General features: G+C 50.3%; 1 long non-coding RNA gene across 1 annotated transcript; it reads left to right on the top strand.

The window, feature by feature from the left end:
* Positions 1-19935: 19935 nt before the first annotated feature.
* LOC124090133 (uncharacterized) lies at positions 19936-109839 on the top strand. Its single transcript, XR_006850966.2, has 3 exons — positions 19936-20045; positions 103169-103343; positions 107971-109839. It is a non-coding gene; the product is annotated as an uncharacterized LOC124090133 (long non-coding RNA).
* The last annotated feature ends 15655 nt before the right edge of the window (positions 109840-125494 follow it).

Below are 125494 nucleotides of genomic sequence, written 5' to 3'. Positions count from 1 at the left end.
CCACTGCATGGCAAGGTGACTGCAGTTAACGATAATGTACTGTCTTTCTTAAATAGCAAGAGGGGAGGATTTTGAACCTTTTCACCACAATAAATGATAGCTCTCTGAGGTGATGGATATGCTAATGATGTTGATTTGATCATTACACAACACAGAAATGGGCTGATGATCCATCATGTGGCACCCCACAAATCTCTACAATTATTGTGTCCATTAGCAATAAAACTTCCTTAGAATTGCATCATACTATCCGAGTCTACAACTTAGGTGTCCCCATTCAACATGACCTTTCATTCATCCAAGTTGCAAAGCAAGATCTAGTTCTGGTAATAAATGGCTCTCTAGTTTTCCAAAGTGCACACCTGCCATTTTTCATCTATATACTCTCCTGATGATGGTTATTTTTATTTGTGGCTTTGCTGTAACAATGGTGCTTAATGAACGTTCCCGTACCTGTCAGTTTGCATGAGAGTCTCTAGGTCTGGAATATTCGTTAGACATGCAACTGCTGGGCTGAGGCCTACACGTGGGGACGGAAGACATGGCCGCAGGGTCCTGCTGCTCCTCTTGTGGACAGGCAGAACCACTCCCACCGCCCACATCCTGGCTGACCTTGGGACCTGCTTTGACCGACAGATGTGACAGACATAGTGCATGCAACACGGGGGATCCAGGCCTAGGGAGGCCCTGAAGCTCCCATCCCCACCTATTGGAAATCGACCTCCAGTAGGTGACAGGAGCTGTATCAAATGATGTGGTCTCAAGCAAGTCGCCAGCCCGGCCCACCAGAGCCTCCTGCAATGGAGTCCTTTCTTCTTGGCTGTGTTCCAGGTTCCTTTCCACAGATCCCTTCCAGGGGACCTGCAGCATCTCCTGGGACTAACCATCTAACCTGGAGAAGGAGGCCCAAAGAGGAAAGCCGGTTCTGTGAGCCTGTTGCGTCTCCTCCTGTGCACTCTCCTCCTGGGTGGGCAGGGCTGGAGCAAAGGCAGTCCAGGGGGAAGGGCTCCACCCTTCCTAGGCCTCCCAGGCCTTTCTGCTCCTGAGGGGGTTCTTTAGCTCTCTCTGCAAACAAGTCCTCGATGTCTCCGTGCTCCCTGGGAAGTCGGGGAGGGGAGCACAACGAACGTCCCCACAGCTGCTGGGCCACCAGGTCTGGAATCAGTCAGGCATGGGGATAAATCACCTCTGGTGAGGGAGGCCAGGGGCATCCCAGAAGACGTGTGCCTTGGGAGTCCAAATTCTGACCTTCCTGCAGTTCCTTAAAGCCATCATGGTTCAAGTCAACGTGAAGCGCAGCCCCTTGGGCCCTTTAGTGCAGCTCAGTGCTGCCCCAGAAGTCCTGAGACCCACCAGGCTGTGTCCATTGGACATTCTCCCAGGGCCATGAGACACTAGGCTTAGGTCTCCACCCACCCCCATGTTGGCCAGGTGTCCCCTCAAGAAAACCCAGTAGACGTGGTCTCATCGTCTACAGTAGGTAATTGTGACACCGTGCAGAACACTGTTCACAGCATGAAACACCAAACTATCTGCCTGCCTGGCAAAGAGGGCGCGCAGAGCTCTCTTCTGTTTGGAAGTCAGCCGGGGCTGTCGAGCTCTTACTTTCTGAAGTTGATTTGAAGAAATTAAAATCATGACTCAGTGTCTCTCCTGTCTACCCGGTCTTCACGCTTTACTTAGACACAAGCTTAAATACTTAAATGTGCTCATCTGGGCCTCTGCCTGTGACCGAGCCTTCTTGTTTTTCTCTGAACTGAAGATCCCTACTCTCCCGAAGGTCAAATGAGGTGTGAGTCTGCTTCCTCTTAACTTGGCTTCTGCAACAAGTCCAAAAGGAAGGGCAATGCCCACCCCCTCACCAATGTCCCTGTGTCCCACCTCCTCACGGTTCCTGGACCTTCAGGCCCCTTCAGAACACTTACCCATGTGCACCCCTAATAACAACCAGTTCCTAGAGCCCAGAGGTCCCCTGGCAGGTAGCTGACCTTTTCTGGTGGCCCCTGGTAACTGGTCCTCAGGTCAAAGCAGTGCCCTTGGCATCCCTGAGTGATCCACTGTGGGAGGTGGTACAGATCTTAGGGCATAGACAATAGATTTTTCTAGCAGGTGTATCTGGGAGGGGCTGAGTGTGTCAAGGAAAATTGTGGTCAAGCTCCAGGTCCAGCTTCTGTGCTGGACCTCGGCATTGCCCACCTGCAGGTCTTCCATGCATTTGGATCCTGAGGCCCCCAAAGAACCCTCCTCCCCTTGCCATGTGCCTCTTCCTGCAGTCTCTCTTCCCTGCCCTTTGGGAGCTTCCCTGTGCCCGGGGCAGCCCGATGTCCAGCACTGTCCCTCTGAGGTTGTCTTGCAGGTGGAGCTGGCTCCCCAGGATCCTGCCTTGCTCTTCTCCTGCCACCCAACCTAAGGCTTCTGTTGTCTGCTGGCTCTTCCCTTCCCACTGCTGTTTGCAACACCAGACCTGACTCCTCAATGGACCCCGCGCTTCCCTGGGTTTCTGGTGACTCCCCAGAGCCAAGAGCCGGTCTTGTCTTCTGTCTCCGAGCATAGCCCAGCGCCACCTCCGCCTTCCTTCCTCTCCCCATAGTTTGGTGCTGGTTGTAAGGTGTCCACTTGGCCTTGAAGCTTCCTGTCTATGTGCCTGGCACTTCCCTTTCGAGCCAGCCAGCCTCCCAGTTAGGCTGCCTCCTTTGGGCAGCTGGTGGCTGGAGACAGAGTCAAGGTTACATTCCTTCCCAGATGTCTGTCTCAGTCTCGGCTCTCATGTTTATAAAGTGGGCGAGATCCCACAGGGCACCTAGGAGCCCATGCTGGGATGGATACCAGAGCCCTGTGAGCATCTCTGGTTGACCCAGAGGGAGGCAGGGTGTTCTAGTGGCCTGGGTGAGGGTGCATCAGGCGACAGGTGCAGGGGCTGGGATCCCTCCGGGAAGGTGGGGCAGCCTCAGAGGGCCCTGTGGTCAGGACTCTATACCAGTACCTCCCCAGAAGCCCCACGCTGCAGGCTTTGGAGCTGGATTCAGACATAGAGGTGCACTTGCCAGCGCATGCTCCCCACAGCAGGGTTCAGCCCTGCCCCCTGGGGCTCCCACAGCTGCCATCTGGCTTCTGTGCTGGCCCAGCCCCTGCCGCTCCCAGGCCTGCCGGGAGGGGCTGTTTGCCTGTGAGAGCCCAGGGTCTGGGGACCAGCATGTGGGATGCCAGGCTGCAGTGTCTGACATTCTGGGACGTCTCCCCAGCCGGGTCCCTGGTGGCGTCTGCCAGCTCCTCTGAGACTGAGTCCTCGGTTTCCCTCCCAGAGCTGTGAGTGGGGCAGGCAGGTCCCCATCTACTGTCTCCGCCCAGGGGGAGCAGAAGATCCGAGCTGTCCTGGGGGATGCTGAATGCTACCTCTGGGCATCCCGTCTGCTGGAAGCACACTCAGAAGCCCACTTCACGGGCTGACAGCTTTTATGGGTGGCCCCCCTCGTCCTCCCTCACACACATTCCCTGATTTTATTTTTAAAGAAATAATAACAACAGCAATTAGCTATTCCTTTGTATGGTTCCAGCAAAGGAATGATTTAAAGGGACCGGCATGCTGGAATCGCCTCTTCTCCTTCTTGGGAGGCAGGGGCGGTGGGGAACCTTGGGAAGAGACCCAGGACCACCCCCCCAGGGGGCTTGGGGCTCATGGTTGCGTACCGGTCGAAGGTTGCCCACACTTTCTGGGGCTCTGAGCCCCAGTGTGGCCAGGAGGGGTTAAAACACACACTGCAAAGGAGTTAAAACAAAAATTGACAGACCAGGGAACAGATCAAACACGACACTTCAAAGAGAAGACGAGGCAGGAGGACGAAGCTGAGGAGCACCCCAGTCCCCGAATGCCGGGAAACAAAGGCTGCCTTGGCGTGCCCGGGGCCCGGCCGCCATCCGGATCCTCGCCCAGAGCACTGGGGCTGGGTCTTCCGGGACGACGTGACCAGTTACTGCACTCTCCGTGCCCAAGCACTCGGAGGGGCTAATTAGTGCTTTTAATATGCAAATCAGAGCCTGGGCAGATTACATCTAGGAAAAAAAAACAGCTGGTGAATATGTTATTTTAATTATTACTCCAATGGAGATACGGGCGGGCTTCAGCGAATAGCTGGCCAGTAGGTGAGAAGCTCTGTGGAAGGACCCCTGGTGAACCCGAGAGAGAAGCCCAGGACTCAGAGCTGGGGTGCAGGTGGGGGTGCTGGGAGGGGCCTTGGAGACAGCTCACAACCTGCCCAGGTGCCCACCTGGCTGTGCAATCCTGGGCCAATAGCTCCCCACCCCCCCTCAGCCGCCTCCCCCATCTTATCAGAGGTAACAGCAGGAGCTTGGAGAAAGCAGTCCACCCATCCACCCACCCACCCATCTATCCACGCGTTATTCACACAGTGGATGCTTGCTGGGGCCTGCCCTTCCCAGGCACCGTGCCAGGTGCCACGGTGGCAACAGTGGTCAGGCCCTTGTCTGGCCGGGCTTGTGTTTTGGGGAAGATACAGCAACAAGTCACACAAAGATTCCAACAGCTATAGGCTGATGGGGGGAGGGGGCCCAGAAGGGAACAAACCAGGGTCTAAGTGGAGGGAGAGCAGCGGGGAGGCCGGTCCCTTGCCCAGGTGGGTGGAGAGGCCAAGGAGGCTCTCCACCGGAGAAGCCAGGTAAGGCGAGACCGGGAGGGCGACATGTCCCTCTGGGAAGCTCTGGATGTCCCTGGACTCCTGTCTGACACAGATTTGGTCTCACCCAACCTGGCCATGTTATGGCAAGTGGAGGAGCAGGGGACATGCCATCCTCAAGGTCAACACACCTCGGTGAGCGGATCCTGACTCCGTCTCTTCTGCAACTGCAGCAAGGGCCAGCTCACCCTGGAAGTCTGTGGCTCCAGACTCTGAGCCACTAAGTCTTCTTGTCAGGGTGTGGGTGAGATCTACACAGGACCTCCCCAAGGGCAGGGGCCGGGGATGTGTGTTTGCTCGACTCTGTCCCTTTGCCGGCGCCCTTGGCTGGAAACGACTGTCAGCTATTGCATCTCCAGACACTCAGAGAAGACCTTCCAGTAGGTCCCTGCCTCTCCCTGGGGACTAGAGTCAGGGGAGCTGCCCCATCTCCCAGGGCTGCCAGCAGGGCCAAGGCCAGGGAAGTGCCCCCCGGGATTGCTGCTCTGATTCCCGGGGCCTGGCGCCTGGCTTTCTGAGTGGGTTTTACTTTTATGGGAAATGACAAAACAAAACACAGAGATCAAGGTGTGTCAACTCTCTAGTCACACACAGAGGCACCTGAGTCCCACTTTCTTGGGTACAGGAGCAGAATAATGGAAAAACAAATGAAAAATTCATTCTTCACCAACTTTGCCTGGAGGCAGCAGGGGAAAAATTCTTTGCACAGGATGGCGAGTGAAGAGGGGAATGTGTGACGAGGAACAGTGGCCAAGGAGAGGGGGAGAGACCCAGAAGTGACAGAGGAGGGACAGGGACAGTGGAGGACAGGAAGCAGAGAGAGGAGGGAGGAGAGAGAGAAAGGAGAGGCGATGGGAAGAGAGGGAAGAGAGGGAAGGAGAGGGCGGGGGGACAGGGGGACAGGGGTGGAGGCAGCACTGCAGCCAGTGGGCACCTGGTGTGGGGGTGGCCCCGGCCCCAGCTCCCCCAGCCCCCTGTCCTGGCCAGACAGGCTGTCTGCAGGCACTCACGGGCAACCACAAGGACAAAGTGACACCTCCTTTCCAAGAAAGCAAGTTTGCAGGCCATATGTGTGCCCCGGGGCCTCCCAGCCGCCTGGCCAGCCTGGAAGGAGGAGAGGGAGAGGAGCCCGCTGTGCCTGGGCAGCCCAGCCAGGGTGGTCCAGCCTCGGCACACGGCCTCCCCTGCAGCCCCTTCATGGTGGCCTGGACAAGTGTGTCCACGGTGCACAGCCTCCTGTGCACCAGGAGTACCTGTGACCCAAAGCCTGGAGCGCGGAGTCATCTGACCAGGGCGCTTGGGTAACTGGTGACAGAGCTGGAGGGGACCCGTGTGTGGACTGACTCTACACTGCTCCTTAAGGGGACAGGTGCTTCTTGCCTTGCCTTTTTGGGCCTCAGCTCTTTCATCCTGCTCAGCCCACGTTTGCTGATTGCCTCCTCTATGCCAGGCACTGTGCAGGCTCTGGGGTGAGCAAGGCCACCTCATCCTACCATGCCAACTCCCTGTTAAGGCAGGAGCAGTGCAGAGCCATGGGGGCTGGGCCCTGGTGGTGAGGGCATACTAGGGAGAGCCGGGCCCCACGTGGAGCACCCTGTTGTCCTCCGGTCAGTCTTGGTGACTGCCGTTTGTCCAAGGCTGCACCTTGGTGCGGTCATATTGCAGTACAGCTAGGAGAGGATGGTGCTGAGATTTGGGGGACTCAAGGGTGAGCTGGTGGAAAAAGTGCAAGGGCACAGGTGGCAGAGGATGAGGGAAAGGCCCAGGTCCCCCTCGTGGGATGTGACTAACAGAAGACGGATTAGAAGTGCGAGTCTCAGCAGCGGGAGCTGAGGGTGGTTGGACTGACACGGGCTGGGTCCCCAGGGTAAAGGCGGTCTCTGAAGAGTTTTAGGAAAAGGGCAAAATGATCAGCATTCTGGAAAGTTCTCTGTGGCTGCAGCATGCAGAACTGATCTGAATCTCTTTGGTCTGTAGTCAGCAGGAGATCAAGCAGGAGGCTGTAGCAGCGATCCAGGTCTGAGACCAGGTGTGGCACAGACAGGGAGTCCCTGGGGGCAGAGCAAAGGGAACACTTAAGAGCCATCTGGGGAGAGAGGGCTAGGACCTGCTGAGACTTTGCAAGACAGCAAGGACTGCCAGGTTGAGTCCAGCTCTGGGGCTTTGGTCAGGGGGCAGAGGTGCCATTAGGTGAGATGGTACGCAGCATTACATTTTCTGGACAGGGTGATGGGAGGAGCTTCTGGGATAAACTTGACACTGGCCTCCCCTAGAGGAGGATGGGCTGAGGGTCTTCGGTTTCTGAGCAGTGGCCAGGAGGTGGTCTACCAAGGCAGCGACGGCACCTTCGCTGTCAGGGGATCAGGAGGGAGCACATAGCCGAGGCAGGGGGCAGGAGGGAGGGTGAGGGAGTGACCAACAGTGCCTGGTGTCACAAGGTGCCCTCTGAGCTTGGCAGCCTGGAGCACCTGTGGTGGGCTGGAGGAATGTTGGTGAGGAGGGGCAGACGCCACCTTCTGTGGCTGAGGACAGTGAGGGAACAGCGTGTCCTGCTCTTTCTGGGTGCTTCATTGCAGCAGGAGGGGGTGAGGAGAAAGGGCCACTGGTCACGGGTTCCTCTGAAGGGAGAGGCTTGAAGGCGGGCCAGGGTGCCCTGTGGGGCAGGCTCCCTCACGGAGGGCATGGGACAGGCAACGGGGGGGGGGGGTGGCTCACCCTCGGCCACTCCTCCCCCTCCAGCCCCCACACGGGGAGACAAGTTTCTTCCCTGAGCACGGAAGGGTGGGCATTAGGGGGTACTCCAGGAGGTGGAGGTTAGCTGAGAGAACTGGGAGGGGAGCCTTGAAGACAGGCAGAAGGACAGGAAGGGTTGCCTCCATGTTAATCATCTTCGGCTGGATCACTAGTTACCCCCAAGCTTAGAGGCTTTAAGCAACAAACAGAATCGGGATCAGGAATCTGAGTGGCCTCGCGTGGTGGGGGTCCTGGCTCAGGGCCCCTCGTGGGATTGCAGTCAAGGTGTCGTGGGGACTGCCTCGGGCTGCAGGGCCCGTTCCTTGCCAGTTGGGCCTCTCCATAGGATGGGGCAGCAGGCTAGTCCAAGGGCAAGTGCCCACGGGAGAAAAGGAAGCATCGTGAGATCCAGTTTTAGAAGTCACGCACCGCGACTTCCACCACGTTCTGTCAGAAGCGTGTCACTAAGTCCGGCCCACTTTCAGGGAGGGGCTTAGGCTCCATGGTCTGAGGGGAAGATGTGTGGATGGATCTTAAGACCTCAGCTCCGTCGTGTTGAGACTCACAGCCAGACTGCCTGCACAGCCAGACTCTGGGGAGCGATGGGGGGGAGCACAAAGATGGGGTTCAGGATACAGCCCTACAGTCTGAGGATGGATGCAGCTCAGGGGGCCCTGGGGGTGTCTAGGCTGCGTGGGAAGGAGAGAGAGGGCGGGAGGCCCTAAGGACTACTCTTTTCTGTGGAACCTGTGGCCAGAAGGCACTTTCTTCTCGTCCCCTCTCCTGCTGTGATGAAGCTTCCAGAAAGAGCTGGACCTGCTGGCTGTGTTCCCTCCCTGTCCTCAGGCTGTGGACGGCTCCATCCAGAGGGTGGAGAGCAGATGGCGTTAACCAAGTGGGCATTTCCCGGGCTCTCATGTTGTAGCCCACGTTGACTAGAAAATCCGTTCTGAAACATGAGCTTGATGCGCAGGCTTTTCGGGAAGCTGGAGGGAAGGATCAGGCAGAGAAAATCGAAGGCAGTGGGCGATGAGCCCCAGAGAAGCTCTGTGGCCGCCTGTCTTTACAGGTGTCTCTCAGGAGGCCTGTGAACTACTGCAGCTTTGGACAGTGTGTCCTGGGGAAGGAACAGAGAAGACTAGATCCACCGAGCCTCGTTCCTGGTGGTGATGCTCTGCCCCAAGGGCCTTCAACTCTCAGTTTTTACAGGGAACACTGCCCACATTCTCCAGCAGCTGCCGTCAGACATGAGCTCAAAGCCCCAGAATTGTGGGCCCCTGTGAGTGGCTCACTGCAGTCATGTGGCCACCTCCAGGTGCTTCCAGCAGGATCCGAGGTGGTCTGGAGTGGGTGAGAGGTGAGGTGCAGGGCCTCAGGTTGTCCTTGTGAGTGATCCGAGAGACTGGTTTGGCTACAGCATCAGGCCAGGCGGGAGCAATGGGGCAACCTGGCCCTGACAAGAAAATAACATGGAAAGTAGACATCTCCCTCTGGGACCCTCAGGCAGGTGGTGGGTGTGGGCCGTCTTCCTGGACAGCCGGCAGGAGACTGATCAGAAAATCCTGGCCAGGTGGATCCAGAGGCTCTCCTTGGATGGACTGAACAGGGTTTGCCATGCAGGAGGCCCTGGGGCAGGTGCAAGGTACACAGGTGAGTCCAAGGAGGTTCCCCTTCCCCATCCAAGGATCTCACAGTCCAGGGGAAGGGACAGACACAGACAGTCCCTGTATGCTCTTTTGAATAGAGAAGTGTCCTGATCCTGGCTGGAAGCAATAAGGAGGGTCGATCCAGTGAAAGGGGCAAAGAAACTACAGCTGGTCCTCTGTCCCCATGGGTCCTATATTCACGGATTCATCCAAGTACAGGTTGAAAATAATTTTAAAAAATTGCATCTCTACTGAACATGTACAGACTTTTTTTTTCTTGTCATTATTCCCTGAACAATGCAGTGTTAACAACTATTTACATAGCATTTACATTGTGTTAGGTATTATAAGTAATCTGGAGATAACTTAAAGTGCACAGGATATGCAAAGGTTATATGCAGATTTTATATAGGGGACTTGAGCATCTGCAGAGTTTGGTATCTGTGGGAGGTCCTGGAACCAGTCCCCTGTGAAGACTGGGGGAACGACTGTACTCAGAAACTTTGGCAGTAAGGTCTACATACACATGGTGACAAAAATATCTAGGGAAGGCTCTGATGAAAACAAAGACAATTGCAACGATACCAAGTGTTGATAATGATCGGTATTATCTAGTGGTGAGATCAAGACCACAGGGTAGAAAGTGCACATCTGACACCATCCAAAGCACCTCCCTGGTCTCCTCTGAGCATCCAGCAACGAGGAAGCTGAGGTGACTAGAGGAAAGAAGGCTGGTCCAGAGTTCCCCCCCTGACAGCTCGTCAGGGACAGGGACTGTCCAAATCGTAATTTTTTGCATGAGGCTGGGGGAGAATTATGACAATGTCTTATAGTCCCACAGCTTTTTATAATTTATGGAGCACTTCCACATTTATTATCTGATTTTATCCTCATAATAATCCCAGGATGCACATATGTACTAATAGTCTCCTTTTACAGAGGAGGAAATGGAAAGATGGTGGGAGTGGCATTGGTGCTGGTACGTGGCTGACGGCAGACTCAAGCCCATCTCCTGTCCGGGGCTGTCCAGTGCTCTCAGGAGCTTGGGGTTAAAGGTCGTTCATTGGCAGTGACTTGGTTTTGCTGCAGCATGTCAGAGTCAGTCAGTTCAAAGCTTGTGTTTCCAGTTTCATAAGATTTCAGAAGCTAGGAAGAGCCACCCCTCACCGCGCTACCTCCACAGATGTGTCTGTTCTGTGTGTCTCTGAGTGGGCTTGGCAGACAAGGCTGGGGATCAAATCTGCCTGCTGTATGGCTTGTGAATAAAGTTTTATTGGAATGCAGCCTCGCTCTTTTGTTCACATCCTGTCTGTGGACGGCGGGGTGGGTGCTGGTGACAGGGAAGCACTGGCCCACGGAGCCTGAAAATTGACTATCTGGCCCTTTACAGAAAGCATGCTAACCCTGCCTGGGTGCACAGAGGGCCTGGCTCAGTGCCTGTTCATTGACTGAATAAATGCACTCTGGGTTCCAGTATGACCTCCCAGTGAATCCAGTGTGTGGGTTGAAGGCTGATGTTCTCTTGATTTTCACACCAATCGGATGAGGTGGTGAAGAGAATGGGGATTGAGTTGAGAGCTGCGCTTTCCTCCAGGAACCCCTGTGAATGGCTCCAGAATCCAGGCTTGTGGCCAGGATGGAGTGGCAATAGTAGGTCACCACTCAGGGAACAGGACGCTCCCCTGGCCTCTGGGTGTCCGATGCCTAGGGGTGAGCCAAAGAGGAGTGTGGAGCAGAGATCATGCTCAGAACCTGATGCTGATGGGCAGGTGACCCGCAGCCTGCTGGGATGTGGCCCACATGCCCTTACAGTCTGGGCAGAAAGCATGGGAGGGGAGGGGCTGGAGATGGTGCCCCTCCCTGGCATCTCCACCGGGGTTGCCCGCTGAGGCTGATTGGCATTCACCCCCATGCACCTCCATAGCATCCATTAAGCACCTGGCTGACTACAGTCAAGGACGCTGAGGGTGTGGAGGGACCTCTGGTAGTCATGCAGACTGTGCAGACTGGCCTTCTGCGTTGGGGCTGTTCAGGGCAGCCACCAGCTCTGGCAGAGTTCCAGAGCCAGGTCGGGCTTTAATCTGGGTGAAGGGCCATGTCAGTCAGAGCTCTGCCCCTCCTGGAACCTTCGAGTGAGCCTGGTGCTGGGGGATTTGATGTCACGTATGGAACGAGATCACTCTTTCTTCTGAGGGTTGCCTGGGGCCCTTCTGGTTGCCCAGTCACTATTTCTCCCACTATAGGGTTTTCACTGTCTCTCGCAGAAGCCCATTTTATTGCCCAAGTTCCTCCTTTCATTGACCTAAAATTGTCTTCCTGCCCTGTCCACCCACTGGCCATCCTCCTGCCAGCTGGAACCACCATGCAGGTGTCCTTTTGAAGCAGGACTTGGAGTAGTGGTGGGGAGGTGCAGAGGCAGGTGTCTGGGTGGCCACTGAGCCTCGAGCTCCAGGGTTTTCACTGGAAAGGGAAAGAAGCCGGGATCTACCTCGGAGTGGTGTGAGAACATGAGAGAACGCAGGAGACATGCCTGGAATAAAGCACACACTCAAACACGGTAGCCACGTTGCTACTGTAAATTTCCAGAGTGATGAGACCTGGAGTGTGGAGTCAGGGGAATGAGTGGGTGTGGGCCCAGAGGTGGATAGAGCTTAGAACTTTGGTGTGCATTCTGAATTAAAGGGAGAATTATATTATTATCTGTAATTATAAAACAATGCTTGGGTATATAAACAATGACTGTTTAAATACATTTAAAGAGAAAGCAATCAAAACCTATGAGGGAAAGAAAGGAACAGAATCGGGCACAGAGGTCAAGCTCTGGTGCAGGCCCATGGACGGACAGTGCGGTGAACTTTGAACTAGAATGGCCCTTCCTCGTTGTCCTGAGCTAGGCTGAGGGGGAAGCTGTGCGTATTTCCACATGGATCAGTGGTTGATTATGGGCTGCATTGGAAGAGATGTGACCTTGTGTTGGGAGCCTCATGCAGCTGAGAGAATATCTGCAGGATCTGAGAGCTGAAGTCTGTCTGTCAATGGCAGTCCCAAGGGGTCAAAAGTCCTGTGGAAGGAAATCTCATGGTGCATCACAGTGACCAGTACAGTCTGCCTTTGCACTGATGGGATCCGCCTCTTTGTCCTGGAAGCCCCTCCTCAAGGCCCCCAGTGGACCTCTGCTCTTAGGAGAAAATGAGTGGAGGAAGGCCATGGGACCCTGACCTTTGGGCCGCAGCTGGCCTATGGGGCCACTACAGGGAAATTGCTGTCTCATTGCCTTCTCTACTAGCTCCTTAGGTAACCTCGCCCCAGCTAGCACTTCTTCTACATTTAGCAGGTTGCATGATCCAGACCCTCATTCTGAGGGGTCTGACTCCTAGCCACCACACCCTTCCTGGGTCCAGGGTGCTGCTCATTACCACTTACAATCATAGCTGGGCAAGTCCCCAGAATGGTCCATCTGGGAGCTAAATGTATTCCTCCTACCTTCCAATATGTGACAGCCACCCCACTTTTCTTGTTGATTAGGGTTAATCAGCTCAGCCAGGACAGCCCAGTCCACTTCTTGGTTCAGGGACCCTGAAGCCTCCAGGCAGCACGTGCAGCTTGTAATTGAACAGGATTCCTGCCAATCCCCTGGTAGAAATTTTCTTTTTTCTACTTTTTATGTTCAGAGTTCAAAGTTGTGGGGACAGGAAGCACAAATTCTGCAGGCGAGTCCATAGAAGTGACAATAGGCACAGACTGTTTAGGTTGCCATAACAAAGTACCACAGACTGGATCACCTAAACAGTAGAAATTAATTTCCTTAAGTCTAAGACAAAGGGAGAGTTTCTCTCCTTGGCTTGTAGATGGCCTCCTTGTCCCTGTATTTTCTTGTGTGTGCATCCATATCTTACCTTAGTAAGGTTAAATGATGTCATTTTACCTTAATCACCTTTCAAAAGACTCTGTCTCCAAATACAGTGACCATTCTGATGTACTGAAGTTAGGACTTCAATGTATGAACTTGGCTGAGAAGCGCAACCGAGTCCCTAATAGACTCCTGTCCCCTCCATCCCTTAGCTGTGAACTGACCCATGCATTTTTTTTTTCCTGTTGGGGACCCAGCACCACACAAAGGCCTTTGGTTTAAATAGCTTTTTGTATCCTGGAGGAGGACATCCCGTGTTTGGAAAGCCCTAACTCAATCTGGGGCTTTAGCTGTGCCTTCAAGAGCAGCTTGAATACTGAGTGGGGCGGTGTGACCACCAGATCCATGAGCGTGGCTCCTCCTGGAGCTCCTTGGCCATAAAGCAAGTTTCTCGTCTGATGAAGGGACCTGGATCCTGTGCCCGTGGCTCCGACACGCCATCTGCTCTTGGACAGAGGCGAAGGCTGAGCCCTGCAGGCAGGAAAAGGGCCCAGCCAGGTCCATCTGCCAAGTGCCACTTGGTGCTGCTTTGGGGACTCAACATTAGTCTATTTCTGTTGGGTTGGACATTGGGTGGTGGCAGTGACTAGACCAGGCTTAGGACACAGAGTCTCTGCCAGCCACATGGACGTGGCCACTTCTCATGTGGCCCTCGTGCTAGCCCTGGGTGGCTGGTGACAGAGTCTGGCTGATGCCAACCGGCCAAGGCATGAGGTGTGTAGTGCTCCTGTGGTGGGTGATGATTGTACCCCCACATTTGGTGCCCACTCCCAGCTGCCCACCCACAGGTCTCTTCCAGACCTCCCCAGCTGGGTCATCTGATCTTTCTCTTTCTGACCCCCGCCAGCCTTCCACCGTGTTTGCCCTTCATCACTGGTTACGGTCGAACTTTAGGCCACAGAGTGAATGGCCAAGTCCTCCACCTGAGCACCGCCTCTTTGGTGGCCTTTCTCTCACCTGACTTTTGAAGCCACCCCGAGTGGGCTGTAATCAATCTGTAGCTGGCCTCCTTGTAATAAATCTGCCATCTGTTTCAGCAGGCATCCCCATTGTGAGTCCCTGGCGTCCACTCTGATCCTATTGTTCCTTACAGCAGCTGTATCTACCTGGGAACGGAGATCTGTCATGGCATCTTCTACGGCTGTCAGCCCAGGCCTGCAGAGGGGAGTCCCCTGCGAGCTTTGTACTGATGCTGAGGCTCCTCTCAGCAGCCCATTTACTATGGCCTTGGTAAATGACATGTCTCCCAGGACATTCCGAGGCACGTAGCCATCTGGTGCGTTTTCTGACCTCCTACAGCACATCTCCTCCAGCGTATCCCATCTCAGCCTTCCAATCCCTGTGTGAGCGGCCGCAGGAGTCCTGGTGTTCCAGCCTCACTTGGTGTGGGCATTGTTTAGCCACAGTTCCCAGAGCCATCCTGCAGCACCTTCTTCTGATGTCCTTGTCCTGCACTCTGGTTGAGTACACTCAACAAAGTCTCCCTTTTCCAACCTTCCACCCAGGCTCCTTGGTCAAACACCCACAGACGCCAGTGCCACGAACATTCTCTGGCAGGCTCTTGCTGGCACCTGCAGGGTGAGTCTCCAGGAGGAGGTAGAACCTCACATCTTCTGAGCTCCACAGTGAGATCCAAAGGTGCCCAGAGTTGGCTTGTACCTCAAACAGGAGGAATGGATTTCCCTTGAGGTTCCTCTGCCCTGGGCAACTGGGCATATTGCCATGGTCAGCTGGAAAAGGAAGCCACAGGCCCCAGCTCTCAGAGGGGTTAGGGGCAGCATAACTGGAAGGTGTGCAGACCTCCTCTACAGATCTGGAGCTTGGGTCCACCCTGGCTCTGGTGACTCCCTTGGGACAAGGCCTGGCAGCTGCTGAAGGAAGCACTGAGGATTCAGGAAGACCACATGCAGGGGAGAGGGGTAGTGGCACTCAGGGGACATGGGTGTGGCTCTCTTGCAAGTCTAAAGGAGATCCCCAAATCTTTCAACCTTACCCTTTGCTCTTTCTGACTTGGAATTCTCATTGTTAAACTGCCCTGACCCTTCCCATTAAATAAAGAAAGGACATCTGTCTGCACAGCCTGCTGGGTTGGTCTTGTGGCAGCTGAAGGGTCAAGTGGGCCAGGGATGGGGTAGAAGTGGGTCCTATTTCATTCAAGCTCCTCCTGGTGCAGATGTCTCCACTCAGTTCAAAAGGATTCCCATTAGTTTTGTTTTGAAGGCTAGTTCCCCAGGGCTTGCCCCTGTGTCCTCCATTCTGCTGGCCAGCCAGCGATTGGTCCATGTGTTCCAACATCCTGAGCAAGTAAGGCTTCCTTCAGCGACTGAGAGGTCAGTGTGTACAGGTGGAAGAATGTTTTGTCAAGTTTTAATGTTTATTCTGGCCTTTTCTTCCATAGCTCCTCAGTGCACGCATGTGGGGTCACAGTCAGCCTGCAATGTCCCAAGAGCCTGGCCCTCTCGGGTCTCCTGCCTGGATGTGCTGAGAGCTTTTCAAGTCTCCCTGTTGCTGCCTCATTTCCCACATCTCCCTGCTCAACCTCTGGCTAGTTTGCTGGTCTCACTTGTCCCAACCAGAACCACAACCTCAGGCTGCTTTAACCGATGCTGTTCCCTGATCATTCACTAGGGAGAATGTGACTGTTACTGACAAGGCCACTGGGTGTGGGGGGTCTTAATGCTCCACTCCCAAATCAACCAGGCTTCTCTGGCATCAAAGCTCCTGGTTTTCATGACCTGCCTCACATTGGGAGAACAGACCTTGGCGGGGATGGGGGGTGGGGGTGGGTGTGGGTGTGGGTGGGAGGAGCCACAGGAGAGAGTGTCCCATACTTTCATTGTCCTCATTGGGAGTTCATCATAAATAACCAGTTCTCAACTGGGTGTGCAGCTTGGGTTGATTTACAGATCTCTGCAATGGCTGTTTTTGACAATTTCATCCGTTCTTATCATTGCGCCTCACTCTGTTATCCCGGAAAGTTCTGCTGGCATTGACTTCTAAGGGCTCAGAGGTAAAGATGCAGGCATAGAAAGACCTGGAGGACAGTATGACAAGGAACCTTCCAGTAAAGCCCCTATATTTGCATAATGCTGAGCCTTGAGAACAGAGAGAGAAAGCTACAAAGAATTCATCTCTTCCTCCATCTAGTCTTTCATTTATCACAACTTGATCGAGCATTCAGAACTCGGGCACTTTTCTGGAAGTTCGGAGAACAAAACCAAAACCAAATAACTTTACTCTCCAGAAAACGTGCACAGGGAAGAAGGAAGCTGTGGTGACAGTGGCCCAACAGCAGCGCTGAGAGGCTGCACAGGACCGGGTAGGAGGGGAGGGTTTGGTGGAAGTGCAGCAGAGAGGGGCGTTTTTCCAGCCTCTCCTGTGGCTTCTTCAACCTCTGTCCCTGCTACTGCTTGACACTCTGCCGTCCTTACCTAGAGACCCTGCAGCTGTATCTCTCGTGTCTAACATGCAGCCCACTTGCTCTGGGGGGACTGTCTTCCCTGCTTTATATCACAAAACTCTAGACAGCAGTTCTTTATCTTCGACTGAGAACTGTTTCAGGCTCTGGCATAGCAAAGTGTCTGCAGACAGAGATAAGCTGTGTTTTCACATTTTTGTCTACAAAATTAATGATCCACAACTACAATAAAACCATCATCTCCTGTCACCAGTGGGGATCACAGGACATTTTGAGCTTTTTTTTTTTTTTTAAATCCAACAACACAAAACCTCAATGGCAGAAAGTGTAGATGTTTTTATTTTTTCTTTTCCTTCAATAGCATTTGCATTTGTTAGAAATATAGAATCATAAAATATTGTTGGAGCATTCCTGGGAGATTTTCTAGCTCAAAGCCTGTGCTTTGCCAGTGGGGAGACAGGAGGTGTGTCCAAGGGTGCTGGCTCTGCCTCTGCCTGGTCCTGGACCTGGCCTCTCCATCATCAGCCTTGGCTTCCATTCCTCAAATCCGCATCAGCGAGTCTACTCCCTCATCTGAGCAGGAGGTACCAGCCAGCTCTCGCTGAAGTTTCCCAGGCCAGCTGACTCTTGTTGCCTAATCTGTACCTGTTAAAGCCAGACTCCAACCCCTGCTCAGGACTCTGCTCCTGGCCACCCCCCTTCTGCTTCTCTCCAGAATCATGGGACCCTGTGGGGTGGGCTGACACTGGACAGGTGGACACATGCATGGTTGTCCCACTTGTTAAACACAGAAATGTTTGCATCCCAGTTGGCAGACAGCTGCTGCCTGGTACCTGGCGGACCCTCTTCCACTACCTTGGCCACCCAATAATCCAGTGGCTGAGGGGTTAACTCTGGCCAGCAGGGGCCTCCAAGTCCTTGCTCTGGCCCAACGCTGCTGCCTATTCTAATATCCTACTGAGTGTTAATTATTTCAGTATCAGCATGGTTAAGATCCGGGATACACAGCCCAACTGGGTGGAAACCCCTGTCTCTCCAGCTCTGGGGATGATGGGTTGGTTACTTAAACTCTCCAAGCCCCAGTCTCCCCACCTGCAAGTGAGGATGTACATCGCACAGGGCTGCTTTGAGACTCAACTAATAAGAATGGCCCAGTTTCTCTCTAAGCAGTTCTCACTGCCAGCATCCCATGCTGTCTCTTCACATCCCTCAATCAGCAGTGAGAATAATCTGTGGGCTTCTGGCTTGTCCTTGAGCTGTACACAGTCACACACTAGGGACTGAGAGGAGAGACAGCGGGCTCTACCTGATGACCTTTCTCTCTCACACTACACTAGTGAAGCCTATAATCTCCCCGGCTGAGGCCTCTGCTTATCCTGATTGCTCAGTTTTTCTTCCTCAGCAGGACCTGGGGTTCCACTCCCTCACAGCCATTGACTCTTTTGCTACATCCACACTCCAACTGCAGCCAGGGCCCTTCTCAGCCCATTCAATATCTTTGTAAGAATTGAAAAAACGTGTTCCCCTGGAGAGGTGCATGATTGGACCACAGGCTGGATTTCAGGATCTACTCACCCCCCTGGACAGGCACCCCCCCCCCCCCCCCCCCCCCCCCGCCATGCACATCCTGTACATGTATGGCATCTCTGCTCGCAGCACTTATAAACATTTAAGAAAAGCACCGAGAGATTTGCAAACAATGGAGTACATAAAGAAACAGCTAACTGCAATCATTAGCCCAAGCTCTGCTTTACAATCAAACAGCAACTAGTAAGAAAAGCACCCCAAACCCTTAATGCTTTTCAATAATCATTTGTCTACTGCTTTCTATGTGCTGTTCTCTGAAGACACAGACATGACTTGGATCTGCATTCAGTCCCTGAGGGGGTTGGAGTCTAGGAGAGAGGCAGCTGCAGAGGGCTGGAGCTTCAGCTCCCCTAAGGCCTACTTGGGACTCTGCCTTGGGGTCAAGGACAGGGAGACCCTTCCGTAGCCGAAATCCAGGAGTGAGTGCCCTTGAGCAGGGAGCCGCCAGTGCCTTCCTGGGCGGTTCTTTGCTGTCAGGGCTGGGCTTCACTCTGACTTCTGCTCCTCCCAGAGAGAAACGTAGTTCTCCTCACTTTCACCTGCACTCTATTTGCAAGTCCCTCAACTGATTCAACCAGGCTGAATGTGACTTCCCAAATGGGTCAGCCCCTGGAGGTCAGTCACTGGCCCATTGGCAGTGGGCAGCACTTCCCTGCACAACTTTGCAAGTGTAGCAGTGTCAGAGAGATGACACGCTCAACCCGTGCAGGGTTTGAGGACGAGCGAGTTTTGCAACCACGTGTTCCTGGAACAAAATCACCTTTGTATGGTATTAATGTAAAAGTTTCATTTAAAAGACACCAGCTGTGGTCCTACCCAGGTTTATTCATATGGGACCTTCACTGGGTCAACTTAATACTTAACTACTGCTTATTATCCCATCAGTCTTCAGGGACAACCCATGATCTAATTGCCCAGCATTTATGTTGCTTGGTAACCACAAATAGAGAATAATAGTCCTTAAAGGGGCAGTGTGGAATTTCATGCCCCTGCAGTGAAGTACACTTCATTTCCCAGAGCACCCTGTGTTTTTTAATTCAGTGAATAAAAATGTGTAATGAATAATTAATTATGTGCTTGGAGGCACAATAGCTGCCTACTTTTGAATATTCATCAGTGGCATTATTAATTCACTAGAAATCCCAGGGAGGAATGGGATAGGCTTTTAGCCTAGCTGGAGGACTTAAAGATAATGCTTTGCAACGCGCGACAAACTTTTTGAAAGCCCACTTTTCTTTGGGAGACGCTTTCTGGGTAATTTTCCTCTTTTAAGAACATTTTGCAGTGGCCCGATTCCTGCACAGCTGGTGGGACGCAGAGACCACCAGTGACCATGAAAAGGGCCCACTCTGGAACTCCCGCCTGGAAAGTGCATTAATAACCAGGCCTACTCGCCTCCCGCAGCCACGAGTGTGCTAATGGGCGTGCGAGGCCAGGCCACGGGGCGGGAGCCCGTGTTCATGTCCAGAGAAGAAAGCGGAGCGCCTTTCGACAGCTTTGCGCTTGCCACCTCGGGCCGCTCTCCTATCGTGGAGACGGGGCCTACGGTCCTCACTTGCAGCTGTGGAAGGAGGCCTGCTGCGTCCATAGGACCAGAACCCTGACCCCGGCCTCCCTCTGGGTCCGTTGCATGCGGCCAGGGCACCTCGCTGAGGGGTTCCGTGATCGCCCCGGGGGTTGGTGAAACTCCCGGCCCCCCGCTCTCGGTAAGCCTGAGAAAATCATCCCGGACTGGGTTTCTATCCTGTCCCACGCTCGAGCCCAGCTTCCCTCTAACCCTCTTCTACCGGCTGCAAAGTTGCCACCTGCCAATGCCACATTCCCAGGCTCCCTTGCGCCTTCAGTCAGTCATGTGACAGAGTGCTGGCCAATGGGATGCAGGCGGAAGTTGCTGGGCGGAGCTTCTGTGGGGTCTTCTTAAAAGGCGGGGAAGGCGCGCTGTCTTGTCCAGCAGTCTTTCTTCTCTCTTCGGTTTGGGAAGGTGAGGTGGCAGAAGCTCCAGCAGCCATCTTGGACTAGGAGATAACGCCGAGGGTGAAAACGAGGCGCCCGGAGTTTGGGTAAGAAAGCTAGGAGGAGCCTGGATGACTCTAGAACTGCCTTTACAGCCTGGAATTGCCACCCTCTGGTCTTCTTTCACTGGACATGGAAATGAACCTCCAGCTTGTTTAATCTGAATTGTTCTGGCTTTCTGGTGTTTATTCTAGAACTCAGTTTTAATGGCGATCTTCTGCTTGGGTTCTATCATTGTTCCTCCTTTTTTTTTTTTTTTTTTTTAAAGATTTCTTAGCATTTGATCTTTCTGATATAAGTCCTTTTGTGTTTGAAAAGTGAGTTTCTTGAATAATAACAGCATGTGCAACTAACAGAAGTAAGAGCCTTAAAATCAAAGCCCTGGTAAGGAGGGCTGGAGACCTCTTGGGTCTCCTTGGAGCCTCAAGATCTTGAATGGAAAAGGAAAGTGGAGACCACCTGATTTAGGCATCTCTGTAAAAATAACTTGGAAAAGTCCTTTAGTTTGGGGCTTTAAATAGTCATTGAAAGATTATTCCAGCCTGTTGAACACACACTCTGAAATGAGAGCTTCCATAGGTCACCATATATGAAATACTAAAGGATACTCATAGTTTATCTATTACCAAGGAAGAAAAAATTCTGCCAGTTATGTCACCATAAGGGTACTGGAGGTCATCTGGAGGAGACCTTCACTCAGAACTTCCAGGCTCTTGAATCCATTGCAGAAAAGAATCTGTGAGTCAAGCATTATTGAAGAGAGGAAGAACTGTCTTGGAAAGTGAAAGGTGAAAATACCAGCTCTCAGCAGGGTGTAGATCAGGAGGGAGATGCACCACCTGAGCTTAATGTCAGAGTTTTATTACGGTGCATAATTAAATGGGATATGTATGATCCAGAGGGGCTGGATTTGCCCTGAGACTGGGAAATATTGAGCAAGATTGTGTTTTCTGATTGGGGTTCTGGGCTGGTATTAAGGTTTCAGATCACATCAGTGTCTCTGGTGGTTGGGTGATTGATCCAGTGATTGTGTCAGAGGGTCATGGTCCAACCAAATTTTAGCCTCTAGACTGACGATTTAATAGTCTCTTTCTATTGAGGTCTTGTTCCTGTTTCACTGTCTTCTTAGAGTACTTAAAAAGTAATTTAAGGGCTGTTGAATGCACCCTTACATTTGACCCTTTTCTGTTCCTTAGGCTCCTTTGTCCAGCTCATAAGTTATTCATGAGTTGTTTGCTCTGTATTTTAACAGATATTTTTCCTTTAGAGATTCTGTGTTCTCCAAATTTATTTCTCAATAAAAGGCATCCATGTTTCAGGAATTTTTAATGTGAAAAATGTGCTGTTTAGCCTCCATGAAATATGGTATGTATAGTTATCTACACAGTTGACTTAAGCATCATTATGCAGAACTCCATAACCAACTGTAGCTACTACAAAGAATCACAACAATTTTCTGTTCCATTCTTATCAAGAGAGAGGCAAGGCCTTTCTGAGTTCCAGGCAGTTTTTGTACCACAATGAGAATTCGCAGAAGGAGATCAGTTTCTGGAATTGGGCCCTATTTCTATTTGAAAAAAAAAATGTCTTTGTCTCTGTATTATTTTCTGTACTAATTCTCTCTTGCTGGTGACCCTATTAGTTTGTCCTCTCTGTTCTGCTCAGGAGAACACCTACAGATGGTCAACCATTCCCTAGATCATTTGGTCCTCTCTCCCTCTGCTCTTGAGCTGTGTGTGGGTGGGTGGGGGACTGAGCTGCACTTGTATTTGGTGCTGGAGACGATTTCTATGTCTCAGGTGCCAATCCACATTCTCCCTCAGCTACTGGGTCACTTGCAGCTGGTGGACTCAGCTCATGGACAGCTTCCTGCCTCAGTACCTGAGGCTCTTTTCTCTGCTTAGCATTTCCCCATCACCAGAAATTGCTCAGTCCATGGTGGATCAGTGCTCCAGCCTCCTCATCCTCTTATGGAGAAGTCTGTGGCCTGTGCACATGGTTTCTCAGAAGTCCCAGCAGGACTGAGCTCCAGCTTCCCACTCCATAGCCCCTGCCTTATTGGGTTTCTCATGTCCTGTCTCATTTCCAGTCTCTTGTGCCTCCTGGGCTTGCCTTCCAAGAAGTCTACTGCCCCGAAGTCCTTTTGTCAGTATCTGCTTTGTGGGGAGGGCTCTGTTTACCAGATAAAGAGTAAGTTCCTGAAGAGTGTCTAGGCTGAAATGGCTTCTCCTGACAGACACAAAAGCTGACACCATTTAAAACATTTTTCTTGTGGCTGCAGCCTAGGTTTTGTGATAGAATGTAGCAGTAATGGCCGCAGGTGGGTTATACCTCCAGGTTCTGTGTTCAGCACCCCTCCTTATTGACTCTGGTCTGGGCCCTATGATTTGTTTGGGTCAATGAAACATGAACAAATATAATGTAAGAAGAGGCAATAAATGCTTACACATTTGACCTTGCTCCTTTGAGGCAGTTCTGCCGATAGGGAAAGAAGCCCAGGCACATCCACGTGGTTACTCACAAGCCTCCCCTGCACCAGATTCCAATTTGAAGACACTCCATTTTTTTAAAACAGTCCAAATAAGCAAATTTTTATTCATTTGTTGCTGGGCTTTATTTGTATGCCTGTGAAACTGTGCCTACCATCTTCTAGCCATAGGTAAGGTAAATCCTGTGCTAGGAAGTCCCTAAGCTACTGTTTCCTTCGAAGCTCTCTGACTTAGAGAATCCCCCTGGGCTGCTGAGCAGCGTTGCCTAGACAGCAAGCACCCCTCCAAGCCCTCCCTTCCCAGGAGTTGCCATGCCCTTCTCCACCCTACTACCTGGTGGCCCCTAGACAGTGTCATACTGTGAGCAAGCCTGTCAGAGTATCACCCAAATAAATCTCATGGTGTGCTGTTATTGCCTTGTGACAAGATCTTTTCCTCTGCTTAGCCCTGAAAGCCCTTGAGCCCAAAAGTGGGGGAAGTCAGAAAAGACTGGACCCAGAGGGTGGTGCCCTCTAGACGGGCAGCGATGGGTGAGTTACCCACCCTGGAAGCTGTGGGTGCTGCAGCCTGGGAAGGCAGGCATAGATGTAGAGTCACAATCAGAGCACTATTTCCAAGAGAGGAGAGTGTGGAGAAGAGTGTGCCAGCTCCTGAGGGTGGGCGCTGCTCAGAAGAGAGAAGAGGGTAGTTGGCGTTAGGAAGAATCACTACAGATCACAAACCATTCACCATGTAGTTAGTTCAATTTACAATTTTTTGACTTTACAATGAAGTGAAAGTCATACACTCTCAGTAGAAATCGTACTTGGAATTTTGAGTTTTGATCTTTTCCTGGACTAATGATATGTGGTTCTGTCCCCCCTGGTGATGGTGGGCAGCAGCAGTGAGCCGCAGCTGCTGTATGCCCGTGATTGTGAAGGAAAACCACTGGCCCTCTGCATGTGTGTGGGGCTGAGGCGGGGTGTGCTGTAGGGTGGGTGCATGCATGCGTTTTCCACTTAGGATGGGTTTGTCAGGACACAGCAGTGTTGTAGGTCTGAGGGCGTCTGTGTGTCCTTCAAGTGGTGTGAATAATGGCTGCAGTTTCCATTTGGATTTCCCCGCTTTCAATGAGACAGTGTTGTGGAACTTAGTATCTGGCACACAGTGAATGTCCCTCAGATACTCTTTTTTTCCAGCATCCTCTAGTCAAGCAAACGTCTTCAGCAGATTTTTTTCTTTCACCAAATTCTGAGTCAAGACACAATGTGTTCGTATTTCATGAGTTGAAAGCTGTCCATGCGGTCCATTGAAACCACCCTCATCACCCTCCTCATCACCCTCATGAAGTCGCACCTGTATGAAAGTGTTCTAGGAAGCTCAAGGGCGTGGATTTAGATCATTGAAGACTTTCTTGCATGTGTTCTTAGCTCCAGTTGAGACTGAAAGTAATGTTTACATGTATCTTTTATTCCTGGGAGTATAACATTGTGCTAATAATAACTATAAGAAAGCAAGCAAACTGTACATTCTAAATTTATCCCCCCCTATGCTTTAAGTGAGGAGAGGAAGAATCATGAATAATAAATATGGAGATAAGAGAATGAAACTGGGAAATCAATTTACTGCAAAATATTTGCATATTTTATTAAAAGAAACCGTGTATGAGGCTCATAACTGGGTGTGATGATTTATATTTTGATTTGATTTGTGCACATGTGCCTCTGGGAGAAGTGACGAAGCACAGTCATCCATGTGGGATTTTTTTTCTCTCTCCTTGATATATCAAAGACTCGTGGTGCAGCAGGGCTCTGAGGGACCTGGGTGTTGACTGTATAGAACAGGAGCCGGGTCTGGAGGAGTTCTGTAGGTTGGCTGCAGAGCCAGGATTCATCTGGAGGAAAAGCGTTGTTCCAGATTAAAGGAACTGGAGAAGCCAGTCATTCTGAGTATGAGTTCGTCTCTTTGTTCAAAGTTAAGACAAGAATCCTTGTCTCCTGTTCTCCTTATAAAAACACACATGAAGATAGACAAATGCACATCTGGATATGTTTGACATTTATTTTGACAGAGATGAGAGAAGAAATAATTAATTGAATCCATACAAGATACCCCCACCCCTCCTTTTCCCCTCTCCAAGAGCAAGTTGAGGCAAACACATCCTTTTTGGGGGGAAGGGGCGGGGAATTTGTGGGATTTCTCCAAACACTCTCTGTCATATTAAAAAAAAGTTTCAAAAGTGACGTGCCTGTTGGCTACTGGGTGCAAGTACCCGGGGCTGAGGAGTGGTGGCGCAAGTACAGCCTGTGTCTGCAGTTCACATGTCCCCAAGCACAAAGCTCCTTTTTCTGATCTCTGCTCTGGGATGATTTGCCTAGGAAATGGCTCTTCCCCTGCAGCTGCTCTACACCGTCCTTGGTGGCCCATTGCTTAGGGGTCCCAGCTGCTCAGGAACCCTCAGGATTCCTGGCTGACACCTTTTTCAGTTTCCTATAGAACTCTCCCACTCTTGGGGACCCCACCCTCCTTCGCTCTCGGAGCACAGCTGTGCCGCCTGCCAGCCCAGTTGGCTGTGGCTGTTTGGGTTGGTGCATTTCCCGAGTTGAAGAGTAACACGGCAGCGGCTGTGCAGGGAAGGGGGGTGCTCTTTTGGGAATGCCTTGTTCTAGAGTGGCAGGTCTGGGTTCTGGACCCAGGGCTGGCCTCAACTATCCAAGTGAATTTTGGGAAATATTACATCAGTTGATTTATCCATCTATCCATCCATCCATCCATCCATCCATCCATCCATCCATCCACCTGTTATCACAGAAGAAGCACCTGCCTCCAACGGGGCATCATGCTGGGCACTGAGCACAGAGAGCAAGACACATGTCTGCCCAGGAAGTGCTCCCAGCCTGGTGAGAAATGGGATGGGGCAGCAATGGGCAGGAGTCAGAGGGAGCCAGCAGGAGGGAGAGTTCATGTCACCTTAGCAGGGGGCAGGGGAGAGGTGGCTTTGGAGCTGCCAAATCACAGAAGGGTCTGAAGGATCATGAGCCTTTGTAAATATCTTCCCATAGTAGGAAAGTGGACAGCAGAATATCTTTTAGTCCAGCAGACATTTTCCAAGGTGCCACTGGGGACTCGGGTCCAGGGCTTGTCATTTTGGATGGAAAGATGGTTGGTGTGAGGGGTTCTCCAAGATTCTTGTTATCTGGCTTTTGAACTTGGGTCTCTGCCTTGGTTCGGCAGGACTCAGCCTCCAGTATGTTAGCAGACAAATGTGCCTTTGTGGTGTTGATGAGGAAATTGGGTCCCACAGAGGGCAGGTGTTACTCATGGAGAGATGGGGTGAAAATAGAGCTAGAAAGAGAGTGAAGGTCAGAGGAAAGGACACGGGCTTCTGTTCATTTAGAAATCAACTCCACACAGTTTTTTAAGAATGGAGTGGCTATTTGATGTCTCCTGGGTCTCTTCGTCCTGGAACTGCTGCACCATGGGAGTCCTCTGGATGTTGGCTCCTCTGAAAGGAGCTGTCCACCAAAGTATCCTCCCTCTCTCAAACATGGAGTGAGGTGTGGCCCAAGACCAATCAATCCTATTTTCTTCTGAGGAGGCCTTTTTTTTTTTTTTTAGAACAGGGTCTTGCGATGTTGCTCAGGCTGTTTTCAAACTCACAACCCTCCTGCTTTAGCCTCCTGAATCACTGGGATTGCTCCTGAGAGTCTTGTGGAGAGACAGAAAGGCAGAGGCTGGTGCTGGTCCATCCCAGGCCTGGCCTCCTGACAGATGCTGAGGGGTCCTTGCACCCTCGATGTCCAGAGCCGCCCAGGTGCCGTCCGCATACATCTGGTGCAGCTCTCCCTTCTCAAGAGTGCCTCTGCGTGTGTGGCCTTGGGCCACTCCTCTGTGGCGCTCTGCCTGTTTCCTCATCTGTGCAAGTGATATTTATTAATCCTTCCCTGTGGTGTTGATGTGATGACAAGCAGGTCAGTGAGTGAGTGCGTTCTACAAACTATAAAGTGTGGTGGCCACAGAGGTCGTTATTACTGTGGTTACCATAAAAGGACAGTCAGTGGTCACACAGCGCAACCCAAGTGTACAGAGCTGCTTTCTGCTGGTGACTCCATTTAAAATACACTGTGGAGGGACCCGGGGGAGTGCACTGTGCTGAATCTGTAGTTTTGCATTCTGTCATTAAAAGGAATTTCTAAAAATAGGCCCAGGTCAAAAAAGGTGCCTGGCAGGGACGTTTTCCAGAGCTTGACCTAAATCCCTCTCATTTTTTCCCCAAGCCGCTCATTTTCCATGGGAGACAGACCTGACCCAGCTCAGTCTTGTAGTCATTTTCTGCTGTGGAGAGGCCTGGAAACCCTTTCTCTGCACAGTAGGGCGTCAAGTCCCACCTGGCAGCACAACCCTCTGAAGTGCCAGAGCCCGATTTGGCCTTCAGGAGCCTGTTCTTCTTGCTTTAAAATGGCTTCCTCCTTCAATAGAGTTGGAATCGTGAGCACAGAGCCCACGGGCTCCCCTGTGATGTGCCCACGACTCTCTAGTTTGTGTCCCCAGCGCAGGCTGCTTTCTGGGTCTCAGACCTGTGCTGGCTAAGCCTTCCCCTTGCAGTCTGTGAACTCACCTGTCTGGGATAGTTCATTCCACACCAACCCCCATTCCCAGACTCCGCCTCCTGCTGCCCCCTCTGCCCACCTGACATCCAAGCCCAAGTGCCAACTCCTCCCAGCCCACTTTCCAGACAGCATTGACTCCTGCCATGTCCATTCTGCTCCACCTGTGCCCACTCTCTCTCTCCATCTTCCCTTCTGGAAAAACCAAAACTTTTTCATTATTGTTGTTATTGTTTTTTGTTTAAAGGGAGGGAAGGAAAAGAATAGCAAACGAGAAGGACAGAGATCTACAATTCCTAAGAACATACTTCCAGAGGTTCCCCTAGTCCACAGAGTATAAAAATGAAGTTCCAAAAAGTCAATGTATTGTTGGCTCATTTAGTGTCTTTGTGAGAGTTAGGAAAACATGACCCTGTGGGACATCACAGTCCTTTTTGAGGTCCTGGCTTGGAAAACAAAATGCAGACCAGACTTCAACCTCTAATCACTGCCTTGCTTGGTAAACTACCTGCACAGCCATATAGGGCAGACTTGGAAATGACTTGCCTGAAATCCCACAACCAGGAGTCTTTGAGATGAGAAATTGAGACTTCAGATATGTCAAGTGCTTACTCCTTGAGCTCATGAGGATCCCTCTTCCTTCCCAGGCTGCAGCAGCATTTCAAAAGCAGATGACAGTGCAGCCCCTGCCAGTACCTGTGTCCCAGCATCTCAACTTTTTCTAATGAGCAGCAAATAGAGTTTGTTCACCATTGAGCCTTGGGAGTTTGGTGCAGTGTCACTGTGCAGTGTTAAGGTGCCCTGGGGTCAGAGGTTCTTGGGTTGGCTGTATGCTTCAAGTTCACTAGGCCTGTTATGGTTTAGACATGAGGTGTCCCCCCAAAGCTCATGTATGAGACAATGAAAGAATTTTCACAGATGAAATGCTTAGATTATGGGAGGTGTAACCTAATTAGTGGATTAATCCACTGATGTGGATTAACTGGGTATAGGCAGGTAGGGTGTGGCTGGAGGTTACTTGGGGGTGCCTGAGAGATTTATATTTTGTCCTTGGTGAGTGGAGCACTATCTGCTTCCTGTTGCCATGTCCTGAGTTGCTTTGCTCTGCTACATCTTCCTGCCGTGATCTTCTGCCTCACGTCTGGCTCAGAGCAATGGAGTCAGGCAACCGTGGACTGAACCCCAGAAACTATGAGCCAAAGTAAGCTTTTCCTTTTCTAGGTTGTACTTGTTAGGTCTTTTGGTTACAGAAAACTAACTAAACCAACCTTCCCAGGTCTCTGGGTGAGTGGATCATACCAACCTGTCCTCCTTGGTCCAGAGCCCGACACCTCCATGAAGCAGCGCTGTGCCCTCATCCTCTCCATCCACAGATGTGGAAGCCAGGGCAGCCGGTGAGCATGAAGTTAGACTCCAAAGCCCTCCCTCACTGCCTGGCCCCTAGAAGATCTGAGTTCTCTCTCTGACTTAGCCTCCAACTCACTGTGACTTTGGGACAATGACTATGTCTTTGAGTTTCTTCTTCACTAAAGAAAGAGGCTCGGGCTGGGGATGTGGCTCAAGCGGTAGCGCGCTCGCCTGGCATGCGTGCGGCCCGGGTTCGATCCTCAGCACCACATACAAACAAAGATGTTGTGTCCGCCGAAAACTAAAAAATAAATATTAAAATTCTCTCTCTCTCTCTCTCTCTCTCTCTCTCTCTCTCTCTCTCTCTCTTAAAAAAAAAAAGAAAGAGGCTCAAAAATCTTTCTAGACACCTTTACAGGTTGTTGTAATAACTGAAAGGGAGATCAGTGATATGCAAATATGAGGCATTGCCAATTGATTTCAGCACAGGGGAGCAGTAGCAGGCCAGAGTAGTTGAGCCCTGCCGTATCCTGCCAAAAAGGTCTGTCTCTTTGAAGGCTAGAGTGTGCCCTCCAAACAGCCCAATCAGTGAGGAGGAAGGAAACCCTCAAGGTTACTTTCACTTCTGTAAACCTCAGTGACTGGGAGGCATCCTGAGCAGCTCTAGGCAATCAGATTTGGAAATATATTGAAAGAACATGGTACAGTCTTAGGGTTCAAATCATTCTGTTTTCTAATAATTTTGGTGCTGTGGATATGATGTATAAGGAAACGAATCACTCTACTAAAAAAAAGTACAATTCGTTCTAAATACGATCAAAGATTAGATTAGACGGTGCATTTTAGTGGGGTTCAAACTCCTCCCTGTTTTTCTGCTCAAGTTCCTAATGTCTAATTGCAGCCACTGACTGTCCCACCTGGGTGGTTTTGTTGGAGACCATAGGCTGTGGCTGTTGAGCATGTGGCCTGGTTAGAGGCTGCCTCTGCTGTGAACTGGATGTTCAGCCTTAAGCAGTGGTGGCTTTTCTGCTGCTGTGACTGAAAGACCAAGCAATAGCCAGCCTCCGGGACCATGGCTGCTGTGGCCTCTGCGTGCCTGGGTAGCTGAGCATGTTGAAAAAACTTCCTAGGCCCCCCTTGTGCAAGAAGGGTGCCCCACTGGTCTCTTCTCAAGAGAATTTTTATTTTACTTCCTTGAGCCTGAGATGGATGTGACCTTGCCAGCTCCTGAGAGGGCCCCCAAGCCGTCTTTCTCACGGTCTCTGGGCAAAATCTTGAACATTTCTTTAGTGGGGATAACTGCTTTAACAACTGCAACTTCCCTAGCCCCTTTTTACTCTCCCTGTTTCAAGTCCAAGTTTTTCAAATCTTTCTGCTCTGCTTTCCGCTCCTAATAATTACAATAAATTTGGCTAACAGTAGCCAGCAATATCCATGCTACTGCCTGAATACCATGCTGTCTAGAAATTTCTTCCACCAGATTAAGAACCCCATCACTTTTAAAATTAGCCTCACAGAAAGTCTCAGGACATGTGCAAAATGCAGACAGCTTCTCAGCCCAAACACAACATGAGTGGCCTCTAGTCCAGTTACCAATAGTGTCCTCCTTCTCCTCTGAACCCTCTTGAGCTCTGTCTTCATTGTCCTCAGTCCTTTTGGCATTCTGGTCTTCCAAGCTCCCACAAGAATGGCTCTTAAGTTCTGCTTATAACAACCTAAAGCATTTCCAGCTGGCACTGCTAACCATCTCAAAATTTCTCCCCCAAATTCCAAAAAGCTATAAAAGCTTCTGAACCACATAGGCGGGTTAGTCACAGCAACGACCCCACTTCTCAGTACCAATTTCTGTTTTCATCAGTTTTTTTGCTGCTATGACTAAAAATCTGATGAGAATAATTTTAGAGGAGGAAAAGCTTATTTGGGGGCTCATGGTTTCAGAGGTCTCGGTTCATAGACAGTCAGCTCCTTTCCTTGGGGCTCAAGGTGAGGCAGGAACAGTGTGGCAGAAGAGTGTGGCAGAGGGAAGCAGGGTCAGGAAGCCGAGAGAGACTCCACTCACCAGATACAAAATGTATACCCAAAGCCACACCCCAATTCCCACCTCCCCCAGCTACACCCCACAATTTCATCTACCACTCTTTTAATCCCTATCAGGGGTTTAATTCACTGATTGGGTTAAGACCCTCACAAGCCACTCATTTCTCCTCTGAACCTTCTTGCACTGTCTACTCGTGAGCTTTAGAGTGTACCTCACATCCAAACCGTAACAGGGTGGTTGTGGTCCAGAATGGGACAGATGGCAACATCTGGACGCCTTGGTTGTAGGGCCTGGGAGATGGCCCTGGCATGTAGTGAGGAGAGGCTAGGGTTGAGCTACAACGTGCAGGCAGATCCCCACCCTCTCCCCTACCCCCAAAGCTTCTCTGGCCCCAAGTGTCTGTAGTGTAGGTGGAGAACTCTTGTCTGGAAGAAGTCCCTTCCCTTTTCTGGGCCTCATTTTCCTCATCTATAAAATGAGGGTGGGGAGGGTCATGTGATAGCTGATGACCCTCAAAGCTCTGCCATCTAATTTTCTCTCTGGCTCTGGAGTGACTCAGAGGTTCTACATCACTGGCTTCCTGTCCCTGTGACACCAAGACCCCATTATAGCATCTCCAACCCAGGGTGCCCACGTAATGTGGCACTCAGCTGGGAGACACCAGCAGGAGGCTCCTCGAGAGGCAGTCACTAGAAAAATGCCACCCTGGGAGGCAGACGCGCTCAGCCCCCAAACCCTCCTTTTGTTTGTTTCCTCTTCTCCTTAAATAAGACACCGGAGCTGCTGCATTTGCAAAAATTTTGGCTATTTGAACCTTTTTGTCCTGGTATCACATGAGCATGGAACCCAGCACATTCTAACTTTCCAGCACATTCCAGCTTTGGTTGATGATGTTGATTCTGAGATGGGTCTGAACAGAATAAAGGTCCTCCAGGGCTTATTTGAGGTCAGAGTCCATCCTGTTTGTCTTCCATTCTGTCCCCTTGAGGACTTGCTGAGGCCCTGCCACTTCTCTCTGTTCCAGATGTTCATTGGTTCTCTCTTGTGTGCTTGTGAGCCTGTTGCTCAGGGGACCTGGGTCCTGACTCCCCCCTTTCTTGATTGTGTGATATGGTGAACATGGAGTGTCAGTCCAGGTATCCCTTCTAGACACCTGGTCGTGGAGTGGAGGGTAGTTGGCAGGCAGCAGGTTGGCCTGCTGGAGGATGCCAGAGCGGATGGAGCAAGATGAGCAAGATGAGCCGCCCCAGCAGAGACTGGCCCAGACCAGCCAAGGCCCACCCGCTGGAGGCTGACTGCAGATGCATGAGTGAGCCTGGGCTGGATCAGAGGAAGCACTTGCTGGAGCCCAGCCTGTGTTGCCTCCCAGCCCTCATGAAGGAACGGCTGCTGTGTGAAGTCCCTTCACTTTGGGCTGTTTTGTTATCTGGCAAAAGCTGAGGGTACAGTTGGTGTACAGTTGAGTGGCATTGAGGCCAGTCATGCTGGAGTGGGGTGGGGAGATTTGGGCAGCTCCTGGGGGAAGTGCAGGAAGGTGAGATTCCAGAGCAGCCACCGCCCCTTTGCATCCTCTGGGCAGCCAAGAGTGCTGAGCAGTTGGGTATCAGATGTCAGAGACCAAAAATTGCATGCGCACAGGAAAAAAAAAGCCTGGGTCTAAGGTTGTTATTTATAGCAAAAATTTAAACAGGGAAGCTCTGTCAGTTTCCTGAATTACTGACAGTTGCAGAAATGTTAATACAAATCTTTATAAGACTGGCCAGATGTTCGATATTAAACAAGCATCTGTTTTGTATAAAAGACTTTTTATGCCCCTGCGCGCTGTCTTTCTCTCTCTCCCCTTCCCACACCCCCGTCTTGATCCAGGCTAGATGAGGGCAATTGCTGAGGGTAACTGCCTCAGCTAGAGTTTTATTTAGTTTCTGAATGCTGGTGTCCATGGTGTCAAAAATACACCCCAAAAAATAACCCTGGGAAAGGTTAATAATGGCCTTTCTGGTGTCATATTCTGCACTTATGTGTGGTGGTAATTATTATCATTAGGGCTGCAAGAATGTCTAGTTATCTTTCTTAATCACATACTATAAAGAAGTGCTTCTGAACACATATCTATTATTTAATCAAAATTTCACAGTTATTGGCATTTGTGCTCCAGCAGGGCTGTGTTTATTTTCTGTTTGCAAGGGGGAGCACTGCCTCCCAGAGAAGAGGGGGCCTGAGTCCATACCCACTCTCCTCACTGTCATAGCGGGTGACACTCGATGCTATTAATATCAGAGACGCCACACACGTTGTCCCTCCCCACTCCCCCCGTTCGATTGCACTCTAGGAAAAGCACTTTTATTAACAAATAATGGCAAGCGCATGCCATGGTGAGTCCTGCTGCCTGGGAGAGGAGATTGAGAGGCCCAGACCTGGCACGTGCTAGTTCCAGAGGCAGAGAACAAGCTGATCAGTGGGGTCACCATGCTGTGCCCGTGGTGGCCTCTTCAGGCATGCCCGCCCCTTGCTTGGCGAGGACAATCCCTCGGAGGTGGGGGACTAACACCTAAAGAGCGCTTTTATGGTTTGGGTGTAGTTTGTCCCTCAAAGGTTCATGAGTTGCAAGCTTGGTCCCCAGGGTAGCTCTAGAGAGATGGTAGATCTCTAAGAGTGGGAGGTCATTGGAGACATCACCCTCGAAGAGGGTAGGCTAGTTCTTGTACGATGCTGGTTGGTTCTGGAGAGCAACTGGGCCCCCTCCAGGTCCCTTTTTCATGGTCTCCCATTTTCTTGATCTCCACCATGATGCCATCTGCCATAATGTGATGCAGCCAAGGGGGCCTTTGTTGGAGGCTGAATCGATGGAGCAGCCCAATCTTGGAGTTTCCAAAACTGTGAACTAAATAAACCTCTTTTCATTATAAAACACTGTACCTCAGGTATTTTATTAAGGTTTTGAACACTGGACTAATGCAAGGGCCTGCACCTGGCATGTGCATTTGGCTGGACAGCCCCCTCCCAGCCCTGAGGTCCTGCTTCTCCCTCAGCCTCTGCTGCTTCAGAACGGTTCTCCATTGAGGGTCATTTTGTTCAGATGACATTTGTCCATGTCTGGAGACAGTTTTGACTGCCACAGTTTGCAGGGCAGGAATACTGCTCTCATCAGTGGATGGAGGTGGGGGCTGCCCAACACCCTGCGCTGTGCAGGTCTGCCTGCTACGCGCCACGCTGTCTGGCCGCAGACCGTGGTGGAGAGTCAGAACTCAGGTATTCTGTCCTCCATGGCGAGGCAACCTTGGAAACTGCAGGCTGATGTCAGCAGTGCTCTGAGAGAGGAGCACCCGGGGCCCTAATGTGTTCGCACTGGTGTTTCTGCCCTACATGTACCTCCTGACGCCCTCCTCCTGGCATTCGGTGGCAAGGGGAATAGCCAGCTGTCCCCAGTTCAGGGTTTTCTGTGATCTGAATGTTTGTGTTGGAATCCTAACCCCCAGTGTAATGGCACTAGGATGTGGGCTGTGGGAGGTGGCTGGGTCACAAGGACCCCATGAATGGGGCAGTCTCTTACCACAAAGACCAGAGCGTTCCCTCCCCATCGCGCCAGGCAAGGACATGGCTGGGGGTGCTGGCTGTGACCTGGGAAGCAGCCCTCACCTGAAGCAGCCACTGATCTGCTGGCACTGACCTGGGGCTTCCAACCTCCAGAACCTTGAGAAATCAGTTTCTGTTGTGTACGAGCCACCCAGTTTTTGATGATTGTCGCACTAGCTGGGGTGAACTCAAACAGGCCTGACTGTGTGCCAGGAAGCTGTGAGCTGGAACTATGACCTGGCACGGGGCTCGTGCTGTTTGCTCAGGTGTGCATTTTCTCATGGCCAGTGCTTACCAAAGACCCCTCTCTCTCCTCTAGCTTCTGTGTGGCTAGCCATGGCAAGGCGACCTTAGAAACTGCAGGCTGAAGGTGGCAGGGCCTGGGTCCCTCCGTGGCTGGGGAGTAGGGCCTCACCTGCTGCTGACCAGGAGTGTGGCGTTTGGCGAGTGAGAAATCAGCTCCCCGCCAAGCCCCTGAGGCTGGGGGCTCATGATTGCAGCTGCTGATGTTGCCAGGGTTCCTCTTTTGAACCCTGTGGTGGATTGAATTACGTCCTCCCCAAGAGATGTGTCCAGCTCCCAACCCCGGCACCTGTGCTCTTATTTGGGAACAGGGTCATTGCAGGTGTAACTGCGGGTCTTGAGATGAGGTCCTCTGGGAGTTGGGTGGGCCAGTGATGAGTGTCCTTGTGAGAGACCAAAGGAGGGGACACAGAGACAGGAGAAGTGCTGCAGACGCTGAGGCCGAGGTGGAAGGGAGCTCCCCGGAGAAGCCAGGAGGCAGGCGCTGCAGGACCCCGCAGGGCCTCCAGAGGGACCCACCCTCCCTGCTCCTGGATTTGGACTTCTGACCTCCAGAACTGCGAGAGGAGCTGTTTCTGTGGTGTTAAGCCACCTGGTTCGTGGTCACTCGTGAGGGCTGCCTTGGGAGGTGGACCTGAGGCACACTGCACTGAGTGATGTCCACTTGTCTGTGGCCTCCCCGTGGCTCTTCCACCTTCTCCCCTGGTTGTCACTGTTTAGTGACTTACACAGCACATGGCATTCGGACAAGGGGCAGAGCATCTAGTCCTTGGCCATCAGCTGGCGCCACTGGCTGAGATGAGCATCATCTCTGGCTCCTGTCGGTGACCAGCTCACGTGTGCCTGAGCTGTCCCTCTGCCTGGCCTGAAGACCTTCCCCATCAGACTCGTGGCGGTCACTGCCATGCTCCTCTTGGGGCATGGGCCAGGCCAGCTGCTCTTCATGGCCACTCTGATGATTCTAGAGTTCCAGGAGTCTGTCTCAGGCCCTCTGCCCGAGCCCACGTCCACTCACTTCTCCACGTCCATTCTGCAGGCGTTGTGTGACTTGCCCTCCCATCTCCGGGCAGAAAGGGGCTGTGCCTTGCTGCTCCCAGGCCTGTTCCACCACTTTGGGTTCCTTCTTGCTCTCCACTCTGCTTCCTGTGAGGCTCAGCAGGTTTGTGGGCAGAGATGTTGGGTCTTGTGTTCCCCCTGGACATGGACCAGCCTGGAGCCCTCTCCCTGCCTCCTGCTTTGCTCCCTCCAGCCGATCTCCAGCCTTCTCTCTGGTGAGGTGTGCAGCACTCTGGCTGGCTCCCCTGTGGTCATGGTTGAAAGTGCCCTAGGGTTCATGTGTTAGAGGCCAGGTCCCAGGGGGTAGTGTTGGGAGGTGGTGGAACCTTGGAGAGGTGGAGCCTGTGGCAGGGGGCTCATTAGGGGACTTGGTGATGTGCCTTCAGAAGAGAGAGTGGGAGCCAGTCTCTCTGCAGTTTCCTGTTTGGAGGTGTCATCTTTCTCTCACCAGTGCACTCTCACCATGATGTGACACAGCCAAAAGGGCCCTCACCAGAGCTGAGCTGATGTTGACACCCTGCTCTTGAGCCACCCAAACTAAATAAACCCTTTTTATTTAAAAAAAAGTTAGCCTGCCTCAGGTATTTTGTTATAGTAATGAAAAATGGACTAAATCTCCAGTGTACACGCCCTGTGTATTTCCTGGTTGTTGAGTGTGCATGGGACCTATGACTATGTTAGACATAAGTGCTATAATTAGGTTACTTATATGGCTATGGCAAAGGTATATTTCAGGTGTAATTAAGGTCTCTAATCAGTAGATTATAAGCTAATAAAAAAGGAAATGCTACTGGGTGGGCATGGCCTAATCAGGCTAGCTCTTTAAAAGCAAGATGTTCTCCAAAGGGTCTTGAAGAAGGAAGCTACCAGGAGTTCTACCTCCTGGGCAGGAATAGTAGCCTCAGGTAAGCCTGCTGCCTCAGCCCATACCTTGACTGTGGCCCCATGAGACCCTGAGCAGAGAACTCAGCTAAGCCAGTCATGGTCTCCTGTCCATGGACATTGTGAAATAATAAACGTGGGTGGTATAGCCACTAAGTTCGCTCTTCAGCAATAGAAAATGGATATAGATGGGACAAAGTTGGTGCAGACTGACTGTTTCACCTCCCTTCTCTCCTTGAATCTACTTTTTTTTTAATATTTATTTTTAATATTTATTTTTTAGTTGAAGTTGGACAAAATACCTTTATTTTATTTATTTATTTTTATATGGTGCTGAGGATTGAACCCAGGGCTTCACATGTCTAGGCGAGTGCTCTACCGCTGAGCTACAACCCCAGCCCTCAGGATTCTACTTTTTAAGACACAGTTCCCAGCTCATATTTCTACCAGTTACATAAAAAATTGGTTCTTGATTTCAGTGGATTCTCTTCCAACTGGTGCCTGGTTCCCTCCTTGAGATGAGACTTCCCAAACCCAGTCCCTCTCCACTTCCTCCTGGCCAGCTGAGGCTGGTGATTCAGTGGTGTCCTCTGACTGGCCCTCTGGTGGAGACCTTATTAAGGCAGGGTCAGCCCTCCTGGGCCAGGCCCTGGGGGGGGGGGGGAGTTCTTCCCTGGGTGGAGCTGATCCTTTGTCGTGACACTCTGATGCTACTTGTGTTCTGTGTCACACCAAAAACAACCCCTCCCCCCAGAAATGAAAGCTGGGGACATTACTGTTTAATCACAGCACACCCCCTTATTACGTGGGCTATCATTACAGTCTGGGGAAGTCTCAGCACAGCCCAGGATGGGGGATTGTTAAAGTGATTGAAACATGGAAATGAATCTGAACACAAAGGCCTAAATCTTACCTGGGTTAGCATTATTGTTATAATAAATAATCATAACAATCCCATACATTTTATAGCTGATGAAATCCTTCTTATAGATTACTTCATTTGACTAGGTTAGGGAGAATAAATCTTAAGGTTTAATTTCTCTTGGAAATATCAATCTCTGGTCTATTCTGTACCTGGCTGCCTTTTTAATGGTCCCAAAGCACAACTTCTCCTTTCATTCCCCAGCTCAGAAACTTCTAAGAACTTTCCATGTCTAGAGAACAAGCCCTGACTCCTTGTCGGGGCAGGCAAGACCCGCAGGGCCTGGCCTAGCCTGCTTCCCACCTGTGCCTCCGAGGCTCTCCTCGCGCTCTCTTTTCACACCGACCTTGTCCTTTTGCCAGCTGGTCCTCTGCTCTTGTCCTGAGCTGGCACCTTACCCATCAGCCCTGCGTGAGGACTCGTTCCCCTCACCTCATGTGCACAAGTCTTCAGACCCCTGCCTGAGTCTCCTGGGCCTGGAGCTCATCAGCACCTTCTCTGCTGCCCACTGAGGTCAGCCTCCCCGGTGTGAAAATACCAGGCGCAACTCAAGACGCACACCACCCTGCAAGAGCTTCTCAGCATGGAGTCAGGGTCTGGCCACGAGGAAGCAGGACTTGGTAAGACTCTGGCGGCTGCCTGGACTGTGAAACTTGGTCACCTCCACCCTGTGATGGTAGGCCTCTAGGATGACAAGATGGGACTGGACAGGGACATCGTGCCCTGTGGCTCACCTTTCCCTTCTGGGCTCACATTCTTTGTCTTCTGTTGGTCACTCAGCCCCTGTTGGAACAGGAGTCCCCCTCTTCCTGCTTCCTCAGAACAGTGGCTCACAGTTCTAGAACTGCAATTTCTCAGACCCCAAAGAAAGTCCTGCTCACTTTTGCAGTTTCTGAGTTTGGATGGATGGACCCCTGTTCTAGAACAATAGTGTGCTTATTTCCTCTACCTGTCAGCTTGTTGGGGGCTGGACCTGCCCTTGACTGTGCTTTCTATCGCCTGCTTCTGATAACCGGCCCTCCCTCCCTGACGAGTGCCTGGCCTGTGTCGCTGAATCTTTTCCTGTGAAGGAGCAGGCAGTGCGTGCTTTGGGCTTTGTAGGCCATAAGCACTCTGCTGTTGACACTCGGTGTGGCCACTGTAGTGTGACAGCAGCGACAGCCAGCACTTAAACCAGCGGGTGCAAGTGCATTTGCACTGGCTTTGGCTATCACTAGGGACCTGGGTTCTGCCGCGTGTCCAGCCAAGTGCTACAGGTGTGCGTAGAGAGGTGGATGCGTGAAAGAAGGACAAGCCTAAGAGTTTCCGGGGACCAAGTGTCCCAAGCCCTGGAGTCAAGGCCAGAGCCTTACTACCAGGAAAACATTTACACAGGAGGGAAAAATAAGACCTCTCTGGGCCCCGGGGGGCATTCTCAGGAGGGTGGTCACTGAGAGAAGCCAGGGCCCTGGGTTGCGGCTTGGGAGGAGAGTTGGGTGCACAGTGAGACAGCCTCATGGGCGGCGAGGGGAGTAATAGTGGAGGCAGGGGGAGGTGGGCCACTCCCCACCCAGGAGCGCCTTGCAAGCTCACTGTGTGGCCTGTTGAGGAGGGTGCTGCTCTCTGGATTGATCTTCTGGCAGTACAGACCTCATCAGGCTGCCTTCACTCACCTCAGAGCCAAGACAGTGGCCTCAAAGTCCCCAGAATGGCAGGAGCTGGGTCCTTGAGGGCTCCCTGCACTGCTATCAACACAATCCTGTATAAAGCCTGGATCCTAGAGCCGGTCCCCCCGAGGATGCTGCCTGGCACCCCCTAGCCCTTTACTGACTGCTCGGGCTTCTCCCTATGTCCCCTTCACCTGGAACTCCCACGGGTTCTTCAAGGTATCAGCAGTGGTGATTCCTGCTCCCATTTTCCCTGGGAAGAAATAGGCCTGGAGACTGGAAGGGGAATTTGCTTAGGGCCGCAACTGTGGTGCTTCCTCCTGGTCCCCAGTGGGGCAGAGCAGCGGCCCTCCTCCAGCCACTGCCCCAGCATGTCATGATGCCCAAGTGTGGCCACTGGCCTCGCAGGGGATGAGCAGACCCCCTGGCCTTGGGGAAAGCTCCGTGTGCAGAGGTGCCTCCTTCAGAGGGCTGAGACACTGTGACAAGCGCAGGTGAGGATTTCAAGGGGACTCCTTCCAAAGGAGGAGCTGGCACTGCCGGGGTGTGGCGAGAAGAGTGAAGACCCAGACAGGGAAAGGTCAGCAGAGTTCAGAGCTGAAAGTGGAGTCCTTCCAGGTCTTCCCAGATTCTTGGTGACCACAGGGGTTCCTCTCCTCCTCCAGGAAGGCCTGGCAAGAGGAACACAAAAGGAGTCACTTAGCAGTGCCGAAGTGATGGGCATGCTCCGTGTGGGGCTTCCTGGTCATTAGTGTGATTGTCTCCAGTAACACCTCGTTGTTCTTTCCCTACAAGTGAAGAGCAGGAGGAGACCTTTAACAAGTTAAATGTGGATTACAAAGTTTCATTTGGGGTGAGTTCAGGACCCACCACTTAAGAACATTGGAAAGACAACTTGAAATAGAATGATCCACTCAATACTTTTAGAAATGAAACAGGTGAAGGCAGCTTCTCGTGATCTACTTTATCTTTTCAATTTTTCCCTTTAATGGACAAATTGCAGATTCCTTTGGCGACTCCAGTAGAGACCATGACCATGTCCTCTTGTGGGGAAGGGAGGCCCCACTCCCGAATTCCTTCTTTTGCCAAGATCCCCACCTGGCCCCGATGGCTTCTTCTCGGCTCCCCTCCCTCCTCCTCGGGGTTCGAGCCCCGCCTCCCAACTCTCAACATTTTAAAAATTCTTAATGATGCAACCTGAAGTTGCCATGGCAACTAATTTCCTTGCCGAGGCGGTGGTAGAGGCCTATGATGGGGCTGCCATTGAAATTGCGAATAATTTTCCTTTTCTTTCAAAATTAAGTAGGGCGTCTAAAGTGTTCCGCTGTGGCTTTCCCTGCCCCCAAAGAATAAGACTCCCAGGCACTGAAATATCCAGTTATTGCATTTCCCTGGTATCTTTTATGACTTCCTTCTCCACCGGCACACAGACTGTCCCACTGGAAGAATAACGAGAACACATTCTTTGTTATTTCTCTTTTGTCAGTGTGAGAAATGCTTCTGATGAAGTCTAATGACATTTGATGGGTTACCCCCCTCTTTTTAATTGCCTTTAGTTTCTCATTCTTAAAAATAACCAAGTTTCTTTCTCCTTGAATCTTGAGGACAGATTTGTAAATTGCACTTCATGCACAAAGAAGCTGTTTGGGCTTGAAGGTCGCATTGGTGTCTCCGTGTTGCTGGAAGCTGTGCCTACCTCTCCCAGGTGCAGACGGGGCCAAGTGTCTTTTCTGGGCACTGTCTCTGTTCCCCCACAGCTGAGCAGCCCCAGTCTTCCTGTCCTTCCTGCTTCCTCTCTTGGAGCCTGCGCTCCTGAGGTCTGGTAGTTCTGTGACACAGTGTCAACACAGTACTCTTTCTGCCTCACTTTCCATTAAGGGGCCATGACGCCTGTCATCCAGGAAAGCAGGAGACTCTACAAAGGAAATGCATGAACTCTTCTGTAGTCCAGGGCTTTTTGCCAGGTCAAGAATGTGCACAGGGGTTGGAGCACAGAGCGAGAAAGGTCTGTGCGGAGGCTGGGCCTTGGGAAGTAGGGCTGTGTGGAGGAATGGGAGGCCAGAGGGCAGAACAAGCCCATCCTGCGTCACCCGCTGGTGGCTGCTGGGGTCATCCAGTACTCTACTATTCTCGTGCTGACCTCTGTGGGCCCTGGACACTGTTAACCACTCTCCTCCTGCCCCCTTGGGTACTGGGGCTCCCACGTAGGGCTTGCAAGGTTAAACCTGGGCTGACCCTCTGACCCACCAGGCCCCCCATCTTGGCTTCTTTCCTTCTTTGGCTTTAGGAACAGCAGTCTTGCAGTGATTCCTCCTACTCTCCACCTGTTCCTCTGACCCTTCCTAATGCCCTCTGAGATGGGCTCTTCCCAGACCACCAGCTCAGTCACCCCAGGACACCTCTCCTGGCATACTTCCCTCCCGAGCCTGCTCCTGTGGCGCACAGTGCTTGCAGGTGTAGGTTGCTGTGCTGAACAGTTCACATCATTGGCCCATCTGACTCTCACAGTCCCTTTAAGGTGACAATTCTGACTGTTCCCATTTTACACATAGAGAAATGGAGACTGCTTACTTGTGCCATGAGACCAACGCTATGGACACTAGTGGGGGTGCCAGGAATCCCCTTGATAAAAGCTTTTGTGAAGCTCTTTATCAAAGCACCTGATCCCATTTGCAGGAGGAGCCCTCGTGGCCTCTCTCCTCTAAATACTATCATCTGGATAAGACCTGAATTTTGCAGGGGACACATTCAAACCAGAGCACGTGGAATGTTATTCAGCCTTTAAAGAAAAAGAGACCTTGCCATTAGTGACATCATGGAATATCAGACCCAGAAAGAGAAATGCTGCATGATGCCACTTACATGTGGAATCTTAGGACAGTAGGACTTGAGAGTGGAGTGGTTACCAGGGCAGGTTTGGGAAGGGGCAGGTCAGAGAGCTGCAGCTGCAGCTGCAGTTCCGTGGAATGCAGAAGTCCAAGGTCTGACAAGCAGCACGAAGACCATGGTTAATTATAGAGTAGCGTGTCCTGGAAATTTGCCAAGAGTGGATTTTACGTGCTCTTCACACACAATGCCCAGGTAACTCTGTGAGGGGCTAGATATGTTAATTTGCATGACTTTGGCAATCATGTGTGTATATGTATCAGTATGTAGTACACCTTCAGTATATACAATGAGAAATCAGCCAGAAGTGCATGTGAGCTGTTGTGCGGCTGGAGGGAGGTGCCCTCACCAAGGAGGACCTTATCGGGCCTGTCAGGTGGCTCTGACTTCATCTGAGGGGCCCTGGAAGCCAGTAGAGGGCTGGCTCCTCTAGCAGTGGGCAAAGCCTAGAGGGGTGAGCTGGGAAGGAGAGGGAGGGAAAGGACAGACAGGACATGGCGGGGGCCCTGGGGGGCAGGGGTGAGGAAGGGCTAGCACACTCTAAGCCCCTCACAGGTAGGTGTGTGCCAGGTGCTGGACATGGGGACACAAAAAAGCCCAGCTTCTGCCCTTGCATGGCTCATGGGAAATGAGACCTTTCTCAGCTTCCCGCTGGGCATTTGGGAAGTTTTGGGAAAGTCTCTCTCACATCACGGTGATTTGAGACAACCCTGTCACAAGAGACTTCATCACTGACTTTCAGACCTGTGATCTGGCAATGTTGGGACAACTGTTAGCTCCTGAAAAAGCCACACCTGACACACGGCAGCACCAACGAGCACTTGGTGAAGGAACGAGGAATTTGCAGGTGTGCTTCCCACCACCATTCAGACGGCCGACGAGTCTGTTCCTCAGTTAGGAGTGGACAGTGTCCTGGGTCGGGGCCCAGCCTGGCCCCGTGTGTGCAAGCTCAGAGTGCCCTGGCTGACAGACCCTCCCCGCCTGTCCCCTTCCTGCCCTGCTGCCCTCCTCCCCTAGGGCCAAGGCTAAGGGGAAGCGTGGACTGCCATGTTGTCTACAGAGGCCAGAAGATCTTTGTTACGGCTAGTTCAGAGAGCGGCCGCAGCAAGGAGGGGACAGGATGGACCTGTCCACACCAGCCTCCTGGAGGCCAAGCGAGACCACATTCCAGAACAACTGCAGGGCTCCCAGGCGTTTTCTGTTTTGTCTTCTGCCAGGAGGGACGAGGTACCTGCATGAGAGGTAAGTGCCTTACATTCCATATAACCTTCATCCAGCCATCTCCACGACCAAACCAAATGGCCCCGAACCATCTCCAGCCTGTCCAGCACCCTCTCCTCCCTTTGTGTGTCCCCACCATCTACTGAGATAAATGGAGGTCCCCAAAGAAAATTCTTCCCTTTGAGCCTTTTTTGACCTCGTAGGCACAGATGATTCATCCAGCCTCAGTGGAGGTTAGAGAACTGCTCAAAGCCTTGAATGGAAACAGAAAGCGTGACTATTTACCTGGAGAGCACCCTCTCCAGCTCCTTCTCATCAGGCATCAATAACGCAGGGGAACAATGCCCAGATTGCGCCAGTCCAAGGAGCCCCAAAGCAGAAGGCGGTGCGTGGTACAGCAGTCAAGGTCTCCTGTGTGGGGGGAAAGCGCTCCGTAATGAGGATAAAGCTCTCAGGAGGCAATGCTGCACTTAAATGTACACAGGAAGCACTTCGAATGCTGCTTCTTTTGACAAAGAGAAAACTGAAGTGGGCAGCTTCAAGGAGAGGAACACCTCTGTCCCTAACCCATGCTAAGTGGTCGGTCACGGACAGTGAGCACCTTGCTGAAGGCACCAGCGAAGGCTTCTCTCGAGGCCGAGAGGCAGGCCTCTGCTTTCTCTGGCTGCAGCGGACATTGTTAATGCGCTGTTTGAAAAGAGGGGCGCTTCACGGCTGTCTGTGGGGTGTGGATGTGTGAGTTGGACCTTACGCATGGGGGAGGCATGGGACACGGCCTTGTGGTAGGGAACAGTGGCGGATCGTCTTCAGGAGAGACAGGGCTAATGCTGAGGGTGTAAGTTAGCAAATGGGGCCTGGGAGCCCCCAGGTGGGGAGATGTGTTGGGGAGCCAGTGCTCTCCAACATCAGTCTCCCCCATCTGCAAGCTGGTGGGCTCAGCTGACAGCTCTGTCTCCTGCTGAGGGCGTGGCCATGCTTGGTGGGGGGCTCTGTGCCACACGGGCTCACTATAGGCTCAGCTACAGGGGCAGCAGCTGCCCAGATGAAGATGCTGTGGGTCTCGTGGCGGTGACAGAGTGCAAGATGAGGTCTTGGGAGGCCCAGGTTCAGAGCAAACCAGCGCACTTCTGCATGGATGCTATGGTTAGAGAAAGTTGCGGTCAAGTTCAAAGTCGAGAGGTGGGGGAAAGCTCTCTGTCCAGCATGAGGCCACAGGGGAGTGGAATGCAGGCAAGGGCGAAGGGCTGGGCCAGACCAGCCTCCGCCAGAGATGACATCTGCTGAGCATCTGCCATGTCCCATGTACACATGCCCACACACGTTCTCACTTAGTTCTCAACAGATCTGGCAGTAGAACCCCCTTCCCTCCCCGCCCCGTGTTAGAGATCAAGCCCTTGGCCTGAGCATGCTAGTGCACTACCTCTGAGCCACGTCCCCAGCTGGAAAGCAGGACTTCTCATCTCCACTTCTTAGACGACGCCCGGCCAGATTGGGAGCAGAACCTCTGCCCGACTCCACACCCAGGCTCTTCTCGCCGTGCCACTGAGCCACGCTGGGACGCTTCCTAAAGTGGAAAATGGGCCCACCCCAGAGGACATACAGCCCTGAGGGTGAACCCTAATGTAGCCACGGGCATTGGGCGACTCTGATGTGTCAATACGAGCTCAGTTGTAACATATGTACCACTCTGCGGAAAGACGTCCTTAATGAGGGTGGCTGGGTGTGTGGTGGGGACGGGAGCATATGGGAATTTCCGTACTTTCTTTTTAATTTTGCTGTGAACCTAAAACACTCTTTAAAAGTTGTTTTTTAAAAAACGGTCTAAAATCTCATTTCCTGCCTGCTTTCCCAAGCTTCTGTTGGATTCAAATAAGATAAAATATGGAAAATTGCTTTTGAACCTCAAACCACCATATAAATATAAGGACCTGGCATTTACTGTTATCAAGACCACTGTGTACTGCATGGGAGTCGAGATGCTCCATCGCAGCCAGCTAACCTGGCCAGTACTCATGGTCGTGTCCCCTTTCCTCTGTGGACTCCACTCTTCTCACTCAGAAGATGGAATAAGAAAGAGTTCTATCCTTATTTATGGTGTGGACTGGACATGGGGCACTAGGGGTAGGAAGGGGGCACTTAGTAGGCCACAGGGTACAGATGTGGGACAGGGAGGGCAAGGAAGTAGAGGAGCAGGTTGTCCAGGCAAAAGAAGGCCGAGGTGGGTCGGCCAGCTCAGTGGGATTCTGGAGAATCCCTTGCCTGAGTGGGATTCTCAGAATGTGGATTCTGGAGATCACCACGAGGCAGGTGGTTAAGCCAGTCTTGTGCCGAGGGCAGAAGGACTTTTCTCAGATAAGGACAGAGTAGAAACCCAGAGCTGAGGGAGGGAGGTGGCAGCTAGGCCCCCGTGGAACAGGCAGGAAAGAGGCCATGCCAGAGACAGAGGTGCACCAAGTCGGGGGGCTAGCAGGCCACGAGGTGGCAGAGCCCAGGCAGAGACTCAGAACCCACCTCAGGGCAGGGGCCCAGGTGGAGGCCACGGCTGCCAGGAGACTTGACACCTTTGTCTGGAGGACTCCGCCCAGCACTTTTCTTAACCCTCCAGTGAAGGTTGGGGTGTGGTTCAGTGACAGTGGTTGCTAGATGCACAAGGTCCTGGGTTCCATCCAGCTCCCCCAAGGAAACACCAACAGTCCCAGGAAGTGGGCTCCCTAGGGACTACAGGTGAGAAGCAGTCATGGCTGGAAGAAAGAGGAGGGAGGAGGGAGAGCAGAGCCTGCTGGAGGAGGAGGAGCAACGGCCAACACTGTGGACTGTCACCTTCCGCCAATGCCCCCAACCACAGGCGCAAGGTGGCATGAGACACAGGAAGGGCACTGAAGATCACCAATGGCTCATGGGGACTGCATGCTCAAGGCCCATAGATGATCTCCTCCTGGCAGCCTGTCCTCTGTACCCAGATAGATGTTGTCACTGTCATTTGAAATACTTGGAAAATTGAACTTTATCGAACCCATTTCCACGCTGAATAGAAATGCACCATCTCTTTTTGGCAGAAATGCTTTCTCTTGCTTTGTTCAGATTTCTCCCTCTCTAATGACAGTCACCTTTTGTCCCGCTTGGCACATTGTTCGCAGGCAGTGTCGAGTGGAGGGTTTTCTGCAGTGAAACCTTTGGTGACCCCCATCTAGAGGACCTGTGGAACATCCAGTAACAACCTACCCAGCGGCTCACTCAAAGTAAACACCTGCTTACAGGATTAAACCTAGGGGTGCCACACTCAGGGGAGAGGCCACCCCTAATGGACTCTCAGTACAGAGCGCAAGAGGAGTCTGTTGTGTTGGGACTGAAGCTTCTGCTCATCATGGCACCAGGCAGGGGACAGGGCTGAGGTGGTGCGAGGCAGCTTGCTGGAAACCAGAGCTGGGAAGAGGGGCTTCCCACCTGATGCCTTGGGAGAAATCTGCCCATGAAGCCACCGCCTCTGTGTGGGGCTCTGGGACAGACCTGATTAGTCTTTGGAACACCCTTTGTCCATTCATGAAGAGGGAACAAAGGGAAGGATTCATTCTGGGTGTGGTCCTAGGGACAGCCACCGGGTGCGGCCAGGCCTGGTCTGCTGTGCTGATTTTGCCAGTCCTGATCAGGAGATCTGTGGGAACTTCATGTCTGCATCAGGAAGCTGGTTAGGCTGAGCCCGCTCTCTGGGGTTGCTGTGAGGGTTCCAGGTGGAGTCTGAAGATCCAGCGTGGCGCCTGTCAGGTACTGGGCATTGGATTAGATGGAAGGCACCGTAACCGCATCCCCCCAGGGGGAGAAGAGAGGTAAATTGTCCGCACAGCTCACAATGAGCCAAGCCCGGCTGTGTCGGGTCCCAGGAGGCAGAATGGGGAGAGGTTCCAACACTGAGGGGAGTTCAAACAACTGTTAGTACAAGTGTCATCTCAGACAACCCCTGTGACAGCCCTTGTAGAAGTCTTGCTGTCCCTGTTATAGCTGAGGAGACAAGGGCTCAGTCTAAGAAAAGCAGGAGTTCAGACTCCAAACCACGGTCTCTGTACCCATAATTCTGTTTCCCTAGTGTTTAACTTCTCAGAAGTTATCCATAACACACAACCTAAAAAATACAAACAGAAGCCCAACTGCCCTTGGATTGACAATTGGCATAAATTCTGTTTCCCATGCCCTAAACTGTGGAAGTGGTGTCCAGGTAGAGGGAGGGAATGGGGCTGAAGCCTAGTCTGTGCCCACTGTGGAGCTCCTGGGAGTGATGGGTCAGAGAGGCCGGATGTTAGCAGGTGGTGTGAGGAAGGCTCATCCCCTGCTGGCAGGAAGGTCAACTGGTGCAGCCCCTTTGGGAAATAGTCCCGCAGGCTCTGGGGTGGTGAGCCAGAGAGCTACCACAGGACCTAGGGATTCCATGCTGGGTGTATCACCAAGAAAGGTGAGGACACAGGTCCACTCGGAAACCTGTACACAAATGTCACTGCAGCATTGCTCATATCCAGAGGGTGAAAACGACTCAGACAGCCACCAGCAGACCAGTGGACAAACAGAATGTGCCTCCCTGCAGCAGAGTAGCACTCAGCCATGGAGAGAGAGGAAACACTGTTGCCGGTGACTGTGTGGGTGTCCTTGAAAATATCACGGTAGACAGCGAAGCCGGACACAAAGGCTTCTCGATTCCACTTATGGAAAACATCCAGGTTAGGCAGGTCCACGGAGCCTGCGGTTGCTGGGCTGGTGGGAGGTGGGAGCCATCGGGGGAGCTCAAGGTGAGGGCTTTACTTTTGAGGCTATGAGAATGTTTGAAATTGACCGTGGTGATGGTCACACCTACCTGTGAGTGAACTAAAACCCTCTGAATTGTACACTTGAAATAGGTGAATTATATGGTCTGTGGTGATGTTTCAGTAAAACCACTATTTACAAGAGGTGGGGGTGCCTGCAAGAAAACAGGGTGCCCTTCCAGAAGGTGAGACAGAGGCTGGGCAGGTCGTCCCACCTTGGCACGACTCACGTCGATGAGGGAGGAGGCCGGTCAGGGTGCTGCTGGGACTCTCTCTCCTTCCCTTGAAGCAGGCTGAGGCTCAAGCCCTGTGGACTCACCCACGGGGCTTCCTTTCTGCTCGGAGGTGGGAAACCAGTGCCAGTCAGTGTTTGTGAAAGGGGGAGCTGAGGGTCTGGATCAATGCCGGGAACCCATGCTGTGAGTCTGGTCAGGCCCCACCCACTCCGCCTGCCCTCCACCAGGAAGCAGTGGAGTGATTGGCTTTCTAAGGAACTCACTTTGGGAAATGTTATTCCCCTCAATCAAGTATCCATCCCTGACTCCCGGGCCTCAGCCCCTAGGTCCCTGCATTGTGCACTCAGCTTAGAGTCCAGCCTCAGCCCTGGAGCAGCTCTCAGCCCCAGTCTGGTAGCTCCTCCTGAACCATTGTTTTGGCCCAGATGCTTCCTGCTTGATCCTCAGGCTGCCCCCACCTCTCGGCCAGCAGACCCCACAAAGGCTCCAAGGCATCTGGGCTTGGGGACAAGAGGGGTGGATGAGGCTGGGAATGTCTCTTCTAAGTCTGGGACTAGGCCAGGGAGGCCATGTGGCCTTGTGGTTGTCTTGAGCCACGAAAGAACCAAGCCCTAAGCATTTCCAGGAAAGGGGCCTTGTTCTCTCACAGCCCGAGACAGAACCCCAGTCAGCAGAAGCAGGCTGTGATAGGGCCGCAAAGACTCCGTGCTGGCTGCCCACAGATTCCTGCACCAGCCTGCTCACTGCCCTGTATTAGAGCCTATTCTTTGTGAAATGAGATGAAAAGGTCTATTTCCTCGAGAAAGGTTTTGTGCAAATACTTACAGAGCAGCACAGAATAAATATGCTCATTAAAACTTTCCACCACCATCATCACCATAGTCCAGGTGGTCAGTCCCTTCCAGGCCACTAGGTAGGTGGCCCCTTTGCAGCTTGTGCGTGCTGTTATTTCATAGATATATATATATACTTCATATTTCCTGGGGCTGGGGAATGCCTTCTCCCTGGGCTTTGTTGAGGAAGCTGAGGCACATCCTGTCAAGGCCCCCTGTGAATGCACACTAGAGGTCGAACTTCAGCCATAGTGCTTTCCTCTCCCTGGTGAGCCCATGCCTTCCCTGAGATGGGCCTGGCACTGTTTCAGCAGGAGACCTGGCAGGTCACTAATGAAGGGTCTGTGGGGTTTGGGTTTGGGTGGTTTTAGGCAGTGCTGGGCATCGGGCTCAGGGCCTCGTGAATGCTAGGTAAGTGCTCTACATTGGGTGCATCTCAAGCTCTGAGAGCTGCTTAAGAAGCCAGAAAGCCTCACCCCTGAGATGTCCACCTAATGCATCTGTGCCCCAGTCTTTGGCTGGGGCTCCCTAATCAGTCAAATCTGTTGGTCGTCATCAGTTTTGAGGGTGTGCATGTACGAGACTGCTGCCTCCATGAGCCTCGGCAGAGAGCATGAGCGGCTGAGCGAGGGCAGGGGCCTGAAGCCAGTCTCTGGCTGGGAAAGGGCCATGCAGAAGAGTCTCCACCGTCCTGGGGGGTTCGTTGGTGTCTCAAAGGAGAGAGCAATTTAGTCCAGCCTTTAATCACGGCCTGGAGCAGGGACCCTTAGCGGTGGGGAAGGGCAGCAGTGGGTAAATGCCCAGGCTCGCGTTGTTCTGGGGTGGGAACAGTCTGGGGCGTTCTTGCTCAGGCTCTCGAGAGTCCCAATTGCTGTGGTTGGCAGGCTCCCCTCTGACCCAGCCTCACTCCCCTACTCCCTCTGAGGCTTCCTGGGATCACCTCCCAAGGAAATTACCTGCACGAATTCTTTGTCTCAGGAAGAGAAGGGGAAATCCCAGCCAAGGCAGGGGAGGGCGTTCAGCCTTCACAGTGCCCCCAGGTCCCAAGCCCAGGGTTCATCGTGTGGCCCTGAGCCTGTCTCCAGCCTCTAGTTTCTAACTTGGAGGAGGAGGAGAGAGGGACGTGACTTGAGATCAAACTTGAGTTGATTTTAAGTTAGATCCATTCTCCAACTTGATGCCCACGTGTTCCACTGTGAACTGTCTAAAGTCCACTTCGGAAGTGACAGGATATAGGGAAATACAAAAAATTCTTTTATGGGGGTGGATGAGTTGGGGGAATGAGTTCTGTTTGTTTTTAATATCACTTTGTTTTATAACAAGGATTGATCATATAACCCAGTGACATTGAATTTTTCCTAAATGCAATCTGAAACAATTAGGAGCCCCAGTCAGCGCTCAACGTTTTCCTACATGTGGCTTTGTTGGTGGGCTCTGTGTGTCATAAATACACTCACAACTGGGGCCTGCTCCTTCTAGGAAGGCTTGGCCCCCTTTGTGACAGGAAGCCATGGTCATCTAAAGAAGGTGGGAGGACACTGTTCCGGAGCAGCTGCAATCCCTGCCCGGTACAAAATGGCAGTGTGGCCTTCTGCAAGCCCTGGCCTCTTGCCAGGCCTCAGTTTCCCCATCTCTGAAATGACGTGGCCGGATGACGGAAAGGTTCTTCCAGCCCCTGCTCCTGGTCTCTATGGAGTAGGAATCAGAACAGTCGTTAGCAGTGGGCTGACATAAGGCCCTGTTCCTGTGGCTCTGAAATCTTAGGGTCAGACTTTCCACTTCCCTGCCCTGTGGAGATAGCGCCTGCCCCCTGGGGTGGCGCCTTCCTGCTCGGATTCTTGAGGGATAATAAGTCCCTTTCTTATCCAGCGGCGCATTAGGATAAGATGACTGTAATTTCTCCTCGGCAAGGATGTGGCTTCAAAAGGAGAATTCCTCTCGCAGAAGCTCAGGGACAACACGACAACAAAACGCTTGTGAAATTAGAGGGAAGAAAGAAAGACTCAGGTGTAGCTGTTTTGGATATTTTCCATCATTCAGATTGTTTGGAAAATAGGAAAAGCACATTGTGTGCTTTAAAAACCCGTCAGGAAATTATTAAAACCGCTGAATTCCTGTATAATCACCGAATCTCCTAAAGTGCACAAATTATACACGTTAAGAATGGGAATAAATTTGTTACTAGGAACTCATTTGAAATGAACTAAAAGTTGGACCCTCTTTGTTGTGGTGCTAAATGAAAATTTTAAAAGAGAAATCTTTTAAATAGACACATCTATATTATACTCACAGGGGGAAAGACCTATCAATAGACTGTTGGGACATTTCTTTTTCTTTCCATTTGTATTGAAGAAACAATATGACAGCAACATTAAAGAACATTGTGAAAAAAATCTCTTAGTCTGACTATTCAAACCTTGCAACAATTATTTTCATTTTTTTGTGTTTTGTTCTAATACCTGTCTGCGTGCATGCATATTTTACAATACTGTAAGCATGTGTAAATACTATCTCTGCCTTAATCTTTAGTCTACCCTATGGTATAAACTCTTTATCACCATAATTGTTCAAAGCTATGAAATATTCCCATGAGCAGAGATGTGCCAGTCAGGGCCATCATTCCAAGCCTCAAACATGGACATTTTCTCCCCTTCATTTTTCTTGCTGACCATGCTTTGGATAATATATTTTCCTCCAACTTCCTCATCTCCTGAATTGGTTCCCCAAGCAGTGATTGCTGGCTGAAGGGCATTTTTTTAAGGTTTTGGTAGTCTTCGTGTCTTGCCAGCCCAAAGTGGTTCATCATCATGACACACTATTAAGCCAAGTTTTCGGCTTCCTCTCACTAGCATTATACAGGACTATTTAAAATATTTCCCCCAATTAATTGCCATAATGTGAAATCCCAAATGCACGGTAAAGTGGGTATATTTGCTTATCAGCCAGAATGGCTATTTTCTTGGGGGAACGAATCGTACCCCTTCTGTGTGTCTTCTTCTTCTAGCAGTAGAGGTTTCAGTAACAATGGCAGCAGTCTCGTGCCATCTGCTTTTGGCCAATGTAACAAAATACCTGAGATAATCAACTTATAAAGAGGAAAGTTCTGTTTTGACTCGTAGCTGTGGAGGTTCTGCTCCATGGCCAACCAGTCCTGGTGCTTTGGCCTGAGGCGGGGCTGCACACGCTCACCTCACGGAGGAAGCAGAGAGCAGCAAGGGGCCTGGGGTCCCATGTCCACTTCAAGGCCCTCCCACTTGGCTCCCTCTTTTAAAGATGCCACCATGGCCCAAAAGCAGCACCCTGGGAACCAGCCCCTCCTCCTTGGCCCAACTGCAGCAAGGCAGACTGCCAACAGGAGCAACGCGGTGGCCTGGTCGTGTCAGTAGGAGGAGAAGCGGTGACAGTAGGTGCAGCACAAGGGAGAAGAGTAGCTGTGGTGGCTGTGGTGGCAATGATGGCATGGGGTGGTGACGGTAGTGGTGTTGTTGGTGGCCCTGGTGGCAGCAATGGCTGCAGCAGCAGCAGCAAGAGCGTCTGCATCGCCCAGTGCCACGTGCCCAGCATTTAGCCCCCCTCGGCTCTGTGAGTTCATGCCCCTTCTCATCTGAGGCCATGGAGAGGTGGCGGAGCCAGGCTGCTGGCTCGGGCTTCTCCTGCACCCCTGCTTCCCCAAGGGGCCCGCGTTCCATTGACTGCAGCCCCCGCCCCAAGGCCACCCATGCACCAGGGCCATTGAGAAGGGCTGGCGTCCAGATGAGAGCAAAGACCCCTATCCCCAAGGAACCCACATTTTGGCCAGGGAGCCGACTGCCCCTCACCCCCATAAATAAGTGATGGAGGGATTCAATTTCCCTGGAAAAGGCCACTGTGGGTGGAGGGGCCAGCTGCTTCCCAAGGGACAGCTGGAGGTGTGTCCCAAAGGGCCACTCAGAGCCCTCTGAGATAAGTTGGGAAGAGGATGCCAGGGACAGAGGGTAAGTTCTGTGGCTTGACAGGTCCTCAGGGCCAGGTGGAGGGAGAGAGGGTGGCAAGTGGATTAGGGACTGACCTGCCCTCATTCGGGGGGGACTGCACCACCTCTGCTAGTTGGATCTTATCCATTTCATATTCCCCTCATGCTGGGCTCTGCAGCAGGAGTGTGTCCTGGGTCTGCGTGAGCACACGTGGTCATGACCTCCCAGCCTGCCACTCGGTGGCCATGCAGCTGGTGGATGGCAGTGCCCAGTTGCCTCGTCCTCAGGGACAGAAAAGGAGAATCTCCTTCTAAGATTTGTGGGACTGTCCCAGATGCAAGGGTGCTCCCAGCTGTCAGTATCTCCTCCTCGATCATGACCTCACACAGGGACACCCTTCACACTAATAAGCCACCATGAGAAGGGGACCCCACCTGCCACTCACACACCCTGGACAGTGAGGCGTGGCTCCCCTTGGAGAGCAGTGGGACCAAAGCTAATGACTGTCACTCAGTAACCGGAAGAGACAACTAATCTCTTTCCATTTTAGGAGAAAAAAAGAAGGAAGGAAGGAAGGAGGGAAAGAAGCCATCTCACTTAAGGAAAGAGGGAAGCTGGGCTCCTCTCAGTTTATCTGAAACCTTTTCATATTTTCAGTTTTAATAAGATGTGACGGAAGCTGACATTTTTGCAAGCACCAAGAACTCGCGTCACTTTGAAAACTTGCAAGTTGATTTGAAGAAGCACCAAGAGGTAGCCAAGCCTCGCACGGATCGCAGATGGTGGGTGATTAGGTGCCAGTTTGCCGAAAAGCTTGGAATCAGCAGCCGGTGGAGGGCAGCTGGCTGAGGCTGCCCGTGGGCAGGCAGGAGGGGCTGCCCAGCAGGAGGCCCCAAGGCCATGGCCACACCCCACCTGGCCCAGGTGAGAGGCTGCCAGGTCCAGCAGGTGATCAGAGCCTGAGCTTGGCCTGGCTCCTCATGGGGCTCATGTCCAGGCCAGGACTGGCTCCAGGGACAGGGGACCCTCGCTTAGTCTTGGCTCAAGCTGGGGTCTCTCTTTGTCACCACCCCGCTGTGAGGCCTTGGGTAAGTCTCAGCCTTTCTGGGTCTAAGTTTCGTCCTTGGGAGGAAAAGGAAAGGACAGACATTGGACGTTAAGAACCCCTGCCTCTCAGGGTTGCAGTACTGAAGAACAGGCCATATTGAAGTGCCCTTCGAAAAGATCAAATTGGGAGGCATGGGGGTGCAGGGGCATGTGGAGAAGATGAGGAATTCCTAAGGATTGAGTGCATTAAACAAGTCTCCCGGAGGTGAGAGGTGATTGAAGAGATGGGGCTGCACAGCAGACCACCCCCCGAAGGGTTTTAAGACCTACTCTCCAAACTCTGCAGGAGAGAGGTGACAGAGGCTTTCAGAGAAGAGGAGTTGAGTCCCTTGTCCAGACCATGAGTGAAGGTGGCTGGGCGTGAGGCAGGGAGCCACATCTATGGACCATTTGCTGAATTCCAGAGTGGGGAGGCAGCTGAGCTGTCCTACATGTGACCCCTGGGGCTTCACACCCCTTCCTCAGGTCTGGGGCGGAGCTGTGGTCCCAGCTACTCAGGAGGCTGAGGCAGGAGGAGCACTTGAGCTCCTGAGTTCACAACCAGCCTGGCCGCCGAGTGCCAGTTACGTGAGTGGTGACCCACTCAGCTTCTCTTCTCGTTTCTGCTCTCCTTTCCTCTATTGCTCTTTTTTGTGGCTGTGCTGGGGATTGAACTCAGGGCCTCGAGCATGCTAGTCAAGAGCCCTACCCCTGAGCCACACCCCAGCCCATATTCTTCTCTTTTTATGTTTCCCCTTCACCCTCCATAAACACCATGGGAAGCGTCAAAGGCAAGAACTTCTGGGGTGCAAAGGGACCCCTGGAGGCACACCAGCCAGCTCCTGCCCAGCGGTACTAAGCACAGTGACCAAGGTTCACTCAGCACCTGCTCCAGTGGGACACTGAATGTGCCCAGCACTGTCCCATTCAGGGCTCACACGGTCCTCCATGCTTCAGGCCACATCTGCTGCTCTCTGGCATGGGATGGAACTTTCTAGGAAACAGAGCTTGCCTGGTATCCCGAGCTCAGAAAGTGGCAGAGTGGAGACACAAACCGCGGCTGGCTGCCCCAAAGCCCAAGCCCACAGGCAGACGCCCTCCCCGCAGGCCTCCTTGGCCCGGCTCTCAAGCTCCGGGGAGGAGACAGTTCTTCTCTCTCCGTAGCCTAATCCGAAAATGAGGCATCTTTCACTTCGCATTTCACAGCCGCGATTCTTCCTTGCACATAGAATCTATCAATCTGCTGGCCCCCTTCCCTCGTCTGGGCACATATTATGGGCTGTTGGCATGTGTGTCTAAATAAACCTCCATCAGCCTGGATCCTTGCAGACCCATCTAAACACTTGGCTCCAAAGGGACAGCACCAGGGCTTGCAGACCCTTCGCCTTGCTCCTGACACACTTCCCACCCCTCTGTGCACCTGGGGACACCCAGAGCGCTGGCCCCTCTCCCCGTGGTTTCACGGAGCTTTGTGAAGCCTCTGAGGCTGAAACAGCCTCCTACTTCTGTCTTGCTCGTCGAGCTGTGAGTGTCTCTAGGCCAGGGTGGAGGGACCCACACTTTGCGTCTCTTTGGCACAGGCTGTGGGCCACCCAGGTCACATACCTTCTTCCATCCTTTATGACAGGACCAGGTGAGGTAATAACGGTCCCCCTCATAGGTGAGGAACAGGCAGCTGAAAGGAGAGGTGCACCGCCTCACATTGTAGGGTCACTTTGAAGCAGAGCTGGGATCTCTGTGGCCTTTTCCTTAAGCCAAGGAGACCATGCCTTGCTCATCCCACGCACCTGGCACAGCTTCCGGCGACTGTTGACTGACTGAATGAATGAATGAACGAATGAGCAGATGTCAGATTCCAAGACAGCTGTGGAGTGGGAGCTGTTGGGAATGGCGAGGTGCCCTGCTCGGGGGCGCACTAGACAGCAAGAACACTGGTTCACAGAGTTGCCCCGTGTGGCAGGCGTGGCCCACACTTTGCAAGACTGGGATACAACAGTTCAATAATACAGCTTCAAATCCCGCCAAAGGCACTTTCCACAAATCGCCTTTTGTCTGCTCTGACTCTGCATAGGTGGGATTTGTTGTCCATTGGTTGAGGTGAAGGTTCTGCACTTTCTTCAGATTATTTAAATCATTCTTTAACAAACGTGTGGTGGGACAAGTGCCACGTCTGCACAGAGCGGGGAGTGGCAGCCTGCTCCCTGTCCTGGTACCACCGGCAGGGCGGTGAGGCTGCCTTTTCTACCCACAGTGGATGCTCGGGCTCGCCAGCCACTAGGTTTCCTTGGCTTCCCCTTTTGGCAACCGTCTCCAAGAGGAGTTGCTAGAATTTTCCTATAAAAGAGAGCTTGGGGTCATCACCAGCCCCCCTGCTTGACACAGCAGGGCATCCAGTTTCTCAGAGAAAGATGAGCATGGCTGGAAGGTGGTGTCAGACCCCGGTCCCCCGTCCCCTGTCCCCAGCCAGAGTTCTCCACACACATGAAAGCAGAGACTCAGCTTCAGCAGGCAGTCATGTGCCCAGCTGTCTGGTCCCTGAGGTCCCCCTCTTGATGACAGAATGGATTTAAAGTATCTCATGCCTGTCCTCATAGCTATTGTGAGCCTTAGAAACAACGATGGGCCATGTCCCTTCCTCCCTGTCCTAGAAATGGATGCCCCCCACCAAAAAATTTAAAACATGGATAAAAATTTATGCATGAGGATGTTCATTAACAAAAAATAAAAAAGGAAAAAGGAAAGTAACCTAACAAAGGAATATCCATAGCATGAGCTATTAGACCGCTGTTAAAATAAAGTGCTGAAGACGGAGGACTCTTGAACACCAGAGTAAGTTCAGGATAAAGTTCAGGTGAAAAAAATTAGCAAAACAATGTGGCTATTGAGCAGCTTCCCACATATAAAAATATGTGTTAGACATAGGAAAAATATCAGAAAGACAAGTACCAAATGCACTGGAATAATCAGCAGAGGCCATCCCTGGGTTGCAGAATTGATCATCTACTACATCTTAGACACGTCAGCCTGAGGGAGTCATTGGAAATAGGACAGACAAAATAAAGTGGGCTCTGCCTCCTGGGCCTGGTTGTCTAGAGTGAACAAAGTGGCAATCTTAAGAAAACAGTCACTAACATCAATCTGTAGCTACAAGTTGCTCTTAAGAAGGCTGTTTCTGGAGGGTGTGGTATGGGTGGCTGTCGTGTTCTTTTTGTTTTGTATTTTTTTCTTTTTGTTTCATGTTCTTCCAACGTTTCTTCAGATCTCAATTTTCCAGCAGAGGGCCTGTCTTGACTTCATTATTAGAAAAACAGAGGACTTTGAAACACACCCACAAACACAAACCCCCAAGTGTGTGCCTGGTTTCCAGTGGTCCCACTGCTGGGGGGACCCTTTGGTAGAACTTGGGACTCTCATGTCCTCCTGTGGAGGAGTCGAAGCCCGCCTCTGGGGCTGTTGTGGGTGTATGAGTTTCCTGTTGCTGCTGTAACAAATTATCACAAATGTGATGAGTTAAAACCACACAGACTGATTTTCCTCCAGTTCTGGAATCAGAAGTTGAAGTCAGTCCTACTGGGAGCCATGGTCTGTCCCCTTGGGATTTGGTTTCCACTGTGGTGCTGTTGGCAGGGGGCTGCGAGAGATGGATGCCTCTCTTGGGGGCATGAGACGCTTGTTCTCAGGGAAGTTGGCTGTCACACAGCAAGTCGTCTCTTGTGCACCCACCTGCCCTCCTGCTCTCTGCCATGTTAGGATGTAGCTCTGGGCCGTCACCGGGGTCAGCCACTCAACCTTGTACTTCCAGCCTCCAGAACCAGGAGCCAAGAAACTTTTCCTTTTTGAGTCACCCAGTCTTGGCTCACTGTAACTGCAATAGAAAGAGGTCCTAGGCACAGGGCTGAAGTCCAGGCTTCAGTGGGGCTGCTTCCTTCTGAGCCCAGGGAAGAATCAATTCCCTTGCTTTTTCCAGGCTCTGGTGGCCACCTGCGCTCCTTGGCTTGCGGAACCTCCCTCCGCCTTTGAAGGGCATCACACCTTCAGCACTGCCTTCTCTCTCCCTTAGCCGAGTCCCCCTCTTCATCTCATAAGGACACTTGTGCTGATCTTTGGGACCCACCTAACACTCCGGCATCCTCTCCTCATCTTAAGGTGCCTCATTTAGTCCCATATGCAAGTTCAATGGAAGGGAACACTCACAGGTTCCAGGGATTGGGATCTGGATACCTTGGGGGCCACGATGCAGCTACTGCAGCGAAACATAGCCAAGTTCTCAGCTCTACCCAAGGCTAAACTCCTTAGCCAATGCAGAACAGCCTGGCCAAACATGAAGGAGGCTTTTGGTTTTGTTTTCTTGAGCAAAAAGAAAGACTGGCCATCTGAGTATTCGTTGGTGCCATCAGAATGACTTAAATTCTTTGCAGCTGCCCTTACACATACACCCACCCCCCCCCCAGCATTTGCTTGGTGGTTTGCATAAAAAATGGGAGAAATGGCCGGGAACAGAAGTCAAAAGGAGAAGAGGGAGAGAGAGAGAGCAGGCGGAGGAGGCGGGGAGGATTCTCCTAAGCAGCGCTTGCATCTCAAGCACAGGGTCCAGCCAGGACGCTGACACCCGTGTGTTCCTGGGAGAGGGCTCTCAGAGTTGCGGATCTTGTGGGTGTCATTGGATGTTATTGTTGCCTTGCTAAATATTCATGGGTGAATATGTGGAATAAATTCTCCTGGAAACTGACAGAGGGCAAGTAAGTCCTGTCCTTGAGCCTCTCATCTGCATCCTCATTTCTGAAAAACTGTCTATTTGGGCGTGAGTGTGGGTATGTGTGTGTGTGCACACGCACGGGCATGCAAGCTGCGGTGCCGTGGACTTGGCTAATTTAAGCAGAAGAGTCCCATTTTTAGGGTGGCAAAGATGCTTTTCAGTGTTGTGACTCAGGGTGGGGGTGTTTAACTGAGGTGAGTTTTGCTCACAAATGGCTTAGACAAAGTTGCTCTCTTGCTTCAAAACCAGCCTCTCTGGAGCCACAAGGGCCTCAGGCTATTTGTCCAGAGCTGGGGTGGGCTCTAGAATTCCAAGGAAGTAAGTGTGTCTGCACGCACCAGAGAGAAGAGCTGCTTTCAGCTCAGGACAAAGTCCCTTGGGAGGCCAAGGGCCAGAAAGCTGGTAGAGGGTGAAGTGGGGATACTATGAGGACATTGGGTTACAGACCCGGGACAGGACAAGGGAGGACAGTGACTATGGGGACTTCCCTAGGATACCCACTCTGATCCTCTGTCTCGTCCTCGACGGGGCCTCCTGTGCACCCTGCACGGGCATCACTGGAACACAGTGTGATGTTCAGTCCTTTGTCTCCCTGCTAGTCTGAGTGCTCCTCAAGGACACGCCTCCTCCCCCTGGACCCCCAGCACCGCAGCCGTGTCCACACGCTCAGAAGGGGCTCGGGAAGACCCTGCAGGCTGTTGTGCTGCAGTGTGAACCCACTCTGTCCTCCACAGCTGTGGACATGGCCCTTAGAGCAGGGACACAGCTCTGCCTCCTTGGCTGTTGAGTGGCCATGGGCCTTGCTCTACTTCGTGGGAATGGAGTAGAGCATGTCCTGCCCTTCCTGAGTGGGCACAGTGTCCCCACCCCTCCCCACAGGCTGGGGTTAGGGCATGATGGGGAGCCACCTTGGCCTACCTGGCCAAGAACACAGAGTGACGGGATAGAAGGGGCTTGGCCCATGACACTGTGAGGCAGCCATCCAGCCCTGCTGTTTATGCCCCCACTATTTACCTGAAAGAGAATCGCAACTCTCTTCTGGATAAGAATTAGGTATTTGGGGTTTTTGTTCCAGCAATGAATGCCAGCTTGATACCGTACAAGGCTCAGAACATTTGCTCATGGGCAGATGGTCGCAGGCTTCCCTGGTCCCAGACAAGGCTCCTCACTGTCCCCTTACCAAGGCAGAATCACCTCCTCTTCAAAGGTGTCCACATCCTAAACCCTGGAGCAGAGAGTATGACAGTTTAAATGCAGACAGGACTTCACAGATGTGATTAAATTAAAGATTTTGAGGTGGAAAGCTCAGTCTGGATTATCTGGATGGGTGCAATGTAGTCACAGGGTCCTTAAGGAAAGGGATGTGACCACATAGGGTGATGTGAGGAAGGGGCCATGAGCCAAGGGGCGGGCGCAGCTTCCAGAAGCTGGAAAAGCCATAAACGGGGTCTTCCCTAGAGCGTTGGGTGAACTTTCCTGCCGGGCCACGCAGACTCCTGACCTCCAGCATTGAGGGAGTAAGTGCTGCCCGAGCCACTGCGTGTGTGGCACCCCCTCGCAGCGCAGCAGGAAACGAATACCTCCTCTTTGTCCCCAAGCTCTTTGCACCCACGACCCAGGCTTTGTGTTCATGCTGTTGGGTGGACCTGCACTTGCCCTCCCCTGGGGCTCACCAGGCTGTGTGACAGATGTGCACATGCTCAGCACCAGAGCAGGTGGGGGGAGGTTCTCTGTGCACCTGAGCCCAAGGCACTCGCATTTCGGTTTGGTGGCCCTGTGGCCTGCAAGCTCCGAGAGTCCCCTTCCCTCTCCACCCTCTCCTGCTCTTGACAGCCTTCCGCACTCCTCAGGGGCACGCGGACATCTTCACACTCAGGCACAGACCGGCTGGCCCTGGAACCTGGGTTCCACCAGGTCCCTCCTGTCCTTCCCACCAGCCGAGCCCTACCCAGGCACCTGCCTGGACCCCCCCCCCCCACCTCTTCATCACGGTCCTGCTCATCCCGAGACACTACAGGTCAGTGGTGGGAAGATCACAGCTGTGTTCTGTCTGAATGGGAACCAAGCCTCCCTGCAGGCCAGCGGGGTGCCACCGGCCAGTCCCTCAACCTCCCCGAGCCTCGGCTTCTTCGCTGGTGAAACAGCAGCAATAGCAGTAACTCACCTCCGGGTGAATGTTAAATGGGTAGATCTTTGGCGCTGGCTGAGGTTGGCACCGCACATGTCCCCTCTCCCAGGAGCAGCATAGCTCGATTCCTGGCTTAGCTGACCCACTCCTTCCTGGCTCACGGAAGCCTCCACCTTCTTACACAGTGAGTCACTGTCCCCTGCACAGGGGTCACCTCATTCCATCCACCTGGAAAACCCCTCTGTCCAGGCAACAGGACATCTGGTCACCTAGTCCCTTAGAGGCTTAGAAGGTCAAGACTGGTCATGCTCAATGGACACATCTCCAGAGCATGACAATGTCCAGGGTGGAGCTGGAAGGAAACCAGTGTCCAATTTAAAAAGTAGGAAGAAAGGGAGGGAGGACGGGGAAGGAAGGAGGGAGGGAGGGAGGGAAGGAGGAGGGAGGGAGAGGGGAGGGACGGCGGAGCACCCTGAAATGCCACTTGCCTTTTCTCCTCTTGGAAGTTCCCGTTCTCCTCCCCAGCTCCCTCGCTGGACCTGGGACTTTGAGATGAGGGCATGAGAGTTGGCACCTGGGGAGGAGGGCTAGCACCCCGGGAGCTGAGAAGCTTTGCTCTGCTTAGAGTTTAAAGGCCCTTGAAAAATAAAACCCTCTGTGAGGTGCTGGTCCCGGAGGGTGGCTCTCCAGAACAAAGCCATGTCTCAGGATGCCTTGGAACCAGATTGTACAACTCAAGAACCAGCTTAGACCTGAGATAGGAAGCACCAGGCTGTGGCAGAAGGGACATGGATGTCACAGGGAAGGGATGGCTTTGGGGTTAGGAGGGGGCTCTGGGGCAGGGGTGGGTAGAAGGCAGTGTCAGTGTCTTCACCCCTCGCTCCCAGGGTCCGACCCCGACAGGACGCTCAGCCCCACCCGCCCAGGCTCAGGGGAACCTTCACTCTGTTGAGGAGCAGAAGTGACCGGCAGGGCTTAGCTGGGTGGCCAAGGCGGGCTCAATGACCTCACCAGTGCCAGTGAGGTGCAGAGAAAGACCCCAAGAATCTGTGGCCCTGGGAGGCACAGAGGACTGAGGTCTGGTGGACAGAAGTGCCCAGGGTCACAGGAAGCCTCATGGTGTGGGACCTTGAACCAGAGCCACTGAGCACAGGACAAGGCTCCAAAGACCAGGGCTCTGCAGTGGGGTGCCAGGGCCCGGCAGGCCCCATACCCCTCAGGGCACTGTCTCCAGGGGTGGGGATGTCCTGACTATGTGGCTTCACCCCAGCGCCATGTGGCCCCCTTGGCTCTGAGTTCCCCGAGGGTAGGAGGAGGGGAAGACCCTCGAACGTGGGGAAGCAGCCCTGAGGAGACCCGGCAGTGATGGCAAAGCCCTAATGGGCAAAGTCAGGGTCCTGCCACCATAGGCAGGATGAAAGGACAGGATGAAAGCAATTATAGTGACAATGTGAGTCACAGTCTCCACGTGTGCTTACACCCCAACCCCCATTGATGGAAAGGACCGTAGACATGCAACTTCTGCAGCGTCATCCTGAGTCTCACCAGCTTTCTGGAACATTCTCTTTGGCCTGTTGCTGGGACCATCTTGCAGAGGGAACAGGGCTGTGGACAAAGGGAAGCCCGAGGCCCTGAAGGAGCAGCCCTGCTCAGGTCACCTTGTCCTGGGAGCTGGTGAGCAGCTCTGTGGGATCCTGTCTGGTCACCTCTGGGTTGCGGGCTCCAGAAGCCATCTGCTGGGCGTTCAGGGCTTTTGTGAAGATTCTGGTCCTTCTCTGGGTGTTTCAATGGCCACCGAGGGAGAGATGACTGGCACCTGCAGGGAGGTGGAGAAGGTGAGGAATGGATCCCTTTCCCATCTCCGGGTTCCCCGTGTGCATGCTCAAGGGGCCCTGGAGGTGCCTGTGCCCTCCCGCAGCACTGGCTGAGCTGGCCCACGTGGCTTGAGGGCATCTCCTGCATGTGCTCTTCCTGAGCTCTTGGGTGCAACCCCCTCATGTCCAAGGGCTGGGGTATAATTCTTATTGCTTTAAAAAGGAGATCTGAGGTACTTGAGGGTAGAGGTCTAAAGGTGGAGGAGTCTCACAAGTAACCCACCAGCCAGGGGACTCACTGTCCACTCAGGGTCTCCAAGGCAACACCTGCTGCCCTCACCTCAGTGGTCACCTGGGGCACTGCCTCTTGTCTGCTCTGACCCAAGCCTGACACAGGTCTCCTCCCAGGGCTGAGAGGGCAGATCACCAGCAGGTGTCTCAGAGGCACTCCAGGTGTCAATCACCCCTGCCTGTGGCACACCTGCAAGGGTGGATGGCCTCAGGGCTGCCACCCTCTCCCCAGAGTCTGGCCAGGGCTTGTCGCAGCCCCCTGCCCCATGCTGTTGACAAAGGAGCGAGGCCCTGCCTTGCTCACACTGAAAGGCCCCGGTGCCCTGGCTGCAAGGAGCCCACTCCTTTGCCAGCGAGGCTCCCTCCAGGCACCAGTGCGCTCTACTTCTGGGCTTCTCATTCTCAAGTGCAACTTCCCACCTCCAACCAGGTGAGCCCCACTGTCTTTCAGGATGGGGACCAGGGCTCACATTTCTAGGAAGGTCATAGTCCAGGCACGGGGGGGGGTCCTCTTTCTGCCCCACCCCAGCTCTGGGTACTCCCCTGCAGACCTCTACAGATGTCAGATTCCACAGGCCACGTCTGGGGTCCTGGTGGCCTCCGAGGTGGGTCTCAGCCATGGCTGGCACCATGGGGCTCTCAATGCACGTTTGCGGGATGAGCTGGGGAGGTGATGTCCATGCCAACCCACAGCACCGTCTTCTTCCTCGGGGCACCTCCCCACACACCCAGCAGTGTCAGGGGAGGGCAGGACCTGGCTCTGTGCCGGCCACATGCCCTCCACAGGGTCTGAGAGATGAACCCTGGGGTTCGCTTCCAGGAGCAGGACTCTCAGGAGAGTCGCACTAGTGAGCAGGCTGCTATCCCCACCCCGGGGGCTGTGGTGTGGAGGGAGGGCCTGGGCTCAGTTCCTCCCCACCTGTCAGCTTTAGTAACTCCTCCCCTCGTCTGTCTCCCCTGGGAGCCCGGGCACCACGGGGTGACAGGAGAAAGTGACAGGGGTCCACCTGGCCTCGGCTCCTCCATTCTGGCTTTCCCAGCCCTGTCCGTCTCCCCCACAGATGCTGGGTCCCCAGGGATGGGAACTAGACCCGCAGCATGTTTAATTTCCTCCTGGGTGGGTCCTGGGGGAGCCACTCAATCATAGACAATGACTGACCCGCTGACCAGAGGCCAGATAATAGATGGGACGAAGAAGCCATTTGCCACCCACCCTACGGCTAATTTGGAAAGGCCATCAATTATTCAGAATCCGGTTATCAAATTAGGGACCTGTTGGGACCCTCGGGCCCGGGCAGTTTTATTCCCGCTGCCCTGGGGTGGGTCAGCACTGGGAGGAGGAAAGGACGTGTCTCTCAGCCAGGCCCGGCCCAGCTCAGCTGGAGCTGGCATGCACTGTCTTCTGCGATCCTGGACAAGTCTCGCTTTCTTCTGTGCTGGGGGGGACTATAAACCTGGTGTCACCTCACTGTCAGGGGCTGGGGGGACTCTGAGGCCTACGTAGTGTGCACCCCTAGGAATGAGCGGTCACAGGCACCACTGGACAGAAGCTGGGCAGGATGGGAAGTGGAGCCCGGGAGAGCAGGGGATCTGGTTGGATGTGGGTGTCACTGGCCTGCCAGGCTGGCCTTGATGGGAGGGGCTGCTGTCACCCACTGTCACCTGTCCTCGTGGGACCTTCCATTCACCCTCTGCCTGCGGACAAACGCCTGAGCCCCTCATGGTTCTGGGCCTGCCCTGAGTGACACGGTGTGCTCCATTCTGTGCTGGATGACAGCATGTGACAGGTGTGCTAGGTTCCTTGTTACCATCACAAATTGCCACAAATTTGGTGGCTTTAACCACTACTTTATCCCCTGATGGTTCTGGAAGTCAGAAGTTGGGTCCTACAAGGGGAAGGTCACGAGTGAGCGGGGCAGGTCCCTGGGCGCTCTGGAGAGTCTTCCTACCTTTTCCAGCTGCTAGAGAAGCTGCCTGGCTTCCTCAGCTGGTGGCCCGGTCAGCACCAGACGTGTGACACTGTCAGGGTCTGCTTCTCTGCCCCTCTTGCTGCTCTCTCCTCTGACCCTTCCCTCCCTCCTGCAGGGACACACGGCTGCTCTCAGGGCCCACCGGAGATCCAGGATAGCTCTGTCCCCAGGTCCTTAGTCATGTCTGTGAAATCCCTCCTGCCCTGCCTGCCGGGGCGTGTCCACGGGCTCCTGGGTCAGGATGTCTTGGGGCCTTCCTCGGCCAGCCTCACAGTTCTGCGTCCTCAGGGTTACGGGGGTAGGCCACACGCCCCACGTTCCAGGTGCCGGCGTCCCTGTCACTCCCGGTCCAGGCCTGCCTTGACCCCGCTCCACCAGATGCTCTACAGCACGGCGCGGGTCGCGGCTGGACTGAGCAGCTGACCTAGTTAGCAGCTGAAGGGATCGGGCTCCTGAGAGCCAGTGGCAGGACATTGCTGAATTATTTAGCAGTGTGTGCATTAGAAGGCCATTACATAAAGTAGCAAATTATAGACACCCACTTCCACAATAAGATAATAAAATAAATAATACATTAACGAGGCGTGGTGCTCTGGAGGCAGGGGGCTGGCTATAAGGGAGCCCTGCTAGGCCCAGGCGCTCAGAGTGGGTACTGAGTGAAGATGGCCGGGCCAGTCACCCTCCTTCCTGGCCCACAGGTACAGGGGTCCCTTGGAGAGGGGTCGCCACCACGCCAAGACCCCTGGAGCACACATGTCTGGCCTTACCTGAAGCTGAGAGCCACATGTGCTCAGGAGCTTCTGGGGTGGCCATTGGACTGAGAGGCACCATCTGGTTGGTCACATGAGTCTGGTCCCCACAGCCTGGGTTCGAATCCTGACTCTGTGACTTCCTGAGCCTTGGTCTTCTGGTTTGGGACGTGGGGATGGTGATGACAGCCCCCATCTGGTAGGAGCACCCACCACTGCAGGACCAGACAGGAGCACCCTCCTGAAGCTCTGCCAAGGGACACGCAGGATGTGCCCACCACCATTGGCTTCCGTGCTTAGCTGTCGTGGTAGAGGTGAACCATGGCCTCAGAGACACGCAGACTCTAACCGTGGCTGCGGAGCTTGCCTGGCAAGGTGGCCTAGGCAGACGCCTTGAGGTAGAGACCTCGTCCAGGTGGCCAGACTGTGACCACGTGTCCTTATCAGGATTGCTGGCTTTGCAGGAGAGGCCGCCAGCCCAGGAGCATAGGGACGGGGCTGGGACTCCTGAGCAGGGACAGGCAGCAGCGTGGAGGGGACGTCCTGGTGCCAGGGAAGCAGAGCGCCGTCCTCCCCCTCCATCTGCTGGCCGTGGGCTGGCCGCCGCAGGACCCGATGCACCTGTGGTCCGCGGCCAGCTCCCGCGTGAGGAGGTTTCTGGGAGCTGCTCTACGTGGCTCACTGGGGGCTACTTGCTGGTGGATCTGCACACTCAGCACTTATTGAGCACCTCGGGTGTCCCAGGTGCCTTCCCCAGTGCTGGACCCACAAATAGAAGGCAGAGCTGCGCACAGTCCACTGTGACCAGCCGACTTCCCCAGGGTCAGGGAAATCTACGGCTCCAACTCATGCTGCCTGCACCACCAGTGGCTCCAATGAGCGGGGTGTCTCTGCAGCCTGTCAAAGGACAGAATCACACCAAACCAAAAGGTCTTCACTGGGTTTGTGATTCTGGAATCAGGCGACACTTGATTCCACGAAATACCGAGAAAGTTCAGATGGGCTGAGAAGGGGAGGTCATAGTCAGGAGAGGGTCAAAGAAAGTAGAACAAAGAACAAAAGCAAGTTGATCATTTCAAAGTTACTTTCCTTGAAAGGGGAAGATGGGGGGCAGGCAGAACATAGAAAAATAATGAGAGGTTAACATCAGGTTATTTTGGGGGGTAAGGATCAAGGCAAAGTGAACTTCATAATTGTGTTAGAATTCTGTTACTATAATGAAATTATAAAGAGGAAAAGATTATTTGGTTCATAGATGTGGAGACTTCAGCCCATAAAAGGGTAGAGGTAGCCCATTTAAAAATTCACAACTTTTTGGCCCAGGGCCTTTGCATATGCTGTTCCTTCTATCTAGAAACCACAAGGAATGTCCCTGATTTATTGAAATGTAGTTGTTCTGTTTTGCTGTCTCATAATAGTAGCTAATGTTAAGTACCCTATGCTCCAGACACTGGTCTAAATCATGGCTGGAAGTATATATGTGTGGGGGGCGGTGGAAGGGGTGGAGACAGACGGACTCACAACCTGGGTCTCACAAGCCCCGGAGGCCTCACCTCTTCAAGGTCCCATCACCTTTTAATAATAGCATCATGGGCTGAGGACCGAGCCTTCAATACATGGGCCCTGGGGGATGTTCTAGATCGACTGTAGCACATGCCGACTAAAACTGTTCTGATTTCTCAGGAGGTCAGAGAGCAGCTTAGTTTGGGTTTGGAACTTGAGCATGTGTGGGTTTTTTCATTGTTCTTTTTAGATATGATGACAGTGGAGTGTACGTTGGCATATCACACACACATGGAGTAAAGCTTCTTGAGGCTGGACATCGTGTGGAGTTTCACTGGTCTTGTTTTCATATGTGAACACTGGGAAGTTATATAAAAAAAAAAAAGTTCTGTCTGATTCATTCTGCTGTCTTTCCCATTCCCATCCCGCCTCCCTTCCCTTCGTTCCCCTTTGTCTAATCCAATGAACTTCTATTCTTCCCTCCCCCACCCCGATTTTGAGTCAGCATCCGCATGTCAGAGAGAACATCCTGCCTTTGGTTTTTGGAATTAGCTTATTTTACTTGGCATAATAGTCTCCAGTTCCATGCATTGACCAGCAAATGCCATAATTTATTTCTTGGCTGAGTAATATTCCATTGTGTGTATAAACCACACTTTCTTTTTCCATTCATCTGTTAAAGGACAACTCCGTTGGTTCCATACTTAGCTGCTATGAACATTGATGTGGCTGTGTCGCTGTAGTATGCTGATTTTAAGTGATTTGTATAGACCAAGCAGTGGTATAACCAGGTCAAATGGTGGTTCCATTGCTAGTTTTCTGGGGAATCTCCATACTGCTTTATAGGGTGGTTGAACTGGTCTGCAGTCTCACCAGCCAAGTATAAGTGAAGCATCCCCCCAGCCCCCATCCTCACTAACATTTATTGTTGCTGTTTTCTTGATAATTGCCATTCTGACTACGGTAAGATGGGATCAGTGTGGTTAAATTTGCATTTCTCTAATTGCTAGAGATGTTGAACATGTTTTCCTATATTTGTTAGCCATTTGTATTTCTTCTTCTGGGAAGTGCCTGTTCAGTTCCTTTGCCCTTTGGGTTATTTGGTTTTTTGGTGTTACGTTTTTTGAGTTCTGTGTACATCCTGGAGATTAGTGCTCTACCTGAGGTGTAGGTGGTAAAGATTTTCTCCCATTCTGTAGGTGCTCTCTTCACTTTACAGATTGTTTCCTTTGCTGAGAAGAAGATTTTTAGTTTGAATCCGTCCCATTTATTGATATTTGATTTTACTTCTTGCACTTTAGGGGTCTTGTTGAGGAAGTCAGTTCCTGAGCCAACATGGTGGAGAGTTGGGCCTACATTTTCTTCTAGTAAGTGTGGAGTCTCTGGTCCACTTTGAGTTGAGTTTTGTTCAGGGTGAGAGAGAGGGTTCAGTTTCATTCTGCTACACGTGGATTTCCAGTTTTCCCAGCACCATTTGTTGAAGAGGCTTTCTTCTCTCCAACCTGTGTTTATGGCACCTCTGTCTAGCACAGAACTGTATGTATGTGGGTGTCTCTGTGCCCTCTATTCTGTACCCTGGTCTTCCTGTCTGTTTTCTGTTCCAATACCTTGCCATTTTTGTTACTATAGCTCTGGAGTGTAATTTAATGTCTGGTATTGTGATGCCTCCCACTTACTTTTCTCACTGAGGATTGCTTTGACTATTCTGGGCCTCTTGTTTTTCCAAATGAATTTCATGATTGATTTTTCTATTTCCATGAAGAACATCATTGGACTTTTTTTCTGTTATTCTTTTTTTAATCTTTTATTGATTTTATTTTTTTAATACACTACAGCAGTGGAAAGCATTACGATTCTTATTACACATATAGAGCACAGTCTTTCATATCTCTGTATATAAAGTATGTTCATGCCAATTTATGCCTTTATACATGTACTCTTTTGCATTACAATTCTTGATACACATTCATTGGACTTTTAATAGTACTTGTATTAAATCTGCATAGCACTTTTAGTAGTAGGGCCATTTTGACAACATTGATCCTATGTATCCAAGAACATGAGAGATCTTTTCATTTTCTGAAGTCTTCTTCAATTTCTTTCTTCAGTGTTCTGTACTTTTATTGCAGAGCTCTTTCACCTCATTTGTTAGATTGATTCCCAAGTATTTTGTTTTATTTCAATTTTTTGAGGCTATTGTGAATGGGGTAGTTTTCCTAATTTCTCTTACTGAGGGTTCATCATTGAGGTATAGAAATGCACTTGATTTATGGGTGTTAATTTTATATCCTGCTACTTTGCTGAATTCATTTATGAGTTCTAGAAGCTTTCTGGTGGGGTTTTTTGGGGTCTCCTAAATAGAGAATCATGTCATTGACAAATAGAGACAGTTTAAGCCCTCCTTTTCCTAATTGTATCCCTTTAATTGGTTTTCTTCTTCCTCCCCTTCCTCCTCCTTCCCCTCCTCCTTTTCTTTTCTTTTCTTTTTTTCCTAATTGCTCTGGCTAGAGTTTCCAGGACTGTGTTAAATAGAAGTGGTGAAAGAGGGCATCCCTGTCTTGTTCCAGTTTTTAGAAGGAATGCTTTCAATCTTTCTCCATTTAGAATGATGTTGGCTTTGGGTTTGTCATAGATAGCCTTTACAATGCTGAGGTGTGTTCCTGCCACCCCTAGTTTTTCCAGTGTTTTGAACATGAACGATGCTGTATTTTGTCAAGTGCTTTTTCTGCATCTACTGAGATAATCATATGATTCTTTAAGTCTATCGATGTGATGAATCACGTTTATTGATTTCTGTATGTTGAACCAACCTTGCATTCCTGGAATGAACCCCATTTCATCTGGGACCCCATTTGTATGCAGTTTGCCAGAATTTTATTGAGAATTTTTGCATCTATGTTCATCAGGGATATTGGTCTGAAGTTTTTCTTTCCTTGATGTGTCTTTGTCTGGTTTTGGTATCAGGGAGATACTGGCTTTATAGAATGAGTTTGGAAGGATTCTCTCCTTTTCTATTTCATGGGATCATTTGAGAAGGGTTAGTTAGTTCTTCTCTCAGCTGAGAATCCATCTGGTCCTGGGCTTTCTTTCTTGATAGGCTTTTGATGGTGTCTTCAATTTCATTGCTTGAAATTGATCTGTTTAAATTTTCTATGTCCTCCTAATTCAATTTGGGTAGGCCATATATCTCTAGAAATCTGTTGGTGTCTTCATGATTTTCTATTTTGTTGGAGGATACATTTTTCAAAAGAGTTTCTGATTATTGTCCTTATTTCAGTAGTGTTCATTGTGATATTTCCTTTTTCTTCACCAATTTTAGAAACTTGAGTGTTTTCTTTCTTTTTTTGTTCATCGGCATGACCAGGGTTTATCAATTTTATTTATTTTTCAAAGAACCAACTTGTCATTTTGTTGATTTTTTTGAGTTTTTCTTTTTTTTTGGTTTCAGTTTTATTGATTTCAGCTCTAATTTTAACTATTTCCTGTCTCCTACTACTTTTGATGTTGATTTGTTTTTTTCCCCTAGGGCTTTGAAATGTAATGTTAGATTATTAATTTGGTGAAATTTCTATTCTTTTAAAATGCACTCAGTGCAATAAACTTTCCTCTTAGAACTGTCCTCATAGTGACCCAGATATGTGATATGTTGTATCATTCTTCTCATTCACCTCTAAGTATTTTATTTCATTCCTGATTTCTTCTACTATCCATTCATCATCCTATAGCATATTATTTAGTCTCCAGGTGTTGGAGTAGCTTCTATTTTTTATTTTATTTTTATTTCCAATTTCGTTCCTTTATGATCTGATAGAATGAAGAGTAGTATTTTTTCTTTCTTTCGTTTTTTTTTTTTTTTTTTTTTTTTTTTGTATTTGCTGGGAGTTCTTTGTGGCATAAGATATGCTCTATTTTAGAGAAGGATCCGTGTGCTGCTGAGAAGAAAGTGTATTTGCTCATTGACGGATGACCTGTTCTATATGTGTCTGTTAAGTCTAAATCATTGATTTATTAGTTAGATCTATAACTTCTTTATTGAGCTGTTGTTGGAGGGTCTACCCAGTGGGTGAGATGTTGGCGTCACCCAGTATCACTGTGTTGGGGTCTATTGGATTCTTGGGATTGAGCAGGGTCTGTCTGATGTACGTAGCCCTCCACTGCTGGGGGATGAGTGTCTAGGATTGCCGTGTCTTGCTGATGTGTGAGTCCCTGAAGCAGCATGTGGGGGCCTTCCTCCGTGTGACTGTTTGGTGCTTTTTTCTCTTTTTGGTGCTGGGGCTGAACCCAGGGCCTTGTGCATCTGAGGCTGGCACGCTACCAACTGAGCCATCCCCCAGCCCCCATGTGACTGTTTGGATGTGCAGTCTTGGGGCCTGGTGGAGGGTGTGGTCTGAAACAATGGCCTCCTGCACTTTTTACTTAACAAGCCTCCTGGGGCCTCCCAGTCTTTAAATTGGGGAGACCAGCAGCATCCCCCTCACAGGTTCAGGGTGGAGATCAAATAAATGAAGTCACAAAAAGCTCTAGACCAGTGTCAGCAGCATACATTATTTATCATCAGCTGGTCTAACATTTCAGGGACATTTCTTCTGTCTTCAAGGCAGAGAAAAAGCACATACAAAGGCCCTGGGGCATAAAGTTGTAAATTTGAAAATTCAAATGAAGGCCAGGAAAGGGGTCAGAGTGATGGTGATGAGGAAGTGACACAAGTTGAGGCAGATGAGGTGACTGTGGACACTGAGGATTTGATCTGTATCCATTCTGAGCAGGGTCTGTCTGATGTACGTAGACAGGAAGGTTTGGACTGGCTTTTAGGCAAGGGAGTGTTATGATGGGATTTTCATCTTTTAAAGATCGCTGTCACCACTGGGGTTGGGACTGTGGCTCAGCAGTAGAGCACTCGCCTCGCATGTTCGAGACCCTGGGTTCAATCCTCAGCACCACATAAAAATAAATAAGTGAAATAAAGGTCTTGTGTCCAACTACAACTCAAAAATAAACAACAACAACAAAAAGATTGCTGTCCCCACTGAGTGGAGATGGGAACAGAGACAAGCAAGAGCCATTACAGGATGATCTGAGGAAGGATTTTTGCCACTTGGATGGGTTGGGTGCCTGGAATCAGGATTTAAACATCAGTAAGCTGAGAAGAAGAGAGAACAAGAGAGACAGCTTTTGTAAAGGTCCATCTGTAGGAAAGAGCCCAGGAGTTGTTCAGCAGAGGAGGGGAGAGGAGGGAAGCATAGTTCAGATGTCAGAGGATCTCCTTATCTAGGATTGCTGTGTGCAGTGGACCAGGTTGTCCACAGCACAAGCTACACAGGCAGTTGGGTGGGGATGTGCAGTGTGGGAGAAGCTGCCCCAGCCTGTGTTCAGCCGATGAAGAAAGGGCTGCTGCTTTCTATTTGCACAGATGTGTCCTGCGGGCTCTGAGGGCAGCCTGGCTCTGCTGTGACCCTGGTTGTGGACATTTCCGGGGTAAGACAGAGCACGCCTTCAGGCAGAGCAGAGGTGTGGAGCCAGAGGGAGGGCGCAGCCACTGTTCACACTTGACGACGCCTGTGATTCGCACCTGTGCTCTGCTCTGCATCCCAGGTTTGGAGCCCACGCTGGCTCCCCAGAGGGCACGAAGCTGCAGCAGCCAGGTGGCACCTGCCGCTGTGCAGCCAGCATGACCCCGTCTCTACATGACAAGACCCTCTCCCTGACCTGCAGGTCTCCAGGGTCTCTCCACCACCCCTGGGGTCCTCGTCCTCTGTCTCCATGGCTTTGGCTTCGTCCCCAGCAGCTGTCCCAACTTCCACCTCTTTTCTTGTTTGTTCGTCTTTCCTGGTGAATCTCTGGGCTCTGTCCGACCGGTCTGGGTCACACTCACACCTGCAGACCCGCGGCAGGGCCCAGTGGAGACTGTGGCCTGGCCGGCATGGGCTGACCCCTGCAGGTGCCGGCCGTGTGGCCCGGGCTCGCCTGCACCCCAGCGCTGGCCGGGCGCACGCAGCCCCTCGGAGGGACGACCAGCTGATTGGGTTCTGACCTGAGCCTGGATGAGAAGGGGCCACTTGGAGGCCCTGGGGCTGACTTCTGCAGAACTGGAGGGCCAGGTCACAGAGATGGAGGAGGGCGCTGGGCCACAGGCTGCCTGGATCCCATGCCTCGCCATTGATGGTGATGGAAAGAAGGGTGCAGAGAGGTGTCTGGGGACCTCTGGGACCCTCTGTGTGGGGTTTCTCCTGGGGGTCCTTTAGACGTGGTGCAGGAATCGCTCCTCGTTTTCAGCTGATGGCAGCCTCCGCAAAGGAGGAAGGCTGCCCCTCACCTGGGGTCTGGGGACCTGGCCTCTGGAGACCCGGCCTCTGGAGACCCGGCCTCCGCACCTGCTCTGGTTCCCTCTCAGCCATGGATGAGGCTTCCTGCTGGCCTCCCCCTCCCCAGAATCTGTTCAGGACTCGCTTTGACATCAGAAAGCTCCCCAGGCCCAGCGCTCTGAACTTGGTGGTGAACTCTTCAACACAAATGCAGAAAAATTAAATTGCTTTTCTGTAATGAGATCTTCCTTAATGTCAATTTCCTCAGACATTTATTTATTGGATGCTTTCTGAGCTGTCCTCAGGTGCCGTGGCTGTGGCCCTGGCCTGGGCTTAAGTCATATGTGATTCCGCTGATCAGAGGGCCTGGGAGATATTTCACCCTTGACAGTGACCTGCATCACAATTAAAGCTTATGATGTGGGTCTCTTATTTGCCTAAGGAGACAACAAGATTTGCTATGTAATTTGAGAGGCACCTACGATACAGCCATCCGCGCCGTAAGCTGATGATAAATAAAGTGCAGCCGATGGCTTCCATCAGAACATCAGGATTCACAGTCAAATAAAAGGGCGCAACCCTGACGCACCGAGGCTCTGCATTGCTTTGTACATAAATCAGATTCTCTTAGCAACTGCTGCATATCATGTTTATTAAACACCTTCTGGTTATTACGGAGAAGATACTAAAAAATTCCTCCCGAGGAGCCTGGGAAGGTCTTCACTCAGGGGACTGTGGAAGTCGGCTGGGGGGACGCTGCGCTCCGGGTAGACAGGCCTTCAGGGTCTGCGCACTTGGCCAGCAGAGCCCGGTGCTGGGCCCCCAGCCCTGCCTTCGAGGTCCGCAGGAGGGAGGGACAGTCATCTCTTCCTTTGTCATCACAAGCAGAGGACTGAGGACTGTTGGAGTCCCAAATTCAGGTGCAGCCACATCCCAGCCCCAGGACACTAGGAGCCCAGAGAGGAGGGGACCTGGGACCACACCACAGGGACTCAGTCCTGCCCTGAAGGTGCACAATGGCCTCCAAGTCCTCTATTCCTCCTGCTTGTTTATTCTAGTAAACTAATCACGGCGGTGCTTTTAACGTATGTTATTCAAACATCACGAAGCTATAGAGACAAGAAGGTCCAGTCTGCACCCCCACCCAGAACCAGCTCCCGCCCTGGCCACAGCAGAGTGACACAGAAGCAAGGTGCAGAGGTACTAAGACTCCCGAGACAGGGAGAGCACTCGGGATCAGCCAGGTGGCCTTAAGGTGATCATGGTTAACGTCCTCACAAGAGGGGACCTGGGGGGACTCAACACACCCACTTACCCCTTATCTAAGCAGTAAGTATTCACCTGTGTATTTGTGTAAAAGTACATTGGTTGGTTATTTTCCCATAGCCAAGATCATATGACCTACTGTTGTGCAAATTGCTGCTTTTCTGTTTTTTTTTAAATCACATCTCAAAAATCTTTCCATGTTGGCATATGTATACATTTACACACACACACACACACACACACACACACACACACCCCTGTATCTCTCTGCCTATTTTTTTGTTCTTTTTAGAATCACATGACAGCGAAGTGTATTTTGACATATCATACACACATGGGGTATAACTTCCCATCCTTGTGATTGTACATGAAGTGGGTTTCACTGGTGTGTATTCATATGTGAACAGAGGAAAGTCACATCTGATTCATTCCACTGTCTTCCCTCTTCCCATCTCCCCTCCCTTCCCTCATTCCCTTTTGTCTAATGCAATGAACTTCTATTCTTCCCTTCCACTTATTATGTGTTAGCATCTGCATATCAGAGAACATTAGGCCTTTGGCTTTTGGGGATTGGCTTATTTCACTTAGCATGATAGTCTCCAGTTCCATCCATTTACTGGCAAATGTCATAATTTCATTCTTCTTTAGGGCTGAGTAATATTCCATTGTGTATATGTACCATATTTTTTTTTATCCATTCATCTTTTGAAGGGCATTTAGGTTGATTCCATAGCTTGGCTGCTGTGAATTGAGCTGCTATAAATATTGATGTGGCCGTGTCACTGTAGTGTGCTGATTTTAAGTCCTTTGGGTATATGCTGAGGAGTGGGATAACTGGGTCAAATGGTGGTTCCATTTCAAGTTTTGTGAGGAATCTGTATACTGCTTTCCAGAGTGGTTGCACCAATTTACAGTCTCACCAGCAATGTATAAGTGTACCTTTTCCCCCACATCCTCACCAACACTTATATTCTTGATAATTGCCATTCTGGCTGGAGTGAAATGGAATCTCAGTGAAGTTTTAATTTCTATCTTATTTTTAATGGTTATGTAGTATTTCACAACAGAAATAAGCATAATTTATTTAATCCTTCCTCTATCCATGAACATTTACTTCCATTTTTTTCTACTCTAAACAATGTTTCAACAAAACTTTGTACACGCAATTTGTGTGCACATTAGAGAACTTCCCTAAGATAGATGCTGTGAAATTGCTGATCAAAGGGTACGCACAGTTTAAATTTTAATAGACACTGCCCAGTTGTTCTCGTAGGAACTGATGTCATCCACTTTCCCCTGGCAGCGTTAGAGGCTTCCTGGGTAGGCAGGTCACTTGGCTGATGATTTTGTACGATGTCACTTTAAAAGATTAAATTTCAACTTCACCACAGGATCTTATAGAAGGAAAACCTTAAAATGTTATTTAATCATAAATTCCCTTGTAGAAAATAATTACAAAGGATAGACAGAAGAAAAAAATAACAAAAGAAAAACATCCCCACCCAGTGATGACCCACCAGTGAGCCTCTCTGTCGGCTCCATCTGAGCAGAATTCGTGCTCCTGCCGACCAGGCCCGGGCCTGCGTCCTGTCTCTGGTTTGTCATGGCTGTTTCCATTAGTCATCCGTCATGCAGCAACCGCGGTGGCCTCTGTGCTGGCAGCCGTGGTCCTAGAGCGTTTGTGATCCCCCGCTGCTGGGCAGCTCCTGTTTCCAGGTTAGGAGTGGCTGTTCAGCGGTGCTCCTGGGCCGGTCTCCGAGCCTCTTCACCATCCCGAGATGTGACTTTGCTTCTCAGAGTTCAGGGGTCTGGAGCTCCATGGGGGAAGGGGGTCTGGGTGCTGCTGACCACCCCGTTGCTCTCATCCCCGACTCTCCCTGCCAGCCACCACTTGGGACGATCCCAGTCTCCTAGAATGGCGAAAGCCCCTTTCTGTCCACAGGTGGGGTGGCCCAAGGCAGCAGAGTTTCTCCCCCAGCCCAGCTTCTGGGGACGCCTGGCCTTGGGCGACCCCTCCCTGCAGTTCTGCCTCGTTTCTGCCCTGCTGGGGACAAAGCCAGAGCTGGAGCAGGCAGGGGGTGCTCCACCCCGAGTCCCTGCCCCCCGCCATGGCTTCTTCCTGCGTCTGGGTCTCTCCTCTTTGCTGGATTCAGGGCCACCTGGATGACCCAGGATGATCTCATCTTGAGACCCTTCCCTGGAGGACACCTGCAAAGGCCCTTTACTAACAAGGTCACGTGCACAGGTGCCAGGAGTCAGGATGTGGACGTAGCTTTCTGAGGGCCACCATTCAGTCCACCACAAGTCCCTGTGTGGACTTGCCTTCCACACTGGTGTCACCGCCTGTCCCTAGAGCACCCTCGGGCTTTGGTTCAAAAGCCTTGGATGCCACAGCCTTCAGAGCCACACCTTGTGCCCTGGTCACAGAATGAGCCCGTGTGGGGGAAGCACAGAGCCTCCTGTGCTTCTCAGAGCACGTCTCAGCCATTGCTCCTGCAAGGACCACCTCTACCTTCTCTCGGTCTTCGGTCACACACAGGCCGTGACTGGGGCCCCGATTCTCCCAGACACTCAGGAATGGCAGCCACCGAGATCCGAAGGCCAGGCACTAAAACCACAGGCCCAGAAGGTGGTGTCGCTCACTGGGCTCTCAGAGCCGTCCCTTCTGAACTTCCCTGACCTTGACAGATGTCCCTCTTTAGGGACAGATTTGACTTTTAGAGACGCTCAGGAGCCACAGGGGACTCATAAGATGGATGTCGAAAAGGAGTTAAGGAGGATGGGAGGTGACAGGAGGGGTGCAAAGATGGGGAGTGGGGGTGAGCCCCGAGTCACTACTGTGAGGAACCATGGTTAGAAGTGATCACACTTTTGCTCTAAAAAATAGAGACTCGTTTTATTCTTTGCATTGCTCAAAAGTAAGAGCAGGCAGTTTTATGCGGCGGGGGGGGGGGGGGAGGGGGCGGAGGGGGGGCCTGCACTTTTCCTCCTGGATCTGTAATGGACGGTTAGCCCTGGGTGTTGGGTCAGGAGTCCCAGGGAAGCCGTGGCCCTCAGACATTCCTTCTCAGACCTTATCTTGATGAACTGGGGAAATCTGAGACAAAGTTGGGGGGAGGGGGACAGATAGAGAATTGCCAGCTTTTGAATTTTGTCAAGTCCAAAATGCAGACAGGAAAAAAAGTCACTTTCTGCGGAATGTCACCAGTGCTTCCCAAACAAAAGGATGTTTTAGCAGCAAGGAAAGTAGAAATGACATCATCTCCAAAGAAAAGACAGCCCTCCAAATTGAACGGATTCTGCTTTATGAAAAACTCTACATACTACCTTCCTTTCCCTCCCGCAGCTGCTGGTGAGAACTTTGTCTGGTCTGGCCCCCCTGGTCAGGCCCAGGACTGCCACCCAGAGGAATCAGAAGGTCAGACGTGGTTGAACTGGCATCTGCCAATGCACCTGGCCCGTGTTCCTGACCACAGCTGCAGTTAGTTCTGCCCTTTAGAGGGACACGGGAGGTGGCGGGTGACGCTAGGAGACGCTGCTCTTCTCACCGCATCCAGTGTGCAATAGGAGAGGAGTTGGGTGGTCCATTTCTACTTGCCCACCGACTCTGCTCACAGGAGCATGTCCCCTGGAAGAACCCAACCCACACAGCCCAACACGAGCATCTCAGACCCATTTCCACCGGCAGCACCCCATGTGAGGTCCTGGGTTATAGAGGTGCATAAGCCCTTCCTGGCCTTAGCCAGAGGCACTTACGGATTCACAAAACCCACAGTGGGACACAGCTGGGATAGTCAGGGGTCAGTGGGTGTCCCAGTCACTGTGAATTCCCCAGGCTGGGATCCTCATGGAAGATGGACCAGGAGCACTTTTACTTTAACCTGCCCGTGTCAACATGAGCCCACCATGTGGCCAGCTCGGGTGGACCCTTTAAAAGAGCCACTCTCCCAAAGGCACCCTCAAAAACGACTGACCGGTAGACCCTACTTGATTGTATATTGTTTTATAAAACAACAACTTCATTGCTAGGAAATTATTTTAAGGACATAATCAGAAAAGTGTGCAAAGATAAACATATCAGGCATGTTTGCTACAGCCCTATTTATGATATGGAAAAACTACTTCAAAACGCAGCCCTGGGGGTGGGGATGTAGCTCAGTGGTAGAGCACTGGCCTAGCATGCGTGTGGCACTGGGTTCGATCCCCAGCACCACATAAAAAAATAAAAATAAAAGTATTGTGTCCATCTACAACTAAAGAAATATTTTTAAAACCCCCAGCCCTGGCCTCCGAGGAGAAATCTGTTCCATGAGAAAGCATCAGCCCGTTCTAGTGCAGTTTCCGTCACAGAGATAGCTGGGGTCTGGAGTCTGGGGTCTGGTGGGGTTGGAGCCTGGGCACCTGATCTGGAGCAGGTCCTCAGTTTTGGCCAAGGGAGTGGAGAAGACACCCACAGCCTCCCTGGAGTCTGGAAGGCTGGCCACACCATGCGGGATATGGGAGCGCTTGACTTGGGGCCCAGGAGAGGGGAGCACTCTGTAGATGGAGCTGTGACTTCAAACATTCAGTTCCCACCTCGGCTTTAAACCTTTGAATTTCAGAAACCGGGCCCAGGGCAGGTTGGAGATGAGCATGAGCCTGGAGATGGGAGGTGAGCTCTGGGCTTCCTGCTCCTGGGAGCCCCACCGCTTGAATGGGGGTGCAGGACCGCAGGTCATCGACGCTCCCCTGGTATTTAGCACGCGAGGAGGAATAATTGCCCCCACAGTGTCCTGGCTGAATTCCAATTTGGGTGATTACATTCTGCCTACTTAAAATTCCCTTCTCTGGTATCCATGGCAGAAGCAATTCTTCAAACCCTCTCCTGTTAGAGGGAAAAAAATTAAAAGGAAGGAAACAGGCTGGCTTTCTATAGCACATATAGGATTGCTCTGTGCACCCCAGAAGTGGTTTCCTTTAAAATGGGGAGTGAAGAGTCCCACTGGAATAAATCTGTCAAACATGTTGGAATTTTCCAGAAAGAAAGATTTCCTTTTAAGAGGCAGACAGAGAGGGCGGGGGCCCTGCGTCTGAACATGGAGAAGACTGGCCAGCCCGGAGAGAATCTGCAGGGGAGGCCACCATGTGGCTGGCGCGGGTGGGGCCTGGCGGGCTCGGGGCTCAGACCCCAGTCCCTCGCCCTCCCTCCTGCCTGTTGCGTGCTTGGTTATAGAATATGAAATTGTTCCCTTTCATTTGGATGCCATTGGGAATGATGTATGGATAACAGCTTGAGAATTCAAATTATTCTACGGATCAACATGACCCGAGAGAAGAAAAAATGTTTTGACTATCACACTAAACAAACCAGGCTGGATGTCAGCACGGCCGGGCCAGCGTGCAGATCTCCGAGTGCATGATTTGCACCCGTCCTAAGTGGCTTTATTAATTAAAGTGTGCCAGGACTTTCAAACCTTTGAATCAAACGTGTTTTTAACACATGTGTGTGCCCGTGCACACACACACACACACACACAGCTCAATGAAAGCAGTGCGGTTGGATTTCATAAAGTCCCTCCCTCCTCACCCTTTGCAACTTTCAAGCGATTCTTCAAGAAGAAAAGTCCTGGGTTCCTATTTCCATCACTCTGAAAGAATCACAGTCAACCCCTGATTTACAGGAGGGATGGAGCATATGAAATACGAGAAACCTCCACCTCAGAGACGCAAAGGCAGGAGACTCCTGTGTGGAGATAATGCAGGGAGGGCCCGTCTTCCATCAGCATGTCCACGCGGGCGAATTTACAGCAGTGTCAACGCGCAGCTGAATCAGAGCCCAGATCCTCGCTGCAGATGAAACCTGCGCGTCCTGTTTTTACCCGTCTATCCCCTGTGCTCCACAAAAGGGGCTGCCTTCCCCATGCCCATGCCTAGCCCCTGCACTGTGAGGCAGATGTGGTCATCAGCTAATTATTTTGGATGGCTTGGGTGTCTGGACGAGATTGGAATCATGCACAATGACACCGCAGCCCCTTGTCTCTTGTTCACCCACCTTCAGGTGGGCGAGCGGCCGAGGTTGCATCTACCATGAGCTCTCCTCCTGCTGATGTGCCTCGGAGCAGAAGGAAACCTTTCTATCTGAAAATCCTAATTGCCTGGGAAGATCAGTCTGCTGGTGAATAGCCGACTCAGTTCTGCTGCTGACACTTCCAAAGAGCCAGGCTAAGGCTGAGGAGCCTCCACCCCTGGACGTTCTGTGCGTCCCATCCCACAGGGGCTGGAAGGCTGCGCTTTGATGTCATAATGGGAGAGTTTGGGTCGGAGCCTGGATCTGTGCAGGGAGGCTACCCAGGCTGCTGGCCTGCAGCTCTCCAGATCCAAACGCCTGGAAGCATGATTTTATTCTATGTGGCCCTCACCTACAAGGTTCCCATCACAAGAAAAGAAAAAGCAGAAAGAAAAGGGATGAGGCTCGGCACTTACCCAGGAGCAAAGTGACGGGTTTCTATTTCCTCCAGATTGTTCATACAGTTTTCTACAATCCTATTTTCTATTTCTCATCGCCACCCCCCCCCCGCTTTTAAAAAATTTAATGCGTGCTTATTTAGAAAAATTATTACAAAGGCTCTCTGAAATATTTGCAGCATTTTAGTGGGTATGGCTAAAAACAACATCACACAAAAGAAAAAGAGGACTAAAATAAAAGGAGATGTTTCTGTCAACAATGGTCAACATCCACGAGAATCTGTGAGCCCCTTCCCAGAGTGAGCGTTCTCCTGCTCCAAGCCACGATGGATCAACACCCCCCTGCTTTAACAATCAGGCTTTATTTTCTTATGGTCAGGCTGATTGACAGGTGAGGAGTGAAAATGACAGTCTGAGAATTCTTTGGTCAGCTACTGGCAAAGAGCAAACTCTGTCCTGTTAAAACTCGGGGTGGGTTTTCCAGAAGCAGGGGTGAGGCCCTCGGAACCAGAGCCTGGAGGGAAATGAGGAGCAGCAGAGCTTAGGGGCGGAGGCTGCGGGGGGTGGGGGGCGCAGCCGCTTTTGGAGGATGGTTCTCCACTGCTCAGGGCTTCCATGTGCTGGCAGTATTTACCAGAAAACAAGACTCATTTTGTGAGTCTTTCCCTGGATAAAGCGCTGATCAGCACCCCCCATAACTGTTTTGTTCTTCAAATATATTATCACTTTTTAAACTGATGGTAAAGGAAAGAATACACTCATTTTTTCAGCCCAAGGAGGCTGCAGAAAAGAGGTTCTGTCGCTGAGGTACGACATGGCATAATGCTGGTTTTCAAAACACCACCGGCTCTGCCTGCTTAATGGTATTCATTTTCCTTCTTAGAAAAGGGGTTAAAATTAGTAGGCACATTTCATATTAGCGTATTTCATGCAATAAAGCATAAATTATTTAAAATAACACGACCTTTTATCTTGCACCTTTTGAAGGAAGCAAATTAAAAATGTAAATTGGGAGCTAATTAATATGCAAATGTATTCATTCGCAGTTAACAATTAGCAATTAAACCTGCAGTGTCTACAAAGAGCACGGACAAAATTAGTAACTTAATTTATCATTAAAAAATGAAAACGTACACAAAATTTTAATTGACTTTCAAAATATTTCCCCTGCTTTTTTCCTTTCATTTTTTAATACTAAATTTTTTTTTAATATTATGCTTTAGCTTTACAGATGAAACTGGGTACAGGGAGCATTCGGGGGAGTTCATTAAATAGGATCGGAGGAAAGAATGCTAGGAAAAGTTTGCCTTTTATATGAGGTATTAAAAGATGACATTTAAGAGTGTTGACTTGTGTTTCACAGTCAAGTTCAAGAGAGAAATAAATACATAGATTCTCCTGTGATTGGGAATATAGAGATGGCAGAGATTTGTACAGATAAAGGGGGGTACACACTGCCTGCGTGCACAGATGTGGGATCAGCCGTGTGTGCGTGTGCGTGCGTGTCTGCATCTTCCAGAAGACACAAGAAACGCTGCACAGGGTCATTTACATGCTTCTGGCTCAGCTTTGAGAATTCCGGTACAAAACAGTTGCATGGAAAATCAGCAACAAATAGCTTAAGATGTAAATAAGGCACTCTAGGTTGATCATGATACACATTAGCATTCAATGTTTCATCTATCTTTCCTCACTGTAACCCAGACACACATATTTTCCACTTTCTGTTCTGGAGGATTTAAAGAGCAAAGCTTCTGCACATTTTCCCAAATTTGGGGTTCATTTGCCGCACCTCCTACCCTCCGCCTAGCTTTGCCTGCAGATGCAGGCTTGTATTTTTACACACTCTCTTTCTAATGTCATGCAGTGTAGGAAAGAACCCAGCAAACATCGGATCTGTTGCTTGCAACCTTATTTTGGTTATTTAAACAGCACCTGCTGCTCCACCTCCATTGAGTGCTTGCTGCGTCTCATTCACAAGTGTTTTCTTTCTTTTTTTTTTTCTGGATTCAGGGCTGACTCCCGGTTGCTGAGATCTGTGTGTCTCCTTTGTGAACTTTGTTCACATTTCAGACAGGGCTGCATCCCGCTCTCTCCTCATGCAGGCTGTCCTTCTGGGGAGAGCTAGACCTGGCTCTCATTAGCTTAAACAGGATTTTATCATCAACAGGCCATCGCGGCCACACTCACAGGATGGGAGTCTGGCTGCTTTCTCCCACAGGTCCCAAACTGGCTTTGAGGCAAGTTGGCCCACATTTCCAAGGTATTTCCATGCCCACTCACAGAGGAGGAATCCCTGCTGCAAACCCAGAAACCCAGAAGCCAGGAGGCCACAGCAATAAGTATTAAATTGATTTCATTTGGTTCCACAGAAGCCATTTCCACCTTTGTGATATAACAATCAGTTAAAAATTATTCCTGATTAAACTTATTATTTTAAGGTATTTGGCTGTTTGCATAGAACTAAAGAAGAAAAATGTGTTGGGGTGTAAGAAAGTATTCTAACTTTTCACACTTGCACCAAAGAAAGAGGCTTTTTTTTTTTTTTTAATTTGGACTTCTCGGAGGCCCTCCAATGTCTCCTTAATACATCCAATATTCTAGAACTTTCCAACAGTAAGAAAGGTCATTAGACACAAGCAAGCTTGGTTTTAATCAGAAATTAAATAAGAAGCCAAATGTAGCTCTGGACTTTAGCAAAATTCTGGTGTGGATCTGGTAATTTCTGTTTGGTGAGAAGAAATTTTAATCAGTGCCTCCACCGCCACTCCTCCCAGGATGGGAAGGGTTTGTTTGTCATTTACACTTGCAGCAAGAAAAGTTTTCCTTCAGGGGACCAAACGAAAGGTCCACGAGGGAGCTGCATGGTCCCCGCGGTCATAGCAGGCACGTAGCAATCAGTTTACAAAAACAAATCCTTTCTTCTTTTATAGGAAGTATGCACCATTCCATTTCCGTATGGGAGAAATACGACCTTGTCATTGACCGCTTTTCATGGACTGTTTAAGTTTTGAGCATCTCAGAAGCCCTTTTATTCCTTCTGAGCTCTCCTTGGACTGCTGAAGAGCTGAAGAGCATAAAGATCTCTCCCGATACACGTTTCACGGTGGAACCGTCAGGAAACCAAACAAAAACCCAAGCATGCACACCGCTACCTCCTCTGCTGAAGGGACCCCAACGGCCTTCCATATTTTTTTTTTTTTTTTTTGCTTGTGCAGCCTGCGATATTAAGCAGCTAACAACAATCTGAGAATTAAGTTACCACAATTAGGAATTAGAAGCAGGTGGCATGATAATGGTGCTTTTTTCATTTCATTTATTAGCAAAAAGAGGGAGAGAAGCTTCATTTATTTTCATCAGCCCTCAGTAAAAGCATAGCAATTTGCAACACAAAAATCATTTCAAGCACCTCAGCCTCGTGCAAACCTTTTTTTTTTTCTTCCTTTCTTTTTCTTCTTTTTTTTTTTTTTTTGGCCCCCTCCCCCCGCCCCGTTGCAGGGGTGTGTATATGCCTGTTATGTGGAGGGGGCGCTGGCGGGATCACACTGTTTCTCCCCCTGGGCAGTTTTGGGGGTGCACTTTGGACCCGGGTTGGAGGTGGGGGCGTCTTACCCCTGCCTCCCTTTCCCCGATCTCTCACTTAGTTTCACCAGGGCTTGTTTCAGTCTTGCGAAGAGTCAGTTCCGGTGCAAACATTCCCACAAATAACGTGCGCAACATCTCTTTGCAAGGCACCTCCATGAGCCACCCCGGAGGCGCTCTCGCCCCGCAGCCCCCGCCGCCGGGTCCGACGCCCCGCAGGCCGGTCTTCCTCTCTCTCCTCCCGGCGGACCTTCGCCTACCCGGCGCGGCGCAGCGACCCTTGCGCGCCCTCTAGCGTCTCTATCTGGGATCGCCACGAGCTGGCCAGCGCGGCGCCGCCGTCCGCATCCCTGCGGGGTGGGAGTGGGTAGGAGCAAGAGGGTGGCCGGGGGTGCAGAGGGCGCAGGGAGAGAGGTTAGACGGTGAGTGCGTTTGCACAAGGCCCCCTCAGGGCCCGGAGCAGAGGTGGGCGGCTGTATCAGAAACTTTGGGGGGCTTCTTCCTGGCCCTGGGCCTATCGCTCCTGCTGCCCTCGTTTACGGGGCATGGGGCGAGTAGGCTCGTGACCCGGCCGCCGCCCGCGGTCGTTTCGGCCCCGAGGGGGTCCCGGGTGTTGCGGACGCCGCGCCTCCTCTTCTCCCTGCAGCTCGGCTCGCTGGCTGGACCCTGCGCCTCCCCCGACCCGGGCTTCCTGCCGCTGGGTTTCTGGGGTCTCCCTCGTGGCCGACTCTCTGCCCTGCTGGCCCTGACTCTCACTCTGCGTCCTCTATTTCAGGGCGGCGGGAGGATGCCCCTCCACACTCTCCCTAAGTCGCCCGCCCCCGCCTACTTTTCCTTTTCTTCTTTACCTTTTACTTTTTCTGCATTTCTGTCTCACCGTTTCTCTCCACTTGTTTCTCAGCCTCCAACTTCATCTTTCTGTTATATTCTTCCTGCCCCCTCCCTTTTCCTTCTCTCTTGCTCCTCAGGGAATTTCACAAATAAATCACGGGCCTCCAGTTTAATAATCCCCAATGCAGCGGACTGTGTCTTCATCCGCCGCGTTGGAATGAGTCTCTGTCCAAACCCTGGGAGGGGAGCGCTGAGACCCCAGGGATCTCGGCGGCTGGATTTTTTTTTTTTCTTTTAAAAGCACCGATACATTGAATGAGTTCTTTCGGAACTCACTGTTCTTATTCCAGAGGTGGCATTAGGAGAGGGAAGGACTGTGCCCTTGGAAGGTGATGGGACTGGCTTGGAGACCCCAGGGGTCAGTGTCCTAGACAGGAGCCGCAGGCCGAACAAGTTTGGGCTTCTGAGGAAACTGCCAGTCTTGCTGGAACTTTGGCGACCTCTCCACCAGGTACACCGGCATGTCCAGTCCCAGACAGCTTTTCAAGGTTTGTGGTGATTTGGGGAAAGATCAAGCACCCAGATAATCAGAGGCATTCAAAGCAAAACCAGAAGTTGGCACATTTACCTCAGAAGCAAGGAAAGATAAAAATAAAACTCAAGACTGGTGAGGGAGCAGAGAAGGACATGGATACCCAGGAGCTTGGGGTATAAATTGGTACCGCCCCTTTGGAATGAAATTTGGCAATCTGTATCAAGAAACCTTAAAATACTCAAACCTTTTGATGCAGTAATTCCACTTTTTGGAATCCAGCCCAAAGAAATAATCTGAAATGTGGGAAATGCTTTGTGCCCAAAGAAGTAAATCAAGTTGCCACATGTAAAAGAAAAATTGGAAATAACCTAACTGTCCAACAGAAGTGGACTATTTAAGTAAATATGGTCTTTCTACTACCTAGCATTGATGTTGCCATGGGGAATCCCATTTGTAAGAATGTTAGGACCTGAGAGAAGACTCAAAGCCCGTCAGCAGCAGGATCACAGTGCCACCTGGGTAAAAGTTACAAACCAGATCTGTACCCTCCTGTCTCTGTGTGGTTGGAACAAAGGGTGACCCCCCCACACACCTTATTCTTCCACTTTTTGCCTTGTGATTTTTCTGGAAGGAGGATGAATTTGCTTTAGGAAGAGATTAAAACGGCCGCCTTTCTATTTCCCCTTTAAGGTGGCTGAGAGAGTGACAGGGCTCTGAGAAGAAAAATAAAGATGATGGAATGGAGAGAAGCCAGGTCCTCAGACGCAACAGGGGCCATGAAATACAGAGAAGCAATTAAGGGCTGAGGATGTAGGGGTAAGGCACAGGGCACGGGTTTGGGGAGAAAAATGGACCTCGGTTGATGGGGTTGGTTTCCTGGGCAGTGATGGAACCCACCCTTCAGGCTTGCGAAGAATGCACACTGTGCACCTTCTTGGACGACTGAGCTGCTTCCTCAGGGTTTATGCAAAACTGGACCCTCTCTTCCCCACACCTGAGCCCCTCCCTTAACAGTAGCACCAGCGCTGGGCTCTGCTGATTGCAATTAGGGATGCATCTGGACAGGCACTTCCCAAAGTGTGCTCAGTGTCCCAGACCTGCTCCAACATGCTGGAGGAGTGCATTGAGCCCCTGCTCTGGGCCAGGGCTGCAGACTCCCTTGAGGCAGGTAGCAGACCATGCAGCACGAGTCTCACCACAGGCCAGGCCTCCATACCTGACTTCTCTTTCTTTCATCCCACCCTCCTTCATTGGAAAGTAATCCCCTTGGTAAGGCTAGAAGTTGAGGACGTTTATTTTTAGATGACCTTTCCTCTTCCACTGTCAGAACTTCTCTTACCTCCTGTTCTACAGTGCCTCCAACATTGGGTCATGATGGAGATGGTCTCTAACTGTGCTGTCCAATATGGAGGTCACTGGCCACCTGTGATTGTTGAGCACTTGAAGCATGTCTACTGCCACTAAGCAACTGAATTTTTAAGTAATTTAAATTAAAAAGCCACATATGGCTAGTGACTGCAGGATTGGAGAGTGCAGCTCTAGAAAAGCCTGTCCTGGGTTCTGCCTCTGGTCTCACTCAGACTCAACCCCTTCCCTTATGTCCATTCTGTTTTTAGCTCTGTGTCTGAATGTCACTTCAGTGGCCTGCTGGAGTGGGCTTGTGCTGGCCCCTGCCAGCTCATAGTGGCTTGCAGGGAGCCCACCTGTGTGTCTCTCCAAGGTTCAGTGACTTTCACTTCAGGAGCTTGCCATCGGTCGTTGTGGGGACTCTTACACACAGGATGGGCACAGGCTGCAGTGGGGTCTGCTGTCCCCAGAGAGATGCTCCTTAGATGTTTATCAGCAGAGCCTTGTCTAACGGGGACAGGACTTGCATGCCCTTCAGAGTGAGCACCTCCTTAAATGTCCTAGTCCCCTGCCTCTGCTGAGGACCCTTCCTGGGCTCCCTGAGTCAGGCTGGGTCTGTGGCCTCCATTAGGTTAGGGTCCCTTTAGAGGGTTAGTTCCTGTATCCTGTGAGGTGCGGAATCCTTAGGTCCTAGCACACAGTAAGTGCTTCATAAATAAAGGACAAAGGCATCGTGGAAAGAGGGGAACCTGTATCTGGGCCCTGGGTTTGCATTTTGCCCGGTTCTTCCCAGCTGGAGCATGGAGTCGTGCCCTCTGAGCCAGGCGGGCATCTCAGCCCCTTTCCTATCCACCTCTTGGGGATACTGTGAGGGGCCAAAGAACATGTAAGATTGCTTTATAAGGTCATTCAAGCAAACAAATTGCTTTAGAAAGTCCAGGGCATCTTGCATTCTCCTTGGCCTTTTGCTGTCTTGGGTGTGGGCATCATTGGTGAAAGAGGACCGGCAAAGAAATTGGGTTTTTTTGTGTGTGACATTTGGGAAAGAAGTTTTCTCTTGAAAACCCACAAATATTTGTCAGTGATTCTTCTCCTTGAGGAATGTTTTCTTCAGATCTGCCATGCCAGGACGGTGGTGGGCACTGCCGCATCTGTGTCACCAGGGATGCTCCAAAGGGGTTAATTGCATCTAGGCATCAGAAAGCGATTCTCTAATTAAACTTTGAAATGCAATGGTAAAAACACTGGGTGACAGACTGTCTGTAGGAGGGTCCCCTGAGGTGCTCTCCGTATCTTGCTGATCGGCTTCTGGGCCCAGGCTGCGCCTGCTCACAGTGGAGCCTGCGCTCAGACCCCGCTCTCCTGAACTGGGCTGCACGCGGAGGCTTGTGAGACAGCTCTCCCCCACGGTGCCCCGCGCCCGCCCGAACTCCGCAGTCGTGCCTGGGTATCTTGGAAGACTTCTATCACTTGTCTTCGGCTCCCTGATTTCTATTTAAAATCAAAAGGTTATTTCTATACTTAGAACCATGAAATCAAAGAAATTTGAAGTATTGAGAGTTAATTGTGGATTCTTGTGAATATTGCCCCCAAAAATGTGGGTTTGAGACCCAGGGCAGCAGCCATACAGGGCATGTGTTCTATCCCTTGCGTTCAAATCCGCAGGTGTTAATTCAGCCCTTCCTGGCAAGGCCCCCGCTGCAAGCGTCGGTGGACATGGATCTGAAAAGTATCTCAGCACAGGCAGCCTGCAGGGTGGAGGGGCAGCTGGATACACTGGCATGACTGTAGCTCCTCACAACTCACAGAACCAACGCTTTCTTCTCATTCCTGCCTTGCTCTCTTATAGATGAGAAGACAGAGGCTCAGACCATGTGGGTGACTTTCCAGAGCCCTTGAAGCCCAGGTTCCTAACATCAGAACCCACCTTTTTGTCTGCTGCCCCCAGTGAGCAGAAGTCTACACTGGGTGCTGGGGAGACCTTGAGAGGATGGGGTTAATTCCCTCCAGGGGATAAGAGATGACGTTGAGTGCGATTTTGCAAGGCCCAGGAAGGTCAGCAGAGGCACAGAGAAAGACCAGTGAACATTGTCCCTGGGAGTGGCAAGTTGGCAGAGTGACTCGAGACCTTTATCATTCATTTTTGAATGATTCCTTTATTTGACAGTAAACATTTATGGAGCAGTTATCATGTACGGTGGAGATAAGGAGAAAAAAAACAGACAAGGCAATTGTTTCTCGTTCTAGCAGGACAGTGTCAGGCTTTTGAGCAAGACAGGACAAACTCGATCTGGGTTAGAAAGTCAACAAGGGGACACTGGAGGAAGGACTGGAGGTGGGTGGGCTAAAACCCCCGTGAAAGGCCAGGGAGATATCTATTTGCGTGGGCAGACTTGAAAACAGCTTCCGCTGAAACTCCAGAAGTGTCTTTTGTCTAGAATTCAGGCAGTCTAGCTACTTAAACTCCCCTCTAGAAGCGCCTTTGTGGGACAGGACTTTCATATCTTGCCCTCAGCAAAGGTTACACGGTGATATAGGAAGAGCCACCCAAGAAATGTCGCTGCATTTTTTTATAAAATGACTATTGGGGATATAATTCATTACTCTGTTCAATGCCACTTATGCAAATGTCCCTATGACAAATGCATCGTAGGGCGCTGGGCCAAGAGAAATTGGTTCTCCCGACATTCGCTGGATCCACCTCTAGACAATGTGAGCTCCAGGGCCTGCAGCTGGTGGGGAGCTTGGGGAAGTTCTGGGCTTGGTTTCTGTGGCATCACCTCAGTACTTCCCCCTGCTTGATCCAACTGTAACCTATTTCTATTGTAAGCTGCCCTTTTGGAAATAGGGGTGGGGAAAGCAGGGAGGTGATTGAGGCGATCAATAAATGGCCTAACGTAGCTCATAGCAGCACTAAATGGAGTTTGCCCATGTGTCTCAAACATCGCTTCCCAAACTCTGTTCCGTGGCATAAGAAGGTTCCATGAGATAGATGCTCATGGATGTTCTGAAAGAGAGGAACATCACAGCTGGTGGCATTTTTCATCTTAAATTCACTTTAAAGTATGCACCGGAAACATGCTGAACTTACTTATACTTGTTCCAACCGTCAGATGAGAGAGGTGGTGTGTCGCAACAGGAGCCTGGCTCTGGAGCTGGAATCCCCAGGCACCACCCAACCAGGGCGAGGATTCTGTCCAGGAAGTGGCACCAATTGTGGTGTCTGCCTCAGAGGCTTGGAGCAGGGCCTGCCCCCAGCTAAGTCTTTGACTAGGAATGGCTTTTATTTGTGGGTGCTAATCTATCCTTGGGAGAGGGTCTCAGCACTTGACAGATGACCTCCTGGAAGCCGCCTAATAGCAGCAGGCTGCATCCAGTGCCTGCCCACTGCCAAGCTCTGGGCTTCCTGGTTGACAATTGCCAGTCTTTGTTAAGTATTTTATCTCATAATTTTAACTGTTATTAGTGCCATTTCTCAATGTTTACTTTTTATTAAGCATATGGATCAGATTTTGATAATTTCTTACAGCAATTAATTCAACTACGAGACCATTTTTTTGCTGTCTGATTTAATTTAAATGACATTGCAAGAGCATCTCTTGACACCGTGACAAAAACGCACAATTTAAGTAACACTCCATGGTCACACAAGTTTGGGAAATGCTGCCTGAAGATTCAGTTGAGTCATGTGTGACCCTTTTTTAGCAAGGCACAGCACCAGCCTGTTGGGTCCTTTGAAATGTCACCTTTAAAATATTGTTTTAATAAAAATGTTATCTGTAGAAGCTATAAAGTTTTCTTAATTTTTTGTAACCATGGATAAAACCATAGTTCTGCCCACCAACCCCAGCTTTAAATACTACCTATGTGTATCACCCAATGACTTCTTACTGAGTCCTTTGGTACCAGATACTTTTCAAATAGGTGATGACATTGAACTCTACTTCCATTGTTTAGAGTCGAGCTATTCAATATGGCAGCTGTAGCCACATGTGAAAGCCGAGCCCTGGAAATGTGCTTGGTCTGAAGCAAGACAAGCTGAACACATTAAATACTCAGCAGTCTTCCAAGACTTAGTATTTAAAGGAAAGTAAATAATATACAATAATATACACACATTTATTGAATATTAGAAATATATGATAATATTATTTTAAGTAATTAATGTGGGTTACATATTGGTTAACATGTTGGGTGTGTTGAGATAAATTTAATATTATTAATTCACATTTCTTTTTACCTTGTTTTGAATGGCTACTGGAAAACTTTAGTTTACCTTTGGTTCACATTCTATTTCTTCTGGACAATGTTTGTCCGGAAGGTTCCCAGACATGTAATTAGTCCATTCCAGTTCAACAAGGGAGCTACTGTTGTTTTCCAGATCTCTGTCTTCCCAAGCCTGGAGCCTGACATGGGGAGGCCTCCCCCCAGGCAGGATGGAGAGATTGGCCAAGGCTCCAGCTTTGTGGGAGGCTCAGGATCTTGAACCTTGGGTTATGAGTCTAGAGTTGGAGCCCAAGGAGTTGAGAGTGAGCACAAACATCCTGGGATCAAATGGCAGGGTGCTGTCACCATGTAACTAGCAATCACGGGACCTCAGAGACACCCATAGTGCCCTTTGTTCTTCACACCTCTGTGGGTTGGCTTGGGTTCAGCAGATCTAGACAGGACTTGTCTGGCTTGGCTTCTCTGAGGACTGAGCTCAGGTCTGCTCCTTGGGTGTCAACCCCGGGGTCCAGACTGAAGAGGCAGCAGCTAGGGGAGAGAAGCTTTGTTCCGCCGTGTAGGTGTACAGGCATGCCAGTTGCACAGGTGCTTTTAGCTGCCCGCTAACATCCCCTTAGCCAAAGCAAGTCACCCGGCTGGGACCAGGATCCCAGGGAAGCAAGTCATAATGGCCAAATTGTAGCTCTGTTGAACAGAGAAAAGTCCTCCCCGCATGGAGGTGGGCATGCGGGTGGAGTCAAGGCCTGCCCAATGGTGATCCAAGCTACCCGTGGGGCTGGAGACGTGCTTAGAGGTGGGCTAAGGCAGATCTGTTCTGAATGCTTGTCAGGACACCTACGTTCATGGGTAGGACGCCCATATAATTTACCATTCAAACCGGAGACCGCAGGGGGCCTACGAATAACTATGTGGGACAATAGGAATAAACACTGTCCAGGAAAACCAGGATATTTAGTCACCTTCACTACGGGGGCAAATCCCTAAGCCTGAAGTCTGCTGTTTCACTAGCACCAAATTTTTAAATGTTTTCTTTTCTAGTTAGAAATAAATTTGCATATTCTCCAGTAACAGCTCAGCCCAGGCTGGAAAGTCTCTCTGGTCTTCTCCATAATCAGCTCACTTGCTGGCCTCTCATGGCACTGGGGTGGTGGCTCCTGTTGACACATCGGCAGCTTGCTCTTCACATAGCTTCTGCGTGGCAGGTATGTCCCCTTACAGGGCTGCAGTACCAGGTCACTGCCCATCTGACGTCTTCAAACAACAGAAATGCACCCCACTGAGGTTATGAGGCTGCAAGTCCAAAACCAAGACCTCAGTGGAGTTGGGTCCTCCCTGGGGCTCAAGGGAGGATCTGTTCCACGCCTCTCTCGTAGCCTGTGCTGCGAGCTGTTCGGGCTGTTCCTTGCCTGGCTGAAGCCACTGAACGCCCTTGAGAAGCAGTGCTGCCATTCACTGGTTCACGGGTTCACTTCCTCGCCTATGTCATGAGACACTTCCTGTGCACCCAGCCCTGAGCCAGCAGAGAAGGCACCAGGCGGCTCTCTACCTTCAAGTGGTACAGAAGGAGGAGGGTCCAGAAGGAGGGGTGGTTCTGCCCCCTGCCCAGGGGAACTCTAAGTCCCTCCTGCAGAGGAAGCACACAGCGTGGCCCCAGTGCTTTGTGCTCAGACGTTAAATGTGGCAATACCTCCCATCTACGCAGCCTTGCCCTGGTGTCCCGGGTCACATGCACATGCACATGCACGCCTTGCGCACGCATACATGTACAGCCCGTGGGGTCTGGCAGATGCAATTAGCCTCTGGGTCCCTCAGAATTAGATGCAGGTGGCTAATTGTCCATGCCAGGAGGCAACTGTGGGCACAATTAGTCATGTCTTTCCCCACTCGGGGCTAGTGGTGGGTGGGGAGCCGGGGATGTGATGGGCCAGTGTCTCCTAAGCCCTGGGCTGCGGGGCGACTTCGCAGGGATTACCCATCCTGTGGGCCCGCGGAGGGCTGGGGGAGTGAGCAAGAGCAGGCAGGGTGGTGGCAGCGTTCATACAATCAGCCGCCTGCCCTCCCATCTTTGCATCGGAGGGCAACCTGACCTTTTAATGACGCTGCCCTCTGCCTGTGCCCAACCTCCTGTCTTCAAAGCCCTTCGCGGCCTCTCCTGCTTGGAGAGCCACCGCAGGGGCAGGTCGATGACATCATCCCATTTCACAGGACTGGAGGCTTGCGGCCACTCGCAGTGCCTGTTGTAGAACCCAGGCCTGTCACCAAGCACGGGCTGCATTTTAATTCACCATGTCTCTTTTCGTAGTCCTGTTCTTACCTTCTTTTGGGGGCAGAGTGGTGGCTTCCCTGTGACAATGACTCAGTGCAAAGCAGGCTTCGCAAATTCCCAATGTAAAATCGGTGTCGGCCGCCAGGTCTCAAAGCTGCGCCCACCTGAGCCCTAGCCAGAAATCCAGGGGGACACTACTCCAGTCACTTGCTGAGTGACTTGGTGTGGCCCCTCTGGACCTAGGTTTCTGGAGCTGTCTCTGTGGTGACTCAGGCTCTAGCTGGTTCTTCCTGTTGGTTTCTAACTCAGAATTCAGGAAGGGAGACTTGGCCTGACTGGGGGAGGGGAAGCTGGGGAAGGGGAGCACCAAGCACTACTGGAAAGGTAGGATTGCAGCAGGGGACAGGGCAGAGTGGGGCTGTGCCATGATCTGGGCTGACCTCGATCCTGCTGTGGCTGCGGGTAAGAGAACCGGCTCCAGGGTCATCCCTGGGCACATTGTTGACTGGCATACTGTGGTAGCTTTTCTCCAGAGATGGCTTCCCAGTGAATCACGCCACCCGGAATTCATGTGCTGGTGTTGCTTGACGGACTGTGACCCACAGAGATGGCAGGGTGATGCTGCCTGGCTTCGAGGCAGACATGCTGCAGCTCCCACCCTGTCCCACTCTTGGGGAAGGCAGATCCTGGGTAAGAAGTCCTGCTATTCTGAGACCTTTGTGCTCCGAGGAGTCCAAGCCAGCCATGCACATAGGCTGCACAGAGAGAGATGCCTGGCCAGGCCCCAGCCGGTCCAGCAAGGCTAACTCAGCCAACAGACACGCTAGGGAAGAGGCCATCTTCTACATCCAGTTCAGCTGACATCAGAGCACCACAGCATCAAAGACCAAGCAGGAACCACCCAACTAAGCTCATCAACCCACAGAACCATGAAGATGATAATAGATTACTGCTTCAAGCCACTAAATTTTAAGGTGGAGTGCCATGCAGCAATATATAGCCAGAATACATATATAATGCAAAAATCCAGATAGTTTCAGGTATGGCTGGATCCAGAGCCTCAAAGAATATCGCCAGGTCTTATTTTTCTCTTTCTTGAGTCTTGCTCTCTTCTTCATTTGATCCGTTCCTAAATCACCTCTCTCCACTGATGTTCCCTAGAGTCTCCAGACTTATTTCATCCCTATTCCCAGCAATACCAGTGGACAGACTTGCTCTTGCACCGTGGTTTCATACAATTCCTGAATATACACCTGGCTGGCCCTGTAACAGTGTCTTTCTTGAAACTTTCTGATGTGGGTGGAGGGGAGAGGCATGGAAGGAACATCCTGTAGCCCTGTGATGGCATTAGCATCTGCCATGCTTGGGTCAGGGCTCATGTGTGGAGGTGACATCTCCTAACAGTATATCAGGGCTGCTATTGTTACTAAAGGGGCAGTGGACCCTGAGTCCACTCCCGTGACCCTAAGAAGGACACGTAGCTTTCCTAAATCTTTGTTTCCTCTTATTTTTTAAAAAATTCAGGAAGTAGTCTTGTCCTACATAGCTTATTTTAAGGCCTGAGTTTGAAAACAGATAGCAAGGAGCCTGAAGATGCTGTCATCAGTGTCCCCCAGAAGGGGTGGCCAGTAGCACCAGCAGCCATCTGGAGATGGCTTAAAAGCTGAGCAGAGCAACAGGCATGACTTGCCCAAACCCAAGTCTTCTCACTATGGAGAGGAACCAAACCCAAGTTTCCCCCAAGAGGGCAGAAGGACCCGTCCTTCCAGGAGACCTTCAGTCTTTCCTAGGTACGCACACTGGCAGAGTTGAGGTCATATGAGGATTGCAGAAATGGAGGTCTCAGCTCAAAAAACTGGGAGGAGACTCTCAGAGAGTCTTGCCCTCTGGGGCAAGCAGAGGTCCTCAGTGGAAGGAGTTCCCTGAGCCTGTGCAGGAAGCTCGAGTGCACGACCAGTTTTACTGGAGGGCATGTTGTTTTCTCTATTGATTGTCCTCGAAGACTTCTGAATACCTCTAAAGAAAAGGGACTTTGACTTTGGTCAAAAACACAGGGCAAAAGCACAAAGCAATGTCAACAATAAGAGGAGCTGGATGCTAGAAGCCAGAAAACCAGTGTTCTTCCCACTCGGAAAGCAGCTTAGTACTTAAGCTTCTAATTCTTCAAATGTGGTGTCCACTATAAATGGTGGACCTTCATTCAACCATGTGACAAGTCCTTCCATCCCTCCCTTCCTTCCCTGCTCCTTCATCTAGATTGTTCTATTCCCTTGGTCACCTCAGTCCTATCCACACAGGCATTACCCAGAGAAATGCTCCAATGCATGGGGGCAGGCTAGAGAGAAATTCTCAGAGCAGGGAAATGGTTAAAATAAATCAAAATAAAATCGGAGTTGGCTATGGTGCTTATTCTTTAATGACACACAGGAAACTATAAACCAGCCATGCTACATAATTGACCACTGAGGATTTTTTCACTCTCAGTCAGTTTGAGATGTGCCGAATCCAATATCATATCAGTGATTTGATTTGTTAATAATCAAATTGCAAATACCTTTTCATTTGGCTTCAAAAAGCAAACAGCCATTCGGAATAATTTTTATGGGTCTTGGAATGCAATATAAACTTAAAATATTGTGTTTGCAAGTCCTATTGGCATGACCGTATTATAATTTATATTGGCCTATTTTGATGTACAGTGGCATAATGAAACTTTAAAAAAATATATTCTGCAAAGCTGCATCTAAGCCCAAGCCAGCAGCACAGATTAATGTAAGAACATCATGGGGATTCTTTGCATATTTTTTAACGGAAATTTCTAGAGAATAACCGTTCACCAAAACTCAGTTCAAGCGGGGCGTACATGGTCCTCCGTTTTGCATCTTGCCACTCTCCAGGCCCTGCCTGATGCTCCTTTTCCTGCCACTCGCCCTCCTCTTGTGCCCTACCCCCTTGCCCCACCTGCAGATCTATTTTCGATGTTGGGAACCTGTCCCGTGTGCACAGGTCCTCGTCCAGTTTCTATTTCCTCTGCTGCAATGCCTTCCCTCTCCCCTACTCTTCAGCCCCTAGCTAAAATGTCATCTCGGCTGGGATCTTTCTGACACCCCAGAAGTTGTTACCTCCATCCTTCCACAGAAATTTAAAGGGAATTCCATTATAGCTCTTGTCACAGTATGTTACTATTATTTGTTTACAGTCTGAGACTGAGTTCCTTGGCAGGCCCACCATGATATATTTAATTCAAAAGCCCCAGTGCCTACCACCATGCCTGGTGCATAACACACACCCTGCAAGTGTTTATGTAATGGGGCTGTGGACCGATGAATGAATGGGCAGGTGGGAAAATGGATGGATGGAAGGATGGATGAGTAGTAGAGATGGGTGGAGAGATGGATGGAAGGGTAGTGAATGGATGGATGGAAAGGAAGATGAAGGGCAGCTGTGGATGGATGGATGGATGGATGGGTAGTTGGATGGAGGGAGAGGAGAGTGCATGAAGGATTGGTAGATGGACTTGAAGAACAGAGTCTCCCAGTGGATGATGTTTTCCTTGACCCTGGAAGCATTCAAGCACAGGATGTAGAGAGGCTTCAGGACAGAGGCTGGTTGTTAGACAAACCAATCTGTTAGAAGATTCCGGCATGGTGGTGTGTGCCTGTTACTGTTAGGGGCTGATTTGAATGTAAAGTCAGGCTGACCCCTCTGCTCAGACATCTCACCCTATGCAGGGGAGTTGGCCCCGCTTCCTGTAAGAGCCCACTGCACAGAAGCTGACACCCTCACCCTCTTGCCCCCTGACCACAGCTTCTATAATTCATAGAACAGACGCTGGCCTGCTTCCTGAGCACGTGCTGAGAAACTTTCTGAGAAAAGTTCACCTTTTTCTTTTTCTACCAGTGAAACATGTTCTGTAACTGTATTAGTTTCCCCTGCCCCTTTTCCTTCACATTTTTTTTTGGCTTTTAAGCAGCCCCCCACAAATGCTCTGGGTCTTGGGCTGCAGAAATGTCTGCTTTCTTCTCCCTTGGCCCTGGCCAGAATAAATCCTTGGTCTTTACTTCAAAAAGACCCAGAGTTTTGTTTGTGGTTTTGAAATAGTGACTTAACATTATCCCAGTGACTTAGGAGACTGAGGCAGGAGGGCCATAAGTTGGAGGCCTCAGCAACTTGGTGAGGCCCTGAGCAACTTAGTGAGACCTGGTCTCAAAATAAAATACTAAAAAAGACCTGGGGATATGGTTTAGTAGTAAAGCATCCCTGGGTTCAATCCTTGGTACCAAAATGAAACAAAAACTAACCTATTCAATATTTCCAAATGCAAGAGGCCCACATTACTTTTAGAGCCTGTTTTAAAAAATGTATCAGGACAGGCTTCCCGAACAGGTCAACACTGACACAGAGGCTTAGAGCAAGACTGCCGTGGCCTGGGGACCAGTGAGTTCTGAGCCCTGAGGCCGAAGCCCACCTGAAATGTTCAGGACCAGCTGGGGGCCAGGTCGTGGGGCAGAGGGGGAGGTTCCGGTGTCTTTGTTTTGCATCTTGCTTAGAGAGGTTTTGCCTCTTGGCGTTCTGAAAAATGTCCTCCTCTGTTTTATCTACACACTGTTGTAGTCTAAAATTTTACTCGTAGCTCTTTGTTTTAACTAGACTCTACTGCTGTGTATGGAATGAGGTGAGGTTGTAAAATTACTTCTGATGGACAGCCAACCATCCCAAGGTCATTTATCGAACAGATATGCTCAGAGGCCATCTTTACCACAAACAGAGTTGTCATTTATACAAGGGCTTGTACTCTCATTTTATGGATCTACTTTTCTGTTTCTTTTGGTACTATATGACTTTAGCCACTGTAATGTTTAAGATGTTTGATACTTTTATTTTCCTTAGATTCTTCTGTACTTTCTTTTTTTAAGACATTAATTTTTTTAGTAATAGTTGGACACAATATCTTTATTTTTATGTGGGGCTGAGGATCAAACCCAGTTTCTCATGCTTTTTTTTTTAATATTTATTTTTTAGTTGTAGTTGGACACAATACTTTTATTTTACTTGTTTATTTTATTTTTTGAATTTTTTGGTGTAGATGGGCACAATATAATGCCTTTATTTTTATGGTGCTGAGGGTCGAACCCAGGGCCTCACACGTGCTAGGTGAGCGCTCTACTACTAGCCACAACCCCAGCCCCGTGTATTTTCTTATACAGATGGACTTGGGAACAAACTTACCAAATTTATAGAAAAAAGTTGGGGAACACATAACATGTAGGTTAATTTGGGGAACTCTGACATCTGTAGCAGTTGATACCACCTAAAAACAGTGTGCTCCTGACCATCCCCACCCCAGGACTTCTTATATCATTGAGAAAAGATTGAGTTGGGTTTTTTTCCCTCAAATAATATACGTACATTTCTTCTAAAATCTATTTCTACACATTTGTCAGTTTGTTTGTTATTGTTTGGCTTCTGGTGAATAAGATTGAAATCTCTTATAATTTCTAGTACTTCTTCAGGAGGAATGTCTGCCCATAATGGAAATTTTAATTTCCTTCTTTCTAATTCTTATTTTATTTCTCACCTTATTGTTTTGGCTAGGACGGCCCATGAAATGTTGGATAGCAAAGACAATAATAACCAATATCCTTTTCCTGTTCCTGACTTGAGCGAGGGTGCTTCTAATGGGTCTCCGTGGGAAACTGTATTTGCGGTGATCTCTGGTGACTACTGAATTAGAGGACTAGTTGGGATGAATAAACCTCAAAAATACCTGGGCTAAATCAAATAGGCGCTCACTTTGCTAATTTCCTTCTCAGGTGAGTGTGCTCAGCGGGAGCCTGGCAAGCAGCCCAAGGAGCTCTGCTCTTGGGGCAGCTAGAGGCCCAGGGCAACGGGCTTCCTCCTTAGAACCGTGCCACGGCCATCGTAGGCGTCACATCCTTCACCTTCGCTCACAGACCCGGGCTTGACCTTCATCACCTGACCACACCTGGCTGCAGGAGGCCGGGGAGCTAGTCTCCAAGTCAGTAGCCACAGACCCAGCTCACCTGGGGATTCGGCCCAGCTGCACGAAGGCCGAGTGACTAGAAGATTACAGCAGTCTCTGTCTCAGCGCTCTTAATCAACTTAAATAAAGGTCCTTCTATTTCTACTTAATGAGCAGTTTATTTCTAAAGCTGGGTTAGATGCTCAGTTTTACCATATCCCACATCCCCAGCACCTTCTGAGGGGTCCAAGTGAGTTTCCTCCTTTAATCTGTGAATGATGTGCATTTCCTAAGGTGGAATCACATGAATGTTCCTGGGATTGGTCTCCACTGCAAGTGACCTGATTCCCTTAACAGACCATTGGTCACACTTTATTCGATTTCTGAGTTGATAAATGACACTGATGTGTAGTATTCTTTAATCTGGTTTTTAGGATCAGGGCTATACCAAGCCGAAAGGATGAACTGGGAAGCTTCTTGCCCTATTCCGTGTTCTACACTGCTTGATATAGCTGAAATCATTGGTTGAAAGGCTGGGAGAAAATGCGTTTGTTCCTAAACACATCTGGCAGGGCGATTGTCTTAGGGAGAGGTCTTTGGCGATGGTGGTAGACACTGCTAACTGTGCATAATAACAATTCTCCCCTTTTTTTCCTAAAATAAGAGAACCCGCAATTTGTAGCTGGATACAAATGCCTGGAACAAGACACCTTTCCTAGCTTTCCCTGTGGCTAGCGGTGGCCATCTTTCCAAGTGCAGGCTGTGAAGGCTTCAGAGCTCAGACTGGGTATGTGGGTGAGGTTCCTTTGCAGTCTCTGGCACGAGGCCTCCAAGGAGTGTTCTCCTTCTCCCCTCCGTTGCTGCTGGAAGGGGAGCCTGGGGGCCAGTCGTGGGGGACAAGCTGGGAGGGCAGATGCATGAAGCAGGAGCAGCCTCTGTCACGGGTGAAGCCGCTGCACCAACCTCTGAGTGGTTTAGAGGAATTCATCTTCTCTTTGGTTTGAGCCATGGGTTTTGTCTGTTTGTTTGCTGCTCTGACAACTGAGTCTACATGTAGTTAATACAAGCCACTGCTTTATAACATCTCTGGCTATTGGTCTATGATTTTCTGTTTCTTTTTAAGGTAAGACTTTTTTGTAGAAAATTATCTGCGTCACCTGGATTTTCAAATGTATTAGAATATAAATGTAGGAGATACTGTCATTTGAAACATCTCTGTGTAGTGATGCATCTTTCTCATTCCTGTTACGGATTTGTTTCTCTCCTCCCTTCCGGCTTCTCCTCTCCCAGCATCTCTTTTCCTGACTTCTTTGCAAACACACCAGGGATGCCTCTCCATCCGGGCACCTGCACCTGCTGTTCCCTCTGCCGGGATTGCTCTTCCCAGCTGTCTTCGTGGCTCGACCCTCCAGAGTATTCAGGTTTTACCAGAATGTCCCTGCTCAGGAGCTCTTCCTGCCTGTGCTGTTGAGACCTGCAAACCGCCCCACCTGGGCTTGTGTCTCCTCCTCTCTTGCTTTCTTCCCCTTTATGTGGTTCATCAGCGTTGACACGTTTAGATTGCACTAGCTTGCTTATTAACCGTCTCCCCGCCTCTGCCACCCTATGCCCCCTTGAGGTCACAGGGGTGCTCCAGAAGTCTTCAGTGACTCGGTGGCGAAAAGAACGTCCCCTCCACGACTCCTTCAAGTGCGTGCGTTGACCGGTTGTCTGTCTGCTGTCCCCCTATTTTGTTCATTTCTGCCTTATGTTCATTAATTTCTTCCTTCTACTATCTTCAGGTTCATTACAGTTTCTGTCTTTCCTGTTTTCAAAGAGACAGTGTAGGCTACAGGTTTTCCTCTGAGTATTATTTTGGCTGCAGACCAGGGCTCTCATTACCTAATGTTCTCATTACTGTGCACGTCTAAACAGTTTTTTTTTTTTTGGGGGGGGCACAGTTAGAGCAATTGAACTTAGGGGCACACGACCACTGAGCCACATTCCCAACCCTATTTTGTATTTTATTTAGAGACAGGGTCTCACTGAGTTGCTTAGTGCCTTGCTTTTGCTGAGACTGGCTTTGAACTTACAATCCTCCTGTCCCAGCCTCCCAAGCCACTGGGATTACAGGCGAGTGCCACTGTGCCCAGCTAAATAGTTTTTAATTTTGGTTTGCTTTTCTCTTTAACTGATGAGTTATTTAGAAAGGCATGTTAATCTTTTGAGGCAGATAGAGTTTATTTAGCTGTCCTAGTTGTTGTTAACTCCTCAATTTAGTGAATTGTGATCAGAAAAGTGGCTTATATAATTTCTTCTTCCTTTTTTTTAAGCCCTTCTATCTAGTCTACTTTATGATCAGATTTTATGACTATTCCATAATAAAAATATGTATGCTTTTCAAAGAATATGAATTCTCTGAATTGTATTGTGTTGGCTAATTGTGACATGTATTCTGTGTTTCTATTATATCACGCTTATTACATGTGCTATTTAAGTCATCTATGTATTTCTATATATTTCTTTCTTCCTCTATTTGATTTATTTATTTTTTAATATTTAGTTTTTAGTTATAGGTGGACACAATACCTTCATTTTATTTTTATGTGGTGCTGAGGATTTAACCCAGTGCCTCACGCATGCTAGGCGAGTGCTCTCCCTCTGAGCCACAACCCTAGCCCCTGATCTACTTATTTTTGAGACATGTACATTAAAGATTTCTATTATGATTTTAAATGAGTGGATTTCCTGCTTTATTCCTGCCTTTTTTGGTAATTAAAATTTTCAAATCTTGTTATGTGCAAAAGTTTTATAGCTGACACATTTTATAAATTATACATTCTTCCTGGGGGAAATATTACTTCTTCCTGTTTCCCATTTGATTTTAGGCAATAGAACTACTCCCTTTCCCTATAGCTGCTGCATCTTTTCTGGTGCCTTTACTTTCAGTCTTTTCATGTCATATTTCAGTCCTGACTCCTATAAGTGACATGTCTATACTTAAACAAAACAAACCTCACCCAAGCCTCTGAATTTTAATATAAGAATTTAATGCATTCACGTTTATTTCCCCTCACATTCTCTTGGGCTTTCCAGCTTCTGTGGTTGGTGCTGTCCCGTCTCCCTCCACCTTTCCTGGGAAAGCCTGTTATTACTTTTCTTATCATTTACAAGTTGTACCTCGAATTCGTCTTCATTGCTGTTACCTGTCATTGTTAGCACATACCTTTAGATACATATTCCTGGCATCAGGGCCCAGCAAGCGGCACTACTCTCTTTTTTTTGTGTCCAGAATTTTATGGAGTCGTTCTCTTTTCATTGCTAAAACATCCTTTTTCCTTTAATTCTAGGGATGTTGGTGGCAGGAGGCATGGGCCATATACATGCCCGGTGAAGCCCATGGAAGAGATGGGTTGATAATTCTACCTTGTTCCAACTCTACACAGCTTAGTTAGAGTGGAAAGTGCTCTCGGGATGACAGCAGTTTTCATGCTGAACGGCAAGACATCCAGGACAGCGGAAGGGGTGAGTGTTAAAGGCCCACACAGAGGCAACAGAGATCAGCACTGAATCACAAAAGGACAGAGCTTCTGGTCTTCAGGCAATGAGAGCAAAGCCAAAGGAAAAGCAGGATGGATTTAACTTGATTAAAATTCACATTTTCATGTTAAAAATTATATGAAGACTAAATGTCCAATGATATAAAAAAAAGTCATCTAAATTATAGGGCAGGCTTTTGCAAGCTGCCCCCTGTGATCTGGAGACCTGTTTGGTTAATGAGTTTTGAGTGGAAGGCAGCCACGCCTGCTCCCTCACACCTTGGCCCTGGCTCCTTCTCAACCCAAGAACAGAGTTGGGGACAGTCAGCCCTCCATACCTGAGGATTCCACATCCACAGTTCAACCAGGAGTGGATTGAAAACATTTGAAAAATTCAAAAATTATGTCTGCATTAAACACAGACATTGCTTTCCCATTATTCTCTAATCGTGCAGTGTAACAACTGCTATGTGATATTTGCATTGTATCAAGTGTTATAAGAAATTTGGAGATGATTTAAAGTATATGGAGCATGTGCACTTTATAGAGAGGACTTGACTATCCCCAGATTTTGGTTTCCACAAGGGTCCTGAAGCAAATCCTCTGCAGGTATCCAGGGATGACCATACTGCAACAGAGACTGTTTGTCTCACAAAGCCTGAAGTAGTTACTGTCTGTCCCTTAACAGCAAAAGTTTGCTGATCCATAGCACATACTTATGGATAATATGGCACTAATGCTGAAGAATATGAATTCAAGAATTTTTTTTTGGTCTCATGGACTGAACCCAGGGGTGCTCAACCACTGAGCCACATCCCAGTCCTTTTAATTTTTAAATTTTGAGAGAGGGTCTCACAAGGTTGCTTACAGCCTCGCTAAGTTGAGGCTTGCTTTGAAACTTCGAACCTTCTGCCTCAGCCTCCCAAGCTGCTGGGATTACAGGCGTGTGCCACCAAGGCCAGCACTGAGGAGAAGTGAGCAGAGTGGGCACGAAATTGCACATACAATATTCCTTGTCAATCAGGGTCAACAGCGTCACTGCCTCCTGGGTGCCTTGGTGGGGCATTAGCTCCTGTCTGTGCGCAGTTGTGACAGCCTCCTCACCATTGTGCTTAGTGAAGGGAGGGTTCCGTGCTCTGGAAACGTCCACTGTGGATGTGCGTTGAGGTGCTCTGGCAGTAAGTATTAGAGAGAAAAAGAGGAAAGGAATGAAAAGGCAGCACAACACAGTGGCCCTCGATCACCTCGGAAACAGGTAATTTTTGCTTTTACCTTTATACTTTTGGTGGGTATTTTCCACACTTTGTCTGCTGTAAGTGAAGTCAAATAGGTGGGTCCCTATGAAATGTATGACACCAATTTTCATGTACATAGTGGTAATTACATATGGTTCAAGCTGAAATTTCATAATCAGAAAAAAAAAAGCGAACAGAACATGTAAGAAAGAGGAAAGAAACTGGTTCTGATGTAGTAGGAGCCTTGGGGCAAAAGACAAACAAGAAGCAGCATTTTTCTTTTGATCAAAAATTGAACGGGGCGTGGTGAGGGTCTCAAGGCAGGGAAGAAGGTGAAGCAATGGAAGGCAAAGAGGTCAGGCAATGAGGCACCCTTGGGACTCGAACTTCTGTGTGGCAACATGGAGGTGGCCTAGAATGTTCCCCAGGAACAGAGGGCACCCCCAGGAAGGCACATCACAAAGGCTCATGAATGAATGAGAAGGGAGGTCGTGGAAAGAAGGCACAGGAGCCCGCAGGGCAGATGAGGTCTCCTCCCCATCCCTTTCTTCCTCTTCCTCTTCCTCTTCCTCTTCCTCTTCCCTGGGTCCTGTCATATGAGGCTTCCCATGAGACCCCAGGTTGGTCCCGCTGGGGTGGAAGGCCCCAGGAGGGTGCCTTGTTGAGGGGCCAAGATGGCCCCTTCCAGCCTCCCAGTGGGCCAGTCTAGACTGACCAAGAATGGAGGGCAGCAGGGAGTGGTCAGTTAAGTGACCTGTTGAACCCTGGCATGCAGCCATGAGCCACATAATGACTTTTCTGCCACAACGGACTGCGTGTGTGACGGGGTCCCATGAGACTAGAAGGGAGCCGGGAGATCCCCATCACCTAATGACATCATGGCCATGGCGACATCTTAGCAAAACCCACTCCTCACGGGTTTGTGGGGATGCTGGTGTAACCAAGCGGACGGTGCTGCTGGTTGTATCACAGTTGTGTGTGGCTGTGTGACACTTGATAAGGAGGCTAAGTACTGTTACTGGTTTGCGTATTGCCTCTCCTTTGCTCTGTGTTGTCATTTTGGATATGAAGAGATGGCCAGTGAGATGCTGCCCACAGCCTGAGACACGGGTTTTCCTCATCTCCTGATTACATCAAGAGGCCACGCCAACTAGCAAGCACAAGGCCCTGTGTTCAGTCCCAGCATTGCAAGAAAGAAAAACAGGAAAAAAGAAAGACCCCACATCAAGCCATGGACTAATATCATGGAGGTCGTTATAATCGAACTCAGTCACATTTGCAAAATGATGAAATTGCCTAATGACATGTTTCTCAGAGGATGCACTGGTTGTTAAATTGCATATGGCTTTATTAGTTCTCTGGGGCTGCTATAACAAAGAACCACAATTGGGTGGTGCAGAACAGTAGGGACGGATTCTCTCACAGTTCTGGAGGTCTGGGTTCAAAGCATCGTCAGGACCCTACTTCCCCCAAGGGCACCAGGAAAGGGTCTGCTCCAGGCCTCTTTCTGAGCTCCTGGTAGCTCCTGGCTTGTGGAGAGGAGCCCCAGCCTGCCCACAGCTTCTTCCTATGTTCTGTCTGTGTCTGAATCCCCCCTTTATCAGGACACAGTCATATTGGTTGCGGGACCACCCGACTCCAACATAACTTCGTTTTAACTAATTACATCCGCAATGACTCTATTTCCAGGTAAGGTCTCATCCACAGATGCTGAGGGTACAAATCTGGGTGGGGTGACACAATTCAATCTGTCATACTGCTTAATGTGAAAACCATTTTTGATTTTTTTTTCTCGGTACTGGGAACTGAATCCAGGGGTGCTGTACCACTGAGCAACATGCCCAGTCCTTTTAATTTTATTTTGAGACCAGATCTTGCTAAGTTGCTGAGACTGGCCTCAAATTTGCAACCCTCCTGCCTCAGCATCTCAGGTGGCTGGGATCACAGGTGTGCAGTGCTCAGTGCATTTGCTTTTATTTCAGAAAATATTCCTTAACCAAGTAGCGAATCCTCCCCTACCATCGTGGCGAAGGAAGTCCTGGCGTTCTATGAGGCCCACCGTCCTGAGTCTCAGGTCTCTAACTCCCTAAGACCTGAGGATCCAGGGATTGAAGAGGTGGGAGGCAGAGCTGCAGCCCTAAAGGCTGTGGGTTGTCCTTGGGGAGCCCTATGAAGAAGTCTGACTCTAGAATCAGATGCACTAACCACACCACCTAATGGGGGCAGATGACCTCACACATTGCCAGTCAGCCTCTGGCCTCCTTGGTCACAGCTTCATGCTTCTGAAGCAGAGATGTGCCTGATAGGATTGTGTGAGGGACCTGTAATAGGCTAAAGAGGGGCCTCCAGAGACATTAAGTGCCAATTCCTGAAACCTCTGCATATTACCTTATTTGGAAAAAGGGTTTGCAGATATGATAAAATTAAGTGCCCTAAAATGGGAAGGTCATTCTCCTAGATTTCCTGGTAAGCAATCACATGAATCCTTACAAGAGAGAGGTGGGAGATTGGCACACCCCGAGAGGGGAAGGCAATGGGACCACAGCGGCTGAGGTTGGAGGGATGCAGTCACCAGCCAGGGAAAGCTGGCAGCCACCTGGCAGAGCCACCTGGAGATTCCCAAAAGCAGATTCTCCTTGAGAGACCAAGGTTTTGCAGTGATGCTGATTTCAGAGTTCTGGTCTCCAGAACTCTGGGAGGATGAACTTCTGTTGTTTAGAGTACCCAGTTTGTGGTCATTTGTTTCAGTGGCTACAGGGGACTAATACAGAGCTAAATGGGATCACCTCTGGGGGGTGCGGTAGCGAGGGTCTTCTCAATGCTTGGGCACTGTAATCAGCCAATGCAACCTCTGTGGCACCTGTTGGTGTATGCTGGCCACCTGGATGCGGGGACACAGATGCTGGGGAGCTTAGAGGCCAGGAGAGCCACTTCAGCTAGCTTGATGAAGGCCAGCAGGACCACACCCTGACTCTCAGGAGCCTCAGACTCTCTTGCCTTTGGGGACTTGTTGTTCTGTGCAAAATCTTAAAATTCTGCCTCACACCTGTTAGGATGACTGCTACCAAAGCAAACAGGCTAAACCGAACCAAAACCCAGACAATAACAAGTGCCGAAGAGGATGTGGAGACATTGGAGTCCCTGTCTACTTCTAGTGGAAATGGAAAACAGTAGGAGGTTTCTCAAAATATTTCAATAATAATTACCATATGATCTACTTCTGACTACCTACCCAAAGGAATTGCTAGCAGGAACTCAAGCAAGCATTTGTAGGCCCATGTTCATGGTGGTTTTATTCACAATAGCCAAAAGGGGGAAGCCACTCAAATGTCCATAATAGATGGATGGATAAAGAAACTGTGGTTTTTCCATACACAGGATAGGATCCAGCCTTGACGCATGTCACAGCATGGATCAGCCTTGAGGACTTCATGCTGCATGAAATGGACCAGTCACAAAGATATTGGATGCTTTCACTTACAGAAGACCCTGAGGATGGTCAAATTCATGGAGACAGGGAGTATAATGGAAACCTCCAGGGGCCAGGAGAGGAGGAATGGGGTGTGTGTTAGTGTTTAGTGGGTGCAGTTCCCTTCTGGCAAGATTAATAAAGTTGTAGAGATTGGCTGGACCACAATGTTAATGTACTTACCATTACTGAATCGAGTACTTAAAAATGATTCAGATGGAGCATTTTATGTGTATTTTACTATATTTAAAAATCTTAGTATTAAAAATAATATTTGATGAGTGCATTAGTATAAAGACAAACTATTATTGCATATTAATACAATATCTATGACCTAAAAGCTCACTTATTTTCCTCTAATTCTGAAAGACAGCTAAACATTTTTGTGGGCCCCAGATGGTATCGCTGGCCGCGCTCTGTGCCCACCAGGCCTGTCGGTGACTTCTGCCCTGTGGGCCAGAGACAATTTGCAGGAGGCCTGGCCTTGCTAAGAAGGGGCTCTAAGGGCAGGTATTAGACCCTGTGCGGCGCCCTCTGAGGTACTGTGGCTCCAGATCCACCCTGCTGACCCCCGCCGCCCCTCTACTCCCTAGACCCTTGAGGCTTCACTCTTGAGCAGCTGCCCTCTGCTGTCCAACACCGCACCATTGGGCCCTCAGTAAGCGATGCTTCTAGAAATGAAGTTTGAGGAAGGTCATGCTCTGCTCATAGCTGAGCTTCCTCCTCTCCCTTCCACCCTCAGCACCAACTAAGTGGATGCGGGGGGGTGCATTTCTCCAAAAATAACAGAGCTCGATGTGCAAAAATAAAAGTCCTTCTTTGAACAACCTGTCGGAGGATCTGTCTGCTGCTCTTAATTCTCCCCGTTGGGAACAATGGCAAAGCTCTATCTAGAAATGAAAGACAAAGGGTGTGGGGGTGGATCGTCCTTAAAGAAAAGGGGGACAGTAAAACACTATGTCCTTGGATGCCCCCTTTCTGTTCCCCAAAATTTAGTCTAGTCAAGGGAACAACAGGAGCAAGGCTGGGGCCAGAATGTCCAGATATTGATATCCCCAAGGACAAGGGCTTCCTCGTGCACACTGGGACCTAGGGCAGGTTCGTGTCATCTGTACAAAGCTACTTTCTTGCATGTTTGCCAGAACAGTTGCTCCTTGGGACGCTGGTCACACAAACAAAGCATGCTAATGCTGATAATGTCACTGTTTCTGTAGCCCAAGACACAAAACAGCTCCCTCAGAAGGGATGGACACAGAACAGAGGGCACTGTGGAAGGGCTGTGTCACTCATCCACACTGCGAGGGAGAGGAGGTGCTGCTGGGAGAGCCCCTGAGGGGAGCAGAGGTGCTACCTGTCAGTCTGTCCCCACTGAACTCTTCTTGGAGCAGTCTCTAAACTCTTGTAAGCATTCTTCACAATCACACACAGTCTCCAGGCACTTTCTTTGGCCTGTCTGCAACCTGCCCCACTGCCCAGGCATACCTGGGTTGCTGACCTGAAGGAGGAGCAGGAGAGTTGGAGGGGGTGGTCGCAGCTGACCCACCTGGAGAAGCCAAAAGTCCAAACTGTACTGTTTTTTTTTTTTTTGTGTGTGTGTGTGTGTGTGTGTGTGTGAATGGTTTACTTCTGAGACTAGTACACACAAATACACTGATCTACAGCAAGGAACTAATAAGTAAAATGAGGTAAATTAACATAAAAGAGCAATTCACAATCGGCCTCCATTTCACAAAACCGTGTAAGTACAAAGGCCCCAGGTTATAGCATTCACTCTGAATTTGTTGCTCCATAAGAATAACCTATATGAGGCTTGAATAATTGAAAATTCCCAATTACGGTTCCGACGCGAGGTTCCCCCGCCTCCTGTGAGTGACGTTCCAGACAGTCTCCCTCACTCCGTCTCAAAGCAAGGGGGACATGCCACCCCTCCTGCCTTTCTTCCCGAACAAAAGCCGCGGTGGCTTTGTCAGGTCCCATTTGGAAACACAATATCAATCTTGCCTTATCCATATTATTGATGGGTTGTGGGTATTCTACTGTAATTATGTCAAAAATGAAATATTTCAAAATGTGATTGGCAGGCTGATTACAATAATGCGTGTGATTAGACCCAGGGCTTGCTTGTGCAACTAGAGAGAATGTCAGTGGCAATTAACTGTTTTCTTTAAAGTTTGCCAAGATTTCTCTTATTTTTCACTGTGTCGTTGTAAAATAGCCCACTGGGGCACCCGGTGGGGGCATCTTTAGTATTCTTCCTTGGAGAAGCCAATGGGATTACAGGCAGGGATAAAAGAATCCTCAACTGCCAGGTGAACTTTCCAGCTTGAACCAGGGACAAAGGCCTTCGGGATTCTGTGTGTGTGTGTGTGTGTGTGTGTGTGTGTGTGTGAAGGGGGGTCACAGCTTTCTACAGGAGCTCTGCAAACACTCAAGGCTACCTCGAGGACCCATGGCCCCAGGAATGGGCCCCAGAAGCCACAGTGGAAGTGCAAACCCCAGTGCCCAGGATGTGTTTGCATTTGGAGATGGAGCCTTTACAGAGGCGACTGAGTTAAAATGAGGCTTTAAGTTGGGCCCTAATTCAATGTGACTGTGTCCTTGCAAGAAGAGGAGACTAGGATGTAGAATGGGCTGGGCTGGCCTCCAGTTCTGTTCTCATTTCAGTTCTGTGAGTGATTTCAGAGAACCTAGGTGCCCCTTTCCAGCTGGACCCTCCTGGGTTCAGTCAAAATGTGACCCTCCCTGCCCCCTGGAGCTCCTGAGGAACCCCGAAGCCACAGAAGGCCTCGCTGACCTGCTCCAGCACCCTCAGCCGCTCTTCTACTCATGGAAACTCTGTGTGGAGAGAGGACTCTTGGCTTGTCCTGCTCTCGCAGGTTCTATCCTTAGGGAGCAAAGTGTGAGTGAGTGAGAGGCCGGGACCCCGAGGTGACCATGGCAGTGGTGCTCTTGGATTGGGGAATGGAAAACTTGTCTCTTTCAGCCCTGGGTTTCCCTGGATCTCAGCTGTCTCATCTCAGAAGCCCCCACCCCCAGGCGGGGCGAGGAGCACCCTCCCCAGGCAACATTCATCTTGAACTTGGCATGTTGGTTGGCTCGGGCTGCTGTCATAAAGAGCCAGAGATGGGGGCCTGAACAGAAATGTATTCTCCCGCACTCTAGAGCTGGAATCTGAGGTCAGGTGTCCCAGGGTGGGTTTTCTCTGAGCCACTCTCTCTAGCCTGTAGATGGCATCTCCTTGCTCTGCCTTCACAGTCATTCCTCGGTGTGTATCTGTATCCTAGCCTCCTCTCCTTATAAGGACACAGTCACATTGGATTAGAGCCCGAGCTAATGGACTCATTGTAACTTACTAACCTCTACAAAGGTCCTGTCTCCAAATGCAAATGTACATTCTGAGCGCTGGGGATAGGACTCCAACATCTGGCTTTGGGGACCCAAGTTGATAACGCTCTGTGACGAGTTCCTCTCAGGAAGGCCCTTGGGTGCAAAGACTCTTATCCACCCCTGTAGGGGGCCCGAGGAATGCATGTTTGTTAACAAATAAACCCTGTGTTAGCGTCTCATGAAACTTCGTCTCACAGGTCTGGAGGCTGGAAGTCTGAGGTCAAGGTGTGTGCCCAGCTACGCTCTGAAGATGCCAGACAAGAGGCTGTGTTGGCTTCTCTGAGCTTCTGGTAGCTCCTTGGCTTGTGGCAGCAGAGCTCCCATCTCTACAAGGTGTCCTTGTGTGTGTGGATTTATGTGTCCAAATTTCTCCTTTTAATAAAAACACCAGTCATCTTGGGCTTGGGTGCATTTTTCTCAGTAGGACCTCATCTAAACAAATTATACCTACAATCACTCTAATTCCCAACAGGGCAGTGAAGGTCAGGGCTCTAACGTGAATTTGGGAAGGCATAATTCAATCTCTACAAGCCCTTTAGGCTCCTTCTGCTGGAGTTGGGGACACTTTGCAAGTTAAATACCCACCTGGTCCCTTAACACCCCTCAGGACAGATGAAGCAAATCATGTTACAGAGACAGGTTCAGAGACTTTCATGAGCGCAGGTATCTGGTCACAGAGCAGGGCTTGGGCCTCTCAGAAAGTGACCTGGTGAGGACATTCATTCTAGGGCCTGCCCTGCGTCTCCTTCTCCTTCCTGCAGAAGTCCCCACTTCTAACAGAGGCAAAGGTGAGGCTGGGCTTTGCCTTTGGATACTCAAGGCAGACCTTGAACCCTGGGGGGCGATGAACGGCTTGGAGTTCCCCATGCCTTCCCCGAAGGCAGGCTTTGGCTGGCGAGGCTGTGGCGGCTTTGATTTGACTCAGGAACGTAAGAACCCACCGCAGAATTGGTCCTGCCGTGGGAAGGGAACTCTGCTAATGCTTTCTTGTCATTTGGCTCCTGGAATCAGACTCGATTCTCATTAATTAACAAAGCCCATCTACTAACGAGGTTCTCCATTTTGAGTCTCTGTTTTCTCCTGGGGTGCTTCCAAGCTCTCCTCTCAGAATGGTGGCTATACAGTGACACCAGCTAGGGCAGAGGACACAGTGACAGTGTACCACCTCCAGAGCTCTTCTCCCCCAAGGATGCTCTGCAGCTATTAACGCAAACTTTCTTTCACATGATGTTTTAGTCAGTTTTTGTTGTTGTTGTTGCTGAGACCAAAGACCTGGCGAGAACGATTAGAGAAGGAAAGTCTATTTGGCTCAGGGGTTCAGAGGGCTCAGTCCACAGAGGGCCGACCCCATAGCTCTGGTCCAGGGTGAGGCAGAGCATCATGGTGGAGGAAAGCAGCTCAGGACGTGGCACTTAGGAATTAGAGAGAGCTCTGCTGACCAGAGACATGCCCCTAGTGACCCTCCTCCTCCAGCCACACCCTACCTGCCTTCAGTTACCACCCTGTTAATCCACATCAGCGGATAAATCCATTGATTAGACGACAACTCTCCTCTTGTAATCTGATTATTTCACCTCTGATATTCTTGCATTGTCTCATACATGAGCTTTAGGGGGACTACTCATAACACAGGTATTTTCACTAGACTGGGTGCCTTGGGCTTGTCAAGTATTCTGTTTGTCTCTTGCAGTGTTACAAACCGTCCACAGAGCCCGTGGCATAAAACAAGAGTGCCATTTTATCATAGGCACAATGCTATGGGTTAGGAATGGGGGCAGGGCCTGCAGGACAATGGTGCTCTGGGCACCATGGCTGGGCCTCGTTGGGTTTGGTCTGAAGGAGTGGAGAAGCCCGGCCTCTCCCCTGGGGCTATATTACTGGACCTGGGCTCTGGTTGCCAGCACCTCAATTCTTCTCCACGTTGTGTTCACTAACACCGCATTACCCAGACACCGACATGTCTGACAATCGGCTGGGACAGCTAGGACAGCTGGTTGGACCATGTCACCCCCTCCACCTCACACCAAGGCCTGCGAGTGCACTACACACACACGTTCACATACATTCATTTCTTCAGTGGCCTCTGGAGTCTCTCTCAACACAAGCCTCTTCATGTGGCTGGCTTGAGCCTCCTTGAGGGCAGACTCCAGAATGGGACAGCTGGCTCTCCCGGGAGACAGTGTTTAAAGAAGACCAGGTAGAAACTGCAAGGGTGTCTGACTCAGGCTTGGGAGTCACACAGGGCCTCTGCTCCACATTCTGTTGGCCTAGGAAATTACTAAGGCCAGCCCTGATAAAAGGAGATGGAGAAGAAATTTATAGGCATCTTAAACCTTTCAAAGCACATCCTGCTATTAACCATGATCAGCTACTCCAGCCCGTCTCCCCAAGCCAACTCCACAGGGGCTTAGGATGCTGCTCTCAGCCACACGTCTAGCCACGTCACCCCCCACCTCACACCAAGGCATGCGAGTGCACCTACACACACACACACACACACACACACACACGCACGCATACACTGTCATTTCTCCAATGGCCTCTGAAGTCCCTTGGCATGCGTGGCTCAGGAACTTCTTCATGGCCTGGCTCCTACTTACCTTTCCCCTCCTTTCTCCTTATCCCTACTCTCCAGTCTAAATCCTTACAATTCCAGAAATGCGCCACCTTCCTCTCGGTCTTTACACGTGCTGCTTTCATTGCCTCCCATCTTCCTTGTGTCCTTGGGCCAGCAACCCACCTTTAGAAGAAGGCTTCCTCCCACCCCACCTACCCTCACAAGGTGCATATTGAAATACAGACCTTTTCACGCTTGAGTCCACATGTCTGTCTTTCCTTTTGGACTCCGACTTCCTTGTAGCCAGCTGCCATATTCTTGCACGGGTTCTCTCTGCATACACGGACGTGGACTGCTTTAGATACTGTGGGTGTGTGCATGCGTGAAAGAATCATTTTGGAGCAGTGAGCGCTGTGGCCGAGGGAACGGCTTCATATTGGATTGCCCCAGTGCTAGCCTAGGAGATGTCAGCAGGAACAGCAGAGGTAAGAAATCGCTCAGAAACTCCACTTGAGCTTCTGGAATCTTGTAGCCCTGCTCTCTTAAGCACGCTCTGCCTTCCTTTAGCCCTGTGGATGGTGATGGGTGTCACCCAGGGGAAGGCTGTGCTAGGTGAAATAAGTTTGAGAAGTCTGAGGTCAATCCAGATTGATTTTCCCCTTTGACCCTCAGAGTTCAACATGTTGGTGGGGATCCCTGGCAGAAGGCACAGGATGTACGTTTCCCGTACTTTCTTCACTTTGGGACACTGGTGGGACCTCTGGGCCATGGCACATGCTCTGGGAATGTTGTTTAATCACTGTGGCTCCTCATTGCTGCTTTGCTCATAGACTCTTTCATGGGACACTCCTGTCTATGGCACCTACTGCCTAGGCAGTGCATCAAACATCTCTGGCCCTCAGCTATTGGCAAAGGGTGGGTCAATGACATGACCAAGAAATGCTAACCAAATCCTCTGTTCCACAGCAGGTGACTGAGCTAAAGAGTCACATGGAGTCCACACTATAGGCAGCCATTCTGGTCCATGGACAGCACAAGTGACTATGAAATCTGTGACATATTCAGATGCCCCTTTAGAAGGATGCAGTGGAGGGTTAGAGAGATCAGTGGTCTCCTGGCCCCAAATGTAGGGCTCTTCCTCCTGGACCACTGCCCTCAGAGGCACCCGAACCCCTCAGTCACTGAAGACATATGACAAGCAGGCACAAGGACCCTATGTGCACTGAGCACCCTCACTTATCAGGTCTCAGCAACGGTGATTGAGTGATCCCTCACAAGAACAACAGGCGCTGGTATTATTAAACTATTTCATACATGAGGGGGCCTGGCCGAGGATTCACACTGGAAATAGTGAAGGGCATTGGAATTAAGCTCGTGTGAGCTATCCAGGTGGCTCCAACATCTTTGCTCAGGGGGCTGTGCCTATAGAAGTCTTCTATAGTCCATCGAGAATGTTCCGATACCTGCCAATGGGTACAAAAGTGCAGCTGCCACAGGGCCTCTTCCTCGCCCACTGGAGATCCAACCCCACCAGGGATGAGCTACTGCATGGGCCGCTTCCAGAGCCGCCTTCTGGGGAAAAGGATCAATGGCAAAATTGGATGATCCAACAAGGCTTTTGCAGTAAAAGCTTTTTATGCCGCTTGTTCAAAGCTTTTAAGTGCCTTTTAGATCACAGATTGAACCATCGACATTATAAAGTGGAACCTTTTAATACCAAAATACACTTCCAGAGTAAAATTCCATTATGGGAAAGAGCATCTCGCCGCACCATCTAGATAATAATTCTCTCCCGGGTAATAGGAAGTATGAAATGTTTGATGATAAACAGAGTTTCTCAGTGTTGTAATAAGACACCTCCCACTGCTGTGTGGTGTGTGTGTGCGTGAGTGTGTGTGTGTGTGTGTGTTGTGTGCACACTGCAAGTCACTTCTCATCTGTGGACACCAGTGTCTTCATCTGTAAACAGTGGGAACTGTACTGGATGTGCTTTGAGGCACTTCCAGCCACCAGATTTCAGGGAAAAGCTAGGTTTCCATTTTCTCATCCTCAAAATGAGGGCATTTGTATCAATCATGAAACTTTCAGCTGAAGTGATAACTTAAAGTGCTTTAAGTGAAAGGGAAAAAAACAACTATAATGGCTTAAGACTCGTGCAACTAAAATCTCAGGAGCATGTGCATTCCTAATTTAAGCCATCTTGCAAGCAGATGCTCCGGCAAGGTCAATGCTACCAGGACTTGGTTTCCTTCTGTCTTCAAAATCATGCTGCCCCATTCCTCACGTGCTGGGATTCTCACTGCTTCGGGATGTCAGCAGAAAGAGAACTTCTTTCTCCCGGTTTTTGACAAAATCCCCTGGATTGAATACCATTGGTTCAGAGGGCATCACACTGTCTATCCCTGAAGCAGTCGACATCTTCAGGTTGCAGACTGCACTGATTGGCTAGCCCTTGGTCACATGCTCACCCCAGAGCAGAAGTGGTCAGCCCCTTTCAACTGTAGGTCAAAGTCATGGGTGATGGGCCCACCTGGAAAAGTGGGGTGCTGGTAAGGAAACAACAGATGTCCGCGGGGGTGGACCTATCTCCAGCCTGGATCCCAAGGCTGATGTGAGCTCTAGAAGCACTGGAGGCACTTTTGAGGTTTTTAAATCCAACCTCTCTGCTTGAAGTTGGGGATACTGAGGCTCAGAGCCTGGAAACGACTTGCCCAAAGTCACTGGAGTCATTAGTAATGTTGGGAAAACATAACGGCGGCAGCACCCCAGAAAAAAAAAAGAAAAAACCCCAACATGGCGTCTAACGACCCTCTTTCTCCTCTTTGTTTCTTTCACTGGCGCGAAATGTTCCCGCCGGCGCCAGTGTTCAAACCCTGCTGGTGGGAAGCCTTAGCCCCAATTAGAATTAACTTCTTGGGCTCCGGAACTGACATATGGAAGAGCTTGCCAATAAACGGGCGACCTGTTATCTACCTCAGCCCTGCGACCTCTCCTTTGACCTATATAAACACACAGCCTTTGGTAATAAAGCGGAAACCTCTTCGGTGATCTGTGTCGTGTGGTGCGGTGGCTTCCAGTCTTACAAGTAACTTGTCTGCTACCAAAATTCAGGACTCTTACATCCAATTCCATGTACTTTAACTATTCTCTGAACTCTGCAGCCCTGAAGGGCTGACTGGAGGGAGTCTCTCCACAGAGTCTGGCTGAGGCTTTGCTATTTAAACTTGCTTCTGTTGATGTCAGCCTCTTGGTGTGGCCAGTTTAGGATCTTTCAAGTTGGGCAGACGCTCTGAGTTTCCATGTATGGAGTCCGGACGTCCCAGTCTGATTTCTGATATGACACTGATTTGCTGTGTACTCTTGGTCAAATTACTTTACCTCTCTGTACATCAGTTTATCAGTTTGTAAATGTCCCTTCATATTAATGTGCCTCCTTATTGCCCCTCCCACCCGTACACCCTGAGTCTCTCTTGTTCTAGAAGGTGGTCTCCTAGAGTCGGGTCTCCAGGAAGGCTTAGGTAACCTCTCTCAGGCCAGTGTTTGTATTTTGACAATGCATTCAGAGAACACAGTAGCTGTAATAATGAGAGAGTTTCAGGCAGCATAAGATGGCCATGTCCTGGGTTTGGAGAAGAACTGGATTCCTACCTCAGTTCTTCTTTGTCTGACTTCCAGGGCTGATTGAACTTCTTTGGGCCCCTGATTTCCTTGGAGAGAAGAGTGGCTATGAGGACAAAATGACGCACACTGCTGTCCTTGGGCCACAGCAGTCTCCAATTTGGGAGATCAGGAGGAAAGCTGGGCAACACCTGGGGGCAGGGGCAGTGCCGTCTCCTAGCTCTGATTTCATGAAAGGGAATTACAGCAGTGGCATCCACCACTGCTGTAACTCAGATCGGATTTGGAGCGTCCTCTAAAAAGTCATGTCCAAGTTCTGACTTCTGTGAGTGGGATTTTATTTGAAAATAAAGTCATTGTGGATGTAAACTAAGGATCTTGGGTTGGGCTCGCCCTGGAATTAGAGTGGACCCTGAATCTAATGACTGGTCTCCTTAAAAGAGAAAGGAAAGGGAAACTTGAGACCCACAGAGCCAAAGACCATGTGAAGAAAGAGGCAGAACTTAGAGCCACGCAGCCCCTCACGGGGGACACCAGGGGCCCTCTGAAGCTGGGAGAGGCTGGAAGCCTCTTCCCCTGGAGCCTCTACCTTGGTTCTCCAAAGCTGTGAGAGGATTTCCGGTGTTGTAAAGCTCACGCAGTTTATGCAATTGGTTGCAGCAGCCCCAGGAAACTAATGCAACTGCCGGTTCAACTTTATGATAAGACAGAAACTTCCCAAGTTCTGCAGCATGGACTCAAACTGCCTTTGTGGCTACAGAAGAATTCTTATCTCCGTCTTTCTCTCTCCCTCTCTCCCCTCCCCACATCCACGCTCAGTGTGTGCCCTACCTTGATGTTCGGTCTGATTACCCGTGGAAATTTCCCCTACTGAGCCGATTAATCACAATACTGAGTCATTCATATCACACTTAGAAATTCCTGATCTTGCTTAAAAGTAGGGGGTTACGGATACGTGAAATAAACCCGGCTGCAAACCAGAGTGATTTTTGGTGATTTAATTCCCTCCGGGATCACAAGGAGGGGAGGGAATCAGATGGCAGGCATGCATTTTAAATGATATATATATATTTTTTACTACTAATAATAAGAAGAATAGCATGGTATGGCTTTGGCAAGTGAGCCACACCAAAGCCTTCGTTCATTCCACGGATATTTAGTGGATGTGCGTTATGTGTCAGGCACCGGGCAAGGACTCTTCCCCGTGAATCTTCAGCCTAGTGCAGAGGACAAATGATTGCGTGGGGGATCATGTTTGGATGCTGGATTTGGTAGTGAGTGCTTCAGGGGAAGGATGCAGGGTGCTGGGAGAGGGGCTGCTGATGCAGTGGGTGAGGGGTGGGCTGGGGCTCCAGAGCCCACCCCGAGGTCTGATGTGAGCTGCATGACATCCCGGGTCTCTGTTTCTTAGAATGTGAATGTAGCCTTTCCTCTGAGGTCATGGTCTTGATTTTGAGTTTCCAGGGAGGGTCTAAAATGCCTCTTTAGCTGGCTCTTCTCACTCACTGCAAACTCAGCACCTTGCAGCAGGCAGCAGTGGAAACCTGGGCTGGGTTCTCTCAGCATTCCAGGGGCCGGGTCCCCCCTGGGCTCCTTGAAGTCTTGCTCCTGTACATGCGATTCATTAATCAGCCCAGGATTTTATTTTTTTATTTATTTTATTTTCCTCTTTTTATTTTTTTAAAAGAATAATTTCACAGGTTACGAAATTCTAGATCGCTTTATTATTATTTTTTCTTTTGATGACTTAGATGCTCAGCCTTCTGACTCTGTCACAAGGTTTGGGAACAGAAGTTTGTTGTGATTCTCGTATTTGCTCCTTGACAGGTAAGGCGTGTTTTCCTTCTGGCTTCTTTCCAGAGCGTTTATTTGTCTTTGACTTTTCTGCAGGTGGACTTTGACATGCCCGTTTGGTTTTATTGTTGTTTGGTTGCTATTCTCCGTCTCCCTTTATCCTGCTCCGTGTTCTCTCAGTTCCCGGGATCCAGTCGGATTTCTTCTCACTCTGCGTTCACTCCTGAGCTTAGCTCATCTGTTCTTGGATGACGGTTCCCGTTTCCAGGGCACCAACTAGACGCCAAGTTTCTGTCACTATCCTCTGAACTCTGGGTAGGTTTGAACGTAAAGATCCAAACACAAAGAACCTTGACAATCGAGAAATTGGAGCCAAAGAAGAAGGGTTAGCAAAAGACACTGCAAAGGGATTTTCAGGAGGGAAAGGGAACTAGGGCAGAGTGGTGGTAGAAAGGCCAGGAGAAGAAGGAACTTTAAGGAAAGAATGGTCAACTCTGGTGACTGCTGCAGGCCAGGAAGGTGAGAACTGAGTTGTGGGAATTGTGACCAATCCGGGGACACCTGGTCATCAGGGAACTTCCCTAGAGAACTGTGGGCTGTGAAGGAGGCAGATGCTTTAGGAGAGAGGGTTAAAGTACAGCAGGAGATGAAGTGAAGACATAGATACAGTAGTCCTCTTCATTCATGGTTTGCTTTCTGAAGCTTCAGTTACTCATGGTCCACCATTTTCTGAGAATTTAGAATGGAAAATTTCAGAACCAAACAATCTGCAAGTTTTAAATTGAGGGCTGTTCTGCATGTCATAATAAAATCTGTAGCCATCCCACTCTGTCCCCCCTAGGATATGAATCATATCTCTACCACAGTATCCACACTGTATATGCTACCCATCCAATGTTGCTATGGCTCAAAGTTCTAGGATTTTATCACAGTATCCACACTGTATATATGCTACCTGTCCAATGTTGCTATGGCTTGAAGATCTAGGATCCTCCTCCTCCGGGTGTATCATCAGAAGGTCCATAGTAGATGTGTCATGAGGCCTACCACATGCACCTCCTTCCATGTCACCTTAACTCACATGACCACAAGGTGAAGACTGAGTACAGCATGCAGCCCCATGCTGTGTTCTTTCTCTTAGTTTTACCAACCCGACGAGTCACCTCTCCTTACTTGGGAGGAGTGAGTAGGAAATGTGGTGGACTTCCTTTCCAATAGCTTTCCCTGTTGTGTGGAATGGAATTTTCCTCACAGAAGCTGGAGGGTGGGAAGAGCGATGCCTCTTAACTTGACCATCTCCTGTACTATAACTGTCAGTCTATGTACATCCCCTGCTCAGAATGTGGCCTGTTCTGTATAGCAGTCTTTTCTTATTTATTCTTGTCCTAAGACCTGGCACCAAGTCTGGGGCCTAGTAGGTGCTCAGTAAATAATCATTTAATAGTAAATGAATAAACTCCAGGCCAAACCAGCAGAGGTACCCCAAACCTCTTCTGCTTAACAGATTTTCAAAACATCTGAGACTTATCTCAGTGTTAATCTAGGACCGATGACAATTGTGGGAAAGAATGACCAAGATCGCACACAATCCTTTGGTTTGTATTTAAATACCCAGTGATAAATTACCTCAGTTAAATCACGCTTTCTGCCTCTGTTGCAGGTGTTAGATCATGAAAATATCGGCTGAGCTCAGCTCCCTGGTGTGAAAAGCAAGTCCCGGGAAATCTAGACATACTTGTGAATTGCAACCTGGGTTTCTTTTATTAACGGTCACTAATGGTCTGCAATCAAGCCACACCTGTGAGAAGCAAAATAACAATTGACCTGTTTGCTTGAAGTGAGTGCAATTTATCAACTTGCTGATTATTCACTCTCTCCTGGTATCAGCCTGACACATTTGTGCAGAAAGAGAGAGAAAAATGTGCTCTTATCCGGTTTTAGTAGGCAGTGTGGAGGTACCAGGAATCCTACAGTCTTGGGTATAAAATTCCACTGTCACTAACTAGCTGTATTAACCCACTTTCTGCTACTATAACAAAATACCCGAGGCTGAGAAACTTATAAAGAAATTCATAAAGAAATGAAGTCTATTTAGACCACAGTTTTGGAGGCTGAAATTCCAAACAGCATGGTGCTGATCAAGAGCCCCCGTGGCTGCATCACTTTGTGGCAGTCGACGTCATGATGATGGGAGCAGGAGAGGGAAGAAGAGGTCAATCACAAGACAGGAAGCCAGGGAATGGGAAGAGGCCAGGCTCCTCCTCCACACTGACTCCCTTTGAGAACTAACTCAGGGTCCCAGGAGAACTCCACCAGTCCCTTGCAGGACATGCCCCTGCTGACCTGGGGACCTACTGCCAGGCCCCGCCTCCTGGAGGTCCCACCACCTCTTCACATCACCACACTGGGGACCAAACTTCCAGCACATGAACCTTTGGGGACAAAGCCCAGCGCTAGCCAGAGCCCCAGCTGAGGTGCTGCTTCCCTCCTGCTGGCTGCTGGGGTTTGCGCCTGCCTTTCAGGGTGGATGGTGGGTGCCAGTGTCCTCCAGGCCTTCTGGGCTTCAGAGCAACACGGGTTCATCCTGCCCCTTTTTGCCATTTTCCTAGGAACTTTGTCAGTTGATTTAATACTTTTAACGGCAGTTGTCCCACATGGCTCCTTTGCTTCCTACTTTCTGCTTCATAGAAGTCTCCCTCCATCTGAGGGAAGGAGAAAAAGGATTCCTGACCTGGGTCACGAACAGGTTGCTGCAGAATGCCGGTGTGAGATAGAGATGCAGAGCCCTGGCATCAGGAGAGGAGGAGGAGCCAGTGTCAGGAGCCGGCACTGCCCAGGACAGAGCCAGGCCGCTGTGGGGCTGAGTTCTGGCGCGTGGTTTGCCAGGGCTGCCCCTGCAAAACACCCAGACGGGGACCGAAACAAGGAGATCCGTGTCCGCCCAGCGCTAGAGGCTGGAGGCCAAGATCAAGATTCAACCGGGCTGGCTTCTCTGTTCCTGTGTCTTCAGGTGGCCTGCCTCTGTGTGGGTCTGTGTCCCAGTCTCCTCTTGTCCCCTCATCCCCAGGGGTGGGAACCGAACAAGGGGCTTGTGCGTGCCAGGCAGGGGTGCGGCCACGGAACCAGCCCCCCTCGCCTCCTGTAAAAGCACTAGTCACATTTGATTAGGGCCTACTCATGTGATGTCATTTAGTCACCTATCAAAGACTGTCACAGTCACATTCGGAGGCATTGGGACAGGACTTTCGCGTACGAATGGGGAGTGGTGAGGTGGCCCAAGTTAGCCTGGGCACCGCGGAATCAGCGCCTGTGGAAGAGCATGTCCCAGAGCCAGGAGACGAGAGGGAACCTCACAGGCTGAGTCCTGTCAGACCATCCCGTGTGGGGTCTGTCTCCAGCTCTGTCTGGGAGGCTCCTGGGATGGGTACGCACAGGCCCTTCTTAGGGACACAAGAGCACACGAGTCACGCCCTCTTTTCTCTCTTCAAACGTGCATGTGCCATCTTTGTCCCCTTTCCTGTGTCATTTCTCCTCTGAGGCAAGGAGCTACAGTGCCTTTCTTACCTGACATGGGGGGAACCAGAGGCTCTAAGAAACTGGTGGAAGGGGGGACATGGAATTCCTCCCAAAAAAGTCTAGCTCAGAGCCCTGTCTCCCCAGAGAACTTTGGCTCCCTACGATTCTCCTGCCCCTGTGCCACTGGGTAGCTACCATTGGGCCCTTGCTCAAAGGTACCCTGTGATCAGTTGGTAGGTTTCTGCAGATCAGGGAGCACGCGTCCTCCTTTGCCACGCAATCCCATCTGCCCTGTGTTATGGAGGAGGACCCTGATCTCTGAGATCATACAGCTGATTTCAAATCTTGGCTCCACTCCTTATTAGCTGGATCTCTTTGGGTCCGTGGCCTAAGTTCTCCGAGACTCAATTTCCTCACCTGTAAAATGGGGCAGTAATGTGCCTTACCTCGAAGTGGTGCCAGAAGATCCAATGAGATACGACCCCGCACTTAGGACCACGCCTGACACATGGTAACAGCGAAAATGTATTATCTGTTATCACTTAAAAGTATTTTGTTAGAGTTTATTGGCAGGGAAAGGACCTAGCTACAGCGTGGTAGTGGTGATGGCGATGTGTGGAAAAGAGAAAAATGCATTTTCTACGCCGTAGCTATATTTGGCAACAAGTCTCTCCGATTCTCTTGTAATAAAAGGACTTTGTTTTGCTCAGAGCCCCTTTGAGTCTCACAATAATGCTTATATATAGTGCCTTTTGTCCCGGAATCTTGGAGCAGCCCTGAAATCAAAACATGACAAGAGCTGGATAGTTGCAAAAATAAAAGCAACCATTTGCTTTTGTTTTTGAAAAAGCTCTCCTTCCTTTCCCAGTTTGCAACTTGGCAGCTGGATATGAACACGTATGTATATTAGACTTGAGTCTGTGTCTAGCCACCGACAATAAATGATGACAGCTGCTTGCAGGGTGGCTCCTGGAGATGGAGTGGTGTGAGAAGCGCACCCCGTGAAGTGCAGGAGGACAAGAAGGGAGCAGGGTGTCTTTCATGAGTGACTTCCAAGGGCCACGATTTAAAGGTGTCTCTCATTGAATCCCAACAGCTACTCTCATTCACAGATGAGAGGGGGCCTCGGCAAGGTTAATAATTTATACAGGATCACACAGCAATTAGGGTTCCAGACCCAGGTCTGCCTCATTCCCAAAACCCACTTCCCATCACGTCACCACATTGCTTCTTTCTCTAAGGACATTGTTTTCACCTTCAAAAAGTGTGAAGAAGGATAAGGGAGGCAAGGTCCCATTGGAGTTTGGGAGCACCAGATACAATGTGGGAAGTGGAAATGAAGTGGGGGCAGAGGATCTGGAGAGAGTTTCTGTTTTAGCAAGCGCCAGGTATCCTAGGATTTCATCAAATCTAAGGCTTCATCAAGTGTCAAAAGTCCCATTATTTTATGTGCTACTAATAAAGAAGCTATAAAACCACTGCCAATTATCATAGGCAATGGATTGCAAGACTTATCCTGATATTGGAGAGATTTAAATGTGGAAAGCCTGGTCTTAGAAGTGATGAGAGATTGCATTTATCTGGGTCCGCTTCTCTCTGTATCAGACAGTCAAAGGTTACTGCAGGACACGGTAACCACACTAGGTCTTTTAAGCTCAAAGGGATTTAATACAGAGGGTTAATCACTGAAGGGCAGGGCTAGCCAGCAGACTCTAGCTAGAACACTGCAGCACTGCACAGAGTCCCTGGGCCTCCACTAGCTCTGACCTCGTCACATTTTCCAGCATCAGCAGTTGTGATTGACATCCAGCTGCATTTACAGCAGACAGTCGATATTCTGGTTACTAGTCGTGTGACCTTGAGCCGATCAGTTGGGCTGGGGAGCTTGGTCTCTTTCTCTGGACACCAGGGTTGTATTACCTATCTTGCAGGGTTACATGAGACAGTTTTCTAAGAATGTGGTAAGTTCTCATAAAAATCTTAGTTACTAGAATTTGTGGACATACCTGGCTTTCCCACAGGATTATACATGGGTCAGGACACCACCCTGTCACAAAGTGCTTAAAAACAATGGTCAGTACCAGCCAGGGACCCCTGAACTCATCGGTTCCTCACTCCTCTCTCATTTCCTTCCTCCCTCGGATTGTTGTTGAGCTGCGAGGACACCTTAATGCCTTCGCCCTAGATAGATCAAAGCTCTCCTCAGTTTGAGGAAGCAAATTGCTGGTTGGCCAGGATAATTGTTCCCCTTCTACAGATGAAAACGAGGACAAGGACTCACGAACTGACTCAAAGGTGGAGCCCCACCAGCTGGGCAGCCTGCCAGGGTGTGCTGCTTCCTAACCACTCTCTTGCCTGTTTGAACTTCAGGGATTGAGTTTCTGCCCGGGGGGAAGCATACCAACCTCCGGCGCTTTCCCTGCATGTCTTGTACAATGTGTACTTCTCAGTGCCGGCATGCTGGGGCTGTCAGGGTGGAGGGGCTCCCTCCCTTCTGGGCCTGACCATGTGGCAGATCAATGCAGATTCCACAGATGGATTTTAAGCTTGGTCTGCCTTTG

Source organism: Marmota monax, unplaced genomic scaffold, assembly GCF_021218885.2.
Source record: "Marmota monax isolate L192 unplaced genomic scaffold, Marmota_monax_Labrador192_F-V1.1 WCK01_AAM20220418_F8-fsc00017, whole genome shotgun sequence".
Classification (NCBI taxonomy): Eukaryota; Metazoa; Chordata; class Mammalia; order Rodentia; family Sciuridae; genus Marmota; species Marmota monax.
The sequence above is the reverse complement of the archived record's forward strand: the minus strand, read 5'-3'. Positions and strand labels throughout refer to the sequence as shown.